This window comes from Leucoraja erinacea, chromosome 31 (genome assembly GCF_028641065.1).
Source record: "Leucoraja erinacea ecotype New England chromosome 31, Leri_hhj_1, whole genome shotgun sequence".
Lineage (NCBI taxonomy): Eukaryota > Metazoa > Chordata > Chondrichthyes > Rajiformes > Rajidae > Leucoraja > Leucoraja erinaceus.
Window position 1 is genome coordinate 18,966,589 of NC_073407.1, and position 126,450 is coordinate 19,093,038.

Consider the following 126,450-nt stretch of genomic DNA (forward strand, 5'->3'; position numbering starts at 1 on the left):
AACCACTGGCCAAGATTACTCAAAGTGGAGCAGGTGCATTTAAAATAATATGGAGAACCTCGCAACAGAAGCATAGGAAGCTCTGTATAAACAGCAGTAGATAGTGCCTCACAAACTACCCATCTGCCAACCACTGTTTGCTTTATCTACAGAATAGTCTATAATTACCTCATTGACCTCATGAAAGCAACCTTCGAAACTACAAAATCAAGGTGGAATTAGGCCATATCAATCCTGAACACGTGCCAAAAAAGATAAAGGATTTATCAAGGAAGGTGAAATATTTAAACAGTAATGTTAAGCTATCAAGAAAGACTAAACAGGAGGGTCTCTTTTGTTTTGGACGTAGGAAAGATCAGAACCATAAACATGTCTCCATAATAAATTTATCCCCATTGTTTTTAACCTCATGAGGGAGAAAGGGATGTAAGAATGTATCCTTTTATTCTTTATTACGAGGATGTGAGTATCACTGACAAGGTCGGCATGTATTGCCCAAACCTCATTGCCCTTGAAAAACTGGTAGTGAGCTGCTGGCTTGAACTGTTGCATTTCTCTGAAGAAAAATAACCTCATAGACTGTTGCTTTATATTGAGTTCCAGGATTTAAATCCAGCACTGAAGGAACAGAAATACATTTCAAAATCACTGTAGCAACTGCTTGGTGGGGGCAGTGCAGGTGATGGTGTTTCTCTGCATCAAATCATGAAGAAATTATTGTTTAGGTTGGAGGATCGAATGCCAATCAAGTTGGCAGCTTTATTCTAAATGGTGTTGAGATCCTTGAATATTGGAACTGCAATGTCCAAGCTATTAAATATTTCCCTTCAGAGTTTGGATATGCCATGATGCAGGTGTAAAAGATGCCAAAGAACTAAGAAAAGGAAGGATAGAAGGAGGCTCATGCGAACCATAAACACCAGAATGCAACAATGGAGTGAATGGCTATGACCTTGATGTGAAATATAGGTACATGAGCATGGAGATGAAAGATATCTTGTATTTATCAAAACATCAGGCCATGCCAAAGTCATTGGTTTTAAATCCCTTCTTCCTATTTGCTTTCTCATTTTCAGCAGTTATTGGAACACAGTTTGTGTATTTTACAATGAAGGCAAATATAAAATATTTGTTCAGTGGCAAAATTGAACAGATTTTGTTGGGTAGGGAGGGAGTGGAAAAAAAAACATAATTTTGGGACTGAATAATTCACACATTGTCCAAGTTCCTGACTTTTATGTGCCTATATAAAACCAACCTTTATTTTCATGCCAATCACCTCTTTCCCTCAGACACCCTAATTCACTCAAGGAGTATCATGAACTCCTTCACATGATACCTTTCTGGTTAAGCAAAGGGAAAGCTCTTACGACTGTGATCTTCTCACTTTCCAGTACCCGTACACACCGGAGGTGTCAGAGGTGAATCATGGATTTACTTGCATTATTTTCAATTTAGCATTCCATATTTGCTAGTCATGATCTGGTCTCTTGTGCAACAGGAGGACACAACACAAATTGGGTAAAGCCTTTACAAGGACTTCATTCTCTAACTCAGTTCCACAAAGCTCAATTTAGACATTTTATAACTTTTTGCATTCAAACAGGACTAACATTTTCAGCTCTTAACCACACCCTAATTTCTAGGTTCAGAATTTTACAGTAAGAATGTGATAATGTAGAGCTAAAGAAGATTTATGGATGTGCAGGGGTGAAGCATTTTAATTATTGATTAGACTAGCTTAATTAATTCCTTTGGAACATGGGAGACCGAGAGAAAATTAATTGAGGTACACAAAATATAGTGTAGGGTGGGGTGAACAAGTATTTCCATACTTATGGAGAGGTAAATAGCTGGAGGGACAAAGTTAATTAAATGAAGAATTTGAGGTGAATTGAGAATTTTTAAAAAAAAACGAAATAATGGGCCAATGTGGATAAGGTGGGCTGAAGGGTCTGTTTTCGTGCTGTGTGACTCTAATGATTGGTCTGGAGTTCACTGCCTCAAAGGTGGTGCAGAAACTTTCAACACACTTAAAAAATACTTGGATGAGAATTTGAAACATCATAACGTATGGTCCATGGATTGAGGGCTAACAAATATCTGATGAAATATACATTTTTCAGGATGAACATATTGGCAAGGTCAGCTATGCTCACCCATCAAGGATGTTATTCAAGGATAGCTGCCAGCCTGGCCATTCCCATTTCCATCTTCTGGAAGAAGACGCAGGAAAGCCCTGATGTCCAGCCTTAAGAACAGCTTCTTCCCCACTGCTATCAAACTACTGAACTAGTCACCTCTAATATATTCAGTCTAAAGAAGGGAGTTTACCCAAAACGTCACCTATTCCTTTACTCCAGAGATGCCGTCTGTCCCGCTGGGTTACTCCATCCTTTTGTGTCTGATCTCTATTACACTCAATTCTGGAAGGTGCTGTCGTGTTATTCTTAATTTTACCTCATTCAGTTATTCCGTTATTGCAGAGGTATTTTTTCTGCACTACTTCAGATTGCACTACACTCTTTGCACCATTCTACTGTTTTCAATGTGTTGTTGTATTTACTATTGTATCTATCGTTATGTACAGTGAACAATAAATTTCATTGCAAGTCAAGTCAAGTCAAGTCAAGTTTATTTGTCACATACACATACGAGATGTGCAGTGAAATGAAAGTGGCAATGCTCGCGGACTTTTGTGCAAAAGACAAACAACAAAACAACCAAACAAATTATAAACACAATCATAACACACATATTCTTTTACATAATAAATAATAGAAGGAAAAACGTTCTGTAGAGTTAGTCCCTGGTGAGAAAGGCGTTTACAGTCCGAATTGCCTCTGGGAAGAAACTCCTTCTCAACCTCTCCGTTCTCACTGCATGGCAACGGAGGCGTTTGCCTGACCGTAGCGGCTGGAACAGTCCGTTGCAGAGGTGGAAGAGGTCTCTCATGATTTTGTTTGCTCTGGAGTTGCACCTCCTGTTGTATAGTTCCTGCAGTGGGGTGAGTGAAGTTCCCATAGTGCGTTCGGCCGAACACACTACTCTCTGCAGAGCCTTCTTGTCCTTGGCAGAGCAATTCCCAAACCAGATGGTAATGTTCCCGGACAAGATGCTTTCCACCGCCGCTGCGTAGAAGCACTGGAGGATCCTCGGAGACACTCTGAATTTCCTCAATTGCCTGAGGTGGTAAAGGCGCTGCCTTGCCTTACTCACGCCTTGCTCACTGCCTTGCCTTGCATCCTGGTGTATAACAATAAACTATTCTGAATCTGAATGTAATTATTTGAAAGGCCTCCTTAAGAATTGCAAATTTATACGTCCATCTTTTACCAGCTAATATATTTATTATTATATTTCAAAGTTCTTTTTAGTTAATGGCATATAAATGAAACATTATTTGGTTTCAATCGGACATGAATGAATTACATTCTTTAAATATAAGATCCTAAGCCTGAATTGTTAACATTCTTTCCCCTTCCATGGGAGCTGCCTAACCTGCCAAGTATTTACCAGGAGATAAGCTCGCTTGTTTATCTCCCGTAGGATGTGATGGAAGTCGCCATCATTCTGTGTCTGAATCAGGGAGCCAGCAACTACCATCGCATCCAACCTGGAACAGTTGCTGCTGGTCCCCAATAATGACTCACACTCACCGTGTCGACCAAGACGCACATCAGCCACTCAGCCCAGCCTGCTCAACATTCGTCCTTACAGCCAGCCTCTCCACACAAAGCCAATGGCAATTCATCCCTGGATTCTGGCACAGCAGCTGTCAGTAAAGCATCTCTCCCTCCCTGTCTGTCTGAAGAAGGATCCTAACCAGAAAAGTCACCTATGCATATCCTCCAGAGATGTTGCCTGACCCACCGAGTTACTCCTACACATTGAGTTTTACTCAGGATTCCAGCATCTGCAGTTCACTGTGGCTCCATCATTCTCTACATTGGAGCAGATTCCACTATTCCTCTCGTTTCCTGGAAATCACCCTGAGCTCTAAATGTAATCCCATCCACATTCTTTTCCTCTAGTTTCTTCAACTTTACAAAAGCACAACATATTCACTATTAAACAAGTGGACCATGTTAATGAACTCTGAACTAATGTACTATCATACTCTCCGAAATATTATACAGTGTTAACAATAAACATGAAGCCAATCGATATCTTAACTTCAGAATAAGCAGCGAATAAACATTGCTACCACTGCGACATAAGTCATTAAATTAGGTAATGAGGTAGGAAGAAATGACTCATCCATCGTTAGCTGTACGCCAAAGGGACATACTGGAGTATGCTGGAGTAAATCAGTGGGTCAGACATCATGTGTAGGAAGGAACTGCAGATGTTGGTTTACACCGAAGATAGACACAAAATGCTGGAGTAATTCAGCGGGACAGGCAGCATCTCTGGGGGACATGACCAGGCATCATTGTGGGGGTCAAACCAAAGATGCAAGGGCTCTGATCTTTGGGTCAAACCCCTTCCTCAGACTCAGACTCAAGCATTCGCTGTGTGTTTCTTTAAATCGATTAGCAATGTTTTCGCTGGAAACGTTTGGATTTTCAGCCAATGGAGGTGCACGTTTCATCCTTGATCGCGGCGCTGTCCAATGAGGTGGCTCGTTACATCCTGCGGCCCGCTGACCTGCCACTCAGTATTGTCTAGATGGGCCGCGCCGGGACCAATCAGGACGGTTGTCTGTGATCCCGCCCTTGCGGCCAATGAGCGGCGCGTTGTGATTGGAGGGGAGGGAGGGAGGGCGGGACGAGCGGCCTGTGCTGTTGGAGTGCGGTTGTCGAGGTTGAGGCGGGCTGGGCGCTGACAGGAGAGGCGAGCGGCCGGGAAGGAAGGCAGGAAAGCGCCGGCTGATGGTGCGGAGAAGTCGGGGGGGAGGCCGAGAGATTTAAAAAAAAAAAAAGCGCTCCCGTGAAGCTTTGTGAGGGCAGCTTTTTAAAAATAAATAACCCGTAGCCAACCTCCGGAGCACCGGTTAGCCGCCTGGATGCGATGAGGACGATGTCAGCTCCGTTCTGCGCTGATGCCCGGCTTGGAGGGAGACCGCTCTGGGCCCAGCGCCGACCCCTGGGTGACCGGACCTGAGTCCTACAGACCTGGGCTCCAGCATCTGCCGACCGCTCTTCGACCGACGCGCCACTCGCCCACCTCCTCCTTTCGGTCGCCCAAGTTCCCGGACCGTGACCAGCTCTGAGGAGGAAAAGAAAACAGACTGTGCGAGATCGACCGTCCGCCCATGGCTTTCATAATGAAGAAGAAGAAATTCAAGTTCCAGACCAGCTTCAGCCTGGAGGAGTTGGCCGCCGTCCCCTTCGTCAACGGTGTGCTCTTCTGTAAGATCCGCCTCTTGGATGGAGGGGATTTCACCCAGCTTTCATCCAGGTAAGGCTCCTCATCTCCAGCAATCCTAGAGCAAAGGAAGAAGAAAAACAATCCAGAAGCTGCTTTTCAACGATTAGTGGGCAAAGCCAGTTCAATCTTACTTTGCGACAGACAGTGCTGTTTAAAGTTAGGGGAAGTCAAGTAAACCGGTTTTGGGCGAGATAAGATTTTGTTTTGATACAAGGTACAGAGCACAATTCCATGTGGCTCCCACTTGACCTTTAGTTTAGAGCTATTTGGAATACAAAATATTTAAGAAGGAACTGCAGATGCTGGAAAATCGAAGGTACACAAAAATGCTGGAGAAACTCTCCAGCATTTTTGTGTACCTTGGAATACAAAATAGTTTGATGTAGTAACAATATTATTGATTTTGAGTTTGTGGAAGACTTTAAGTGATTATTTCAAGACTCTAACCTTGTACGTGGCTTTATGGTGAGTTATGTTCTAAGATATGACCAGAGGCAAAATTAAATTGGATATTGGATCCAGAAATTGACATTTGGCCTGGCCTACCTGCGTTGGCATTTATGCTTCACTTACGCCTTTTCCTGTCTATCCACTTCTGAAATCTTTTTTTGTTTTGCAATTTAATTGTTTAGATGTTTCCTTGATATTGGCCCATTTAATCACTGCATCAGCCAATAAGAAAGTGGGTGAGATTCATCCAGGATATTGCTTGGAATGAAGTGTCATGAGAAGAGACAGGAAAGGTTGCAGTTGTTTTCCTTAGAAAATACAGCACAACACAGGCTCTTTGACCCGCAATTTCTGTGCTGCACACAATGCCAAAATAAATTAATTCAATTTTCCTGCATGTGATCCATATCCCTCCATTCCCTGTAGTTGAAGTTAGTGAGGCTGAGGAAAGGGTTCTGGTTGAGTTGCATATAATTATTAGGGGCATGAAGATGGGAGGAAACGTTTACCCATAACAGGTATATAAAGCTGGAAGAATAGGTTTTGAGTAAGGGGTTTAGAGGGGTTCTGAAGAAATTTGTCAAGCAGAGAGTAGATGAAATCTAGAATCTAGCACTGCTCGAAGAGGTGGTGGAGATAGAGGGAGATGCACATTTTTTAAGAAACAATCAGTTGAACTATTGAATTGACATGGCATAGAAAGCTACGACAAAATGCTGGTAAATAGGTTTAATGTAGATTGGTACTTGATGAACAGTTTGAATATAGTGCGGTGAGCTTCTTTCTGTGCTGTATGACTGACAAAACAAATTGAGTGCTGAGTCAAGCAGTCAGAAGTCTAGAGGAGTTATATTAAGACCAGGCCGTGTTCTCATCTAACCACTTGGGTACATTTAGTTCTGTTCATTAAAACAAGAAATTCAACAGGCCAGGCAAAATTGACTAAAACGCAGAAGGGTAAAATATTGGACAAAAAAAAAGAAGTATTTTCCGTCTTGGAGCTGATGTTAGGAAGATGATGTCATTCATGAAAATTTGATTTTTTTTAAATTTGGAAAATTACTGAAAATTACATAACAGAAGAAAGGAAATACTGCCTAATGTGAAAATATTATTTACAATTGAAAGCAATTTCTTCTACTTATCCTTTCAGTTAAGATGGCTGACAGGAGATTAATAACAGTTTTTAAGACTGGAACGATTGCATAACTAGTGACAGAAGAGGTGTTCGTGTGAGGAACCTGTAACTGGGAACAATAAATTCGAGATAGTCCTAACAAATCCGATTAAAAAATGTAGTTGAGCTTTCTTTGGCTTGCGTGCAGTGAGAATTTGCAACGAGCTACCACATGAATCAGTTAAATAACATTTGCATTTAAGGGAAAGCTAAATACGTAAACAAGTGAAATGAATAGAAAATTGGTTGACAGACAGGAAACAAAGAGTAGGGATTAACGGGTCCCTTTCAGAATGGCAGGCAGTGACTAGTGGGGTGCCTCAAGTCTCTGTGCTGGGACCACAGCTATTTACAATATATTAATGATTTAGATGAAGGAATTAAAAGTAACATTAGCAAATTTACAGATGACACAAAGCTGGGTGGCAGTGTGAACTGTGAAGAGGATGCTATGAGGATGCAGAGTGACTTGGACAGGTTAGGTAAGTGGGCAGATGCATGGCAGATGCAGTATAATGTAGATAAGTGTGAGGCTATCCACTTTGGAGGCAAGAATGGGAAGGAAGATTATTATCAGAACTTTGTCAGGTTAGGAAATGGGGAAGTACAACGCGACCTGGGTGTCCTAGTACATCAGTCACTGAAAGTAAGCATACAGGTACAACAGGCAGTGAAGAAAGCTAATGGCATATTGGCCTTCATAATGAGAGAAGTTGAGTATAGGAGCAAAGAGGTCCTTCTGCAGTTGTACAGGGCCCCGGTGAGACCACACCTGGAGTATTGTGCGCAGTTTTGGTCTTCTAATTTTAGGAAGGGCATTTAGGAATCTTGCTATTGAGGGAGTTCAGCGTAGGCTCGCGAGATTAATTCCCTGGATGGCGGGACTGTCATATGATGAAAGAACGGAGTGACGGCTTGTATTCACTGGAATTTAGAAGGATGAGAGGGTATCTTATAGAAACTTATAAAATTATTAAGGGGTTGGACACGCTACCTGCAGAAAACATGTTCCTGATGTTGAGGGAGTCCAGAACCAGGGGTCACAGTTTAAGAATAAAGGGTAGGCCATTTAGAACTGCGACGAGGAAAAACTTTTTCACACAGAAAAAGTTTGTGGAATTCTGTGCCTCAGAAGGCAGTGCAGGTAAATTCACTGGATGCATTCAAAAGAGAATTAGAGCTCTAGGGGCTAGCGGAATCAAGGGTATGGGAAGAAGGCTGGAATGGGGCACTGATTGTGGATGATCAGCCATGATCATATTGATTGGTGGTGCTGGCTCGAAGGGCCGAATGGCCTACTCGTGCACCTATTGGGTATGTATCTATGAGTGACGAGTCGTGCTTGTAGGGTGAAATAACAAAGATAGTAGGAGGTTTGTATATGTCATAAGGACTAGAAACCAGTTGAGTGAGATGGGTTGTTCTGTGCATTCTTTGCAAGTTAGACCATGTGCTGGGTGAGATGTCAACTGACAGGCAATAAATATAAAGTTGGTTTTGCGTTTCATGTTTGTTTTGGCTTAGTTAGATGTAAACACTTTACCCCCTTCCCTTTCATTTCACAAGTGATCAAATATTTCAGCCCAGTTATTGAAAGTGTGCACATTAATCCTGACTGATTTATTTCCTTGCCCGTTTTCCGTATAACAACACTAGTTGGAGTGCCCATCATTGCTATTTAACTCGCATGGCACATTTACAAACAAATCTGGGACCGTCTGCTCTTTTTTAATTTCTATTTCGCACTAATGGGAGCATTTACTCCTTTGATGCAGCTTCAGGTATATGACTCCAGGCTAATTTCACTAACGTGTGCTGCTGCATACATTGTTATTTTCTTTTACCGAAAATGAAAATTAGGTTCACTAAAGCTAGTCCATGTTTATCATTATATCTACAACATATCTGCATTGTCCTTGAATCTGTTAATGCTTGATCAAGTCTGCACTTTTGAACCAGCTTTCATTCTTGTATTCTTTGGAAATACAGTATTTATTGATTTTTGTTAAATTCGAAGATTATCTGGTGAATTAAAACTCAGTTAGCTTTTGTGGTTCATAATCAATGTTAATCTTGCCGTTTTAACTGCTTTTTATACTGTACTCCTGAACACAGTTTTTGAGGAGCTCGGGTTATTGAATCAAAATGTGTCAGAAGGAACTGCAAATGCTGGTTTACATCGTAGATAGACACAAAATGCTGGAGTAACACAGGGACAAGCAGCATCTCTTGAGAGCAGGAATAGCTGATGTTTTGGGTTTAGACCTGAAGAAGGGTCTCAACCTGAAATGTCACCCATTCCTTCTCTCCAGAGATGCTGCCACCTGTCCAGATGAATTACTCCAGCATATATTTGGGTTATTCAGTTATGTCCGAATAGATATATTAGGACATAGTTTTGTTTTGAGCAGGCAATCCTCTGGTGGTTTATTTTTTTTATTTTGAATTTCCTTATCGGCAACTGATTAAAAAAAAAAACAGCTTACAATAAATGAAGCTCTTGCCCTGAATTATCAGATGAAAAAATTGTTTCAAGATGCAGACTGAATGAGTTCTGTGCTCTGCTGGGGAAGTGAACCGTCACATTGTATTTCAATATTTTGTAATGGGTCTTTCCCCATGACATTCACTGTTGGGCGTTGTTCTATGGGGACTGTAACCATTGCAATTTTTATTCTCTATTGATTAACTCAATCCAGACATGTTTTATGAATATTGTGTTGCCTTAGAATTGTTGATGAAACAGAAATATAAAATTAGAAAATATTCAGTTTTCTAAGAAAGCCATGCCCCTACCGTGTAAGGTGGGATCACCCAAATTCCTACTTTGATCACAGATTTTTATGTTATATACAATGAAGTATGGAATGCAAAACTCCTTAAATACTGTGTACATTTCAATTGTATTAATATTTTTAAACTGGTTGAAATGGGGCAATCCCATCCCAGCAACACGACAATGTTTTGGTGATAAATGTAGACCATGACATTGACGAAACTTTTGTGGTCTTTTAAATAGTGACACAGGTCATTTTATATCCACCAAAAGTGGCAGATGGGGTCTTGTTTAAACATCCCATCTGAATGATAATATTTCCTGGCAGAGCAGTGCTTTCATTATACAGGACTTTGTTTCTGCAGAATGGGTATCTGGCGGATCCTTCACCTGGTGCTGACACTGCTGAATGATGCAGTTACGTATTTACAGTATCCAACTTAATTCACTAGGACATACTCCTGTATATTTCACTGGGACATCCTCCTGTATAACTTTCCCTTTGTATTGTGGTTTTATTGTGGATTAAGTTGATATTTTTACTTTTCTGCACGTATTCTGTAAATACCTTTCTGTTGAATATTCTTTTCTTTTAGGATAAGGACAAGTATTTTCTTTATTGGCTTTATTAATATAGCTGTTTGGATGCCAAAGGTTTTAGAAGCATGGATTGATAATCCTTAGTTTTTAATTTGTTTTACCTATCTGGTCAGAAGAAAGTACATTGGCCCATCATTGGCTGTGGTCATATGTTCTTGATTCTGCTGATACTGTGTGATATGACTCTATAAAGATGATACCTTTTGTATAAAATACCTGGCTTATGTGGTTTACAATTACATGTGACTGCATGTGCTTATTTAAATTTTAAAGATCTATACAACTTTAGTTTGTGTGTTTGAGTCCTAGTTTCTAAAGTTTTTTTTAACTTTCTGAAACAACTTGTTTAACATAGAGCAGGTGCTGAAGTACTGAACCATCAAAATGGAAAGTCTGGAACCTAGGTCCCATTGTGGCTGCAGAAAACAAATGATCATGAAAGCTTCTGCTTTATCACTTTTTTTTAATTGTTTCGGCCTGTCTTAATTTGGCTCTATCGATTTCAGCTGCATTCTGAGAATAACGAGAAAGTAAATTAATTTTTCATACACCACGCAATTTTGTGCACATCCTAAAATCCTGGCTTCACCAATAATCAATGAAAGATTAGAATAATTTATTTAAAATCGTGTTCGGATGTCCTTTAGATCTATTTTTTGTGTACTGGTTTATTTTAACATTACTTTAACTTCCTGTTGATACGTTTCATGTTGATCAAAGACTTAACGAATGCCACCTGCTTTTCTTTGCAAGTAGATGGTTACTGAAATGTTTGGCTGTTGGCTTGTGTGGTTCTGTATGTCTCCAATTATCTTTTCATGTTTCATAATTCAAACAAATGGGGAATTTTACATTTCAGCTCGTGTGCGCAATACCTTGTAATTCTTTTGGTCTTTTAATATTCGCACATCGCTTTGGGTAAATGATCAGTTATAGTGTCTCTTCATGATTGGCCATCATTGTGTATTTGATGTCCCCAGTTCTTTGCCGTTATGTTTTTGAAAAAAATCTGCACTTCTTGATATTCCATAAACATATCTGGACCACAATAATTATTTTGTCATTTATTCTTGTAGAACCCCCATGCACAAAATCTATTCAGTTTCTTTGTACTGTTTTTCTCTCCTGCATGCCGACTCATTCCTGAAGCCTCTTGTCCTTTTTGAGCATCAGGCTACAGAATGAGAACTGTCCGGCTACTCATTTAGGCTGTTGGAGGGATAGGGTAAGTTAAGTTCAGTCTTGATTTATCAGAATAGGAAATGTGGCAAGACCTATCAAATATCCTGTTGCTAGCCCAAGGTTTTGGAAGAACAATTGTTGCTTCTATACTTGTGTGTCTGCTGATATTGGCTCACGGTTTCAAATGTAAATCAAATGATCCTCCTCGTGTGACTTTTGTACCACTGAAGGAAAGGGAACAATATGCTGAGACCAGGTTTCGCTTCAGAAGCTACGCAATATAACTTGCATTTGCATATCCCTCTTCATGACATTGGCCTTTTGCATCCAGTGAAAAGATTAGCATATTCTTGTCAACATTTATTTTAAATTTACTGTCATGTGTAACTGCTAAAAAGTCCTTGGTTTCACTTATACATGCTCAGCCATTGTACACTCCATGGTTAGCTCTGAAAGCAGCTATTTGGTATGTGGTTTCCAGTGGTTGTCACACTATGAACCTCTAAAAATTTGGAAACGCTATTTAATTATGAGTAGTATGACTGCTTTAACTACTTTGCACGCATGTAAAATTTGTTCAATGCCTCAATTTTAGATTTATAGTTTTGTATTTGGTTTGCATTTATTAATGTTAATTTGGATAAAGGATTAACTGCAATTGCAATATCACTGCAATTAAGCTGTCAAATTTTGGATTGGAAAGAAAAAAACGACTTCGGAAACAAGGATTCCAATGCACAAAATGAAGTTGTTTAGATCCTTAAAAGCTTTAAATAAACTTATACAGTAACATTAGCAGAATTACAGGCTTTCCATTAAAAAAAATGAACTTGAGATCATTACAGTTTAAGTTTGAATTTATTGATTCTTAAAAATTGAGGGAGGAAGTTTCCTCCAAGTTGTGAAAAGGGAAAATGCTGCAAGCCTGATTATTTCTGGTTTGTTTAAACAAACAAGGCTGTGAGAATCAAATGATGAACAAGTTATCTTGTCTAGGAATTGTGCAGTTGAATGAGACTAATTATGTGTTGAGGTCATATCATAATCAATACTTTGATATGATAACGCATTCGTCAGATTTAACTTTTTTTCATAACTGAAGGAAATCTTGTGCATCTGCGGCTGCACCAGATTGTGTTCCCTTATGCAGCATAATGTTTGAGATTATTTATGCAGTTAAATTAATTGAAGGAGGAAAGGGACAAGAAGGTTTCATCAGATTCCAATGAACTACAATTTATTTTGAGTCATTAAAAGGATATGGGTATCGCAGACAAAATCGGCTTTTATTGCCTGTCCTTATTTGAGAAAATGGCGGAGAACCATCTTCTCGAACAATTGGTGTACTTATGTGGTAAGGATGTTTTTGCAAAGTTATTGGGTGAGAGCTGCTGAAATGAAATTCAGTTACAGTGATACAACAGTGTTATATTTACAAGTTAGAAAATTATGTGACCTGCAGGGTGGTGTTTCCATGAGCTTTCTGCACTTGTTCTTCCAGGATTTAGAAGGTGCATTTGGAGTGGAATGCCAAAGTATTGGTAAACAGCTACATTCTATTTTATTTTTCTTGTTTTACTCATTAATAAACGAGGACATTGTTGACATAGGTCTGGACAATTGATGCCTTGATCACCTGCACGCCTCGTGCTGGTTATGCAGTTCTAGGATCAAATCCTCTGAGGAAGTAACGACAATGTATTTCCTCGTCAGGATGAGGTACGGCCCAGTAGAGAATCCATGATGGTGGAACTCCATCAGTCAGCAACTCTTGCCAGTTAGTGATAAAGGTAAAAGGTTTGGGAGATGCTATTGAGTTGCAAGTAACTGCAGTGCATTTACATAGAAACATAGAAAATAGGTGCTGGAGAAGGCCATTTGGCCCTTTGGGCCAGCGCTACCATTCAATATGATCATGGTCGATCATCCTAATTCAGTATCCTGTTCCTGCTTTCTCCCCATATCTCTTGATTCCATTAGCCCTAAGAACTATATCGAACTCTCTGAAAATATTTGCGAACATCACACAAACCAACTTTCCTTCCTCCAGCTTTTTGTGTCTATCGTCCTTACCCTAGCATGCAATCTGGATTATATGTTAGATTTACCTACCTAGATTTTTCATGGCTTCAATTAAATGAAAAATATTTATTGTGAACATTCTTTATTTTAAATGCAGCACTTTATCTTTTCCTGGGACTTGTGCAGTAAGAGATGACTTGGGTGACTTGTGCTGTTTAATTTATTAGTTTGATATAGATTGTCCAATTTGTCTTTTACAATGTGCGTGAATAAGCGAGTTCCGTATAACAACTGCATGCCCAGGTCATGGGTCATTCGGGATAAACATTCTCACCAGCTGAGCTACTGTGTGTGTACGGACCTGCGTATTAATTTCAATGATTTATAAATCGATATATCCATCAAATATGTCAGCAGTATGCCACAGTGTACTGCAGGCTGCACAAATCCAAAATGATATCTGTTTAAATTATTGACTCAATACAGCACCAGCCTTGGAAATGCAAGAATGCTTGGAACGAACCTGTTAATTATCAATTCCCTGGAATTAGCCTGAGTCACAGCCATTCAAATATGATATTGATTTACACGAATTACAAGTTGTGTGGTCAACCTATTTGAGACAGTCCTTGCATTCCGATCTAAACAACCTTCCTGGATTGAAGGAAACGAAAATGTGCTGTGTGGATTGTGTAGAACAGTGGTTCCCAACGTGGGGCGTACGCCCCACAGGGGGGCAATTTGATTTTTAAGGGGGGTAATTGAGCGCGACTGAGGCTTTATTTGCTGTTTTCGTATGACAATCCACAAATATTTCAATATTCTAATATAAAAATTTTCTCTCTCTTTATTACCTGGGAATATTTTATTATATTTATCATTATTATTATTTTAATACCACCTAATGTTTTTTTTTCTTTTTTTTTTTTTTTACAGTTTTTTAGTCATTTCCTGCTCAGAACTTTAACTGTCTTTTGTTTATTTCATTTTTCTTTTTCATGGATGCCATGTTCTTTTGAAGCTCGTTTAAACCAAGGTATTGGCGTTTGAAGCTTCTTCAGCTGAAACGGAGTTCACTTTTTAAATAAGAATTATTTATCACCACATGATTTTATCAGGATTTATCAGGGGGGCATCAGGGTTTTAGAGGTGATTAGGTGGGGCATGGCCAAAAAAAGGTTGGGAACCACTGGTGTAGAATGTAGGTTGGAAAGTTCAGATTAGATTCGAACAGGCTGGTTAAACTTTTGAGGTGGGTTGGCTTAAATAAAGATGCTGTTGCTTTAATCTCTGGGGTTGGTTCCAGTCTGTCAGGGCACACAGTTGGGAGCCGGGTGATCGGGCGGTGATAATTATGAGAATTTGCAGCCATTTGAACCGCAGCCAAACTAGAGGCTTCACTCAGGAGTGGGTCGCAGCTCCCCAGCTGACGGGACCTGTTCTTGCTCTCTTTGAAGGAGGCGCCGCCCGCCACAGCGAGTGGGCAAACGCAGAGCCAACCTGTAATATGTGTGAGAGCATTTTCTCAGTCAGACAGTTGGGATGGGGAATCTGGGAGAGAGAGAGAGCTGCCGATGCCACACAGACAGAACAGTTTAATGACTACCCATTAAAATCCGCGCTTCGGCCACTCGGCAACCTGGGCCGATCTAATCTGACAGCCCTCTCACTAGCTCGCTGCGTGCCCGATCCTAATGCAGAACCTCCACAAAACCTTTGGGCTTCGGGTAACACCTGCACAAAGAGCCTCTGCTAACAAGGGCTGGCGAACCTGCACTGGGAGATGGCTGGGAGAAACGCACCACAACCACCACAAACTTGGAACAGCATAGACCTTCCACTCAATCTATCCAATACTAAAGGTGAGGCATATCGCAGTTAAATGTCTTACATTGGATTGGCGGCTCCTTCACAGGAGCAACCCTGTACTCAGTTTTCCTCGGAGATTAATCTTTGCCTTAACGGTACATTCACACCACTTGTAGGTAAAGCATCAGCCCACATCACACTGATACAGTTGCTGCCCGTCTCAGATTAAATATATTTTTGCACACAAATTATGAATAAGGATAAGAAAATGTTTCAAACACAAGTAATATGAAAGGAAGCTATTGAGTTGACAGAATTCTAGATTAATTCCTTGGTAGAATAGTTAATAATTTATACACAGTTTATACAGCTCTGCGTTCGCTTTTTTATCCCGAATGACCATTGACAAATCCCATGATTCCTTGCGTTTATCGAGATACTGAACTCGCTTATTGGGGAACGTTTTGAATTTATGCAATTTAATGTGGAATTGATTATTTCTAATCTTGCAGCACAGCAGGTGCAATAAAGATAACATGACATTAAGAAACATTGACAGAACTATTAAAACTCTTTCAAAGAATTGTGCAAATGTATTTTTTTCAAACTGTATATAAAGATGTTTTGTAATTCCGGTTAAATGTTTACTGTATTCTTTATTTTTCGAATGATTTTTAAATTCATCTCCTTTGCCCCAATGCCTTGAACGAGGATTTTTTTTTTCATGTGCCAATCCAGTGTGCAGCATCTGTGCAGTGTTGCAATTTGTCATATTTTCTCTTGCATGTTGCCTTATCTTCCCACTCAGAGTTTATCAGCCAGAGTTATGTTGTTCATGTGCTTATGTTGAATTAAAAGTCAAGATCTTCATATTTAAATTGATGTTGCTTCCTTTGAAACTAGCTGGGATATTTTTATGTAATGCCTGAAAATTTACATGCTTGCTGTATGTTAAATAACAAATCTATCTTGAGAACAACAACATCCCCAAATGCCCTGTTATTTGATGCATCGATTGAGAATAATAATTGTAGCCTAACAAGGCAGCTATTTGCTATTCTTGGTACTATTTTTAGCCAGTTGTTTATTCATAGTCAAAATCTATTTGCACATGGTATGTTTTTATTTAGTGTCCCTTTCACTGTATTCAAAAATTGAAACCAGAATTCCTGGAAATAGGGAAGTATTCTTGCAGCATGTTGAACTCTTTTATTTTTCAGAATGAGTAGAACATGGTATCACAGAAATATTTGGGGCTGAATTTCTCTGCAACAAATTATTTTCTTATCACTTGTTTATCTTCATCCTTCTTCACCTAACCCGTTCTGCATACTCTTATAACCCTTTTTCCATTTATTTAATTCCCCTGAATTAATCTCTACTATTTGCCCCAATTATCATGATGGCAAATATTATTCTCTGGATAATTATTCTCTAGCCATCATTGTTCATGTTTCAATTTTGATGGATTTGATTTCCTCTTTAATCAGAAGCTTAAGACTGTGTTAAGAATTTGTTCAGTTTCTGAATCTCTTTGATACCATTTTCTCTAAAAGTAACTAACTTCAAAAAACGATTGGATTTGTTTGGCTCAAGTGCCTTTTTTTAACGAGAATTATGCCCATGTTTGAGTGGAGCGTGTTTATTAACTTAGTGAAATTAAATTGATGTCAAAGATAAACGGAACCCAATTTTGGGGGGTATATAGCACATAAACAGGACATTCTGCTGAACTGTTCCATGTTTCTCAAATTCATCAGTGACTATCTTGTATTTATCATCTGTACACTTGTGTCAATATGCAAAGATAGATATTTCTGAGAGGAAGGAGTTTTTGAGAGAATTTGAAGGAAATTATTTTTGTCATGGAGTCCTTGTTATCTGGAACTGATGCTAGAGGAGGTGGTGATATTAGATGAAATCACTGTTTGAGAAACATTTAGACAGCTACAAAAAGGTGAGACATGGTGGATATTGATCTAGTATGGGGATTATTGTAGATGTGCAAAAAGGTTGGCATGGATATGATGAGTCAATAGGTCTGTTTATAGATTAAATTTGTTGAATGCGCAGTAATTTTGTGGATGTAGCTTACCTGTAAATTATTAAAAGTAATTTACATACTGTCTTCCATTGGCAGGCTGCTGTTGAATATTACGATTTAAAGGACTAGAGTTTGCAATTGCATGGTTTCTTATTGGTACTGGACCATATCTTTAATATATCATGAACTCAGTACAGACACGAGTTAACCTGCTTATTGCAATATACATGACAGTCAGAATTGCCCACAATAACCATTTTGTTATTTGCTGTATATTAGCTTGATTTATGCACATATACACTCCGTGATATTGTGGTTGCTCTTTGAGCATCTGACATCCAGCTTCCACTCCCTTCTCCATCGTGCTACCTATAAAATCTCTATTTCCTGATTTGCCTATCGCACCAATCATTAAGCAATACCTGTTTGTCTCACCTCTCACCACACTTGCCAACTACTTTTCATACTTTTCCTATCGACTTTACAACAGTATATTTAGTCTTGGCCCTAAATATTTTTTGATCCCTGTTTCAATATGACCACTATGGCATGGAATTTATTCCAGCTATGGAGCCCCTTTTTGTGTCAGTGTTGTACACTTTGCCCACTTCTTTGGCTTCTAATTTTTAAACGGGTTTTATAGAGTAAAAATTCAGAGGCTGTAACACTCAAGATATGTTCATTAATTTACCTGTTAGTATTAGTATGTACTAATCTCAGCAGGACTTGCTGAGATTATTTCTCAACCGGACTTGCTGAGAAATGCAGATGCTGCTTTTACAAAAAAGACACGAAGTGTTCGAGTAAGTCAGCGGGTCGGGTAACATCTCTGGAGAATGTAGTTAGGTGATGTTATGAATCTGAAGAACGGTCCAGACCTGAAACATCGCTTACTGCATGTCTCCAGGGATGCTGCCTGACCTGCTTAGTTACCCCAGCACTTTGTGACTTGCTGACTTTTTTCGTCAACACAAAAAAGAGAGGATCTTTCGCATCCCTCTTTGACGTGCTTTTAAGTAGCTTTGTAATTAGCCTTACATAGTATATAGTTTGCACCTTGTATAAAGTGGGAGTTTTGAACCAGGTTGCAAAAAGATCAAAATAATTTGATGGCTGCAGGGGAATTCCACAACTGTCTGAAAATCATGTTGTTGACTGAGTAGTATTTTACCAGTAACCTCCTTTCTGTTTCCACATCCGATTTGGGACTACTGCCATTTGTCAAATCAATCTAGCCGAGTTCTGGTAGTAATTAACTATCCTAGCATTCCCTTTCCAGCATAACTCCCAAGAAGACTCCGCTTTCAACACAATCATCCCGCAGCAGCTGGTGGAGAAGTTGGAGCTGTTGGGGGTTGATGCTGGCACATGTAGCTGGGTCCTGAACTTCCTGTCGCAGCGGCAGCAGACAGTCAGGGTGGGCAGTAGGACATCAAAAACGATAGCCGTGAGCACTGGCTCACCCCAAGGCTGTGTCCTAAGCCCCCTTCTGTTTAGTCTGCTGACACACGACTGTACTGCCAGACTCAATAACAACTTCATCAGCAAGTTCGCTGATGACACAACAGTAGTGGGTCTCATCAGTGACAACGATGAATCGGCGTACAGGATGGAGGTGGAGCTGCTCACAGGTTGGTGCAAATCCCACAACCTCATTCTTAACGTGGGAAAAACTAAGGAGCTGGTGGTTGACTTCAGGAGGGCGGGGAAACAACACCATACACCTCTGCACATCGACGGAGCTGATGTGGAAAGGGTCAGCAGCATGAAGTTCCTAGGACTACACCTGTCTGATGACCTGACGTCCACGGCCAACACCACAGCTCTGGTCAAGAGAGCCCAGCAGCGACTTCACCCCCTCCGAAGACTACGGAAAGCAGGCCTCCCCACCACACACCTACGGACTTTTTACAGGGGGACTGTTGAGAGCACACTGACATACGGCATCACTTCCTGGTTCGGGAGCTGCAAGGCGTACGAACGTCACCAACTGGACAGGATAGTGAAGACCGCAAGCAGGATTATTGGTGCTCCACTCCCCTTCCTGCTGGACATATACAAGAAGAGATGCATCAACAGAGCCATCTCCATCATCAAAGACCCTTACCACCCATCGCATGACTTTTTCACCATCCTCCCATCTGGGAAGAGGTACAGGAGCATCAGCTGCAAAACCAGCAGGATGCTCCTCAGCTTCTTCCCACAGGCTATAAGACTGTTAAATGAACTTTCCCCCCTGCCAAGTATCGCGCACAAACACCCCGCTGCCAGTCGGAACGGCTGTTGAATGTTATTGAATGTTATTAGAGGGTTAAATTGTTCATGACATGTATTTTAACTTTAATTGCTATTTATTTTGTAACGAAAACTGAATGGACACTGGTCGAGAAACGTTTTTTTTGTTTCCTCTGAGTATGCGAATACTCAGGAAATGACAATAAAGATTTACAATTACAATTACAATTACAATTACAAAAGATGGGTTGAGGGTTAGTTGGGGGAAGGGAGGCCATGTACTTGAAATATGGCACTCATTTTAATAAAGGTGGTGAGTTTGAGGCACAGATGTTTTTATTTGACCTCATCAATACAGTGTGCCCACTAATTTGGAAAGTCAAAAAATTGACTTGCCTCGACTTCTGCTGTTTCATCCAGAAACTTATCAAAAATGATTAGAGTTATTTGGTGTGAACAGAGAGTTGAGTACAGTTGAAAGTTGTTTTGATATGAGTTCTGTACAGTTGTTTAACTTTACAATCAGATTACCTCTGGAATAATGCTACGTATATTATTTTAACGCGCTGGTCGGGGAAATCCCACTATTGGTGTTTTAAAAGGAATGCCTAAAGATAAATAGAAAGTAAAATGTGGCAAGTTCTGGAAATCTAAAACAAAAAAAAAGAGAAAATCAGACAGTCAATTCGTTTTGTAGGAAGATGTACAAGATGATGCTCCTACACAAAGACTCCAAAATATTCCTGTCTCCACATAAACTGGTCTGCTCGGATATGTGATTGCCCAAGAAAGCTTCTGAATTGCCCAGAAATGTAAGTAGTTTGGTAGAAACTGGACAAATCTTTTAAGATGCTGTCTTTTATCAGATGCTATTGTTTCTGTTGAAATACATTTTTTTTTTTTACATTTTTTTTTTTAAAGTTTTTTTTTAAACTGATCTTGAACAACTTTGAAAGGAAGCAAGCACACGTTTCAGAATAGTCCATTTGGGAATTTTAATGGCAATGTTGAGAAAAGCAGTTGCAGTGTAGAAATGTATTTAAGTTAAATTTAATCTTGTATATCTAATTGTTTTACAATGCCAGGCATATGAAGGTCCTTAAAGGTTTTTGGATGGAGAATTTTGTAAGCTGGCAAACTCTGTGGAATGGCAGTGATTTAACCCTGCTCATTGGTCCTATGTTTGTAAGGCAACAGTGACAGATGTTTTCTTATTCTGCTTCATTCTGTTCAACACAGTCTGCACAATGACTGTAGCCAGATGGGATGACTCAAAAACAGCAAGACACTGTGGCGTCCCCAACTCGGCATTGTTTCCAGATTGTCCTGTCAGATTGTGCTTGGGGAGGAGACATCGGAGGAAAAATGACGTACTTGTGTGGCTGATGTGGCAAATATAAACAGTCACTACTTTAGCTCAATGTTTTGCAGTTTATTTGTAGTTTAACAGGACATGAGAGATTATTGTACGTTTTGCTACCTTTCATCTTGCATATAATCTTTTGAAATCTCTTGTATATAATATTTGAAATAATTTGCACAGTGCATTCTGCTAATGCATTCTACAAATGGAGAATTATTTTGTGATCATGAAAATGTTTCAAAAAGCTATTTAATAGGTATGTTTGTCTATCAGCATTGAAGTTCCAAGATATTTGTACTATAGCTGGTGCCTAGAGCAAGGTTTGGAATAAATGAGCTTTGTAGCTATGCATGTTTTGCTTTGAGCTGTTAATGATGAACAGGTGTTCGTTCAGTTAATAGTTCAAAGATGGCAAATGTCAGCAGATGCAAGAGTTCTTCTGCTGTGTTGGTAGAACTTTGCAACGAGTTGATGCAAGCATACATCCTCCAAGGTTTTCCAATCTTCTACATTAACATTCTGATGCTTGTTGGGACAGCTCTCTGTTGATCAGAATTGGGCTGTACCAGCAGCTGAAGGTAGTGTCCACCCATGGAAAATATATTTTGAAACTCCAGACAAAGCACAGATACATCTCCCTGCTGCCCTAGAATTGGACTGAAAGTTGTTGCTCTCCAGTGCTTTGTACAGTGTGATTGCTGAGACTAGGTTATTGTTCCAGTGGAGAGTGGAAGAGTGCTGCACAATAACATTGCATACAGTTCCTCTTTGTTTTTACAAGGAACCCATGTGTTACTCTCATGAAAAGATTTTTTTCTATTGCCACTGATGCAGTAAATTTTTTAAGTTGTTATGAATTGCAGGACTCGAAGACAATGAATAATTTGTGTAAAATTGCAGTTGCCGAAAACACTTTCCTTTGACAGTTTTTTGGATCAAACTTGAAGTCTACAGGCAGAAAGCTATTTTAAAGTTAAAATAAATGCAGAATTATTTTCATTATTGTTTCTGGAAATCTTGTGTAGTGTGCTATAACTAATTCAAAACGGTGACTAATTGTTTTTAATTGAGAATGAATTTACTTGGGTACATCTTTTTTATAGAGAGAAGTTTCACTGTCTTTTTAAGGATTATTATTTTGGTAACATTTGTATTTTAAAAACACTAATCAGGCCACATTCTTTAAAAGCAAGCCTCTTTTAAATGGGCATAGGCAGAATAGTAAAATGTGAGGTGCAAGACCTTTCACAGCTTGCACCGAAAGTTGATTCATTCAGATGATTATGGAAACTGGTTTATACATAAGTACCACAACTGAATTGAGGGCTTTTCTACTTTGTTTCTTGGACAATTAATTTACTGTTTTCAGATGTTGGCCTGCTTACATAATGGCAAAAATCTTATGTAACAGGGTACAGTTACATAAGTGAATTGGTTGAAAATTTATTTTCACATAGAAATTGTTTCTAATTCCAATTAACACATGTCTCATTATGAACTGGTTACTAATTTACTAACTGGTTGTCAAAATCAATTGCTACCATATCCTGGACAACTAAGTACATGGTTTATATCAGTGTGGAATGCACGTGACTATTCAAATGTATATTGTTGTAACCATCTGCACAGTCTGGTTTGTGTTGAGTGCTACTGATCTTAAACAGTCCCCTTTAAATTCCTATTTGGGAAGGGGCATATCGTTTCCCAAAGAACATTTAAGTCTGAAGTATGAATTTGTGCTCGGATTTGATGGTCAGTCCTCGGAATTCCTACATGGCCATAGATATGTTTTATTGCCAGTGGATGTAATGAATTTGGAGGAAACATGTTGGCAGCCTTAATAAAATTCCAGGTTAGAATTGTAACTGAGATGCACATTCCTTCATTACCAGACAGTAATATACTGTTTTATAATGTTTTGAACCAAAGGCAAAATAGCGTGTATGTTTTTCATTCTCTGTTTAAGTAATGAGTTGCCTGGAAGTGGTTAATGTTCTGCACACTGGAATGTATGAGAAAAGGAGAGAATGTGCTGCAGTTGAGGGTCAGATGAAAGTGCTGGGGGGATGGAAATGGTTGGATTGGATTACACTGAAGGGGACTGTTATGGGGAGACACAGTGTATAACACTGATGTTTACTGGATCATTGACAGATTTTCTTTTGTGGTTTGACTCGGTGGTTGCTGTGGTACTAAAAGAATGGATTGCAGCTGACTGTGTGACTGAGCAGAATTAAGAAGTTTTGATATCAATTAAATAATGCTTCAAACTCTAAACTATCAAAGTCCAAATGTGGATTTAATTTTTTTTTTTTTTACTGTGTACCAAATTCTGCACTTTTTGCAAATCCATTTTACCCTGTCTACCCCTTAAGCCTACAATCTGTGCAGCTTGCAGACGCTGGCAGCTCTTGTGTTGCTCCACGTGTCCACTTTACATGGGAGAGACCTCTACAGCTGTGGGAATTTTTAAAGGTCTTTCTCCAGTGTCCAGAAAAAATGCACTTATTTCAGTACAAATAAAAAATAATATTTTTATTTCTGCTGCACTTCTTATTGCCACTTAAATTCCTAAAGTACTCAACCAGCAATCCACATGTATGCTAACAACAGCTAATATACACTGCCAGCTGCATGGAGGAAAGGACAAATTAATTTGCTTTTGTAATGTTGGTTGAACCATAAATGTTTGCCAATTACCAGGAGAACTCCATTGCTCTTTTGGATATGTTGCATGCTCTCTCTTGCTAAAATGGCCTTAAATGTAAATTCCATGAGAAAATGCAGTGCTGCCACTAATCCACTCGAATCACTGTATATGTTCTGGTTATGTCTCCCAATCTTCTATCTATCTATCTTCTATCTATTATTATATAAAAGTCTGTGCCTGCCGTCTGTCCGTCCGGCTGCCTTTCTGCCTTTTGATTCGCTGCTCCTTCCTATCAGCTTCCAACACACTTCAAAACAAAGTTGCAAGACAGGAACACTCTGAACTTTTCACCTCAATGGGATATCACAGCAAGTGCTTCAACAGGAGGGGGAGGGCCAATTGGTATTGCAATTGGAACTGCAGCAGCAGGCAGGGAGGTGAAATTGGGATTCTTTTTAAATCCACTGCTGAGGGAGGCAGGGGAGTGCTGGAATCTTACATTTGGGAACGGGTTCAGTTCCGTTGGAGGAGACGGGTGCATGGTGGAATATTGGGTTGGGGGATCACACCATTGGGGGAGCAGACCCAACGGGTCTGCACTTGGTCTAATTAATATATAAAAATGTGTGCCGGTCGCCTGCCGTCCGGCTGCCGGCTGCCTTTCTTCGTTTTGATTTGTTCCATCGTGTGATGTCACAATGCCCAATGTTCACATATGTCCAATCGGAATTGATCCATTTACATATGCCTTTGCAGGAGCCCCAGCCCATGGTGAACATTCCATTGTGTGATGTCACAATGCCCAATGCTCAAAGACATTCTAGCCATAGAGGGAGTACAGAGAAGAGTCACAAGACTGATTCCTGAGATGTCAGGACTTTCATATGAAGAAAGTGGATATACTCGGCTTGTACTCGCTAGATTTTAGAAGATTGAGGGGGAATCTTATAGAAACCGATGTTGGGGAAGTCCAGAACAAGGGGTCACAGTTTAAGGATAAGGGGGAAATCTTCTAGGACCGAGATGAGAAAAACATTTTACACACAGAGAGTGGTGAATCTCTGGAATTAACTGCCACAGAAGGTAGTTGAGGCTTGTTCATTGGCTATATTTAAGTGGGAGTTAGATGTGGCCCTTGTGGCTAAAGGGATCAGGGGGTGTGAAGAGAAGGCAGATACAGGATACTGAGTTGGATGATCAGCCATGATCATATTGACTGGAGGTGCAGGCTCGAAGGGCCGAATGGCCTACTCCTGCACCTGATTTCTATGTTTCTAAGTTTCCCTCTTCTCACCCCTCTCCCTCTCCCACCCATCACTCTCTCCCCCACCCCCCTTCACTCTCTACCCTATCCCCTTCCCTCTCTCCCCTCACCCCTTTCCCCTACCCCTGTGTCCCTCTTCCACCACCTCCCCTACCCCTCCCTCCCCACTCTTCCACTTCTCTCCCTCACCCCACCCCTTTCCCTCCCCCACCCCTCTCTCTTTCCCCCTCCCTCCCCTCTCCACCCCCACCCCTTCCCCTACCCCTCTGACTCTCCCCCCCCACTATCCCCACCTCCCCCCCTCCCCCTCCCCTCCCCCTCCCCCCCCACTCTCTCCCCGTCCCTCCACACTCTTACCCCTCCCTCCTCCTCTCCGTCCCCATCCCTCCCCCCCCACATCTCTCTCCCCTCCCATCCCCTCTCCTCCTCCCCATCCCTCTCTCCTCCCTCTCTTCCACTTCACTTCTCTCCCCCCTTCCCCCTCCACTCTCACTCCCCCCTCTCTTTTCCCTCTCTCCACCCCCCCCTCTCCCCTTCCCTCCCTCCCCCCCCCTCACCCATATCTCTCTCCCCATCCCCCTCTCTCACCCCCTACCCCGCTCTCCTTTCCCTCCCAAATCTGTCCCGTTCCTCCTCCTCCTCTCCCCTTCCTCTCCTTTTCTCATACCCCCCCCCTCCCCACCTGTGTGTTTGGGGATGGTTAATGTGAGTGTGATGCCTCAGCCCCCCCCCCCCCAAACGCCGTTGGGGAAACAGACCCAACGGGTCTGCACTTGGTCTAGTACATAACTAAAACTCTGATCATGTGCTCTTCCGGTTTGCGAGGTTTTTCTATTTGTGCAAAAACGGTACGCGATGGCACTACGATTTTTCGTCAGCTTACTCACCGTTCTCCTGCGTTGAGAGTGCAACAAGGTTCGTTTCGATCGGTAATATATTGTAACGGTTAGCGAAGTTTAAAAATCGTAAAAACCGCGCGTGCGCAGATCGATCTGCATAGCGCTGACTGGCAAGAGAGCAGATTGGTCTCTTCCCCTGTCACTCCCCGGGATGGTTGCCCCTTCCTGCGCCATCGCGTCTTTACTGGAGCTGAGGGATGCTGGGGGTGGCCGGCGGAGCTCTCTAACCAGACACAGTTTTCGGAGGGACTGGAAGCGGCCCAGCGCGGAGGTGGAGATGTCGCAAAAAGGAAAGCGGAGAGTCTGATCCCGACGGAGGAGCGTGTCCAGCGGCCGCTGTGAGTCCCAAACGCACCGCCATCGCAACGGCCCGCAGCTCCAGCCCCTTCCCCTCTGGTCCCCCTAACTGCTTCCTGTCACCCTCCCCCGTGATACTCCCCTCTCCGCCATGGCTCTTCCCATCGTCTTTTCTCAGAGCTCTCCCCACACCCCGCCAGCACGGCCGTAGCTGCTGGTGCTTCCGGGCTGTGCCGAGGATCCGAGGCCTGGCTCTAAGAGCGCCGACAGCTGATGCTCCTCCGGGGCACGCAGGAAGGGAGAGGAGCGGCAATCTCAAGATCCTGGGGAGGCGAGGAGGGAGTGTGTGATTGGAGAGGGAGAGGAGGGGAGTAGGGAAAGGAGAGGAGTTATGGAGGGAGGGAGTGACTGACGATAGATAAAGGTGAGGGAGGGATTGCGGGAGGGTAGGTGGAGAGGGAAAAGAAGAGGGAGGAGTTGGAATAGAGGGAGAGGAGGGGGGGTGTGGGTGGTAGGGATTGGGGAATAGAGGGAGAGGAGGGCAGTTGGGGAGATGAGGAGGGATAGTGGGGGAATAGGGGAGATGAGGAGGGGGGGAGTTGGGGGATAGAGGGATAAGAGGAGGGTAGGGGGGGGAGAGGAGGTATGGAGGGGGGGAGGGACTGAAGGTAGGGGAAAGGGGAGGGATTGGGGGCGGAGGAGAGGGGAAAGAAGAGGGAGGGTGAAGGGAGAGAGTGCTAGGGATGAGGGAAAATGAGCTGCGCCTGTGCAGTTGGGGGATATGGGTGAGTGGTGGAATATTGCATTGGGGAACAAAGCCTCCTGTGTGACAGGGTCCCAACGGGTCCCACTTAGTCTAGTAGCGTTTAAAGTCTCAACCCGACTTGAATGGTATCTTTGAAAATATTTATGACAATCGCAGGACTTGTTTGGCAGCATCATACATCCCCTGTCTACACCCCAACTATTTTTCATCGATACATTCTATAACTAGAATCGGATGTCATTTATAATGCCCACCATGCAATCCTCAACTTAGCACATGTTGATATTCCTGGTATGTGTGGCCCATAATCGCATCATATTGACTACTGACCTTGCTGAAATACTGATACTTCACTTGCTGCTACCTTGAAATCAGTGAATGCCATTCAATCATCTTCATTTTCATCAGTGAAAATTTGCTTTTGTTGATCTGTGATTGGTTAAAGGCAAAAACCTTCTTAATTCTATTGAAAGGCCATGGCATCTTGATAGTAAAATCTTAGTTCAGAAGCAGTTAAACTTATTTCTGGTGCACATATCATGACCCAGTTCTCAAGTAATTTGAATTATTGCGTTCTCAGGTTAAGCATGGCTAAGCGCATTAAGACTGATTACGTTATTTCTGAAATTATCTTGAGTTAATATCCTGAATTACTTGTGCAAGAAGAAATTAATTTAATCTTCACTTGCTGCTGGATACTTTCTTGTCTGAGCAAGGGCTTATTTTTCTTTTATCTGACGGTGACAAGTGTTGTAATGAAACAGAAAATTAAAGTTATTTGAAAATGTTTAATTTTTCTTTGGAAAACTCACATAAATGTGGCAAGTATCATTCAGAAAAACTGTTCCACGCATAACCCCACCCCCCATTGATTAATTAACATCAGAAGAGGGTTAGCTGCTCTCCATGTTGAATTTGGTATGACTTTTAAAATCCATTCAGTGATACATGCATTTATTTATGCAAGTCTGGAACTTTCATGTGTGGCTACTGTTTGTCTGATTTTATTTTGCACAGCCAAAATTATATAATTTCAAAATTATGAATTTGGAAGAATTAACATTAAGCATTATAAAATCAGTGTTATAATCTATGATATAAGTTTGTAATTGCAATAATAGCTCGCTGCTGAGAACCTTTCCATACTGTTCAGCTTGCAGTTAGTGCATTATATCTGCTCACAGCTCCATCAGAATTCTGGTAATTAGGCTGCTCTGATTATCAGTCAGTTTCCACATAAACTTGTTTTGGAAAATGGGAATCCTGCTAGATTTAGAAGTTTATAATTCTCTTGATGTATCTTATGGAAGGTTGACGTTAACAGTGTTAAACATTGTTAGCGCTTCAGATTTTAATGGGATGATGAGATTTTTAACCACTGCGATTAATGAAAATGTATACTAGTATATTGTAGAATGTAGTTCCTTTCAATATGTTAGACCAATGAGATTGCCATTAAATTGCTGAAGTAATATCTTTACTATTATATTCCCTTAAATTGGAAGCTTTATAAAATGTTGTTCTCAATTGAAAGATGCTACTATACGATACAACAAACCCAGCTGCCGGTTATTCCCATATAATTGTCTCGAGTCGACTAAAAGAAGAGAAATCCTTAGGTTGGTTTGCCAAAATGTGTGGAATATTTCTTTGAGATGTAAACCCCAGCAGGAAATGATATTAAATTAATCAAATCATTGTTTCATAGAAGATCTTTCCTGCAAGACGACAGGAGAAACTTCCAACCTATTACTTTGGATATAATTTGTGTGACGGCCCAGTATGTTACCCAGCAAACCACCCAATTGCTCAAATGTACTGTCTTCCAATATTTTTATTGTAGCAAACAAAATCCTGGTTGTACTTTGTATGAAGTGTAATGGAAGCATATAAAGGGTTTTGAGAGTGCAAGGAAAAATCCACTAAAGCAGATCTCATGGTGAATGATTCCAAACAAATTTGTTTCTTTATAGCCCCAAACAGAAATTTAATAAATACTAGACCAAGTGCAGACCCGTTGGGTCTGTTCCAACGTGCGGTTGTGGGGGGGGGGGGAGGCGGCATGCAGCGTCACACACACTAACTATCCCCCCCCCCCTGCACTCATGCTAATTACCCCCCTTAATATTATATTAATATTATTAATTTTCTCCTTTTACCCCATAACCACCCTATCTATTGATGCATAGCCCCCAACTTGTAGTCACATCTAGAGAGGGAGGGGGGGGGTGGTTAGAGAGAGAGGGACAGAGAGACACAGAGAGGAGAAGAGGGAGGGTAGGTGAGGGAGGAGAGGGGTGCTGGGGGAGAGGTGGGGAGCAGGGAGAGGGAGGGAAGAGGGTAGGGGGTGTGGAGAGGAGGGGGTTTAGGGGAGGGTGGGAGGGGATGGAGAGGGGGGGAGAGAGAGGGTGTGCTGAGAGGGGGGTGAGGTGAGGGGGTTTAGGGGAGGAGAGGGAGAAAAAGGGGGGAAGAGGAGAGGGGGGGTAGGAGAGGTAGAGGAGAGGGGGGGAAGGAGAGTGGAGGGGGGGGGAAGGAGAGGGAGGGGGGGGAAGAGAGGAGAGGGGGAGAGAGAGGGGGAGAGAGAGAGAGAAAGAGGGAGAGAGAGAGGGAGAGGGAGAGAGAGAGAGAGAGGTGGGGAGAGAGAGAGGGTGCCTTTTTACTTCAACCCAAACAACCATTTGCAGGAAGTGCTTTTTTCCCTCAAACTAACCATATTTTCATTTTCAAACCACATTATGGGTACTCACAGCTGTGGGGACATTTGTTCAGTGTTATTCAGAGCTCTGATTGAGGCACACCACTTGCAGAGACTGATTGAGGCACACCACTTGCAGAGCTGATTGAGGCACACCACTTCCTGGTTTTATAGTCCCTCCCCCTCCCTCCAGCAGGGGCAGCAGAGATAATGGGGAATTTTGTAAAAACATTAATATCTCTGTCATTTTTCATCGACGGGAAAAATCCTCGGCACACATGTGGCGGAGGGGGGCTCTGAGCGAATTGGCCAAAAATGACGGCCGTAGGTGGCTGCGTTCTCTCGGAAATCGCAGCACAGAAGGCCAAAAGCGGTCAAGAACAGAGATTTAGTAATATAGATAGAAGATAGATATTTTAAATGATTTTTAAAATAGATTATTAAGATAAAATCTTTCTTGTGGCTGACTAGTCAAGATTCAGAAAACATTAATTTCAACTAATACACATTACAATAATTGGAGATGGTATTAGGAAAATCATTTTTATACAGGGAGTTGGTTGGGATTTCAGCGTGCGTGTGGATAAAGTTATTACCTTTTGAATGTGCAGCTATAAGACATCGGGTATTTTTTCTATTTAATTAATTTTATATTTTTCTGTAATTTCTTTGAATACATTCTAAAATAGCACCTCAACAGCAGCATAGCTACACCTTGCCGAACCAGCAGGTCAGCAAAGTGCATCTACTGACGTACCTGTGATTGCCAATCATCCCCCCCCCTGACTTATTTTTTTTTTTTTATGAACAAAGTTTGTTATGTGCTGAAGAGAGGCTAAAATTTCGTTGTCTCTGAGACAGTATTGTCATTAAAATTGATCTGAATTGATCTGAATCAAAGTGCATCACTTGCCAACTGATTATGAACAATGTTATTGCTGAAGAAAAGTATTGCTGATCTTTGACATATAGTGAAAAGTTGCGATAGTGACACGTTGCATTGAGAACAATCCTTTTGATCTGTTATTCTTTGAGAGGCAAGGTAAATTCTAAGAGCTGGTGCACTTTTATTTTTGCTGGGCTTTTGTAAGCAGGAGATGCTAAGTTTTCAGTGCCACCCAAATAGTCCTCCTGCTACTTTAACAATCCAGGGTCAGGAATTCTGTTGAGTTCATAGGAATGTTACTTATTTTGCAAAGAAGCCTTTGAGAATATCCTTAAATTGTTTCCTTTGTTGTTCTGGTCATTGTTTCCTGTGACATAGTTTGGAGTTTCAGCGGTATGTGTTGAGTATGACATGGGCTCTCCACTGGAGTTGGCCAAACCCAATTAAATTATGCCTGAAGAAGGGTCTCGACCTGAAACATCACCCATTCCTCTCCAGAGATGCTGCTTGTCCCGCTGAGTTACTGCAGCTCTTTATGTCTACTATAATTAAATTAAAGATTGATTCTGTTAAGACCAACCTTACAAGTAATGAATTTCAGATCCAGACTACTCACATTAAAAATATTTTTTCCTCACCCTGTCCATTGACTTTATTTTTGTCCAATTTTTTTAAATTTATGTCCCCAGGCCCATTTGATTGAACTACCATCTTTCTATTTACTCTTTCTAAATCAGCCACACATCCCATCAATTCTACCTTTAAGCTGCTTTGCTCCAAAGAAAATAGCTGAAGCTTCTCCATTTATTCTTTAACTGAAATCAGTAATCCCTGGAACCATTCCATTAAATCCTTCCTGTATCCTCTCCAGGCCCTTTTGCATCCTTCCTGAAGTGTAGTGACCAGAATTGGAAACAATACTCCAATAGTGGTGTTAGCAGTGTTTTGAAAAAGTTCACACAACTTTCCTGCCTTTGTAATCTATGCCTCCATTTAGCGAATTTCGGGGTCCCATATGTTTTACTAACTCTCAAAATAACCTTTCCACTTTCAAATACCATTTAGTCTGTAATGTGTCTCCTTATTCTTTAAGCTAATATATATCACTTCACATTTAAATTTATTTTACCAATTGTTTCCCTGTTCAGCCAGCCCAATACATGCAATGTAATCTATTACTTTCTCCCTCACTATTTTACCACGTTGCCAGGTTATCTGCAAATTTGAACATTCTACCCTGCACACCCATGCCCAAATCATTACAAAATATCATCTACCATCAATCATCCTCCAGTCTGAAAGAAACTGATTATCACAATTCTCTACATTCTTCCTTCTAAACCAATTTCTTACCCTTGCCACCATGACCCTGATAAGGCAGAATGGCATGAATCATAACTAAATCTCTCGCTCGCACACTATATGTTATTAAGCAACTCTGCTGAGCAGAACATCCGTCAAAAATGATGACTTGTGAATTTCTCATGCACTCTGCAGAAAGGACAATGGAGATTAAGTTCCCCATGCTGTAATTCATGTTTTACTTCTGGGAGGCAATTGCCAGTATCATTGCAGATCTTTTCCTGCCTTAGCCCCATTTTGCTTTGCACGATCATATTAAATCAATTTGCGAACCATGCCAATTCAGGAGCTTGTTATATCTTTTATGTAATTCCATGCTGGTTTATAGACACTGATAGCTTCAAATTGACATTGCTGCTTTAACATTTTCTATATTGGATTGCAATATTTTCCATGCAAGGTTCAGTTACGTTTTAAAAGGTAATTTTCATCACTGATTTTGAGAATAGCAGAGTTGATCCCAAATTAGCCATATTGTTTTATCACTATGGGAATTACACAGCACTTGCTTTTGACTGTTTGACAATCCTGTTTAGGAATGCAACTATTTGAGAGGAAAGTAATATTTAAAAAAAAAACAATAACTCCTCACCAGGTTTTAACATATTCCACGAGTTAGGAGCTGCATGCTGTGGCATAAAATTTCATGTTTTAAGTGGCTTTTCCATGCACCACTAAATTTTTAAAGATTCATGCAGTTCTGCTATTGAGAATAACAGCTGAATCTAGGCAGATTTTACTTTGATAAGTTCACTTTGCATCTGCATTGTTTTGATAGTGTTCCAAAAGAATAAAATGCAATAAACTTGAATGCCCTGAAGTGAAGTTGCTATATCTGAGAATAGCAGGAATTTGGATGTTGTGGATTTTACCTCTGCATCCAACACCATTGTGCCAGAGCTTCTACACTCCAAACTCTCCCAGTTGCCTGTGCCTGAACCCCTCTGTCAGTGAATCACCAATTTCCTGACAGACAGGAAGCAGCATGTGAGGCTGGGAAAGCACATCTCGGACCCGCTGACCCTCAGCATAGGAGCACGGCAAGGCTGTGTACTCTTCCCTCTCCTTTACTCACTCTACACCAACGACTGCACCTTAACAGACTCCTCTGTCAAGCTTCTCAAGTTTGTGGATGACACAACCCTGATTGGACTGATCCAGGATGGGGAGGAATCTGCCTACAGACAGGAAGTGACACAGCTGTTGTCCTGGTGCCATTGCAACAACCTAGAGCTCAATGCACTTAAGACAGTGAAATTGATTTATACTCTAAGAGAGCTCCACACCCCCCCCACCCCCCACTGACCATCAACAACATCGTTCTGTCACATCTGTGGAGTCATTTAAGTTCTTTGGAACCATCTTCTCCAGGGACCTCAAATGGGAAGCCACCATCGCTTGTTCAATCAGCTGAGAAGCTGCAACCTGTTCACACAGCCCCCTCCCCGCCCCTCCACCACCCCCCCCCCCCCCCCACCCGTCGACGAATTATACACTGCAAGGGCCAGGGGTAAGATCATCTCTGACCCCTCTCACCCTGGCCACAAGCTCTGAAGGCTACTCGGGACTGTCAAAGTCGCCACGGTCAGACATAAAAGCAGTTTTATTCCATGGGCAATAGCTCTACTCAACAACCAAAAGTCTGTAGCTTCCTTTTCCTCTGGAATTTTATTTCATTCTTCACATGTGTAACTTATAATGTTTTATTCCTAATTGTTAACTGTATATCATGTTGTTAATTGCGAGCACAAAGGCAAATTCCTTGTATGTGTACATACTTGGCTAGTAAAAATGTATTCAATTCAATTAGTTTATCTGAATCGGAAGCGGGCGAGGCCTGGTGGAGTGAGGGGCCGGGAGCACAGTTAGCGCAGGTAGCAGCGGCCTCGGGGGAGGGCGGCGGGAGAGTGGGCACTAGGCTGGGAAAGGCCTGGGCCTTGTCGGCATCAATACGTGCTTTAAAGCAATTAGAGGGAGTGTGTGTGAGCCCTGGTGAGCGGGGGGGGGGGGGGGGTGAGTCTCTGAGCGCGAGTGAAGGTGAGGGGACGTCCCTATGAGTGTGAGCATTGAGGGGTCCCCTGTGAGAACATTGAGGGGGTCCCCTGTGAGTGAACAGTGAGGGGGGTCCCTGTGAGTGTGAACAGTGAGGGGGTCCCTGTGAGTGAGCAAAGGTGAGGGGCTTCCTATGAGTGTGAGCAGTGAGGGGTTCCCTGTGTGTGAGTGGGGAAGACCCTGCGAGAAATTAAGGGTAAACAGGCAAGAAAACTAATTTCTAGGTACAATTATCAAAAAAAATCTGCATAAAGGGGATGCTGCCCCCTTTTACCACTGCCAGGGGCATTGCCCCTTGGAATCCTACCAGCCTGGACTCTCTTTTTCCAGTTTTTTTTTCTCCACCTTATGCCTGTGGAGCATTTCATACGATGCGATAGAAATTTATTCATCCCTGGAGGAAAATTAATTTGGTCATCATAAAGTTGTTACGTTTCCAGCACATTGAAGTGTATAGACAATTAGAAGTGATTTTTTTTTCTCCCAACCTTATGCCTGTGGAGCATTTCATACGATGCAATAGAAATTTATTCATCCCTGGAGGAAAATTAATTTGGTCATCATAAAGTTGTTACGTTTGAATGCAAAAATATGTAAAAATCCATACCATGCCACCGTGAGTGTGATTTTATTTAAACTGGGATTATTTTTGCTAGTGTATGTCAAATGCACATTGAAGTGTATGACAATACACATAGAAGTGATTGACAATTTTTTTCCTGTGTAAAATGTGATATTATTGAAGCCTGCTCATGTTGAGTTCGATGGTGCGTGGTACTTAAACATTTTGTCTAATAAAACTAACTTGAGAAGCAATGATCGAATGGCATAATTACAATTTTACTTTAGTGATGAAGAAAAGTTGCATCAAACAGTATGTTACAACGTTAGCAGAGCAAATCTATATGTCTTATTTCTAAGAAGGCAACTGATTTGGGACATTATATAACTCAAGCGTTAAATTCCCCTGTACAAAATTATTTTCCATTTTCCATGTTACAAATAATTTCTTGGCCTGTGTCAAAGGTAAATGCATATTCCTAATTTTGGCACAAACTTTTCTATCATTATTTCCTTAATGACACAACAGTCTATCACTTTTGTGAAATGTGTTTGATTATAATTGTTTGAATTTTTATTTTATTTTGATTAAGTGCAGTGCACTACAGATTATTAAGCAGGCTGACTGTACAAATGCTGATTCAAGCAAAAAGTTTATTGGCAAGCCAGTCCTGTAGCTTTCCAAATTCAGCTGCACTGGGCAATCAGTTCTCAATAGGGCGGATTGTTCCACTAAATTATTGAATATTTTAGCTGAAACAATGGTTAATCAACAGCAGCTTTTGAATTGTGGAAAAGTGAATGTAAAAAGGTGTCGATCTTAACATGGCACCAGACTGCCACAGCATTGCACAGACAATATTAATCTTATTCCTATTCCACTCGTATTTCACAATACAGTAACTTCGTTGTGTGTAAGAGCTCAAGTTCAGCCTAATTAATCCTTTAGTTGTAATGTCTGCAGTTCTCAGTTGAACACTAAAGTCACATGGTACAGTGATGTTATGTGATTAGAACCGCAAAAGCTGTAGAACCGCAAAAGCTGTAGAATTTTCCCACTTTGCCGAACAATCATTTCTCTTTTGGGAACATTTTTTCTCCCAATCAAAAAATCTACAGAACTTGTTTTGTAATCAGAGATTAAAGATATTATGTGGACTCATTAAAATGCAAAGGAATTGTGTCATTTATGATATTTAGTAATTAACATGGTTGAAAAAATATATAATTGAGCAGTAGCTTGACTAGAGTAGCTTATGAAAATATCAACTCATTTCCTTCAAAGCATGGGTTTCATAGCTTTTGCTGACCTGTTTAATCTCTCAATAAGGCGACATACTAACTTACAATAACAGGAAAATACTCCGGAGTAAGACAATAGGTGGGTGTGTTTTTAACTATGGTAATTAGAGATAACCAGAAGGCAAAATGTCTGCACTTGGCCATGAGATCACATGAAGAGTGAGATCCTTATCTGAACTGTTGGAGGAACCAATGCTATGCCTGATTAGCTCTACCAATTACTGAGATGCTGCACAATTGGTGAGGTGGTGCCATAATAGACAGTATTCCAATTGTAATTGCCTGACGATTAATGAAATGGATCAACCTTGGATCGTTGTTGTGGTACTGTCTCGGACGAGGCGAGTAGAAGGAATGGTAGGGAGATGTTCCTTAGAAACGGGGTTTTAACTCTTTATTAAATCCATGCATAGCACTTGAACCTGGGACCACAGAGCTCTTCAGACCAAAGTGCACACGGAGAAATCTTGTGCCCAGATGTAAAAAAAACCCCAAGGGAACGTGCAAATCTAACTGTTGTTGATCGTTATGTGTCTTAAGGTTGTATATTGTGCAAGGTGTGAGGGATTGTACATTGTCTTTAAAATTAAGAGTTTGAATAAAACCAAGTATACCTTTCATCAAATGTCACCAGTAAGTTTCCAATAAAAGTGCAAATTCTGCAGTACATTCCTACCCCAATAGCCAATCTCACCAATAATATGATTCCTCTTCCATCTGTGTAATGCAATGCAAAGCAATGGAATTGAACTGATGTCAATATTTTATTGACCCGCAACCACTGGATCAGACTTGGAGGGAACCATATTGGTACTGTTGTCTGGTACTGTCAACAGTAGAGAAGTTACTGTCGAACTATTTAAAAACTGAGTTACTAAGTCTTAGAGGACTGACTTTTTTTGTCCAGTCTCCTCTTTAGTGGATGTCAGTGTTATATTGCAACATTTATGAAATGTATTTCGAAGTAAGTCATTGTTTAGAATAATACATAAATATTTATAGTTTTTGTTTTATCTTGATAAGGAAGTTTATAAGCAGAGGAATTTGCAATCAATTGCGCCATCAGTACGTACAGTGTTGACGACTAACCCTTCTTCCTGAGTCTATTTCCACAAACCTTGTGCAGAATTGAAGGAGATGTTTTGAGTTTATAGCCTTATTTAGATCGGAGGTCTTTCTTTAGATTGATTTTAAAAGGCAACTTCAATGCTGTTCAAATGTAGTAATAGATAATATAATGTTTATTAGTGTTCTCCGAATCCCTTCGTGTAGATGCGTTGGGCTACAGATGAATTATGACAGTTTTTTTTAATTTTTTACTTCAATGTTCAGGAATTCTTAGATTTTACAATTTTTTAATTTCTTTTTTAATTTTCCTTTCGCCAACTCTATTTGCGAGTGGTTGGGAAGAGTTCAGCCAGGTTCAGCTTGTTATCTTGCTCCTCCTGCCCTTTTCTTCAAAATTTAAAATTTCATCCTGGCCATTGCTAAACCGCATTTGACATTGATAAATCTGGTTTTAGTCTGTTAAGTCATCGATTTTGTTCCACACATCAATCTATGATTTAATTGAATAGAATTTAATGCATTTCTGTGAGAGATCCACTCCAGTTAAACGCAATCGATGCCGACTAGTTTCCTCTCGGTATGTCCGGAATGCGTTCTCTGGAGATGTTGTAACAATGAAGTTTTTCAAACATTGTGTTTTTGTATGCTGTATGAAGCAGTTCCATTAATTTCTACTTTTCTAATTGCTTGCAAAGCACTGGGGCATTTGTTATTAAAATGTATCTTTTGTAATAGTAAATTGTTGCACTATGACAGCAGTTTTTTCAGTTCTCCTGTAACAAATCACAGCTCCCCACTTTTAAAACTATAATAATACTGGAGCATCATTGCCTCCAAGTCACACGCCACTTGATATCTAATCACATTCTTTATGTGCTGATCACAATCTTAGAATTCTATACTTAACACCGTGTGGTCTGAAATGTTTCAAGTGTGCAGACGACCAAAATCATCTCTTGGGGTGGGTAATATTTGTTAATTGCCGTAGTAGGCCACGATGCAACCTGTCAGAATACTTGTGTAGGAAAGAACTGCAGATGCTGGTTTAAATCAAAGACTGATCAATCTGAAGGTGGGTCTCAACCCGAAACATCACCCATTCCTTCTCTCCAGAGATGCTGCCTGTCCTGCTGAGTTACTCCAGCAATTTGTGTCAACCTGTTGGAATACTTTCTACATTGCATATGTAGCTGTTTGAGTATTCAGTGATATGCTGAATAAAAAATATTAACGTATTAATTAAAGTTAATGTTACAAAATATTTCTCAAAATCTTATCCCTATGGCGTTGAGCAAAACGTTCTGATTAATGCATATTTAATAATCTGTTAATTTAGCAGTGGAGAATACAACTGTGTAATGTGGTTCAATCTCTGATTATAGAGGAGGTCATTGCTATTGGCAAAACCAACGGGGATGTCGGCGGGGTGATATTTTGCTGGGGAGGAGAAATCTCAAGGGTTGCAGCACTCTAAGCAAGTGACATTAAATCAAACCACCTTCTAGTCTGGTGCCACTGATCCTTTTGTGTCTCTTAAGTGCAGGGGGAATCTTCACATTTGCAATTTAAGTTAGCAAAACTGAAAGTAGCTGGTCATTATCATATTGGCTACCATGCTTCCTAAACTATACTTCCAAACGTTTGTATTTAGTCAGCTGCAAAGTGTGTTGACATCCTAAGGCTGTGAATAGTTATGAATGCAGATTCTTTCTTCCCAGTCTGATAATCTGCATGGAAATCAGTGGGAACTTGCTTTATACTGCTTTGACCTTTCCAAACCGGAATATTCCAGTTCATTATCTTGACCTTATTCTTTAGGATGGGAGAAAAGTATTTATTTGGCATCGACCCCTAGTGTCTTGTGCAAACTATTGAATGTGAAGTTGGCTTGGAGCAAATACCTTTTTGTCTTTACTTGCTAAGCATCCAAGATTGACATGTATTTGTTTTAATAGCAGAGGAGGTGTTGATGAGCTTCCTTTCACAGGATTCATTCATTTCTTGATGGTAATGTTTACCATGTTTCAAGTAGCCATATCGTTATTTTTGTTCTACTACCATAAATGCTGAAAGAGATTTTAGGTTTAAGTACTTAAAAATGGAACTGCAGGTTTTTTTAATAAATGTTAAAGCTATGTTGGGTATCCTATCAACTTTTCAGTTCCTGTATATTTTAGTATTGTATCAGACTTGCTTGATGCCACATTCAATCCTATGTTGTTTAAATGTCAAGAGAGGTCACTGTCACTTTTATTCTTGGACTGCATTAAGGATAGGTGATCAAACATACACCACAATAATTCTCAACACTGATGCCCAGCCAGGGTGTGTGCTCATTCCCTTGCCATACTTCCCATATACTTGCGAAGTGTGGTGAAATTCTGGTCTAACTGCATTACAAGTTTGCAGCTGACACCACAGAAGTGGGCTGGATCTCAAACAGTGACAAAACTACATGAAGGAGATAGAGCGCTAAATGACATGGTGTCAAAACATCCACCTCTTCCTCAATGTCAGCAAAACAAAGGAGATGGTTAATGACCTTAGGAAGTGAGATGGCGTATTTCCCTCCAGTTCATTGCAATGGTGCTGTAATTGAGATGGTCGAAAGCTTCAAATACCTAAGTATAAATATCAACACCAATTTGTCCTGGTCCAACCACATTGACGTAGCGGCAAAGAAAGTACATCAAATCCTCCCCTTCCTCAGAAGGGGAAGGAAATTCAGCATCTCTCCAACTACTCTTAACAATTTTTACCAGATACAGGTGCACAACCTTTTATCTGGTGTTCCGGATACCGAAAAGCTCCGAAAACCGGACATTCTTTCCAGGATGTCGTCTGCACACCAAAGCTCGCGTTTGGCGCCAAACTTGACCCGAAACGACCCACGGTCAACCCAGGTCTGTACTACTGTAGCGGCTGCCTCCTCCCCGGAGACCGGGGAGACACTTAAACATCTGTAAATCATTGCTTAAATGTTAGTCAGTTACTTTGGAGGGCTTTTATGCAGTGGTGGGGGGGGGAACTTTAATTCTTAGTCCCCTACCTGGTCGGAGAGGCAGGGAGCGGGCAATGCCTTTCCGGGTCGCCATGCAATAAGCTCCGGAGCGCTGTGGCCGCCGACTCCCAACATCGCGGAGCTGGGTCTGCGGGCGTCCGGCCGCGGGCGGCGCTGGTTGTAGCTCCGACCCCGGCAACTCTACCCGTGGCTGCGCGGCGCTCCAAATCCAGCGCGGCCCGCGGCCGGACGCCCGCAGGCGCAGCTCCGCGATGTTGGGAGTCGGCGGCCACAGTGCTCCGGAGCTTACTGCACGGCGACCCGGTAAGGCATTGCCCGCTACCCGCTGGTATCCCAGAGCTGTGGCCGCCGACTCCCAACATCGCGGAGCTGGGGCAGCGGGCTTCCGGCCGCGGGCCGCGCTGGCTTTGGAGTGCCGCGCAGCCAGGGGTAGAGTTGCTGGGGTCGGAGCTCCAACCGGCGCCGCCCGCGGCCGGACGCCCGCAGCCCCAGCTCCGCGATGTTGGGAGTCGGCAGCCACAGCGCTCCGGAGCTTACTACACGGCGACCCGGTAAGGCCTTGCCCGCCCCCCGCCTCTCTGACCAGGTAGGGGACTAAGAATTAAAGTCCCCCCCCTTCCCCCCCCCCCCCCCCCCCCCCCCCCCCCCCCCCCCCCCCCCCCCCCCCCCACCCCCCCCCCCCCCCCCCACCCCCCCCCCCCCCCCCCCCCCCCCCCAAATCCCTCCAAACCAAACATTTGACTAACATTTAAGCAATGATTCCCCGGTCTCCGGGGAGGAGGCAGCAGCTCCAGACTTTTCAAGCCGACGCGCTACCTACCTAATCTACTCTAAAAATCTTCCATTCCGAAATATTCCGAAAAACGAAAAATTCCGAAATCCGAGAAGTGTCTGGTCCCAAGGCTTTCAGATAAAAGGTTGTGCACCTGTACACCATAGAAATTCAGATGCATCGCAACATGGTATGGCAACTGCTCTGCCCAATACTGCAACAAATTACAGAGTGTTATGACACTTCCCAGCATATGGTGCAAACCAGCCCCCCCCCCCCCCCCCCCCCCCCCCCCCCCCGCCCCGCTGCACATCCCCATACACTTCACTTCGTTCTGCCTTGGGAAAGCAGTGCATTCAAATGTCACTCCCAGTGCATTCAAGGGGCAAGAGAGGATAGTCTCTCAATCACCTGTGGACAGAAGATGCAAAATCTTGAAGGTGGGTATCACCCGTTCCTAGGATGGGTTTAGAGGGGCCAAATGCGGGCAGGTGGGACTAGTGCAGATGGGGCATCTTGCTTGGCAAGTTGGGCCAAAGGACCTATTTTCATGCTGTATGACTATATGACTAGAACAGCTTCTTCCCCACTATGATCGGACTCTCATTTGCTAAGGATGTATTCCCAGTCTCCCAATGTACCTCGTTGTGGCCTTTGCACTTTTATTTTAAACAGTGCTTTCTCTCATGTTGTAACACTATATTCTGCACTCTGTTCCCTTTCTCTTGCACTACCCAATGTACTCCTGTCTGGTATAATTTGCCTGGATAATAGGCAAAACAAAGTCTTCCATTGTATCTCGGCACACGTAATGATAACAAACCAATGTTGTCTGGGCTGTAGATTAGGCTGGATTAGTTTGGGAGTGTATAAATACTTAGTTTTGTGCAATTTGTGAAAAGTGGCTGGAAATAAATAAATGTTCATTATGTATTGTACACTGTAATGCAAAAACTGCAAGTGCTGGGAATATAAAATAAGACGAGAAATGCTGGAAATAACCAGCAAGTCGGCACCTGTGGAAATAGGCGAATATTTCACATTGACGGTTTATCTAGTACTAGTAAAACAACGTTTGCCTGGAATATTAACTATTGCAAGCTATTCCTTTGTTTAGACAGGCTGTGATAGCTTGCTCTATGATGTGGAGTGGTGTACAGTTGTTGCCCTGTATTTCTGGTGTCTCCTCATTCAAATATTTAGCTGCCCCTGTAATTTTGAAAACTTGGCTAGATCATAATTTACAAAATGTTCTGTTTAATTCATAAAGTTAGAAGCTCTGTAACAAAAAAATGCTTGCAATTATTATTGTGCTTGGATAATTACCTGCTGAAATAACATTTACTTTGGGGAGAAATCTGATTTTCCGAAAGTCACATACAGAAAGCAATGCATGACCTAACATTCCTCTTTGCGTAAATGGATGAGATTTAGCTGCGACTATTTCCAAAAGACTGATTCCAACTGAACATTAGCATCCAACCAATGGGTCCAGGTCAAAAGCAAATTATGATTGTTCTTTTAACCCTTTTAAGAATTGATATATACTTTGAATTGATATATTCTTTTAATGATTGGGATTTCTGTCTCATATTTTGTATGAGATCTTTGTTCCTATTTTTGAAAATTACATTTTCATATTTTTAACTATACCCGATATTGAAAAAATCTACAGCTGTATTTCTGTAGGATTGCTTTCAAAAGGTTATTGCGACAAGTTGAAAATAAAATTCACCTGCATCATACTGTGATACCCTACTGATAATGGTCATTAATACAACAATAATGATCTGTTATCAAATTGTTTAATGTTGATTTGGAAACAATGGAAAGTAGGTGTAGCTGAAAAATATGAAGGGCAAAGTAACTTTGTTAGTATAAAAATCATGAGTAAAATCAATATTGTCAAGTACACTTCACTTCAATCTTGCAGGCTAGATTTGATCTGCAGGAATATGTTTGAAATCTTGCCCTTTCTCCAAGAAAAAAACCCATTATGCATGAATGCTATGTCTTTTTTTTAAATCATCTTATCTGCCAAAAAAACGCAAAGGAACCCTTTTCATCCAGCCATCATCAAATAACATATCTCGTCCAAATACTCCGTGAAGTATTCCACCACTTAGCAACACTGACTCTACATATGGAAAATATCTTATGTTCTCTGCCTGCCCTGTGCTATGATTCAATTTTATCTAGAGTAAGTCGCAACAAACAGCTAACAATGGCCTGTTTCCTTTATCATCTTTACTTTTTTGCATATCTTTCATTCATTGAATATATATATCTCTCTACATCATTGTCTATATCTCTTGTTTCCCTTTTCCGTGACTTTCAGTCTGAAGAAGGGTCTCGACCCGAAACATCCCCCATTTCTTCTCTCCAGAGATGCTGTCGGTCCCGCTGAGTTACTCCAGTTTTTTTTGTATCAATCTTCGGTTTAAACCAGCATCTGCAGTTTCTTCCGACACATAGTACCCGTTAATTGGTTTGTATAACTGACTGCTTATCATTGACCATCTGTCATTGTAAATTTTGGCTGAAGAAGCTTTCCGATGGCTGACATGATCTTCAGCGTACTAACATGATTGCAACTCAAGAATGAGGAAGAGCTATTTGGACAAGCTACCGGAAAGCTTGTAGTACAGTGCTGCAAGAAAAACACAGCGGTGTAAATAAAAACGATACACCCATTTTCCTCCTTCCTAACGGTAACCTCTCTTTCGGGTATCATGGTCCACATTGTGTAATCTTAAATTGACAATCTGCATCTATCTTCTCACACTCTGGCTATCATTTTTTTGTATTTACTGTTTTTAGTTGCCTTTTAACAGCTTGGCATTGAACAGAGCATAGCAGGTATTTATAAAGATATGAGAAGCAATCAATGTGACCATCAGAATAGATGGAGCAGACTGAAGTTTTCTTTCAGTTGGAGTTAGAAGATTACAAAAAGACCTTTAAAGTATGGCATTTGACAGGATTGATGTGAATGATAGTTTCCACTTCTAGATAAGTCCAGAACAAGCGGAATCGTGATGTAAGCTAGTCATCAGATGACATAAAGAACTGAAGAGGATTTAGTGCAAAGCAATGATAATGTGGAATTTGCAATCACATGGGTTAGTTGTAGCAGATAACGGTTTAGGTTTATTATTGTCACGTGTACCATGTACAGTGAAAAGCATTGTTTTGCATGCTATCCAAACAGATCAGATATACTATATTTTGGTTCATAGGAAAAAATGTAATGTAAATGTGAGAAGTAGAGAATGGGTAAATATGGGGATAAAGCCAGAAGATACAATTTCAGTGAGAATAGATTTATGATGGGTATAAACATTATACCCTTCTGGAGGTTTTGTTCTGTGGAAGGGTAGGATGAGGAATCATTTTAATCGATTAGTTTTGGTATCTGTATCATTGGGTGCTTGGAATTGGGCTTTGGGAGACATAGCTGCAGTATTAATAGCACCAGATCCACGTGGAAACTACACGTACAGCTGGCCTCGAATCAATAAACATTCATCTTTAGGACTGGGGAGTGAGGAGAAAGAGCCTCTTCGCCCATTGAGGACAAATTTCCAGCATTTCTGCCTGAAGTAATATTGTCATTGGCAGCTGAGATTTGCGCCTTATTTTGCTGTGCAAAAATTGAGCCATATTTGAAAACATAAATGAAAAATAAAACAATGGGTTGTATGATAACTGAAATATGATTGGAAACGTAATATATTGTTATAATTAGATTAACCATCCATAGATTCCTCGTACGTTGTTTAGGTTTGGTTTTGAAATTCCTTATGAATCCGGGACAATGGGATTTTTTGTAATGTGTTTATAATGGGAATTGAAGCTGAGTGTAGGTCTGGTCTCAACTAGTGTTTTTGCCCCATTTTATAATGATTGCAAATGTGTGATTGGGCTGTTGTGTTTCTTTTTTCCATACCTCGAAGACAGCTTATTGTTTGCTGCCATGGAGCTGTCAACTTGGCTATGATTTCCAAGCCTGGTACAGATCTACTCTGCATGACAGCTCCATGAAAAATGCAGACTGTTGCACTAGCAATTGTATTAGACCTTTCTCAAGCTCACCACAGCCTTTGACTTTACCATTTGTCAGGTACAGTGGATAACCCTCCCCGTTTTCAGTTATCCACAGAAATTTATCGGCATCTTATGCTTAGTCTGCAATTGTACACAAGCTGTGATGGTCTACAAAGACCTAGTGGACTGATTTACAAGAAGACAGACCAGATATGGAGAAGGATACATTTCTGATTTGCACAAAACATTTACCCTAGCCGATTCTGGTAACACATTAGAATTCCATGACATTCACAACTTCCAAGGTGATCTAGCCTCTTTAAAAATAGCATAACCTATTTATCTTTTATAGATTTTTTTAAATCTGACCTTTATAAAGCACAAAGTCAATCAGATATTTGTCTATTAAATACATTTTGGCTGCTTTCCATTCTTGATTTCCACCTCTGCAATGATATTATATTGCTCAAGATCTCATAACCTTGAGCAAAGTAGTTTATTTTTGGAGTTTAATTCAGTTACTTAAATATGTTAGTGTACCATAAGTGAGTTAGAACAAGAAATGGTTTGATGTCAGAATTTCCCTGGACGATTCATTGAATGAATACTGGTTTAAAATTATTCTTGTATGAAGCAAGTAATAAAATTTAGAACTCCAAACTGTAGGTACTATAACTATTCCACTGTACAAAGAGAATCTGTGTTCCGATTTCTTAGTTGAAAGGCATGGATTTCTTTACCTCATCCTGTTGCTCTGTATAAATATTAGGCTAGATTAGTTTAGCTTAGTGTTTATTTTTTATCACCTATAGAGATATAGTAAAATGCTTGTTCTCCATGCAATCCAATCGAATCATACTAACATGAGTACAATAGACTCTATCCCAGAACAGCATGCAGGGTATTGCTACATTCCGGTGCCATCGTGCAACTTGTAAGTCTGTTTAAAAATCCCAATCTTGGCTCAAGAAGGTGTGCAATATCACATTTTCTCACTTTACCGGCCAGTGTCCAGGCGGAACTGGATCAATAAAATAGGGGTCAGCCTGACCAAGCGCAACATCTGTAGTGTGCTCTCAATCACTCATTCATCCAGCAGTGGTGGGATTGTGCAAGACTGCCTCTGCCAATACCATGACCCGTGACCACTGCAAATGCATCACCCAACTGACTGTTCTTAACAGTCGTTGGGTCAAAATCCTAGAATTCTCTCCCGAACAGTTCAGTGGGTATGCTCGCGCCTCAAGGACTGCAGAGGTTCAAGAAAGCAGGCCACCAGCACGTGTTCAAGGGCAATTAAATGCAGTCTCCAAAACCCACATCCCTTTAAGAACCATTGAAAAGAGTGCTTGAATCTCCCATGGCTTGGAAGGCTACCTACCAAGTTGTTGGTAAATAGTAGTAGTACAGATGGGTGCTTGATGATTGGTGTGGACATGGTGGGCTGAAAGAGATGTGTCTCTGTTGTATGACTCGGAGAAGCAGGGTCACTGATTTGAAAGCAAGGTTAAAGTATTTAAAATTAAGTTGGGAATGATAATTGTATATTTTTCCTTGGTACTTTCCTGTAGAAAGAAAGGCAGCCGGATGGATATTTAGTACTGTACACGTGAGGAATCAAAACCAAGTGTTTTCTTATGGTAAAGGGGGATCGAGGCCTTGTGATAAATTTACAAAGTTGTAGCACCAGGGTTTAGTCTTCATTATATTATGCATTTGGTTCATATTTTTTGTTTTTCTTTCTACCCATTTGAGTCATGTATAATAGAAATGATCTATGTAAACTTGGCAGGTTGAAGGTGCAAGTGTGTTATTACAAGATGCTGGTGGGAGGTGTGATTACAATGTGACAACATTACATACGCAGTTTCCATTATAAATGTGCATACAGGAATATGTAATGGAGGAGGTTGCCAGGAAATAGTTATTGCTGAAAGATTTTTTTTTTTGCATTTTTTAAATTATTTTACGTGCTTCTCTTTCCAGAACTACTTATAGCAATTTTTGGGCCCCCTTTAGAAATAATTTTTTGAATCCTGCAAATGCTCTCATTACAGATTTGGGTAAAACTTTTGGCTTCTGATACGGGAAGAAATCTTTGTAACCTTTCTCTAACACTTCATTGCCCTTGTTCATACAAGCCTCTTGCATACAAGCCCCATGATTTAACATTTGCCATGTATTTGCTTATATAAGGGAAAATGTCAGTTCCTGGCCTCTGACAAGCTGAGTTTCCCAGGACGCTGGAGTTTACAATATTCGTACTGCTAGTTCAGCTGACTAGAGAATTAGATTCTTCTTTTCACAATATCATAATACATAAATATGTGGAGGATTTTTCCCCTGGATAGAGAAGCTTGAACCAGGGTTCAGTTTCAGAATAAGTCATTCACCACTGAAATGATGAGAAATTTATTTAATTATAGGTGGTGAATACAAATATATGAAATGGGAAAGGGGGTCGGCATTTCAGTCCCTCGAGCTTCATGGATGATCTGATTGTAATCTCAGCTAAACTTTTGTCCCATTGATTCTTCCTCTGCCTTTGAAATTTGCAAAGACTACTTCCACTGCCCTTTGACAAAAAGCACTTTGAAGATATACAGGCGACCTCCACATTACCACCATTTTGTTAACGGAAATTCACTTGCACCAGATTTGCAAATCGCCACCCAATAATTTGAAATGCGGAATAAAATTTGTACTCACTGAATTATAAATATATAAACACTTTTATTTTCAACTCTTGTTTGTTGACACTAGTGCAGATAACGCATTCACATTATGGAAAATAATTATATAGAATTATATAGATAGTTTTGTAGAAAACTGACCCTTCCCTTCCCATAATATGAGGGTCACATGTCCAGCCCTAACGAGAAATTTTGTCTCCTCTGTTTCTAAATGTACGGCAACCTATATTTAATCGAATCCCTGGTCAAGGCCCCTCACTCTGCCTGACCCGCTGAGTTCCTCCCACCTTTTTTTTTTTTTTGTTCAAGATTCCAGCATCTACAGTTTCCTGTCCATTTCAATCAAGTCCCCACTCTTTCTTGTACCAGAGAAAAACCAAGCCTATCTTGCCTTTCCCCATGTCAGCCCACCTACTCCAGATATTCAGAGGTACACAATACTCCAGATATTCTCCTACTTCTAACACATGAAATCCAGAAATAAGCAAAACAATGCAATGTCTATTGTCAGTGATAGGACCATTGTGGGGGGGGGGGGGGGGGGGGGGGAGAGAATCTGAGGAATAATATGATTAATCTGCATTTGGAAAGGCTAAAATTAATCAGATTATCAACCGAGTTTTGATAGGGGAAGATCCAGTTTGACAAAATTAGTTACATTTGCTGAAGATGTAACAAAATGTGTTTTGAGGGCAGTGTGATTGATGTGGGCTACGTAGACTTAAGGCGTTTGACAAAGTCCCACATGGGAGACGGGTCCAAGATGTACGTGAGTCCATGTGATCCAGAACAAGTTGGCAAATTAGGTCCAAAATTGCCTTTGGAACATTGGTATTGTTGATAGTGAGGAGATGGTTGTAAGCTACAGGATGTTGTTAATCAGTGATGGGCAAAGCAATCGCATGTGGCATTTAACTAGAAAAGTGTAAATTAATGCATTTAGGAAGGACTACGAAGGTCAGGAAATGATAGGCTCCTAGGGAATATTGTGGCACTGAGAAACCTCAATGTACAAATGCAAGATTTCTGACGAGCCCAGATAAAGGTTTTGGGCGTTGAAGACATTAAGAATCTATGACTTCATTAGCCAGGGTTTATAATGTTAGAAAAGACACAAAATGCTGGAGTATTTCTCAGCGGGCAGCATCTCTGGAGAGAAGAAATGGGTGACATTTCGGGTCGAGACCCTTCTTCAGACAGAGTCAGGGGAAATGGAAATGAGAGATATAGACAGAGATATAGAACAAATAAATGAAAGAAATGCAAAAAAAGTAACGATCAAGGAAACAGTCCATTGTTATACTGGAACACTAAGGGATGCAAGACAGGGCAGGAAAGTAGTGTCAAGATAGAGTATGAGCCATTAAATTGTTAAATTGTGGAGCAGGTTTGAGAGGCTGAGTGGCCGCCTACTGCTTCCATTTCTTGTGTGCTTTACAAGCTGGCTAAACATTTGTTAATACATTTCACTTAAACCTCTGCAGTTCTTGTGCAAATAGCAAGCCTAAGTTATTTAAACGTTAATATCTATTGCACATAAAAGCCTTGTGAATGGTTGTGTACTTAATCTCAAAAAGAGTTCATAACAAATTTAACTTTAAAGGCTGAAGTAACTCGTTTTATTGTTGAATCGAAGTTGAGGCAGGGAAAGTTAAGAATTTGTTCTGAATTAATCTCCATTGACCATAAATCTGAATGTTAAAATGATACAAAATTCCTTCCATGTCACTGTGGACGTGGCAGATATAGAAGGCATGCATAATGTAAATGTTGACGCTGCATTCATGGAGCAAAATTTTGAAACCAAATTTTTTTTTTGTTCCTCTTGATTCCCAGTGGCTTTGTTTCAAAAGTATAAACAGGGTATGGGGGAGGGATCTTGAATTATTCCAGCATTAGAAAACCTTGTAAATGGAACTTTAGTTGTAGCCTCTGACTTTTAGCAATCCTGTTTACATGCCAAACTATTCATGAGACCACTGGGAACATGATGCAGATTTATTTTTATTTTAAGCGCACCAGTAAAGATTTGATTGTATAAATGTTACATTTTGTGAATAGTTTTGGGCTGTTTTTATCCTATTACCAGAGCGATAGTGCTTCCATTGTAAGTGTATATGGGTGTGGGTTATCTATCAAGATCGATGAAAATAATTGTTGTGTAACTTACAGTAAAGCTCCAACAATTGGCCCGCTCATATTTTTCTGGACTGAGATGGTTTATCTATTAATATCCTAGTGCACTTTAAATCAGGGTTTTATATGTTCCATAGTATTATTATTTTTGAAATGCAGTGTGAAAATCAGGTTCCCAGTGAATAGAAAGGAAGCACAGGGAGTACAGAGAAGGTTCACCAGACTGATTCCTGGGATGGCAGGACTTTCATATGAAGAAAGACTGGATAGACTCGGCTTGTACTCGCTAGAATTTAGAAGATTGAGGGGGGATCTTATAGAAACTTACAAAATTCTTAAAGGGTTGGACAGGCTAGATGCAGGAAGATTGTTCCCGATGTTGGGGAAGTCCAGAACACAGGGTCACAGTTTAAGGATAAGGGGGAAGTCTTTTAGGACCGAGTTGAGAAAAACATTTTTCACACAGAGAGTGGTGAATCTTTGGAATTCTCTGCCACAGAGGATAATTGAGGCCAGTTCATTGGCTTTAATTAAGAGGGAGTTAGATGTGGCCATTGTGGCTAAAGGGATTAGGGGGTATGGAGAGAAGGCAGGTACAGGATATTGAGTTGGATGATCAGCCATGATCATATTGAATGGCGGTGCAGGCTCGAAGGGCCGAATGGCCTACTCCTGCACCTATTTTCTATGTTTCTATCACTCAGTAAGTCACATTATGGACCATTGGGATTTCTGAATAGTGGACGTTTTATTGTATTTGTAGTTGGTGATGTGACTTTGACCAGGACTCAATGCTAAGGATTCTGTATCTGTGCACGGTTTACAAAATTGTTCAGTATTAATTCCACTCAGATTTTTTAAATATTTAAAGTTCTGGGAATGGTATATTTTCCTTTCTTCCTCCCAAAACACTGCAGTTGAAATTTAACATTGACCACTTTGTGTCTATTTTTAAAGAGGCTGAATTTGTTATTTTGTGGAGCTTAAAGAAACACCAATTTTTTTACTTGCCACTGATCTGATTACCACCACTGTGCTGGGCCCATCCGTGATCTTGCCCCTATCAATCAAAATTACTTTTATATTCACCACAGATAAACACTGTATTGCCTGACAGGCCAAATGTGCTAGCTGATTGTTGTGTGCAGTTCACCGCCTCAAGATTGAATTTAGTTTTATTCTCTAGCCTGTTTTCACACGTGACCCAATCTTCCCAGTTTTACAATGTTTCATACTAAACACATATGCCACTCTGAAGGAAAGGTAGTATAAAACATCATCCTGTCCAGTGCACAGGGTAAGAATGTTGTGTTAAAATTGTTGCCAATTAATCATTGCAGCAAAATATGAATTTCAAACTGTATTATGCTGGTCCTGGAAGATGGATGCTGAGAAATAGAATTTATTATTTTTCATTTTGTTTTTGCATTTTGCTATCACAGAAAAAAATATGAAATATAGCAAACCTCTCATACTCCCTGTTTCTTTATTTCTTTGTCTGTCAGTCTGAGTTTCCAGAAGAAAGGCACAATATTTTTTGACCAAGCAAAGCCCAAAGTTGGGTTATGTACGGGACCTTTTCTATGTCCACTGAATGTTTTATTGATGTTTTTTTTGAGCAGTTGGCTTTATCTGACTAAATCTTAATTGCAATTCACTTGATGGAAAATCTATTAAATTGTAACCTCTGTAGGATTGCACCTTTCACAACTGTGGCCGTAACTGCCATAGGCCATATAAAATAAAAAAATCTTGCATTGTTACATGTTTATTGGAGTTTGGAAACTCTCCCACCCTTACTACCTGCAATTTCTTGCACATATTTGCCGATACGGGTATGTTGGTGCTATTAAATAGGGATCTAGAGGTGAACACAACACATACACTGTCTTGATTGGAAGACGTGCACTGGTGTTTATGCCAAAGAACAACTGGTCAAGAGAGGATGGGAAGGATGACACACCCAGGGAAAAACTAATTTTAAGTTATGCTTGATTTAAAATGACATTGACACGGGAATGAGATCAAAGCAAAAACTAACAAATTTGTCTTCTTTTCACAGGGTAGAAGTTCAGCAGAATTGTGTTCGTTGGAAGAAAAAATTTAGTTTCATCTGCAAGATGAGTGCAAATCCAGCAACTGGTGTACTGGACCCTTGTATTTGCAGAGTATCTGTACGTAAGGTAAGCATCTTGGAAATCAAGTCATTTCTAAGTGAATGTTTACACTGAGCTAAATACATTTCCCTTTCTGGTGAAGTGATTGTTTCCACATGATCCGCATTGGTTACAGAAAGTATAGACCAGAGCCTTCGCAAAAGTGTATGATAACCAAATTAAAGTAATGGAGAAACAAAGAACTGCATATGGTGTCTTACCAAACAAGGCACAGTGCTGGAGTAACTCAGTGGGTCAGGCAGCATGTCAGGAAAACAGAGATACAATGCCCTCCATAATGTTTGGGACAAAGACCGATCATTTATTTATTTGCCTCTGTACTTCAGAATTTGAGATTTGTAATAGAAAAAAAATCACGTGGTTAAAGTGCACATTGTCAGATTTTAATAAAGGCCATTTTTATACATTTTGGTTTCACCATGTAAAAATTATAGCAGTGCTTATACATAGTCCCTTCATTTCAGGGCACCATAATGTATGGGACACAGCGATGTAAAGTAAATGAAAGTAGTCATGTTTAGTATTTTGTTGCATATCCTTTGCATGCAATGACTGCTTGAAGTCTGCAATTCATGGACATCACCAGTTGCTGGTTGTCATCTCTGGTGATGCTCTGCCAGGCATGTATTACAGTCATCTTTAGGTTATGCTTGTTTTGGGGGCTAGTCCCCAGTTTTCTCTTCAGCATATAAAAGGCATGCTCAAATGGGTTCAGATCGGGTGATTGACTTGGCCACTCAAGAATTGACCATTTTTTAGGTTTGAAAAATTCCTTTGTTGCTTTAGCAGTATGTTTGGGATCATTGTCTTGCTGTAGAATGAACTGCCGGCCATTGAGAGACTAGTGTTTCTCCCACTAGTCTTACTGACTCTGCCTACATTCTATCATTGTCCCGCCCCCTCCCCGACATTAGTCTGAAGAAGGGTCTCGACCCGAAACGTCGCCCATTCCTTCTCTCCAGAGATGCTGCCTCACCCACTGAGTTACTCCAGAATTTTGTGTTTACCTTCGATTTAAACCAGCATCTGCAGTTCGTTTTTCCACAATGGGTTTTGAGGCATATGTTTGAACTTCAGCAGATAGGATGGGTCTCTCCCCTTCAGAATTCATTATGCTACTATCATCAGCAGTTGTATCATCAATGAAGGTAAGTGAGCCAGTACCTTCAGCCATACATGCCCAGGCCATAACACCCCCACCACCGTGTTTCACACCTGAGGTGGTATGCTTTGGATCTTAGGCAGTTCCTTCTCTCCTCCATACTTTGCTCTTGCCATCACTCTGATATAAGTTCATCTTCGTCTCATCTGTCCACACGGCCTTTTTCCAGAAATGTGGTTACTCTTTTAAGTAGTTCTTGGCAATCTGTAACCAGACCATCCTATTTTTGCAGTTAACCAGTAAACTTGCTTCTTGCAGCGTAGCCTCTGTATTCCTGTTCATTAAGTCTTCTACGGACAGAGGTCATTGACAAATCCACTCCTGAAGAGTGTTTCTGATCTGTCGGACAGATGTTTGGGGATTTTTCTTTATTATAGAGATAATTCTTCTGTTATCAGCTGTGGGGGTATTCCTTGGCCAGCCAATCCCTTTGTGATTAGTAAGCTCACCAGTGCTCTCTTTCTTCTTAATAATGCTCCAAACAGTTGATTTTGGTAAGACTAAGGTTTGGCTGATGTCTCTAACAGTTTTATTCTTGTTTCTCAGTCTCGTAATGGCTTATTTGACTTTCATTGGCACAACTTTGGTCCTCATGTTGATAAACAGCAATAAAAGGTTTCCAATGGTGATGGAAAGACTGGAGGAAAGACTCGGTGCTGAGAGCTCTCTTATACCTGCATTAAGAAGGCAATTAAACACACCTGAGCAATTACAAACGCCTGTGAAGCCATGTGTCCCAAACATTATGGTGCCCTGAAATGGGGGGACTATGTATAAACATAGCTGTAATTTCTACATGGTAGACCAAAATGTATAAAAATACCCTTTAATAAAATCTGACAATGTGCACATAACCACATGTGATTTTTTTTTTTTTTTAATTACCAATCTCAAATTGTGGAGTACAGAGGCAAATAAATAAATATAGGCCTGTCCCAAACATTATGGAGGGCACTTTAGGTGACTTTCACTCTGAAGAAGGGTCCTGACCTGAAACGTTAGCTATCCGTGTTCTCCAGAGATGCTGCCAGTTGAGTTACTCTGGTATTTAGTGTCTAATTAAAAGAATGTTCCCCAATAATACTAAATCACTTTCCATTTTCCACAAAAAGAATAAATCTTATTGGGCATTTTGATCTTTCATTTACCCTTTTTGTTTTTGCTATTCTCAAGGTTTTGGCTCTTAATGCACAAGATGCTTCACCTGCTTATATAGTTGATACGTTTTGTAATCTAATAGCATTTTCATCATCGTGACTGTCGTTTTCCAGTTAAAATCTTGTTGTAAAATTATATTAATTTTTTGGGGGTTTCATTTCAAAATCGGATATCTCTAGAGCACTTTCAGATACTTAACAATATACTAGTGATCTTGCATGTATTCATATTGTCCTTGTATAAAACTAATAATAGATATAAAAATGATTATTAATTCCTCCTATTTTCTTGCAGGAACTCAAAGGTGGAAAGACATTCTCTAAGGTAATGTTACACACCTCCTGCATATGATGTGTGTAAGCCTGAGGCTGTGATGCAAAATCCAAGAGTTTGGTCCAGATGTTAGTACTGTTCAACATTCAAATTGACAAATTGGAAAAGTGGCAGGTTGAGTAGCTGCCTTACAGAACTAGAGACCTGGGGTCAATCCTGACCACGGGTGCTGTCTGTTCAGAAATTATACATTCTCTATGTGACTGTGTGGGTTTTCTCTCGAGGTGCTCTGGTTTCCTCCCGCACTCCAAAGGCGTACACGTTTGTAGGTTAATTGGCTTCTGTAAATTTCCCCTAATGTGTTGGATATTGGGAGCATATGGGATGATCTCTGGTCAGTGCAGACTTGGTGGGCCGAAGGGCCTGTTTCCACACTGTATCTCTAAATTCTAAAGCAAGAAAGAAAATGCTAATTTGTTAGGAAACCGCTTTGCTTAAGGGCATCAATTTATCAAGCCTGCTCCCACTCCTGTTGTAACTACTATTTTTAGCACAAATTTCCACTTGTCAAATCAATTGCAAATGTTGCTTTCAAACCAGAGACTCGTGTTTCAGGTAATACAATTCTTACTCGTGTCAAATGTTTATGGGTTTATTCCCAATCCTGACCTTCAGAACATAATTTCAATTGATACTCCCAATGCTCCAGTGAGTGAATACTGTACTTGTAAACACCATACCCCTTTGGATATGATGTTTAACCAAGATCGGTGCCTGCATATGTTCCCAGTTGAGGCAAACATTAAAGATGTCACCTAGTAGCTCGTTATCTTGATTTTCCACAGATTTAGATTGTAATTTCATTTAAAAAAAAAAAAAAAATGATATCTCAGTCCCCCTTTCTATCCAGCTATGCGCAAAATGATGTGCTTGATGTATTCCCCATAATTTTAAATAAGCCACATCAACTATAATGATTTTAAATGTTTTTAAGAAATATGGTGAATTTCAATATAAATGCAACCCCTTTTTGGTCACTCTTCAGATTAACTGTGAGATTAGCAAATGCAGTAGATCAGGAAAATTAGGCCATGCTTATTGTCATCTCCAGATGTACGAAGATTTTTAGCTCCTAGTAAACATATAGTAAATAGCTTCCAGTTAAAAAAACATAATTTTTATTCCAGTAAAATGGAGCAAAAAAAATATGTTTGTCTTCACAAAAGTGAATGGTAATCGAATTAAAATAATGTTCCTCAATAATACTAAATCACTTTCCATTGTGCCCGAAAGGAATAAATTGAATTGTCCATCATTCTGGTTCTCAACAGTGAAATAATTTTTCTACCAGTCACAATGTTGCCAGTTACAGTTGCTATGGTGAGGCTGCAGTTAATGTAAATGCATTTCCCTTTGACCATGACCTCAGCTGGGTTATTCAATATGCACCAAGTTTGTCACTGAATTTTTAAGGGTATAATTTAGTCAATATTTATCTTGAAACTTGTATCATCAAGGCAGTAATGCAAATAAAAACACCTATCTTGAGATCATCTCTTGCTAGGCAGTAATTGAGGATATCTTTTAAACGTAGAAGAATGTGATCTGTATTTTTATCAAATAAGGTAAAGGGGCTGTCCCACTTGGGCGACCTAATCTGCGAGTTTTGAATAGTGTCTTCGACCTTCAAACTCGCAGCATGGTCGACACGTGGTCCTAGGAGGTCGCTGGAACTCTCCTTCATGCTCGAGGGAAGTTCCCGAATACTCGTGGCCTCAGCTAGGTAGCGGAAAATCTTTCAGCATGTTGAAAACCTTTCGCGAGTAAAATTTGGTCGGCGTGGTTCTTTTGACCTCGTAGTGCAGTGGAGTGGGGTTCCTATGTAGTTATAGGCAGTCGAGGGTAGCCGTAGGCAATCTCCCTCGCTGACCGGGCATTTTGATTGGCTCATTGGAGTTTTCAGGACCCAGGGAAACCGACCGGTAGGTAAAATGCCCGCTAAACTTTATTATGCTTCTTAAAAGTGTCTCCACTCCTTCTTCTTCCCCCCACCCCCCGGTGTCTGTGTGTGTGGTCGGTCGATCCAGCTCGAGGTTTTCCAGGCGAGTGTCCTCGAGCTTGAAGGTCGAAGACACTCTTCTTAACTGGCGGATTAGGACGCTGCAGTGGGACAGCCCCTTAAGGGAGAGGAGTGTTTCCATGATACATAATATTTTTGTATTGTTTCATGTAGAGCAAGCATTTTAAATGTTGTATAACATTTTGAGATTCTAAGGATGAATATTGCATGCCGATCTGGACATTATTTTAATTACCCTGAACCTTTAATTACCATGAACAAGTTTTTCTTCTTGTGGAATGAATCCTTACCCTCCCCTCCCTCCCTCCATTTAAAAAAAATATTTGCACATATTCATCTATTTTCTGCTGGACTTCCTGCTCTGGTGTCCAGGGTCATCAGTACAGAACGTTGACTGCTTCATGCTGCTAAATGATTCAAGGAATTTTCCTTCTGCCAGATACTGCATACTAAGAAATTCACTGCATTTGATATCTTGATCTTAGAATTGGTAGGGTCAATAAATGTGTTAGTGCACTAAAGCAGGAAACTAAATGAGGAATTGTATGCTTAGACTCTGATAATTTGTGATAGATTTGCCTCCTTTGTTTTATTGACCTTGGGTTTCGGATCTAGTACAATACAGTGAATTTAAATGACAGCTTGCCCACGAAAAATCTGGACAGTGAAAGGTGTTTTTTTTATATACATATAGCTGAAAAACTATATAAATATGGATTATTTTTGGTACAGACAACACTGGTTTTCCTTCTGTTTTATATCTGTATTTTTTCTGTGAACAAGGGCTTTTTTTTTTTTTTTTTTGCCCTGGTGAATTAATATGAAAATGATTCTTTTAAGATAAATTATATCTTTTTCTCAATCATTTTGCCTATCTTTGCCCTACCACCAGTCGGTTTTAAAGCACATTATTTCCCCCCCTCCATTTCCCCACCTCATTCCTCCTTGTATTTGGTGCCTTCTGTTAATTACATTATGTTTGCAGCACATTAAAGCTGAAACAATCAGAAGCACTGCTGGACTTTTCAATTTCTTTCCCTCCATCTCCAGAAATGAGCTTGCCTGACATTTCAACTACAAATGGATCAAGCTCCAATGGATACTTGTGCATTTAATAATTTCAGCATATTTTTGCCTTCAGGAACAATGCAACCTTTCCTGGCATTTGCTTAATAGGTTTTCTAACATAAATCTCTCATATTTCTTGAATGACAAGAGACTTTTTAAGTTTCCCCAGCCTGAGGAAGTATTTGTGCACCATGCTGATAAGGCAATCCTCTTGTTAGAAACTCATTAAGAATCCACTTGACTCTTTGGAGATTTGTGTAGTTCGTAGTTTGAATTACAATAATGCCACGCGGGACACTGCCATATCTGCAAAATAGAATTTGCAGTTTGTTTACTGATGGACAATACTGTACTTTTTTTTGTTTTAAATCCCATTGTAAATAAACCTCCTTCTTAAGTCTTTTAAATTCCTGTCATTTTTCCCCCCCCATTTATCAACAAGAGTCTGAATTTTGGATTTGACCTGATCTAGTAGTTTACAGAGAAATACAGCTTTAAGGTCTGAATTTTCAAGTCAAATGTACACCTATGTTTTTAGTTTATATTTGATTTAACTGTTAAGAGTGATAATAGAATAGTTTTTGCTGTTGCTTGACCAAATCGGCATGTACAGTGCATTTTGCTGGTTGATCATTACTGCATAAACATTGTTTTACAGTACTTCCTGGAAAAATCCTGCCTGTTTGTAGAGTCATCTATCTGCTCAGGCAGTTTTCCTGCCCGTGGAACCTTATTTTTATTGTAGAATGGAAATATGAAGTTTAGGATTAAGGACTTAAATCTGAATAACAATTAACCTATTGTGTGTTAGACTGTTTCCAGTAATGGTTATAGTCAACACAGTGTTTTAGAAAAAGTGAGAACATCTTATAGTTATGATTTAAAAACATGAAGATAAATTACTTTTGGTTTCAATGGGTTTTGTTGTTCACAAGTACTGGTCAGGATAACTATGTTAATCTTTGTTTTTTATTTCCATCTCCCAGCTTGGGTTTGCTGATCTCAATCTAGCGGAGTTTGCAGGTTCAGGCTCCACTGCACGCTGCTGTTTACTAGAGGGTTATGACACGAAGAATACTCGGCAGGACAACTCCATCCTTAAGGTATAATTGCTGATGGAGAACAATGATGTTTAAAGTTGAAAAAGCAATGACATGTTTAAAACAAAGTCTTAGCTCCTGGGTGAATGTTCAAAATTATTCAGTTTCTTATAAAATCAAGGCAGGTTTTATGCCTTGCCCAATTTTCTATCTGGTGTCACACCCTTGTGATTCCCTGCGTGATCTTGGCTTCAATCCTGGCCTTAAATATTACCATTGAAATTCTATACTTCAGGAACTATGGATACCCAAACATTTGCAACTTGCTGAGTTGGTGAAAAACAAATCCCTTTAGTTTCTGATCCGGAGACTAAAGACCCTAGCTCTGGACCACAGTTAGAGGAAATGGTTGCTTAGCATTTACCTTGTCACTGCCTGAGAATCTTGTATGTTTCAATGTGGTCACCTCTCATTCTTCTAAAAAAGGGAATGGTACTTGTGTAACATTTTTCATGCATGCATTCCTTGAAAGGCAGGGAATAAATAGAGTAAATCTCAATTGCATTTATCTAACGTGATGCATTCTTAGGCAAGGAGACCAGAACAGTGCCATGTTATCAGATATTGTCATATAAAAGCCCCCCACTATTGCAGCATGAATTCCATTCCTTTGTGATCCAACTGCCTACGAGTTGTACCAGCATACTAACATGTTGCATTTCAGGTACCTATACTCCCTGTGCCTTGATAGCAGGCGGATTGCGGTCTGGACTCTAGACTGCAGAATATTGCACTGTGGTCATCAATAGATCACCACACCACTAACAAAGTGGAAGCAAATTACCCCCCCAGCTTCCAATACATAATAGGGTTGAAGGAACTGGGTAGCATGCAATTCCATTGAGGAACACCAGTTAGCTGCAGTGTATGTGCGATTGTGTTCTGGATTTCTGCACTTGCACATCGGGACGTGATAACACTCAGCGCTCCATAAGACATATCTATTCTCCATGGCCTTTGTAGACCAGTGAGGTGTTGAATTGTTTATTAACTTTATTTGCTTGGTTTTGCTGCGTTGTTCGTACTCGTGTTTTATGTTTTTTAATTTATTGTTTGGATTTTTGTATGTAATTTATGCGCCTCGTGTTAGTTGTATGTTCTGTTGTTCTGCCTGTTTTATGATATCTTGCTTGTTTTCTTTTTTCTGTACAGCACTTTGGTCAGCTTTGGTTGTTTTTAAGGTGCTTAACAAATAAAGTTATTATTATTATTATTATAACACACTGGGCTGAATGACCAGATTTAATAACTATTCCTACAGCTTTATGACTGCCACAGCTGGAACATGTGGCATAACACACTCATGAGTAGGATCACTAATCTTCTCCAAAAGTGTTTTATAATACCTCATTAAAGCTTTAAAGATAATTAAAACACATTTGTAAAGTTGAATGCAGTTCTGAGTTTTAATTTCATTATTTTTTTAAATTTCTATCATTATTTAAATATTAATCTGTTGTACCTAAATATACCTACACATTTGGAAACATTAGAAAGGCCAGGCAGCACAAGCCTTCAGTAAGCCATCAGGGTGGTCTGTGGCCTTCATTTGGTTTAGGCGTTGCTGACTGCTTTGTCTTACTTAGCAGCCACAACAGTACAGCCAGCAGGGCACTGCCAGCCCTGCAACAAAATATAAGATGTGACTGTGACCATCCCAGGAGAAATACATGTTTGGTCCAGCACAGTTCAACGCACTTTCAATATATATTATTAAACTGGAAGTAATTATAGGACTAGAGTTTTTGATGACTTCTAGTATTTCTCTTTGAGATTATTTGATTCCGAATTAAATTACTAGAGCAATTAAGTCATATGGGCTGGAAACAGGCCCTTCGGCTCAACTTAACCATGCCAACCAACATGCCCCATCTACACGCCCCACCTGCCTGCATTTGACCCATATCCTTCTAAACCTATCCTATCCATGTACCTATCAAAATTGTTTTAAACGTGATAATACCCACAACCACCTCCTCTGGCAGCTCGTTCCATATATCCCCCACACTTTGTGTAAAAAAAAAAGTTGCCCATCATGTTCCTATTAAATCTTTCCCCCCCTTACCTTAAACCTATGTCCACTGGTTCTTGATTCCCCTTTAGATAGATAGATATAGATATGCCATTTATTGTCACTATACATGTACAGTGAAACTGAAAGCTGCTCGTACTCAGTGCATACATACAATTTAGCACAAAAAACAAGAAAAAAAAAAAACAAAAACAGAAGGGAGATGGGGGGGGGGGGGGGGGGAATAGGTGCACAAATTCTGCGGCGCTACATACATATATACATATATACAGATGGAAGTCCGTGTTGGGCGGTGTAGTCAGTGCATGTGTGAATTTGAATTTATAGTAGATATAATTCTCGGAAAGCAACTATTCCTGAGTCTGTTTGTCCTGGATTTGATGCACCTATAGCGCCTTCCAGAGGGCAGCAGGTCGAACAGTCCAAACGCGGGATGGGAGCTGTCTTTGATGATCTTCTTTGCCCTGCTAAGGCAGCGGGAGGTGTAGATGTCCTGGTTAAAATACTCTGCATTTACACAATCTATTGCCCTCATGATTTTATACACCTCTATTAGATCACCCTTCATCCTCCTGATGCGCAGATTGCTGCTTAATCCTTTAATCAGTTGCTATTCTCAGGGCTACAGGTGATAATTATTTTAGCAGATGTCTTATCATGTTTTTTACACTATCTGTTTTGTTTTGCAGGTCACCATAGGTATGCAACTATTGTCAGGAGATCCATGCTTCAAAACGTGAGTGTTTTAATGCCCACCTTAATTCATGAATTCTGCACAGATGTGGCTGGGTTCATACAATAAAAGAAAGCAGGTTTTTCCAAATATTATATTTTAAGAGCAATTAATTTACTGCCATATCTCAAATGCCTATTTGACTTGATCTAATGTTCTCTAGAAACATTTATGGATGCAGGGTTACCAGCAGAGTAACAGTCCACGGAGACCTAGGTCTATGGCTCATTCTTCTTGTTTGCAATAACTATGAATCAGCAGTTGATGGGAGAGCAGTAGAAATCTATTTGCAGGTGCTATTGCAAAATGCTTGAGTAACTCAGTGGGACAGGCAGGAACTCTGGAGAGAAGGAATGGGAATCTATATGCACTTTGGCCGTCCTCGCACCCACAAATCCAGGCGCTAGATGTTATGAGAGACAAAGATTGAAAATGAGAATCTAGGTCATCTGTCCTCTAATATACAAAATGAAACAGTTACTAATAATATAATTAAATAATGTTATGAGTCTTTGTTAAAAAAAAAAAAAAAAACTTTCCAAACATTAATGGAAACTGAAATAAAAAGCACACATTGAAAACTGGTTTAATTTGAGTGTTTAATCACTTGCCTCCAAATAGAAACCTTTTTAACAAAATGGCTAAAATAGGATTCTCAATTGGCATTACCTGCAGTTTGTGATGCAATTGTTTGAAAGGTAGAGTTGGGCGCAAGAGTTGGTAGAAATGTATACAAGCAAATTGGTGAATGGAGCATCTAATTTGTGCTAATTTTAGTGGGGTTGTGAATTCTATAGTCTCTAGAAAGCCTCGGTTGTCTGTCTCTGTAAGATTGGGATGTTCTCAAATAGACTACTTTTTCAAGGATTCCTTTGGATCAATGAATAGGCCGGAGTCTGAGCGATCCCAGGCAAGGGATTGGCTCTGACGGTAACTCCACGCACCGGGGTGGGGTTCAAAGTCAGTCCCGAGCAAAAACTCCAGCTCCAAGATGTTAGGCCGCAGAGCGATCGGAGATACAAGCCGGAAGGTAATTGCATCTCCGGCAGGGTAAGAGATTGGGGAAAAAAGTTTCACCCGACCCACCTCCCCCACATTTAAAAAAAAAAAAAAACTTTCAAAACAGATCAAAAAGTAACAAAAACATGACAAGAAACCAGACAGACTGTTGGCGAGGCTGCCAATCCCTGGATTAGCGTTTCCAATAATAAATGTTTCTTCTGGGTACTGTGTCCTCCCACATCCCAAAAACATACAGGTGTGTAGGTTGTTTGACCTCTGTAAATTGCCCGTAGGGTGTTGGGAGTAGATGTGAAAGTGGATAACGGAACTAGTGTGAATAGGTGATCGATGATCGGTGTGGACTTGGTGGGCCGAAGGGCCTGTTTCCACGCCGTAACTCTAAACTAAAAAACATAAGCAGACAAACTAGTGAAAGTTTGTTTGTAGGCAATGTGAGGGAGAATGGACGTAAGAAGATTTCATGACAGTAGTAGCATTAAATCACTATTCCTTGCAAAATATCCTGTTCAAGGAAGTTCCCATCAAACTAACTTTACAATCACTTTTAAAAACTGGATCCACTCTGACAGTGAAAAGATGTAAAGGAGGCTTCCATCTAAAGGTGATGGAATGAAAAAGTGATCAATTGGCGAGTGGAAACATTTCATGCTCGGGTTTTTGTCAACAGATTACGTAAAGAATCAAGTGATCTGTTAATGCAGCTATTGTGATGGATGAATTCCTGACCCTACTCTCGTTCTAAGTGCATTCAATATATTGAACAATAGCTGAATGACAGCCAAACCATGGGTCGGGTGACATTTTTCAGATACATATACCCCAATTGTCCAGATAATGAACTGCATACTAAAAATACGCTTGAGTAAGTGTCTTGTTGACGTAGTGACAACCGGGAACAGTGATAAAGTGAGATAAACATAGTTGGAATAAATATGTGGTACTACACATAACATATACTGGTTGAACACAGCAACCACTTGCTTTTCAAAATTACAATCATCGTTAAATTTCACATTATTTCGCAAAAATCTTATTGGGGAATGGAAATTGTAAATTAATTAATTCATTCGATGACTAGAATTGTCTTAAATATTGTTCTAAATCACCATTCATTATCAATTAACATTTGATATTAAAGGCACATAGATTAATTCTGAAGATCCTACTAAAAAGTACATGTTGAAATCCTCAAATTAAATTCTGAGAGTACATTGTTAAATAGCCGTAATCCCATAGTTTCCTTCCTTCCTGGACATTATTTGGTTCAAGGTTTGAGATGGGGAATATTTCAATCTCTCCCTGCCCACTCCACTCCTCCTTTGTTCATGAAGGGGTGGGGAAAACGCTATTGATGGAATAGCGTTTTTCTCTTGCTGCTACCTCCAATTTTCTCTTTTCTCTCCTCTAGGGAATTTTTATTATATTTTGAACTCTTGCTTTGCTGTTTTTTTTTCTACATTTCAAAAAGAATCAATGCATGAAATGTAATTGGATGATGAAGTAATGAGAGAGGATATCTAATCTTCATCATGCAGTGAGCCAAAAGCCAATAAATATTATCTCCAAATCCAGAAGGTCAAGGTTATTTCTCTTTTTTTTCATTTTGGTGTACTAAATCATGCTCCCTCCAAATCATGCTGGAAATGCGCAGGATCCACAGGGTTGAGATAGACACAAAATGCTGGAGTAACTCAACGGGCCAGGCAGCATCTCTGGAGAAAATGGATAAGTGACCATAGGGTTAAATTTGAATTTGAGGATTCAAATGAAAATGAGTGTTGTCATCTCATTTAAAATTCATAAAATTCTGATCTTTCTGATCAGCAGTCAAAACTGAAACAATTGCCCTTTATGATAGTAACAACCGTAGCAACAGGCACGAGTTTTGTGGCACTGGATATAGTACAAACATTTGCCAAAACTCTTAAATAAAAAATATAAAGGTTTATTGACAATATCATTATTTTGGTTTTTAATTTTCAGTTTATTTCACATTAAATTGATTGTTCAGCTTTATTAAAAAATCAAAAATTGTTAACTTTTAGGGTTACTTTGCAACCACAGAAAATATGTGTTTTCTTAAAAAGAACGGTTTTTGAGAGCTCCAATTTATCCCAAAAGATGTTTCAAAATAGATTCCAAAAATACTTCTGAAAAGTCCAAAATATCAACTACGGCAGGATGGAAAAACTAATTTTCAGCATTGTGTAAAATCTTGCTTCTGTCTTTGTGATTGCTCCCTTCAAACTGCACATTTTTAAACATGAACATGAGGTTCCTAATGATTAGCAGTGAAAGATACAATTTGGTATGTTACTATGTCCAAAAGTATATAAAAGCCGTGTCTTTGATAAAATCTGTGTGGAATAATTGGATGAGATCAAGACTATTGTTGGCCTGTGTTGAGCCAGCATAAACAATGTTTTTATGAACAAGTATTGGGAAGGTTGCCCATCTCCAACAAACCTTATACCCAAATAATAATCCACAAGACAAAGAAGGATGGGTGAAAGTGAAATGCTGCAAGTTGTTGCAGAGAACTTCATCTTTTATTTCCTCATAGTTTGACATACTATTTAGGTATAGGTCTCTGACTTACAAGCCTTGCATGTCTCCATTAGGTGTTACTTGCTGTCCTTTTCTCTCATTCTAAACTTTTCATGTTCATAACATATTTTAACATTTATCTTAATATAATTTTAATGTTAGCTTCAAGAATTTGTTTACTTCAATGCATATTTTGTGGGAAGAGATGGTGGTCTCGCACAGCTGATTTAAATCATCAGAGATTATGCTCAGTTCCTTGAAATGGGACTTGGATCCTCAGGCTTCTAACGTTAAAGATTATTTTCCTATCAGAGCCAAAGCTTGCAGTGTAATCGTAATGGTTGGAGCACACAGCTGTGGCAGAAAGCTGCGAGTTCACAAACACCCATTTGTCCAAGCCAACCTTTTCAACCTTGCTGTTTTTTATCTGCACAGCACTTTACAAAACATTGTTTTGTCATGTAATTAGTTAATTCAACAGATTCCAATCTGATGTTGGGGATAATTTACTGTAGTTTCCAAGGCAATTAAAGAGGAATCTTCATCAGTTGGATCTCTCCATTTTGTTTCACTGTTGTTGAGTTTGACTCTGCATATGTTTTCTCATTTGCTCTGTGCTGCCCTCTGCTAATTTCTGTCCTGTGTATTGTGTTCCACAACAACCACATTACCCAAGAGAGCACAAAGTGCTGGAGTAATTTAGTGAGTCGGGCAGCATCTGTGGAGAACATGGAAAAGTGACGTTTTGGGTTGGGATCCTGCTTCAGATCTCACAATCCCGTTACTCAACTAGTATGATCACTGCAATTGAAGAAGGTTGTTAGGATCATTGATGCAGGGGGGGAGAAAACTTAGTATGGCTTCCTAACGCCAATGAGATTTTAATAAAAGTTTTTTTTTTAATTCATTCCTATTTTTGCTCTGGAATGTCAGAGGTTGAGGGGAGACCTGATAGAAGTATATAAAATTTATGTTCATAATTGATAGGAGCAGAATTAGGCCATTTGACCAATCAAGTGTACTCCGCCACAGTCAGGATGAAACTGGGGTCTCTGGTGCACTAAGGCAGCAACTCTGCCACTGTGATGCCCTGTTCTATGTCCAATGTCTATGTCTAACTATTTAGATAATTTCTCTTTATTCTAATTCCTTTATCTGAAGGGACATTAAGAAGGGATTTAATTAAATGGGACCTTTGCCTACATCCACCCCTCTGATATCAAATTAATCCACACTCATTGGGCTCAGACTGTACGGCAGAATTTATTACTGGAATCTGTCAGGAAGTTCACAACTTCCAGGTTTGGAAGTAGACCTCATATTTACTGCCAATTTGTTTAAATCTCAGTAGTTTGCGTAGAACTGCTGGTGTTTCCTGGGTAAATTTGGACTATTTGGCAAAAGATCCAGAGATGGTGTGAAATAAGCTTTTTTTAACGACATAAAAAGGGCCCTGAATACATTCCCTGATATACTCGATAAAATTGGATACATTCGCAAAGGAAAAAAGATTGCAGAGAGGTGGAACTAGCCTGGATTGCACTTTAGAATCAAAACAGAAAGTGCTGAAAATACTCTGCAGTTCAGGCCGACGCACATGTGGAAAGAAAAACGGTTAAGATTTTGGGTCCAAGACATGTTATTAGAACTGGAAAGGGAAAACAAGTTGGCTATCCGTGACAGGGAAACTTGGTGGAGGGATGTGTAGAACAGAAGGAATATCTCTGATAGCACGAGCCCAAACAAATTAATGCAGCAGAGTAGTGGGTGGGATTAGATTTTCTTTGTATATCTAATTGCAAGGTTGTGGGACATACTCGGGCAGCCAGGCTATACAAAGAGCAAAATAAAAACTGCCAAAATGATGATGGACAGTAATGGTCAGTTCCGATACAGGAAGAAAAAGGGCAAATTATCTGAAGAGAGAATTAAATATTGAGTTGGAATGTTGCAGTGTGCCCCTATGAAAATTAAGGTTCTCTTCCAAAAATTGAGATCTTGAACTAATAAGATTGTTTATTGATTGCCTTGGAAGTAATTACACTGATGCTGGAAGTTCAGCATGTTTAAGGATGGTTAATCCCATGCTAATCAATAGCAGCTTTACTGTGGATGATGTCAAACCTGTTGAGCATTGTTGCATTTATTTTAATGTGAAGTGTCTAAACATTGCTAAAAAAAAAAATCTTCTGTTGCATTCTACAGGCCCGCATGTACTGCCAAGTCCATCTCGATTCCAGGCCAAGATAGCTCCTTGCAGCTGGACTGTAAAGGAGATGGGACCACAGGCAATAATGTTGCCTCTGGGGGCTTGAATTCAGTCAGGCAGCCAAAACCTCGGCCTCCACTCAACTCAGGTAAAAGAAACTCCAATTGTATGAAAGGCAAACTTAAAAATATGTAGAGCCCATTCAGTACAACTTTCTTGCCGCGAAGAACTGCTGAGAAGGTGGCTATAAATGGTATTTGTTACAATATGAGGGTAGTCTTAACAAAATAATGATACTAATTGAAAATATTAACAATGATCTTGTACACCAAACCCGTTTGATTAATCAGGACAGAGATTGTTATTACTTAGTCCTGTTTGCCTGTAGGTTACAGTGAAATGTTAGCATTTGCACTATCCAGCTTTAATTTAGTCTGACATTTGAGATTGTTGTAACACTAAATGGTCAGAACTGGGAGTTTGTATAAAGCATTGGACATTAATCTAAAGGCTTGACATTTTTCTGAGCTGGTAGATTTTAATTTCCCTTGATTTTACGATCGGTTGTTTTACAGACTGAGTGCTGTTCCCTTTTACTGTTGTTGATTGAGCTATCTGCCTCCGTAAACCGAGTGCTGATGTAAGACTTCACACAGATTCTAAACAATGTGCTAATATCTTTATGGAAACTTATTGTTCTTCAAGTTTTTACCAATATACTGATGTTATGATCCAAAATTCACTATGTGAGTGGGTTGATGAAACCTGATTCCACAAATCATTAATAATTGGTGGATTTCTATTTCAACTATTTGACAAAGAACTCTTAAATATTATGAGGGAATTTAGATTTCTTGTTAAAGTAAGACTCAGACGAGTTGTAATTTGTTGCTAGATCTGCTGAATATGTTGATCAGCAAGTTTTACATTATAGGTAGTTCCCTAACCTTTCTATGAGAGTTCTTTGCTCACTTAACAGTGGTCCCATTTCCCTGTGAATTAAGTTTTTTTTTAATGCAGATGCTAGAAATCTGAAATAAAACCAAAAACTGCTAGAAATACTCAGCAGGTCTGGCAGCATAGAACTGAAACTCTGAAATGTTCTGACAAAGGATCTTGGACCTTAAACTTTAACTCTCTCTCTCTCTTTCCACAGATGTTGCCTGATTTGAGTTTTTCTAGCATTTTCTGCATTTAGTACCATTTCCCCGCTCTTTCCCTGTAGCCGAGAAATGTTATGCATTTTTCAGTTATTTAAACCATTCCTTTTGAAACTTACTATGGAATTTAGTTTCACCAACCCTTTCAGGCAAATAATTTTAGATTAAAAGAATTCAATGCATAAAGACACCTCCTCTCAACTCTGAAATAAAAGCAAAAATTCTGCAAATGTTCAGGATGTGAGGAACAACCTATGAAAGGAGAAACAGAAGTGACATTTGCAGGTGAAGGTTCTCTTTCCACAGGTGCTGCCTGACCTGCAGTGTTTCCAACATTTTCTACTGTTTTACAGATTTCCAGCATCTTTTTATCCAATACCTGAAATACAGTGCCAGATTTGATAGAATGTATATCTTTCCCCAATACCTTGTTAAAAGTGCACAAACTGAGATTATTTTGAACACCAAGATTATATAATGTGTATTGTAACATTTGATTTATTGTATGCATTGAATATTTAAGTAGCGGATGATTGTGACGATTATCAACTCCAGTAAAGCAGTTTATGCTTCATTCCTTTCTGCTGGTTTACATGGACGCTTCTACCCAGCTCAGTATATCCTCAACAGTCAGCCAAGCAAAGAAATACTTGTTTTTTTTTCTTAATTCTTCATTTTTTTGGTTCCATTACATTACCTTTTGCCTTTGCCTTGAATTTTATTTAAATTGTGCATATGGGGATTTTTCCATTTTTACCAGGCTTGACTGAAGATGCTGATCAGACCCCACCCAGCCCAGACGAAGTATTTCAAACTGGTCATTCCCGGAATTCCAGTTATGCCAGTCAACATTCTAAAGTGTCAGGTAAATAGTTTCCTCTATTTTCAGTCTCTGTCTTCTATTGTGCCATACCTTGTGGGTTGTACAGTTCCGCTTGAAGAACATTTTCAAAAGAATTGAATCTGGATGTTGAGTAGCTCAATGCAGACCTGATGACAGTGGTATGGGGTTCAGTTTATTTTGAATATTTTTTCCTTAACTGGCCTCCCAGTTCAGTGCATAGGAATGTTAAAAGATATATTCATAACGGTAAAGAAAGTGTTGTGTTGCTGAGCAGTGCAATCAATGTAGAAAGATGACTAATGGGCATAAAGTCATGATTTTGATTTGAGCAAATAACTGGGCCAGTTAATAAAGGCCCAACCGTATGTGACTAGGAATGGAACAAACACTCAGTTTTGTCTTGGGATTTGGAGGAATTCTTGCCTCCTCCAAATGTATTATCCTTACAGAGGTATTATTCAATATAAGAGATTTGTTTTTTTTATCAATATTGCATAAGGAAGGAACCAAAGGGGGGAGAAACTCATTATTTGACGTTCGTGCAATACAAAGGCATTGGTTGCTCCCATATTTAAAACATCAGAAATTTCAATAGATTCAGATTCCAAAGGTGAATTGTATCCTTTATCCACCAACGGCACCTGCAATATAGGCCTTGATGGTAGTGGGGCTGATACTGATTCATAAAATCCTATTCTAAAAGGAATGCATTTTGCTCATTGTGCGGCTAAAACAATTAATTTAATTAAGTCAGCGAGTTCAAATTATAAAGGATGACCAGATGAAGACACATATGGTGAAGTAAATAGAAGGCATTTGCTGCAGTGAATTCTTCAAAGGTTTTACTGCAGTGACCTTCATTATTAATCTTTAAAATAATGCTGACTTATTTTGCAGATGGGTATACTAGAGTTAATGATTGATTCCTCTTTTTTTTTTCTTTTAATTTATTTTTATGGTATAACCTTTCCATGTCCTATGTAGATCCTGACTCGTCATCTTTTGTGTTATTGCATCAGTTTTATTTTAAAGAAACAATTTCCATTCCCCTGAGCAGTTGCTTGGTGTCTATTTGAGATTTGTGTTGGTTAATACCAGATTAGAGTTTTAAACTATATATATATGCTTGGATAATGAGCTCAATCTGCCCATCCCCTATCATGTTGGAGCATTAAAGTCAGCAGAAGGGTGAAACTGTTATGATCTGGGTGTAATCTAGAACAGGTCATCTGTACGTAACCGGTGGAGTCGGTAGATTTGGCCAGCCAAGTCTAGGGATTTGGGCATTGCATCATGAATTTCTAATAAGGCTGGCAGTTATTGCTCTATCAACTCCTCGCAGGAGAAAAACATATTTATTTTTAATCAACTCTGTAGGAATTATAAAGAGCGAGGTTGGACTGACTTGGATTGTTTTCTCTGGAATGCCAGAGGTTGAGGGAAGACCTGATAGAAGTATATCAAATTATGGGACATAAATAGGGTGGACAGTCTGAACCTTCCCAGGGTGGAATTGCAAAGATTAGAGGACAGAACTTAAAGGAGATATACGGGGCAACTTTTTTTACACAGAGGGAGGTGGATACCTGGAACGTGCTGCCAAGGATAGTGGTGTAGGCATAGTGGTATTGTGTGCAGGCAAATAAAATTAGTGTATCTTGGCATCATGTTCTGCGTGGATCTTGTGGGCCAAGGGGTTTTATCTTGTGCTGCAGAAAAGTACTTGTCTCTGTTCTAATTACAAGGTATAAGGATTTATACGCATTTTCAACCATCATTTCTTCCTCCTGAGATCCTCATCACCACAGGAGGAGGCCTTTAGCCATTTCTTTTCATTTTGAATGATATCAAGAAATACCTGGGAGCATCAGGTACTGCCTAATAATATAAAACCAATATAGTTAATTACAATGTATATAATATTATACTACAAGAACAGTGTTCAATGTTAGATTCAGATTTGTATCTGAAATTTTTGATTGGAAATTCAATATTATTTGAAAATTTAGGTTACAGCACAGAGCACTCCCGGTCCTCCAGTCTCTCAGACCTAACTCACAGGAGGAACACATCCAGTAGCAGCAGTGCCTCTGGAGGGCTCAGCATACCAGTTGAGAGCACAGAAGGAGAAAAGGAACACAAAGTGGAGAAACCACCACGGCCCCCAAGGCCAGCACTCCCACCTGACAGGCCATCCAGGTACACAGCTGTTCTCTTTAAAAGAGGTAGTTCCCTATCTCTGGATAGTGCACATCCTGATAGCAGGACCCATAGAAGGTGAGACCACGGAACATTATACGTACAGTTTGATTTGAAGAATGTTAATGTTATGATCTGTAATCCATTCTGTCCTTATTACATTTTTCAAACTCCACACTGTACAGTCTTAGATATGTGTTTGTCCCAGATCAGAAAATGTTTGTCTGAAGTCTTGTGTTCATGTAAACAATCTCTAAATGGGTTTTTATACCATTCAATATTTTCTTATCTGCTAATATATTCATATTTTGCAACATTCGGCTATATGGCAATTTCTTCATATTGGATTTTCTAACTGACTAAATGTGGGTTTATTGATTCGGTCTTAAGGGCACTCTACTCCACTCAAGTTGTTTCATTAGGATCACATATTCCTTCAACTAAAGCAGTGCCATTCTATTACATTTTTTCTCCCACTTGATGATTCATTTTATTTTAACCAAAAGATGGTTTCAATCAATAGCCGCGCGGGGCATGGTTGGATCAACAAGATTCGCCGTTTGCTCAATTTTGCCTGCCTAATTTGACTCAGCGGCAGCAGCAGCAGCAGGTCCTGTCCCATCCACTGACCACCAGAGCTCCTCGTTGCGGCCCCAACGACAACGGAAACCCGACGAGAAAAGGTCTGGTTTCAGGTGCTATGTCACCTATATAAAAATCTGCAGAAACCCGTCCTTGCAGAGAAGGGAGGCAAGTTGATTTTTCATTTCAACAAGCTGGGTTGAAATCTAACCCATATTGATCGAATCAAACTTGTCTCTCTCGACTGCAAAAGTCCTCCGTAGAATGAATTTGTGGAATCTGCACGTCTTATTAATGATCAACTGTGCCTCCACACAATCTATTACTAATTGATAACAAATTTGCACCCTTCTCCAAGATACAGTAATTGCTATGATATGAGTATGAGCAGAGAAGAAAGTACTTGAATCTTTATCCAAACTATTATATAAGACTTGCAAAAATTGTTCAAAAATGTGGAAATAAATAGTAAGGAGGTCATCAGCATTGTTTTTTTCAATCATGGATTTATAAAACAATGCTTCATAAGTGCACTTACTTACCTTTGACTAACTTTATTTTTGAGTGAGCCACAAAATATTTTGCAATCAATGGGAATAAAATAATAATATGAATTCTGATCTGGGATGGGGAAAAGGCCATAGAAACTCTAACTTCAGTTGTCTTAATAGCTTACTGGGAAATGCTTGGTTTGGTATTAGGCTAAACTGATCATGAAGGTATTGGATTTGTTTTTGCACTGAACCAGCAAGCCTCTGCTGAAGATAGACACAAAAAGCTGGAGTAACTCAGCGGGGCAGGCAGCATCTCTGGAGAGAAGGAATGGGTGACGTTTCGGGTCGAGACCCTTCTTCAGTCTTGCCCTAAAATGTCACCCATTCCTTCTCTCCAGAGATGAAACCTGTCCCACTAAGTTACTCCAGCTTTTTGTGTTTATCTTCAGTTTAAAACAGCATCTGCAGTTCCTTCCTACACATAACCTCTCCTGAGGCAGTTATGTGGATACTGCAATTGACCTTGTGGCCAACTGCTGCATAGGGAAATCATAGTTTATGCTCCTGATCATATAGATGCCCCTGGAAAAAAGCACTAGTGCACTTGTTGGGCATCCACTGGACTGACTTTCAGTGATTTGCTTAAACGAAGTGTTATGCATGGATTGTTGAGGTCAATGCTTTCAAGGGAGATAAGAAATATGCCAACGTTTATATGGCAGGCTCCTCAACTCTGATTATTCTGATAACTTTCGAGCATGTAGATATATTTTTAATGTATTCTCTCTCCCTAAGGCGGAAAAAGGAAACAGTGGAAAATCAGCCCACTTGGGTTGATGACACTAGAATTGATGCAGATGACATTGTTGAAAAAATCGTACAGAGTCAAGACTTCACAGATGTCAGTAATCTTGAAGGTAAACGCCCCACTTTTTCTTGCTTATTTCATCCTCGCCTAATTCTGGGATACCATTCTCAGTGCCTCGTCAAGTAAATGTCACCACAAGTAAATGTCTCGCACAAAAAAAAAAAACTGGAGGAACTCGTAGGGCTGAGGGGTGCATGTGCATGTATGCGTGTCTGCAGAATTTCAGCTTTTGCAATATCTTGCTGTATCTACCTCATCTAAGTAGCTATTTGTTAGCAGCCATAATAGCAGTCGGACATTAAAATAATAATCAATTTAGAAACTGCCTCCTTTCTAGAAGGCTACTTTTTTGTTGCTTACTTTTAGTATGAGACTGATATGACTAAGTTCATTAGAAATGCAAAATTCTATTTAAATGTCTCTGTTGATCTGCTCAATTTATGCTCAACAGCATGACTAATGCAACTGCGGAGAGCCTGGCACAATAATGGTCATGTGCCTTGGCTTCTGCTGAGGGTGACCACAATGATGTGTGGTCCTTTGATGAGACGATTGTGGAAATATGCAGATTCAACAGTTGCCAAATTTTATATTCTTTTATTCTCAATAAGGCCACGCAAGTAAATCATCTTGAAGAAATTACTGACAGCAGAATTACTCATTATATCCACGAGTTCATTACATCTTAGCTTGTTAGTTAAATGTCATCCTTGTAGTCTTTTACATTTCCTTTTTAAATATGAATCCAGTCACTTTTAAATGATTGTATGGTTCCAGTCGACATGTAACACACCAAACATCAGCAATCTCTAATATCTTAGTGAATCCCAAAAGAATTAAAGGCAAACTGAATAGATTGTATAGATGTTATAATCTGAAATGTGCTACCAAAAGAATGGATTTGATTCAGTAATAACTTTCATAAGGAATTGGAAAAGAAACTTGGAAGGAGAAAGCATTTTCAACATTAAAAGGGAAGGATGAGGGGTGCTGCAACTAATTGTTTAATTGAATGTGTAATTAAAAAGTTCAGGTATAAGTTCAGGACGGATTGCATCTTAACAGGTGGGGGACCAGTATTCTGGCAGGCAGGTTTGCCACTGCTAGACGGGTGGTTTTAAACGGAATAAGGGGGGTGGGGTGTCAAATGACATAGTTGAGTATGGAGTTAAAGGGAAAGGGTTTCTTAAATGTGTGAGCGGAGAGACAGAGGGGTGTAAAATGAGGGTAGAAGCAATAGGTAGCAAGGTGAAAAGTAAAAGACAAATCCAGGGCAAAAATCAAAAAGGGCCACTTTTCAACATGATTGTATAAGGGGTAAGAGTGTTGTAAAAACAAGCCTGAAGGCTTTGTGTATAGGTGGATGAGTTGAATGTGCAGATGGCTATTAATGACTATGATATAGTTGGGATCACGGAGACATGGCTCCAGGGTGACCAAGGCTGGGAGCTGAACATCCAGGGGTATTCAATATTCAGGAAGGATAGACAGAAAGGGAAAGGAGGTGGGGTAGCGTTGCTGGTTAGAGAGCAGATTAACGCAATAGAAAGGAAGGACATTAGCTTGGAGGATGTGGAATCGCTATGGGTAGATTACAACTAGTGGGAGTTGTGTACAGGCCACCTGACAGTAGTAGCGGAGTTGGGGATGGCATCAAACAGGAAATTAAAAATGTGTGCAACAAAGGTAAAACAGTTATAATGGGTGACTTCAATCTACATATAGATTTGGTGAATCAAATTGGCAAGGGTGCTGAGGAAGAGGTTTTCTTGGAATGTATGCAGGATAGTTTTCTAAACCAACATGTAGAAGAACCAACGAGAGAGCAGGCTATTCTCGATTGGGTATTGAGTAATGAGGAAGGGTTAGTTAGCAGTCTTGTTGTGCGTGGCCCCTTGGGCAAGAGTGACCATAATATGGTTGAATTCTTCAATAGGATGGAGAGTGACATTGTTAATTCAGAAACAAGGGTCATGAACTTAAAGAAAGGTAACTTTGAGGGTATGAGACGTGAATGGGCCAAGATAGACTGGCAATTGATTCTTAATGAGTTGACGGTGGATATGCAATGGAAGGCATTTAAAGACTGCATGGATGAACTACAACAATTGTTCATCCCAGTTTGGCAAAAAATAAATCGGGGAAGGTAGTGCATCCGTGGATAACAAGGGAAATCAGGGATAGTATCAAAACAAAAGATGAAGCGTACAAATTAGCCAGAAAAAGCAGCCTACCAGAGGACTGGGAGAAATTCAGAGTCCAGCAGAGGAGGACAAAAGGCTTAATTAGGAAAGGGAAAATAGATTATGAAAGAAAACTGGCAGGGAACATAAAAACGGACTGCAAAAGCTTTTATAGATATGTGAAGCGAAAAAGATGAGTTAAAACAAATGTAGTCAGAAACAGGTGAATTGATCATGGGCAACAAGGACATGGCAGACCAATTGAATAACTACTTTGGTTCTGTCTTCACTAAGGAAGACATAAATAATCTGCCGGAAATAGCAGGGGACCGGGGTCAAATGAGATGGAGGAACTGAGTGAAATCCAGGTTAGCCGGGAAGTGGTGTTAGGTAAATTGAATGGATTAAAGGCCGATAAATCCCCAGGGCCAGATAGGCTGAATCCCAGAGTACTTAAGGAAGTAGCTCCAGAAATAGTGGATGCATTAGTGATAATTTTTCAAAACTCTTTAGATTCTGGAGTAGTTCCTGAGGATTGGAGGGTAGCTAGTGTAACCCCACTTTTTAAAAAGGGAGGGAGAGAGAAAACTGGGAATTACAGACCAGTTAGTCTAATGTCGGTAATGTGGAAACTGCTAGAATCAGTTATTAAAGATGGGATAGCAGCACATTTGGAAAGTGGTGAAATCATTGGACAAAGTCAGCATGGATTTATGAAAGGTAAATCATGTCTGACGAGTCTTATAGAATTTTTCGAGGATGTAACTAGTAGAGTGGATAAGGGAGAACCAGTGGATGTGTTATATCTGGACTTTCAGAAGGCTTTCGACAAGGTCCCACATAAGAGATTAGTATACAAACTTAAAGCACACGGTATTGGGGGTTCAGTATTGATGTGGATAGAGAACTGGCTGGCAGACGGGAAGCAAAGAGTAGAAGTAAACGGGTCCTTTTCACAATGGAAGGCAGTGACTAGTGGGGTACCGCAAGGCTCAGTGCTGGGACCCCAGCTATTTACGATATATATTAATGATTTGGACGAGGGAATTGAATGCAACATCTCCAAATTTGCGGATGACACGAAGCTGGGGGGCAGTATTAGCTGTGTGGAGGATGCTAGGAGGCTGCAAGGTGACTTGGATAGGCTGGGTGAGTGGGCAAATGCATGGCAGATGCAGTATAATGTGGATAAATGTGAGGTTATCCACTTTGGTGGCAAAAACAGGAAAGTAGACTATTATCTGAATGGTGGCCGATTAGGAAAGGGGGAGATGCAACGAGACCTGGGTGTCATGGTACACCAGTCATTAAAAGTAGGCATGCAGGTGCAGCAGGCAGTGAAGAAGGCGAATGGTATGTTAGCATTCATAGCAAAAGGATTTGAGTATAGGAGCAGGGAGGTTCTACTGCAGTTGTACAGGGTCTTGGTGAGACCACACCTGGAGTATTGCGTACAGTTTTGGTCTCCTAATCTGAGGAAGGACATTCTTGCCATAGAGGGAGTACAGAGAAGGTTCACCAGACTGATTCCTGGGATGTCAGGACTTTCATATGAAGAAAGACTGGATAGACTCGGTTTGTACTCGCTAGAATTTAGAAGATTGAGGGGGGATCTTATAGAAACTTACAAAATTCTTAAGGGGTTGGACAGGCTAGATGCAGGAAGATTGTTCCCGATGTTGGGGAAGTCCAGAACAAGGGGTCACAGTTTAAGGATAAAGGGGAAATCTTTTAGGACCGAGATGAGGAAAACATTTTTCACACAGAGAGTGGTGAAACTCTGGAATTCTCTGCCACAGAAAGTAGTTGAGGCTAATTCATTGGCTATATTTAAGAGGGAGTTAGATGTGGCCCTTGTGGCTAAAGGGATTAGGGGGTATGGAGAGAAGGCAGGTACAGGATACTGAGTTGGATGATCAGCCATGATCATATTGAATGGCGGTGCAGGCTCGAAGGGCCGAAGTGGCCTACTCCTGCATCTATTTTCTATATTTCTATAATGGTCAAACAGGCATCCTATATTTCAAAAGTTTGATTATTTCATTCAGAGTGTGTCACGTATATCAATGTGCCAATCAATGGTAACAATCTTACACTGCTTGTCCTTTCCAAATATTTCACAGATTTTGTGACCCTTCAGTTGATGTTGAACATTTTTCCCCATCCCTAAACCAACACATCAATTGCAAACCTATATGCATGAACACTTAACACCTGCTTCAAAAACTTGTCAATGTACTCGTACTATCTCTGGCCACCTTACCCAGAATTTCCTGGCACTCAACCACTCATGTTCCCCAATCTTGAGAAAGTTATTTTACTACTGTTTCCTTTACTCTATCCAGAGATTTTCATTTTCCTTTATGCTAACTTCTTATTCTCAACAGGACCACACTAGTAAATCATCTTGAAAAAATTACAACACAAGCAGAATTGTTCATTACTTCAAAGAGTTCATTACATCTCTCTGGGGTTAGAACTAATTGCACATTCTTGTTTTATTTTATATTTTCTTTTCAATTCAGACAACATTTGAGAAAGATACTCCATACATACCAACGCTACGCAATTGATTTTATTTTCATGCTGTGAAAACACAAGTTTTTCTTTCCAAATCTTTACTGACAATTCCTGAATAGTCTCTCGAAATTTTATTAATTTCATCCCTAAATGGATTAGATGTTCTGACATACAGGAGATGATTTCCTAGTATATCCTGACTAAACAGTAGTACAACATTTGCCGCTCTGTAAATCCTTGTCACAATTTTGCTAGAATTTTTAGAAAATGATGATTATTGTCTCTTATCTTACCCCACTTCTTTAACATTTGGATTGCAGGCTGCTAAAAATATATAATTTCTTAGTACAGAATGCTAACTTTCAAAGTGAAGGAAACAAATGATCATAAACATCACCATGGTGATCACAAGTATCTTCACTGTTTTACTGGTTTTGAAACTAGCCATTTTCTGGTGATGTGGTACTCACGAACATGAATGCAGTTGATTAGAAGTTCAGGTTTTTGCAACATCTACTGTTGCCATTTTGAATGAACAAATTCTCCAGTAAAAATTAATGAAGACCAATTTGATTCAATCATGATGTTCTTAATTGGCAAACACATTTTTCCTGACACGACTACAGCAGTGACGGATCTATAAACATTTAGATCTTTAACCATGTTTCAAGTCAGAAGATTGTGTTTAGAAGACAAAATCTATAATTTTGCTGCCGAGTATTTCATCTTGAACCTTGTATGCTCAGTTCAAATACCATATATTTAATTTCAGTGAAATCTGGGTGATTTTTATCATAGTGCACTCTGGTGCAATTTAATTTCACTCCTTTATAATATTCCATTGTTATTGACACAGGGGTGTCCTGTACAAATATGAATAATATGACATGACAAGTGATGTTAATTTGTTTAGAAACAAAGGAGGACCAAAATGTTTCCATTTCTTCAGAGATTGCAGTCCATAATCTGGAAAACCAAACTGAATGTACCTGCTGAAACACTGCTCGAGTCAAATGGAACTTCAGTGCGGCAGTAATGCAAATAAGGCAACTGACATATTTGTTTGAGGGAGTAAAGACTAAACTATCAGTTTTAACCTGTTTGCTACGCAATGGAAAATATATTCTGTGTATTTTTTATTTGATTTTTAAATATTAGCAGAGACCAATTATAGTAAAGGAAATAAAATGGTTGGAACTGTATCCATGTTTATGTTTTAAAAAAAAATAAATAAGAACACTTGCCTATTTTCCTAAGTTTGATAAAACAGCAATTGTTTGACCTAGACAAGTTCGAGACAAGCTGACCTTTCATCCATGCTTCTTAGCACAATATTTTTAAAGTAAAAAAAACAGCATTCTCAGGATTCTTAGTGCCAGTGATAAAACGTGTGTTAGAGCCATGGGGCAGAGTATACAGCTGCCTGTCAGAGATATCTAATTAGTTATGTGACCCTGCTTTTTGTTTCTTTTTTCTGATCTACAGTATTTTACATTTTATGTCTGAAGAAGGTTTTCGGCCCGAAACGTTGCCCGTTTCCTTCGCTCCATAGATGCTGTTGCATCCGCTGAGTTTCTCCAGCATTTCTGTGTACCTTTTACATTTTATATATTTGTTCAAACCCTTTTTGAAAATTACCATAATCTTCTTCAATCATGCTTTGATGAATAGCATCATCAAAGCTCCCTGCGTGGAAACTTTTTCACTCATTCCTATAAAGCTCCCAATAAAATTTGCAAACATTTTCTAAACATTCTGTAAACGCACTGTGAAGAGCAAGTGATCTAAGCTATTTGAAATAAAGTTTTTGAAAAAACCTTATACTTTGATTAAAATATTGAATTACAAATTTTTAACGTTCAAGAACTTTTGACTTAAACTTTTTTAACGTTGTGTTTTTCTTTCTTTCTATTGTTCCCTGGTTCTCTCCTTTTTCAGCAATGAAGTGTGTTTATAATTTTATAGAAAAATGCCTTTTGACAAAGGTTTAATTTAGTAGATATAGTATTTAATTGAATTAACTTTTAATTCAAGGTTCAGTTGCCGCGTTCAACAGGATCAGGCATATGTCAAAAAGCCCTATTTGAGGGAGAACAGTATTTTCCTATTTCTCAACAAATTTGATCATACAGCAATTAATGATTTCTTTCCTTGTTATTTTTGAAAAGTTCTACATAAGTGGTTGCTGTGGTTACGTGAAATTCAGCAATCACTGCAGAGCACTGGAGCAGGTGTGGGCGGGTAGCCGTCGGTCGACATGGACTGGATGGGCCGGAAGGCCTGATTCCATGCTGTATCTCTAAACTAAACTAAGATCATAATCCACTGTGGCTTCTGATATGCTAAACTCTAATCTGAAAATGAGAATTATCATCAATAACATTAGCAGTTTTTTTTAATGGTGCTTTTAAGTTTCTTTTCTGCAACATGTTAATGTTTTCTACAATTCATTTTCAGACAGTAATCTAAGGTTGTTTGTGAGTAGAGATGGAACCACAGCACTCAGTGGCATTCAGCTGGGAAACAGGTGAGTTTTATTTATAGATGTATGATCAGTGAACATAGTTGATAGGCCCTATATAATAACCAAATGATCTTAAAGCTTAGATATCTAGTCTGCATTTTTTCCCCTAAAATGATCTTTTAGTACTTACCTTAAAAAATAATTTGTCTTCGATTGTATGACTAGCCTTTAGCTTTGCCTTGAGCCTGTTTCGAAAAAAATATTTTGGAGACACATTATTGATCCTTTAAAACTGCAATTGTTTTAATGTAATATATTATTGCAGGAACAGAAGTGAAGCTTGAGGACACAGGTGATCCTGTTAGTAAAATAAATCCTCGATATAATGAATCATTGGGGGGGGGATAATGCTGTCTGTTATTGGCAATTATCCGCTAGAACCGAGTAAAAGGGGTAAATATTAACTAGTTTAACCCAAGGCCAGGTGGGAAGAAACGTGGTGTCAAGGGATGTGGGGGTTAAACGAGCAGGAATTCACAGGCCGGGGAGCCACAGAGACTCCGGCCCCACACGCACTGCGGCAGGGATGGGCCCGGTACTCACACTCCCTGCATGCTGCAATGCTCTTCAAGAGTGTTTTACTGCTCACTCTCTCCCCACTGACACCTATCCACTGCCCAACACCCACACTGCATTATAAATTTGACAAAGGTTTAATTGTTTGTGGGTGCCCAACACCCACAAACAGCCACCACGGACACAAGCCTCAATCTGCTACACCTGAAATCCATTATAAATTTGCTCATGCTCCATAATAGCTTTTGGTTAATGGAAATCTATGTTTTTAGTCTGTATTCTGCATTGAGGAATAAGCAAATGTTCCTTTCTTTGCAGGGTGTCAGCAGGTATCTTTGAGCCTGTTGTTATCGAGAGCCGTTGAGAAGCTTGAGAGTCATTCTGAATCTACTAACCACTTTCCATTCAAGCTCCTTGTCTACTGCACATATAATCTTCTCACCAGATCATGCCGCCCACCTACACAGCTGGACTGGAGGAAGAGGGTGGCTGTTTCCATCCAATAGCCCCAAGTTTTGGCAGATGTTGATTCTCACTGCATTGGAGTGATAGGCAATTGGTTTTATGTTGCAAAATTTACTGAACCAATGCTGGGATTGAATTTTAGGTAAAACACACTTTTGACTTTGAAAATTTATTTCAGAAATCCTTTTAAACACAATATTTAGATATCAATGCCATCTGGTTGTGATCAGTTGAAAAGGGGACAGATTTTTTATGAGATGCTGTGGCATTATTTCATGTCAGACCAGAGCGTGTATAAAAGATCTCTCTCCTGCAAAAATCTGCAGACCAAGGTTGTGAATTAAGCATGTTAGCCCATGAAACATTCTGTGATATTAAGAAAAAAAATGCTCTTAAATGTCTTTAAAGATCTTAATTGTGTTTACCGCAAACTTCAGTGCGTGGCAGGACTGCTAGTGAACAAACTAGATTGTGATTTTGATCACAAGAAAAGCACACAAGTTTTCCTATAATTTTAAGAATTCCAATACCATCATTTTTCATATCAGAACCAGGCATCTGGGAAAAATTGAGCTATGTTTCATGATAAGCATAGCAATCCAATCCCAAATAAAACTCTGATCATTCCAATTCCAAATCAATGAGTCAACCATGACGCCATTAAGGCATGCTTACAATACTGTGAAGTCTTTGCACTGAGTATTTGAGTACCCTTTGGGTGTTGGATTTCTCCTGAAATCAAGTTATAGGATGTTACTTTGTTTTGTTCAGTCAAGATTTTATTCACGTCTCCTGATGCTTTTTATGCTCGGCAGCGACTCAGCAACTTTGTGCAGCTAATATTTCTTTTAATAATGTATGTTAAAGGAGTACATTTCTTTTTAGACAGGGAGCAAGTTCATTTATCTTAATTTTTATTTTAAATCTATGGTGCAGGGGAATAAACATGAATCGTGTGTTTTAGCCTGTACATAATGAACACTTGAAGGACAATAGCTGGTTTGAAATGTTCAAGGAAAAAAATTACACGTAAGTGGCATCTAGTGTAATTACAATAACTTTATCAGAAAGAGTTATGGATATATTCTGCAGAGATGAGAAGTGGATCATTGAACTAGGCACCTATCCCTGATATTGGCTTTGAATTACACCCACTGTCCATAAAACTACAGGCGATCCTTGCTTTGCAGATGTTTTCTAAAACCACATTATATTTTGAGCACAAGCTGCTGTTTTAAAATGGAGATTGTCCTCAGCCCTTTGGTAAGTGTCCTTTATTACAGGCTTTTGCTTGCTTAAAGCAAAGGTTTCTTTCCAAATGAAAATTTATTTTCCAGAATCGATTCTGGGCCTGTCAAATGAAATAAACAACCCTTTGACCCCAAGAGTTTAACCCCAAGTTTAAGTTAGATATCTGCTGCACAGCATTAATAACTGTTTTCCTTACAACATTGCTACTGGAACACTCCATTCTTGCCAGTGCCAAGATCTAGTGATGAATATTACATGTTCCAGTTCTACTGTACATTACCCATTATCTATTGCTCATCTCTGGCTAACTGTGAGTTAAGTATTCAAATTGTCCAGAACTTGGACTTTGCAGTTCTGAGCCAGTTTGCTGCCATCAGCGTTGTTGCCTCTGATGGAACAAATTACTCCAATCATTTATGCCTAGAAGCTTTTGCTCTTTTGTGATGTCATTTTCTGCTTCTAAATATCTTGGCATTGGTTAGCTATGCACTTTGAGGATTTTAACATTTTCTGCACCATCCACGTCGTCTTGCTATTGCATGTCACCTTTGAATATTGTGGCTTGATTGACGTACTGTGAATGGTTAACTTGTACACGATCTGTATCTGTGGTATATTGAGGCCTAGAACACAAAGCTGCAATGAATAATGTCCTGATTTTTGTACTGTTTTAATAACTGTTCTGTAACAACTAGTATAAACAAAAACTTTAGCTTGTTATCTATGAATGCATAGTAAAAAATAACAATTTTTACCTGCTGGGGCATATTTAGGTAACATAGGCAGCAGGTTCACAGTTGATTAAATGTACTTTCTAAGTCAGCATATTTGTTTAAATAATCTTTTTGGAACAATAGTTTAGCCACAGCAAAGGTTCTCATAGCCGTAAAATAATGCCTATTTGGCCAGCATGCGTATATAATTAAGGTTAAAAAAAAAATATGGTGTCATTTGAACATGGTGTTTCTGCTGGTTGTGATGAGGAAACACAGCCACCATTTCAAGTTCCACCCCAAAAAAATTGGCTTCTAGATTTTCACATTCCAGGGTGAGGTTGAGCATGCTTACACAAAGAGTGAAGAGTAGTAGTCATTTATTTCCATCTTCCCACAAATCTGTTACTGCTGAGATTGAGAATTGCTGTCACATGAGAGCATGTTTGTACTGTGCACCTTTAAGCCAGGAATCTTTTGGTGATTAACCAAACTTGTTGATCACAACACACTTGAGCTAATGAGCTGAATTCAATTTTGAGGCACGAGTGAAAGAAGAATCAACCACCTAAAGCTTGTGGAATGGTTTTAGGAACCCCCTTTTACTAAACAAAATTATTAAAGAAAATGTTCATCAGTGGTTACTGGTGCATTTTGTACATCCATTTCTGTAACTTCAGGCTTTAATTGCTTCATTTAGTTCAGGTTTGTGGTTTTTTTAACAGAGAAAAGGAACAAGTTTGGTATTAGTGCCAAGGCATGTTTAGAACCCCTGTTACTTGGATGATTAAAGTGCATACTCGCAGCTATTTACCTATTTTGTACTTTGGTACTATTTGTTCTTGAGCTGACCCCGATCTCCATTGCTCCTCCTCCCCTGGTCCAAGTCCTTCCCTCCAATCCATCCACCTTGCATTTTAACATTCTCAGTATGCATAATTCATGATTTTAGGCTAATTGCTGCAGCAGTGGTCTGTCTGAAACTCTTGAAGGGAGGTGTTTGTATTAATCCTCCTGTTTCAAAGTAACAACGTTCTTCCATGCCACACACAATATAGAGCAATAACTGCCACAGATGTTTAATATTACCATAAAAGTGTGTTTTACAAGTACACTCCATACTAATTATTTTTGTGTCAGTTTTCTTTTGGGATCTGGATGATGCAGGCAAGTCCAGTAATTATTTCCTTTTATAGCTCTTCAGAAGCTGTTGAAGGGCAGCTGTCCTGAACAAACAATGCATCTTAGTGAAGCTATTCCCACACCGCTGTTAGTGAAGGAATCTCGGGAATTAGACCCCTCAATGATAGAACAATGACGTTTTCCCCAATCAAGAAGGTGTGTAACTTGAAGGGGAACATGCAAGTCATAGTATTGCCATGCACTTGCTGCCCTTATTCTTTTTGGTAGAGTTTGTAGATTTGGGAGATGCAGTTGGAACAGCCAAGGCAAGTAATTGCATTGTATTTTGTAGATTGTTACACCATGCAGCCACTGTCTGCTGGTAGCAAAATAATATTAAGGATGGAGGATAGGTTATGAATCAATGGATGGTGTTGAACTTGCAAGTTGTTGGATCTGCCCTCCTGTAAAGGAGAGTATTCCATCTATGTGCCTTGTTGATGGTGGAAAGGCTTTGGATTATCAGAAAATGGATAATTTGCTGCAGAATATCCAGCATCTGACCAGCTCTTGTGGCCTCAGATTTTATGTTGCTGGGCCAGTTGCTTTTCTGGTCATTGGTGATTTGGAAGATGTTGGCGGTAGAGGACTCAGTGAATATAATGCCCATGAATGTTAAGGAGAAATGGTTAGACTCCCTTGTCGTAGGTCACTGCAATGTGAAACATGAATGTTACTCGCCACTTATCAGTCCATGTCTGAATGTTATCTAGGTCTTAACTGTGTGTGTGTTTAATTTGCTGGTCATGAATGAAAAGGGACATTTTGCAGTCATCAGCAAACATCGCCGCTTCCTTCTTTATAATGGAAAGAAGGCCATTGATAAAACAGCTAAAAATTTGCGGGCCTAGAACATGGCTCTATGGAGTGTAGCGATGCCCTGAACTTCACCAACCACAACCATCTTCCTTGATGCAGGGTATCACTCCATCCATTGGAGTTCTTTTTCTTCCTTGGCGTCATGCACTTCAGTTATACTAGGTTCCCTTGATGTTACATTTGGTAACATGTAACAATGTTAGGGCAGTTGCTCTCACTTATGGAATTCAACTGTGGTGGCCATGCTACAATTTAATAGCCAAGTAGTCCTGGTGAAATGCAACCTGGCCATTGGTGTGCATATTATTGGTAAGTGAATACCTCTTGATAGCATCATCGTCAACATCTTCCATCACTGTGTTGTTGATTAAGAGTAGACAGATTGTGTGATAAATTGCCAGATTGGAATTCTCCATATGTTGTCAACAGGATCTGGGAAATGTTACCAGATAAATGCCTGTGTCGTGACAGTTCTGATGGGCGTGAAGTGCAGCCAGCTTATAAATGTATGTTCAATAAAAGCTCTAGATTTGATACCCAATATTTTCTTCTGACAAAATTATAGTGAAAAAAATTTAATTGTGCATCAAATAAAAAATAGTTAAATACTTTTAAATAGTTAACTACTGGTAGTTATTTGTTTTCTTTAAGTTTTACTTGTTCAAGGTGGTCACCAGCATCAACATTTGTTCTATTTTACAATGCTTGTCCACAAAATGGCCAGCAATTTCAAACCGATTATTTCAGGATTTGATCTCTCTACCATTGAAGTTATTGCATTGTGACACATGTCTAGATATAAATGTTAAACTAAGTTCTAAGTTTTTAAAATACCTTTTGAATGTTGGATCAGGATCCTACAGTACACATTGGACAGGCAAACTGTTATTATACCTTATAAAATAGAAAATCTTTTGTGTAACTCCTTATGCACCAAAGTAATCACTTGAGTAAGTATGTGTGTTTACCTAATATACAACCCTTTCCCAGTGGATTATTTTATTAAGACTTAATCAGTTAATTAACTTAATAAACTTTTTGGGTGATATTGAAATCCAAATATTTTCCGCATTAAAAACACCCACAAATCAAAGTTTCAAATTAGCAAACTTATATTGTGTTTCAATCACACGGAATATTGGAGATTAAGGTGTTCTGTTAATCAAAGTTTAAAGTAAATTATTTTCAAATGAAACATTTTTTTTCAAGCACTTTTTCTTGTTCTACTTCCTGTTTTCGGAGGTAGGATCACAAATTAATGTAGGGCTCGCTGAATGAGGTAACTTTAATTTGTACAGTTTGAATGCATAAATTCCAAACTACATTGTCACTCACTTTACACAACAAAGTGCTGAAGGAACTCAGCAGGTCAGGCAGCATCTGAAGAGGGAATGGACAGACAATGTTTCAAGTCGGTTCTCTGCTTCAGACCCGAACTGATATGTCATCTGTCTGCTCCCTGGCCCACTGAGTTCCTCCAACATTTTGTGTTTTACTCAAGATTCCAGCATCTGCAGTTCCTCGTGTCTCCTTGTCACTGACTGAGCTCTGCTTATTCTGTGGCTTGACATTGCTTATAAAATACCCAATTATATTCAACCAAAGCAAACTATGGATAGCTGATGTGATCAAACAACATTGTTTCATCAAATGTAGTTTTGAGTCTTTTGAATATATATCTTTGAACCCTCCTAGCCTTTTCATTCCTTTTTTTTCCTGGTTTGGTTTTGTTTCTTGATTGAGGAGCTGGTGGATGAGGTTTTTCCCTTCCTTCATCTTCCTCTATGCCATAGTATCATTGAAGTATTAAGCCACCTCCAAGATCATTTTGTAAGTGATCACGTAAACTAGGGATTAAGAAGGGCAGATCTAAAATGCAGTCGCCACAATGGAAATTGCATTTACTTACAATACTACATAATAACCATAACTTTAAAGGGAAGGCAGGACATTTTGATTAGAATAATGCAAGGCATCGGGTTTCTTGTTAATGAAGGGACTGTAATGCACCAACAAATGTGAGTTCCAAAAGACCACTATTGACTTGAAGAAACTTTGCTTTTGTAGGGTATGGCCTGAGTTTGCTTTATTCAGTCCATGATTAAGATACTGTATTAGCTATTCATCCATTTTAGAGCTCAGGTATACTACTTTACCAACTTATTTTTGCCAATCAACGTTGATGACTTTTTTCTTAATTAACTGTTAAGTGATTGCTTTTGTTTGTGAAACTGTCCAATTTTGACCACTGTTGTAGGAACTCTTTTTTTAAAAAAAGATGTTTCTGAGAAGTGTTTTTGCCATGTATCGCAGTACTTGCAACTAGCAGGCTAGTTGTGTTGTTTTCTTTTGCCATGATGAGTGGATTGCCCAAAATCACGGCACCACCCATCTATGTGTATGAAATTTAAAAAATGTTTAAACATTGCATTTAAGTGTTGATTATGTTTCTAATTTTCTTTTATAAAAAGTCAGCTTTTTGTTAGTATTACAGTGAATTGAGAACTGTTGTGACTTCCTCTGATTAAAAGATTTGGATAGTGGAGTGCCATCTAGCCACACTGATGAAGCCTGTCTCTGGCTAGACAGGATATTGATGAATTGTTCAGAAGCTGTTCTGGCCTATATTAATTACCTTGGTATATTCCCAGCAGTCAGCAAAATATAAAAAAAATATTTCAAAGGTTTTATAGACCACCTTAAGATATTGCAGCAACATTTGACACAATTGATTAAAGTCAGTGTTGGTTGCAGTTAATTGCACTAGTTGTACAACGCCTTCCATGGTTGGTTTGATGATGAATCAATCGAAGCTATTGTGCACTGTCCAGTCTTAAATCATTTGTTGTATATTCTAATGTGGATTGAGACGGGATGGGTAGTTGAAAAGAATGAGATTTAAATAATAAATCCAAATCTAACTTAAAGCCATAACCCCTTTTGATTCTGAAATGTTCCCATACCTCCACTTGTTCTTTCCCTCTTTGAAGATGGGCTGCAATGATGAATGGATAGCAAGGTTATGATGTTTCATGTCACATAATAAATAGTTGTCTATCTATAATGCATCCCAGTATTTTCTACTTGAATCTTTTCCAAATGATTAAAAGCTAAGAACAAGAAGTGACCATACTTCATACTAAACGCAGAACACAAAATACTGGAGTAACTCAACAGGTCAGGCAGCAACTCTGGAGGACATGGATAAGTGAAGTTTTGGGTCAGGACCATATTTCAGTTTGGGACCCTTCTTCAGTTAGCTAAACGTTGACTATCCATGACCTCCAGAGATGCTGCCTGACCCACTGAGTTACTTTAGTACTGTCTTCTGCACAAGATTCCAGCATCTGCAGTATATTGTGCTTCATAATAAAGATTTATTTTAATTGCAATTTGTTTCAAACTAATTTATGCAACTCGTGTTGCTAATTGTGTGCTGGTGGGAGGGAGATGTTTTGAACTGAGATTCTACGTTTCTTTAGCAAATAAACAATTAAAGTAATTGGAAGTAGAGGAAAGAATATTTAATTGTTAAGGGACTTGAGTTAAATTTCCTGTGCATTTTTTTGTAAATCAAATGCAGCTAAATCCATTCAAGCTTCAGAGTTAACTGAGAACTCACCAGCTAATAGCTGTAAAATGGCTTGGTTCACATGCGTTCCACTTTCAGAATGAGAAGGAAGTAAAGGAAGAATTGAAATCTACTGTGCGCTTCATGAATCATTGCTATCTGTTTTCTGGAGGCTTCATAGTTCTTTAAAGGCGTAGAATAAGTTTACTGATTACTTCACAAATTGTGCTGTGACTGTTTTGTTTCCAAAGCTGGTTATGCAGTGTACTGCTTTATATTGATCATCTAAACATTATTAGTTACTTCCCCGGTAAATTTAACTTGTTCCTGAATTTTCTCAAGGTTTGTTTGTGGCATTTCTATACTACATGGAAAAGGGGTGGGGTCGTTTGCTAATTCTAAAAGTAATTACTAGCAATCGATCTTAAAATTTGCCTGCTTTCAAATGTCATGTATGTTTTTAACTCTTTTTATTCATTAAATGCCAACCCTAAATGGACAGCTGAATGTGACCTTTAACTGGATAGCACGTTAAATAGACTGAAATAAATTACTTTTATCAACCTCTTTTAATCAGCTCTTTGTTGAGGCCAAATAATGTGTGGCTAACTGGCACTCCACTTGTCGTAAGCAATTTTGTATGTTTCTGAAGGGGATTTGAAGCTATGCATTGGGAGTCCAGGCTCTTCAATAGATGGATTTAACATTTTCTGAAATGACCTAACTGTCAACTAAAGTTGAATAATGACAAAATATTTTTATGATTTTGTTAATAAAAAGTGGAATAGAATGTATTCAAAATGATATACAGTATTTAGACACTTATTTTTGTGATTCAATGGAGGTTGGTGTACAGGTTTCTTAAGTGCCCAGAGGATGTGGAATTTATAGAAATGTTTATCAGCTGAAATATTGTATAACATTTAAATATGTTTAGAATGCACAATGGTTAAAGAAAATTGTATTAAGGTTATTTGTTTCATATTTTAAAATGTAACTATAGGACAGTATCATGTAATACTGTGTTTTCTGGGAAATGATATTGGGTACCTGTATTAACAATAAAAGCTGTTATTTTGTGTTTAGCATAAAGAGTTTTTATTTTATGAACAATGTAAAATATGGGTTTTCATTGCACTCTACCCAATTTGAGTGATGTGCAAAGTGGGTATATTAAGGAATAATTATTGTTTCACTACTTCCTTGGCTCCTGTTATGGTTCTGCAGACCTATTCACTTGCCTAAATGGTCAACTCTCACGCAAGACAACATGGTCTGAATTGGCAGTATGCTCATCTGCTGGATGGCATCACAGGTCACTTGTTACCATCGTAACAACAGAGGACCTTGGAGAGGTTCCTACACTAACTCCAACTATTTCCGTATTTTTGAAACTTAATGACAGTTGTTAGCTCATAACATTGTCTGCAAATGGCAAATTCAGCATACATGAGGGAGTTGATTCCTTAAAGTATAGCTTTGAACATATCAGGTTATACATTCAACCCTTTGAGGCACTGATAGTGTTCAACAAATAACTAGACAGTGAATACTTTCAAAAGTTTTTAAGAAGCTCCAAACATATCATAGAATATTACAGCTTTAGAGCACATTCAGTGTGCCATGACCACACTATAAAGCTACAGTAAAGCTAGCCAATTTGTAATCCTTCAAAGATCTTGCCCATCCAGTAACATTTCAAAGGATTGTAGAAATAATATGAATTTGAAAATAAAAATTCCTGAACAGCCATTTTTTGAATGTATTCACTGGGTCATTCATTCAGGGTTCTGGATCATCAATTGATTAAAATAGTAATTGTACTCTCAAATTCTTACAACACATTGGATGAATTTCTATCATTGATTTGTGAATTCATAAGCAATAAATATTCTACTCCCAACCTCGTGTTAAAATGTTTAACTCCCAAAGTGTTGGTTTTAACAAGAAGTCCCCGGAAACCATTTGCCAGAACCTCAGCACAAAGATTTTGGAAATAATTGATGCACCATCATGAGTTATTTTGCTTTAAATCTATGGGGAAATATGCTTTAGTTTGCCTTTCAAAGCTGTTGAGCTAATTTCTATAAAATAACACCACATTTTAAATACATTCGATCTGAATAAGGAAGGAAAAATGAAATCTGAATGTTTTGCAGCAAATACTGTGTGTGTGTGTATTGCAGATCAAAAGAAGCTAATCTGGTATATTGCTTAATCGGTTATGTCTCTGTCTTGTGCTCTTTCTTCTTTTCACACACGCAAAGCACAAGCTTAACCAGATGTTTTCCTTGGGAATAATTTCGATGCCATTCGGAGTTCTGACTGGATCGAATGCACACAAGCCTGAGAAAATAACCAGAGAGACTTCAGATTCCTCACTTCCATGTTGCCATAAACAAATAGTTATTTGATGGTTCAAGGGATTTAGCAGCTTAAGGGATCATGTGCACCAAAAAAACTATATTGTTTGTAGTATCTTGTTAGCAACAAGGTCCAACAGCATTTAAAATGAATCAGAATGGCTTAAGGTATGTTATGTTCCTTAAGCCAAAATAGAGATAACTTAATTGGTTTGAAACATGATAAATTGCCAAATTATCTGTTTTAGTGGAGGGATAAATATCAGTCTGGACAACAAACATGTTCCTGCACTTATTTGAATTGGTTAAACGGCTCGGACCATTCAACACTATTTCAGTACACTGAGCTGTCACCCACCCCACTCCCCACCGCCGAATGAGTCTTCACTTTACCAAGGCAGTATATTAATTGATAATTGTAATCATGCTTCATCTTATGCTTATTGATCTATAATGTTTTGTGGTACCAAAATACCTTACTTTAAGTTCTTGGGTTTAAATCATTTGCCGATCTTCCCCTTCCACCGCATATCTCTCTCAACACGTGAAATTCCACTATAAAGTTATGTTTGGCTGCTTGTAAATTAACCCCGCCCCACCACTGTCCCATCCTTGACCCGCAACTGATGCTGTCCCTTCTATCGTCCACTGTTCCCTTTAATGTAAAGCAAGTTTACAGGGCTTGTAGAAATAAGCCCTTTGGCCCATTGAGTCCACGCTGACCATCAATCACCCATTCACACTAGTTCTATGTTATCCCACTTTCTCATCCACTCACTTCACACGGAGGGCAATTTACAGAGGCCGATTAAACTACAGTTCAGCGTGTCTTTGGGAGGAAACCGGATCACCCAGAGGAAACAAGCTGTCACAGGAAGAATGTGCATACTCCACACAGACTGCATCTGAGGTCAGGATCTAACCCAGGTCTCTAACCAGCTGTCAACATCTCAAATCGTATTAATAATCGAGATCCCATGCTTTGCAGTTCCTTTGTAACGTTTTTGCACCTCTACTCCTTTAGCCCTTCCTTGAACATCACTAAAAGTTTTGATTTAACTTTTGGTCACCCCCTCTGCTTTTCCTTAATTTTTCTCCTGTAGTTTTGATGATTTTTGTGAATCGCATTAGGACCTCTATGTTTAAAAATGCTGCTTGAATGAAAGCTACCATTAACCCACCAAACAAGAAGTAGGCTGTAATAGTTATGCTGAACACCACTAAGATGATGGTTCCTGGACCCACATCGGTAGGCTTGCAGCTGTTGGGGCAGGCACAAGGGCTATCGATAGAAATCCATAACACATCGGGATTCTCTGGTTCTTGAGAGGGAGTCACTGAGCGACTGGAGCTGCAAATGTATCGAACCACTGTCTGCCGTGAACTGCTGGGTGATGCTGTAAGGTATAAAGAGAATTAAAACTATGCACTGCAAGTAAGCAAAGCAACAAAAATAATTTACAAGGTACACAAAAATGCTGGAGAAACTCAGCGGGTGCAGCAGCATCTATGGAGCGAAGGAAATAGGTGATGTTTCGGGCCGAAACCCTTCTTCAGACCTATTTCCTTCGCTCCTTAGATGCTGCTGCACCCGCTGAGTTTCTCCAGCATTTTTGTGTACCTTCGATCTTCCAGCATCTGCAGTTCCTTGTTGAACAAAATAATTTACAGTTGTTGGTACCTTTTGATCGGTGAAATAAGCCAAAACACTTCAAACATTAAAGCTCTCTTATACCTGCATTTAGGAGGCAATTAAACACACCTGAGCAATTACAAACGGCTGTGAAGCCATGTGTCCCAAACATTATGGTGCCCTGAAATGGGGGGGGGGGGGGGGGACTATGTATAAACACAGCTGTAATTTCTACATGGTGAAACCAAAATGTATAAAAATATTAAAATCTGACAATGTACACTTCTACCACATGTGATTTTTTTTTTCTATTACAAATCTCAAATTGTGGTGTACAGAGGCAAATAAATAAATGATGGGTCTTTGTCCCAAACATTATGGAGGGCACTGTGTATTTAACAGGCAAAGGCACTTCACAGTAGAGTTATCAAACACAATTTGACAACAAGTTACACTAGAAACAGTTTGTCGTAGCTTATTTGATGTGGTAGGTTTTAAACTCGAGAGTCAGAAATTTGAGGGAATTTTCTACTTGGGGGGGGGGGGAGTGTTAGCTTTGTGTTGTTGCTGATACAAGAGATGCTATAATCTTGGCATATTTCATTTAATTCCTCCCAGGCTGCACTTGCCCTCCTTTCATATTTCTTCAATGCATAATAAATGTTTACACGAGCACAAATTCCCTTAAGTCTGAAGAAAGGTCCTGATCTGAGACATCACCCATCTATGTTCTGATGTTGCCTGGCCTGCTGAGTTACTCCAGCACTTTGTGACTTTTTTTTGTAAATCAGCATCTATATTTCCTTGTTTGTGCAAACCTCTTCAGTTTTTTATATGGTCTCTTAAACTTGACTAATACTTGACCCAAATACAAAGTGTTGTGGGAACTTGGTGGGTCAGGTAGCATCTGTGGAGGGAATGGCAGACAACGTTGCAGGTCCGGATGCCCCTTCAGATTGGTGAGGAGCCCTGACCTGAAATATCGCCTGTCCGTTCCCTCCACAGATGCTGCCCGACTGACTGAGATCCCCCATCACTTTGTGTTTCACTCACGATTCCAACATTTGCAGTTCCTTGTGTCCCCATTTAACTAATACCTGTTGATGTTAGAACATTAGGAACAAGAACAGACCCACAAGCTCCATCCATCCAGCTTTACAAGTTTAGTTTTCAAAACTTATTCATGGATCCTTCACATAAAATGTTTAAAAATTGAGAAATCTTACCTGAATAGGTGACAGTGAGAATTTTTGACTTGTTATCATAATTGAACTCATTCAGCTTGTGCCTCCCATAGTTGTGAAAATTCACATTCTCTCTCCCTTGGGCTTGGTATCTGAAGATCAGGCAAACAGCCACATCCGAACAGTCAGAAGCAAACATGAAAGGTTCACTAAATGGACGACAAGGGCTAAATGAGTAAAGAATATTAAGATCAGAATCCCCAGGCGAACTAGTTGTAAGAGATTTATCCCTTGCCAGAAATCCATTATCGTCACCCACTGCTGCTAGATTAATTACTCCTGATCCATCCTTCATTATGCATTTGCAGGAATTCAGCTTAATGCATTCTGATCTCTGGGAGAAAGAGGGAGAAGACTGTAATATCAGCAGCAAGTATAGCCAGCTGAAAGTCCCAACCCCTGTACTCTGCATCTTGGAGAGGAATTCGTCACGATGCAACTATGTTTAAAATGATGCCACAGTGAGGAGTGTATTTATTTGAAGTCGGCAACTAAAAGGACACTCTTTGCAGTCGTTCATTGGTACAGAAATTGTAGTAGCTAAGTGAAATCATCAGGTTAGTGCAACCCTCCACAGCTGATTGGTATAACACTGTCTCTTTTATTGATCAAGGTAAAATTCCACAGATTTAAAATTGTTATTTTCAAGTTCCTACTTTGCTCATTCTCTCTACCCCTTGCAGCCCTATAAACATCTGAGATGTCTGCACTCTGATTTTAGGTACATCTTCAAATTTAATCAATTAACCCATTAATGACCCTGTATTTAGCTGCGTAGTTTCCAAACTGGAGTTCCTTCCCTCTCCATGAAGAAATTCTTTAAAACTACCTCGAGAGTCGAGTGATTGTCATATGTACTGCCAACTGACAAATTAATTTCTTACCTGCAGCTTAAAAAGCCCATTAGCACCACACAAATAAATATATAATAATCAATAAATTAATAACAGTAGTAGGTAACCATAACAGTGCAAAACAGATGTCCATAGTGCACCATTTGAAGTGGTCAGCTGGAACTAATAATGACTACACTGTGACTGAGACTGGTGCAAAACAGTGCTGGAATGACTCAGCAGGCCGGGCAGCATCTGTGGATGGAAAGTGAGCAATGTACAACATATTGGGAAGCTAATAGGTTGGAGACTTCTTTATCTCTGACGTTCACTAAAGTGCAGAGCATAGCAAAATGTAAAGTTGAAAGTGAATAAACTGAGTTATAATCTTAAATATTATAAATAGCCACAGGAAAGAGTTCAATGATAATGATAGGTGATAGTCATGTCAAGAACAAGTCTCATTTGAAATAAGTAGCTGCAGTTCGAGGAAATTAGATTCGGAACTGGTGAACTGGAATCTGAACTTTGGGTACTGCAATGTATCAGAGGGGAAGAAAATTCATTGAGCAACTCTTTCATTGCAGGTTGTGTATTGTAGATTCTGATTATCTATTGTAGATTTGGTCAATGAACAGGAACAGAACGTTTGACTATGGGTGAAAAAATTACGAGGAACCAGATGGCAACAGTAGAACCATGTCTCCCCAGAGCAGTTACAAACAATCTGCTGGAGGAAATCAGCAGCTCAAGCACCATCTGCGGATCGAAAGGAAATGGTGAAACGTTTCGGTTTAAAACCCTGCACCGGGAACTTTGACCATTTCCTTTCCATCCACGGATGTTGCTCGACCTGCTGAGTTCCTCCAGCAGATTGTTTTGTTGCTCCAGATTACAGCATCTGCAGTCTCTTGTGAGCGCACAGTTGTTTGTCACTCAAACTTACTGTGAAATTCTATCATGTTATGATTGTTATTCCCCAGAGAATATTTATACTTATCCAATAGATATAAGGTTGTAGCAGTTTGCGTGAACAAGGATTAGCAAAATGACCACGGCATCAAGATACTCAGAAAAGCGACTCAATTTTGTCAACACAATTTTGTTGAAGAGAAATTATGTTTGACCAAATTGTTTGACTTCTTTGTTAGCAAAGAGGAACCAATTTAAATGCACTTGAATTTCCAAAAGACATTAGATAATGTGCCAAGTTAAAGATTATCACAGAAAATAAAAGTTTATAGAATAGGAAGTAATGTTATCATGAATAGTTAATAGGAATCTAGGCACAAATGGATCATCTTCTGGCATGCTGCCGAGATTGATGCTGGGGCTTCAGATGTTGTTTGCTATTTATACGAATGACTTGGCGAAGGCGTGGAGTGATTACTAAATATGCTGATGATAGAAAGAAGTTAGTTGTGAAGAGGGATAAGAGTGATTTAGGAGCATGGATCATTTAAAGAGAAATCTGGTAGGCATGATGAATAATATTCTGATAAAACTGGATAGAGAAGCAAAAGGACAATAAAAGATAGAATAACTCAGCAGATTAAGCAGCATCTCTGGGGAACATGGATAGGTGATGTTTTGGGTCGAGACCCTGAGTGTCATTGTGTGTCAGTGTGGAAACAGGCCCTTCAGCTGAACGTGCCCACGCCACATGTCCCATCTACGCTAGTCCCACCTGCCTGCAGTTGGCCCATATCCCACTAAACATGTACCTGTCTAAATGTATCTTAAACGTCGTGATAGTCCCTGCCTCAACTACCTCCTCCCGCAGCTCGTTACATATTCACATTGTGTTTTTTGATTTTGTGTCTTTGGAACGATTTCTATCTTTAATTTGTATATTGATGATGTCCTTATTATTTATTTTTCTCCGACTATATGTTTTTTTCTCTTCTGTTAATCTTTGTAAGGTGTCTTTGAGATTTGAAAGGTGCCTGAAAATAAAATTTGTATTATTATACTCCATATAAAATTCTTAAAGGAGTGGACAGGCTAGATGCAGTAAACATTTTCCTGTTATTGGGGAAGTCCAGAACCAGGAGTCACAGTTTAACAATGGGTAGGTCATTTAGAAATGAATGAGATGAGGAAAAAAAAATCACCCAGAGTTGTGAATCTGTGGAATTCTCTGCCACAGAACAGTGAAGGCCAATGCTTTCAAGAGTTAGGTTTAGCTCTTCGGACTAAAGGAATCAAGGGATATGGGGGGGAAAGCAGGAATAGGGTACTGATTTTGGATGATCATATTGAATGGTGGTGCTGGTTCGAATGGCCTACTCCTGCACCTATTTTTCCATGTTTCTACCTACCACCCTTTGTGTGAAAAAGTTACCCATCAGGTTTCTATTAGATCTAACCCCCCTCCCTCACCTTAAACCTATGGTTTTCGATTCCCCTACTCTGGGCAAGAGGCTCTGTCTGCATCGACCCAATCTATTCCTCTCATGATGTTATACACCTTAATAAGACCACCCCTTATCGTCCTGCGCTCCAAGGAATAGACTCCTTCTTATCTGCAAAGCGTGGAGGAACGTGAAACAAAATTCTAGCATATGCAGATCCTTATGCCAACAGGTTTTGGAACTTTGATTTCAATCCCTGCTAACAACACACAGTAATGTGGAGCAGAGGTGGTGGGGGGGGGGAGGGGAGGCTGGGCCATGACATCAGCTGCATTCCAGGGGCTGAGCCACGTCACCAGCTGCTCGCTGTCATTACCACAGTCCGCCAGCAGTGGGCGCTGTGGGACGCGCATGCGCTCTGTCCGGCTCCGGCGGGTGAAGGAATGGCTGAGCGGGCGAGCCCGGGCAGTCTGGGTGATTATACACCGGCCCGCTGACTGTACCACGTGATGCGGGGCTGACTGACTGAGGGGCCAAACTGGAAGCTTCTCCCGGAAGCTGCCGGGCGGGAGCGGGAGGCGCGGCCCACGTGACCCGGAAGTTGACGGCTCGCTGCGCAAGGTGGTGACCATGGTGAGTGAGAGGCGCTCAGACCGGCGGCGACTCCAGTCCCATCTCCCATCTCCCAACCCCAGCCCCTGCTCCAGCTCCAGTCCCCAGCCCCAGTCCCCAGCCCCCAGTCCCCAGCTTCAGCTCCAGCCTACACCTGGCCCCCAGCCCCAGTCCCCCAGTCCCAGCCCCAGCCCCAGTCCCCAGCCCCAGCCCCAGCCCCAGCTCCCAACCCCCAGCCCCTGCTCCAGCTCCAGTCCCCAGCTCCCAGTCTCCAGTCCCCAGTCCCAGCCCCCAGCTTCAGCCCCAGTCCCGGCTCCAGCCCCAGCCCAGCCCCCCGGCCCCCAGTCCCCAGCTCCAGCCTCCAGCCCCCCCCCCAGTCCCCCCAGCCCCCAGTCCCAGTCCCCAGTCCCCAGCCCCAGTCCCCAGCCTCCAGCCCCAGTTCCCCCAGTCCCCAGCCCCCAGCCCCCAGTCCCCAGCCCCAGTCCCCAGCCCCAGTCCCCCCCCAGCCTCCAGTCCCCAGTCCCCAGCCCCAGTCCCCCAGTCCCCAGCCTCCAGCCCCCAGTCCCCAGCCCCAGTCCCCAGTCCCCAGCCTCCAGCCCCCAGTCCCCAGCCCCAGTCCCCCAGTCCCCCCAGTCCCCAGCCCCCAGTCCCCCCAGCCCCAGTCCCAGCCCCCAGCCCCCTCCCCAGTCCCAGCCCCAGCCCCCAGCCCCCCCCCCCAGCCCCCCCAGCTCCAGTCCCCCCCCAGTCCCCAGTCCCCCAGTCCCCCCCCAGGCCCCAGTCCCCACCCCCCCCAGTCCCCAGTCCCCCCCAGTCCCCAGTCCCCAGCCCCAGTCCCCAGTCCCCAGCCCCTAGTCCCCAGTCCCCAGTCTCCCAGCCCCAGCCCCCCCAGCCCCCAGCTCCAGCTCCAGCCTACACCTGGCCCCCAGCCCACGGTCCACACCCGGCCCGAACCCACACCCTCTCCTCCCCCGGACCGCCCGCCCCCCACAGTGATTTGCTCAGTCTGATTCCGACCTGAGCAAGCGACGCCGTGGAAGATGAGTCCGTCCGTCGTTCAGTCCGCCAGGCAGTCCCCGCCCTTTTCACACATTACATGCTCTGTACCCATCCGGTATCTCTAGTCTCTTTTCTCCTGACCCTCGGTCTGAAGAAGGGTCTCAGCAGGAAGAAACAGTGTCACACTAAAACATGGGATGAATTCATCCAGATCTGAAGAAGGGTCTCGACCCGAAATGTGACCCATTCCTTCTCTCCAGAGATGCTGCCTGTCCCGCTTAGTTACTCCCAGCATTTTGTGTCTACGGTTTAAACCAGTCTCTGCAATTCCTTCCTCCACAGTCCCCCCCCCCCCCCCCCCCCCCCCGGTCTACATCCCCCTCACCCCCTGGTCAACACCCTACCCCCTACCCCACACCGAAGGTAAACACAAAATGCTGGAGTAACTCAGCGGGCCAGGCAGCATCTCTGGGGAGAAGGAATGGGTGGTGTTTCGGGTCGAGACCCATCTTCAGACTGAGAGTCAGGGGGAAGGGAGACTTGAGATATGGAAGGGTAAGGTGCAAAAACTACAGATCAAACCTTGTGGGGCCCGTGTGTCGCTCACTACCATGTCCGAGACACAATTCTGTAGCCTGACAAATTGTGGTCGTCCAATCAAATAGTTACTGATCCAGGACACCAATGGAACATCCACACACATCTTTGTCAGTTTGCTCCCTAGCAGTGCAGGCCGGATGGTGTTAAAAGCACTAGAGAAGTAAAAAAAAAAAACATTACTCTCACAGTGCTTCCCAGCTTATCCAGGTAAGCATAGGAACGGTGGAGCAGGTCGATGATGGTGCCCTCAACCCCCATCTTTGTTTGGTAAACGAACTGCAGGGGGTCCAGGTCTGGTTTAACCAAGGGTTGTAGGTGAGTGAGCACCAGCCTCTCCAGTGACTTCATGATGTGTGAAGTCGGCACCACCAGTCTATAGTCATTGGAGGAGCTGGGACGTGTCCTCTTTGGTACAGGAACCAGGCAGGATGTCTTCCATATCACAGGAACCCTCTCCAGGCTCAGGATGAAGATATGCTGGTGTACTCCGCACAACTGGCTGGCACACGCCTTGATTATCCTAGGGCTGACATCATCGGGACCCATGGCTTTGCCTGGGCGGTGTCTGCTCAGCTCTTTCCTCGTCTGCTCAGCCTTGATGGTCAGGTGCAACAAATAAAGGGCAGAGGAAGTGGACCCTTTGGATTGGGGGGAGAGTGATTCTTGATGATATTTCCAGCCTTCCTGATACAATTCCCTGTTCCCCCCCCCTTATCCATAATGTCTGTGATGCCCTCTGTCACTTTGACAGTTAGTGCCTTTTTGCCAACTGTCTCATCTTTACTATGGACTTCATTTCCATCTATACTTCCGTCCACACTAGAATGGCCTGAGGAGCTTTCACTTTCTCCTTTAACGGTTAATCCAGCTTCCCTCCAAGATTATCCTCATTTGTGTAACTGAGCTAATTTTTACATTCAACAGCTTCTTCAATTCATTCGTTTTCTGTGTATCAAAGGTGTAGCAGTGTGAATCTGCTTGGTCTGTAGATAAATGGATCATAGATACAGCAAATAAGCTGCCCTCCCCCCCTACCCCCCCTTGTCCTTGCCAATCATCAAGCACCCATTGTTACACTAATCCCATTTTACTTTCCCCACGTTCCCATTAACTCTCCACAGATTCTACCACAAGCTAGGGGCAATTTGATGGCCAATTAATTTAGCAACACATTTGGGATGTAGGGAAAATTGAGGCACTCAAAAAAAACCCATGCAGTACGGGGAAAATGTGCAAATTCCACACACAGAGCTCCAGAGGTCAGGATTGAGTTTGTGTTACTCGTGCTGTGAGGCAGCAATTCTACTTGCTGCACCATTATTTTAAAATGTGACTATTCAATTACAATATTCATACTTAACACTGTGACAGAGCTTGCTTGATATTTCTATGAAGTGCCTCGGAATATTTTATCGCCAATAAATTTGAGGTATAAAGATTAGCAAATGGGGAAAAAAAATCCAGAAAAATTGTCAAGTCAATCTAACTCAGTGTTTTTAATATATCTAACTGAGTTATATAAAGAGTCAGAGAGGAAATGGCAAAGATTAGAAGGCATAGGGAATGTTTAAAGGAGATGTGCAAGACAATTTTTATTTTGTGGGTGCTTGGCACGCGCTGCGAAGGGTGATGGTGGAGGCAGATACGATAGTGACATTTCAGAGGCTTTTAGACAGGCACATGGATATGCAGGGAATGAAGGGCTATGAATCACATGCAGACAGAGATGAGATTAGTTTACCTTGGTATACCGCCGGCCCGCGGCCAACTTCTACCGTGGGCGCGGCATGGACTTACTATCACCCCTGGAGGGGAGCTTTGACCGCCGGCCCTGCAGTCTGCAGTGCTTCTGGCTGCGGCGCGGCGGGAACTTTAAATCTTCGACCGCCGGCCTGCGGCCTACACCATCCTGAAGCCGCGGTCTCCGGTGGGGAAGAGCCGATCCTGGACTTACCTTGACTTTGTCTCTTACCATCTGGACGCCCGCAGCAACAGCTGCGGAGATGGAGGTCCCGACCACGGGGGAAAATGGAGGAGGACTGGCCAATTTCTGTGCCTTCCACTACGGTGATGAATGCTGTGGTGGATGTTTGTGTAAATTTTTTATTGTGGTGGTGTGTTCTTTATTATTGTACCGCTGCTGGCAAATTCATTTCTCTTGCACTTTATGTGCAATGTGACGAATAAAACTGATTGATTGATTGATGTCCAGCATAGACATTGTGGACTGAAGAGCTTGTTGTGCTGTACAGTTCTGTGTCTTAAACTGGACAGTGAATAATGTTGTGCAACTGGGACAGATTGCCACATCGGCAGCAATTATCAGTGAGCCCACGGAGGCTGTTGCAGGAAATCAGAATGTCAAAGAGTGAAATGGTCTACACCATGAGGTGTTTCTATAGGTGCATCCATTCTGTGTTTTATTAGAAACCAGGAATGCTCAATGCATATTCAAGCAAATGTTCATTTGCAAGACCCCTCTTCTTCCATTAAAAAATATCTAAACTAAATTTGAAGGAATTGATTCTGTATTACACTTGTGAGTAATCCCTCCAGTTAGGGTATTGCATATTAGATGCACTTTTTGTTTGAATACATGGCCAGCGGGCTGTTGATAACACATGTGTAAAATGTTGTGTATTTTATTGCACTAAGGCTGTGACATTTGGAGCAGTCAGTGAGTTTGCTGGAAAGTTACATGTCCCTCTGAAGAAGCCGATACTTGTGTAGGCATTGACTTGACTTTGACAACTATGTAGTGCAGCAGAGATGACAGAACTATGTTTGTCTTGTTTACCAAATTTCTCTCTTTCTCTCCCTCTCAGGCTACAGGAGTAGACCAACTAGTCGGGATGGGACTAGTGGGCTTCAGCTTGCTACTTTTCTCGTACTACACTATATGGGTCATTGTGTTGGTGAGTATCGATTTTTAAAATGTAGATGTATTAACTTAAGTAATGTTGACATAATGCTTATATTACTGATTTAGTCATCCAAATACACAAATTAATCCTTATTTACTCTCGGGATATGGGTGTTGCTTCTTCTTTCGTGTGGCGTGCACAGCTTAAAGTTGTAGGACAACTTGTTCTATTTGATCTTGCGTTTGTACACATCAAGTTGATTGCATTAGTCGAAACAGGGTGGACCACGTGAAGGTTGCAATCTTCCACCCCATGGGTGTTGCTAACCCACATTTACCCATACCGAGTTATTGTCTTTCTGTACGTGATTTAGAAACTACAGTGCCCTCCGTAATGTTTGGGACAAAGACCCATCAATTATTTATTTGTACAATTTGAGATTTGTAATTTAAAAAAATCATATGTGGTTAAAGTGCACGTTGTCAGAATTTAATAAAGGCCATTTTTATACATTTTGCTTTCACCATGTAGAAATTAAAGCAGCGTTGAAACATAGTCTCCTATTTCAGGGCACTATAATATTTGGGTTACAGCAATGTCATGTAAATGAAAGTAATCATGTTTAATATTTTGTTGCATATCCTTTGCATGCATTGACTGCTTGAAGTCTGCGATTCATGGACATCACCAGCTGCTGGGTGCCTTCTCTGGTGATGCTCTGCCAGGCCTGTATTGCAGCCATCGTTAGCTTATGCTTGGTTTGAGGGGCTCATTCCCTTCAGTTTTCTCTTCAGCATATAAAAGGCATGCTCAATTGGTTCAGATCGTGTGATTGACTTGGCCATTCAAGAATTGAGCATTTTTTAGTTTTGAAAAACTCCTTTGTTGCTTTAGCAGTATGTTTGGGATCATTGTCATTGCCGGCCAATGAGTTTTGAGGCATTTGTTTGAACTTGAGCAGATAGGATGTGTCTTCTTCAGAATTCATTATGCTCCATCAGCAGTTGTATCATCAATGACGATAAGTGAGCCAGTACCTTCAGCAGCCACACATATCCAGGCCATAACACCCCCACCACCATGTTTCACAGATGAGGTGGTATGCTTTGGATCTTGGGCAGTTCCTTCTCTCCTCCATACTTTGCTCTTGCCATCACTCTGATATAAGTTAATCTTCGTCTCATCTGTCCGCAAGAATCTGTGATTCTCTGTGGTTGCTCTTTTAAGTACTTCTTGGCAAACTGTAATCTGGATATCTTATTTTTGCAGCTAACCAATGGTTTGCATCTTGCAGTAAAGGCTTTGTATTTCTGTTCATAAAGTCTTCTGCAGACAGTGGTCATTGACAAATCCACACCTGACTCCCGAAGAGTGTTTCTGGTCTGTCGGACAGGTATTTTTTCTTTATTATAGAGAGAATTCTTCTATCGTCAGCTGTGGAGATCTTTCTTGGCCTGCCAGTCCCTTTGCGATTAGTAAGCTCACCAATGCTCTCTTCTTAATGATGTTCCAAACAGTTGATTTTGGTAAGCCTAAGGTTTGGCTGATGTCTCTAACTGTTTTATTCTTGTTTGTCAGTTTCATAATGGTTTTTTTGACTTTCATTGGCACAACTTTGGTCCTCATGTTGATAAACAGCAATAAAAGTTTCCAAAGGTGATGGAAAGACTAGGTGCTGAGAGCTCTGTTATATCTGCATTAAGGAGGCAATTCAACACACCTGAGCAATTCCAAAGACCTGTGAAGCCGTGTGTCCCAAACATTATGGTGCCCTGAAATGGGGGGGGGGGGGGGGGGACTATGTATAAACACAGCTGTAATTTCTACATGGTGAAATCAAAATGTATAAAAATACCCTTTAATAAAATCTGACAATGTGCACTTTAACCACATGTGATTTTTTTTCTGTTACAAATCTCAAATTGTGGAGTACAGAGGCAAATAACTAAATGATGGATCTTTGTCCCAAACATTACGGAGAGGGCTGTAGTCCACATGGCAGTCAAGAGTACGTTGTGCAGCATGAATGGATGAAAATGGCAGACTTCTTCCCCATTGTGCTTCCGTAACAATCCAACACGTTTGTGTATAATTTACCAATGCCATTTTTTATTTTTCAAACATTACAACCTATTTTTTAATTTATTTGCATTGCAGTTATTCACTCAAGGCAAAAGGAAATTATGTTGATTGTATGCCCACTTTTCATATCCTCAGAACTTCACGAAATATTCCACTGCTATTTATCAAGCACATAGATTATTGGAATACACAAATCAAAAATCCTTAGAAATAATCAGGAAATAATATCAGACACGAGTAATTTGAGGCTCTGACCTAAGAATAATAATTTTGTTGTGCCTGTTTCTCCCCTTTCAGAGATCTGCTCCAAATGACTTTTCGCACTTTATCTTACTTTAAACCTGCTGATCAAATTAATTATTGTGTTTGCAGCCATTTGTGGATGGTAGACATATTCTTCACAGCTATTTCTTGCCACGAGAATATGCCGTGATCTTGCCCGCTGTTGCTGGTCTGCTCCTGGTTTTATTAGTGGGTAAGTGCTCAGATTTCTCCCTCTCATTGCGTAGTACTTGTTTCAATATAATTTCTGCCCGTCACTTAATTACTCTGACTTCTTTAGTTAACTGACGCTAACTATACTTCAAAGTACTTTACTGAAGTACTTTGCAGCATTCCTTTGCTTCCCCTTTGTCATAGTAGCAACATTATAAACCTTTAAAATTGATACCATTTGTCCTTGCAGAAATATACATTTGATTAAATTAATAAAAAAAATCTAATAAGAGTCATACAGCACGGAAACAGGTCCTTCCACCAAACTGATCTATGCCAACCAAGATGCCCATTTAAGTTAGTCCCATAGATATCTACCGCTGCTGAACAATACTCCTCAATTGATTTTCCTAGTCAATTTTAGTTTAACTGTCCTCATGACAATTTTGAATACTGATTTCAGATCCAGGTTTCTCATCCTCAAACTGAAATTTAAATTCTACCATAAATGACCACTCTTTCCTGGGTAGAACACAAAGTTCCGGAATAGCTCGGTGGGTCAGGCAGCATCTCTGCAGAACATGTGTTGGCAACGCTTTAAGCTTGAAACCCTTCTTCAGACGGATACCTTGTTCTACTCTTTCCAGGATGATTCTTTACTGTGGGATCATCAGTTGGTTACCTGCAAGGTTCATGCTCTATTTAAACTCTCAAGGCCTCTGTTCATAGTTTTTAAAAGCCTGTTGGCCTTAATGGCATGTTTCTATTTTCAAGTTGACAATATCCTGTTATCTTCTCATTCCAGGAACATTTATTGCCATAGTTATGTGGAAAAACAGAAAGCCTACAAAGAAAACAGATTAAACAGGACTCAAATAAGAACTGCAAGATTACTTCATTGTCAGCATGTCCAGGTCAGAAAACAGATTAACCAGAGGATTAAAATACAGAAGGCAAAATAACAGAATAAACCTGCTTCATTGGTGGTTATAAGATACTGTCACATGCTGTTTTTTGGGCATCTGCACTACTATCTTAATACCTGATTCATGTCTGCAATGGTATTCCTCTGGTGCCAGTTCTGGGCATTGTGTTCCCTGGTATTAGCTGTTTAATGCCACTGTGAAACGTAAACATTTTGTTTTGTCAAAGAGAAAATCATATAAACTAAACAAAAATGTTTTTTCCAAAATTTAAGTGCTGTTTGGACTTGTCAATATATCATTCAAAAGACAATTTGAAATACCATTTGACTAAAAAATGCTTTACATTGGTGAGGATAACAAATGGACTGTTCCTACAGGTTGAAGATCTTTAATTCATGAGAAGCATGCATCTGTTCTGAAGATCATATGACCATGTTTCTAATCTTAAATATGGCTGCAAAATTGAAGTTTTGACGTTTACCACAGACAAATATACAATGAAAGAAACAGGGCAACTTTTCACGCCTTTAGAAAAATACTTTTGAGAATAATCTTGCAGCTACAGTATATTTCAGGTAATAGATCACAAAGGGATGGATGTAATGTATATCCAATAGCAAGCTACAAATTGCATAATCCGTAAACCTTCTGTTTGAAGTGTGGGGAAGAGAGAGAAAGACATACCCATTCCTGGATATATCAGAAATATGTTTGATGCATCAATTTCTTGTATAAAATGACCAATTTATCAATAATTATGGAAATCCAAGGACCATTTTTAAACCTGGCATTTCAGTTTTCTGGAGTGCTCTCTGCACAGTGGTGAGCTTTTCAAACATTAATTTCTCATGATATGGGTTGGCATCTATTATTAATCCCGAGGTTACCTTTGAAAAGGTGATAGACCTCTGCCATAAACACGTATTCTACTGTGGTGCAGTCAGTAGGACAATTCCAGGACCTTAGTAGTGTGAAATCGAATGAGTGGAAGAAAATATCTAAGATGCAATAGTGTATTACCTGTATCATCTGCTGTTGATCGTGTCCCATGTAGTCCAAAGCTCTTAGAGTTTTAGGAGATGGAGGCATCGGGTTTCAACGCGCTGCTGAAGAAGTCTTGTTACAATGGAACCTGAGAACAATACATACCTCTTTCAGAGCGGACCGGGAGTGAATGGACTACTGGTCAAACATGCTGCTTCATCCTGAATGGTGTTTCTCTCCATGCTGTGTATGAAGTAAAATCAGAGCCTGACTCTGCTTTATTATGTGGAACTGCAACAGCAGAGTGGTAATTGTTTTGCAAAGTAATCGTGGGAGTATTACTAGTAACTTGGTTTAATCTTACAGTGTTTTAGAAATAACTTGAATTGCGGGAGAGTTATGCTGAAAATGTTTTTTGTTGATCACAAACACGTTTTGCATCATAAATTGACATAATGGAAACAGATATACAGGAATCATATTACTAAATTTAAATCTGCCTGCATTTAGTCTTTTTTTACAGCTGATTGAAGAAGCCTTAAATCCAGTTGCAGTATTTTAAATATTTTATGCACTTAAAGAAGAAAAATAAAATCATTTCAAAATTAAGGACAAGGATGTTCATTTTGTTGTAAAATTAGAGTTTTTTTTCATGTTGTATCAATTAGAAAAATTTAATGAAACATCTGAATTTTAAATGGAAAATATTCTCTGTGGAATCTGTTTTCATTGAAGTTCAGCAACACAACTTTCTTTGTCCAGATCAACAGGAACTTACATGAGCCCATCTCTGTGGGATATGCTGAACCACTCTTAGTTTGGCTCACTCTCTTCACTCTTCCTGTTACATAAATTCCATCAGCTTTCTTGATTACGTTTGTTATCATCCATGAGATTTTAGTGATCCATCTCTGTGACCATGACTTTTTCCCCATCTCTATGGTTTTTAGTTTTTGACCATTTAGAATGTACGTCACCTCATTTAGGTCCCGTCTTACTGTATTGAACGTTGTGGTTTATTTATCTAGCAGTTTTCCACCCTTTGCCCTGCAACTGCAACACACCCGCTTTATTAATGTCGAGATTAAATCCCGTCATCCAAGCCCCAATTTTGTTGCGATAAGTTAACAGGCCGGACTGCTTATTGAACGTTGGTTTCTTTGTTTTTAAACACTTCTGAACTTTTTTTATGCAATGCGTTTCCATTTACCTTGTAGTTATTCATATGTCACTTATGGTGTTAACCCTGGCATTTAGTAAATCATCAGAGAACTTTGTGATACATTCACATCTCAGCGGGGCCAACAACTCGGCTATTCCTTGCGTGAGCTTTTAAAATATTTGTTTATTCTTAATATATTTTCTCCCTGGAGATTCGTTGCTGTGTATGGTTGCAAATTGCTACAAGTTTACTGTAAATGTGGAAAGTGTTAATACCTGTTGTGGTTGAAGCTGTTTTATTTACTTCAGTTATAGCGTGCTGCAGCTGGTTTGATTAAGATCAGTATGTTATGGAAATTTATTATTAGAAGTATTGGACTCAATTATAGCCTTGGTTCTATTGTTTCACTGGAGAGTGGGTTTGCTGTAAACTTTTCTGATTGCTGAGATAAGTGACATGCACTCGCATGAGACAATGGAAATGTCTTATTAGTTTGGGTAACATGTATATTGAAATTGTTCAAACTTGGGCTAAACCATACTAAGGACAATGTGCATGTCTTGTCTTTATAATGTGAGCAGCAATTGTTACCAGAATCAAGGACATATAACTAATTGAAAAGATTGGAAAATTGTGGTTGAGTTGTGGGATAATGGGTTTGAGACCTTTGATCATGATATGGTAGTTATAAAGGGGAGATCAAAACTGGTGACTATAAGATTAGGATAATGCAGGGTTACTTAATTATGCATAGAATAATGGGAAATCAGAACTCGCTGGAACAGGACTCAACAAAATATTGGGGTGATTAGCAAAACTGGCAGTAATGGTTAATTAGATAAGTACGAAAGGAAAAAAGCAATAGAGGAACAAGTTAATAGTGAGTTTAAGCGTTAAGAGGATATTATACATCAGCATAGAACATTTGGATTGAATTGTTTGTTTCAGTTTGTATTTTATAATTTCACCCTGTCAGATTACCTGAAGTCACAGTAATGGCATGGCTCTAATTCTGCATTTGGATGTGCTGAACTGGGCTTGCACTGTGAAGTGCCAGAAAATAAAGTATTTTTAGTTTTGATGTTTCTTCTGTCTTTATTTTTCCAGTGTCTTTCTCTTCGAATGTGAAACATTGTCATAAACACAATTTGTCACAGATCTTGTATGATCAAAGTTTGGAATGATCACCCAGGTGAAATTCTAAATTCAATTTCAAGGATTATCATGTTCGACATTAATCCTTGTTTAGCACCAGCTTGTTTATTACAAACACCCAAAACCAAAAGATGAACCTGTATATGGTGGAGTCTCTCAGGACGAAAGGTAATCCCTAGCTCTGTTATAATTTAATTTTCATGCTGGAAAAGACAGCATTTATTTTGTGCTGCATTCAAGTGTGACTACTTTATGATTGTAGTTTGTGTAGAGATGCTCCAATAATGATAATCGGTAGGGAATTTCAAGATTTTAACTCGGTAAAAACGGCATCTGCCCAGACTTCCAAAAACATTCAATGGCTGTTATATGCCATTTTATCAAAATTATATTCTGTTTGTCCTCGGACTGCCGCTCTCACCCAATGATACCAAGATTCCTTTGGGTCTGATATATATTGACCCTTACAGCAAGTTGCACACACCAAGTTCAGACTTTTCTCTGATCCACATCCCATTATTAACCACCTTGCCAATTTGTCATTCCTCAGGGGGAAAAGCCACAAAATAGAGAGAAATTCAATGAAAGGATGACTAATTTTACCAATGATTTACATGAATCATTTTTAGAGTTGTGGTGAAAATGTAAGAAATTTCAAAAGAGACTGGAAGTAGGAAATATAATATATTTTAAATTATTGTCTGGTTCTCAAATATTTAAGGCTATAAACGGAATACTATCTTGCAAAGTACACATGTCATCTCCTAGCAACCTTATGTGAGTTATTAATATTTAATAGTTTTGCTGATGCTATTGTGGCTTAGCTTTGCCAAAACATAGACAGCCGATGATCAGTGTAAAATACATCCTGCATGCTTATTGACGTTGAGAAGGAAGGAGACTTCATTCTTAAACAATGTTCAACCAAGAAAACAGGTTCCCTTGCTGCCATTAAGGAGATTATCATGCTCTGTGACTCGGAGAAGGGAACAGTTTTTTCGCTTTGGATAGTAGACTTTCTTTCAGAGAGATCACCCTGATGGAAAGCAGAGAGATTTGAAGTCAACATTTTTTTTTCTGGATCAATATGAAGAGGGACAGTGTTACCACATCAACAGAAACCGAATGCAGCAATGAAGAAATGTGGATGTTACTGATAACAGCCCTAGCAAGCTGGGAGATGGTCTAGCACTTATTGAGAGGTTTGGATATACTTGCATATGACAAACTGAAGCAATGGAAAAGATTCTTGTCTTCATGTTTCTATGTTACATTCAAGGTGTTAGTCAAACACAGAATGTGATTCCTGCCATGTCAAGCATTCAGAAGGAAATTTAGAAGGAAGGATGTCTGAAGAAGGGTCCCGCATGTCACCCATCCTTTTCCTCCAGAGATGCTGCCTGACCCTCTGAGTTGCTCCAGCACATTGTGTCTAACCCAGGTGTAAAAAAACTTGCCCTGCACACCTCCTTTGGGGAGAGCATTTAGCCCATGTTATCCGTGCCACGTCGATCGCGTAGGCCAAGGCTGACTGAGCACAAGTGTTCAGCGAAACTATCACCCAGTTTACACTTGGTCTCGCTGATGTATAGGAGCCTACACCGAGAACAACCGATACAGTTCACAGCTTAAGGATAAGGGGGAAATCCTTTAAAACCGAGATGAGAAGAACCTTTTTCACACAAAGAGTGGTGAATCTCTGGAACTCTCTGCCGCAGAGGGTAGTCGAGGCACAGTTCATTGGCTATATTTAAGAGGGAGTTAGATGTGGCCCTTGTGGCCAAGGGGATCAGGGGGTATGGAGAGAAGGCAGGTACGGGGGATACTGAGTTGGATGATCAGCCATGATCATATTGAATGGCGGTGCAGGCTCGAAGGGCCGAATGGCCTACTCCTGCACCTAATTTCTATGTTTCATAGTATCACCAAAACCGAGAAGTTCAAAAGATAAATTCGAGATTACCGATTATGTGATGTGTTAATTGGTGCTGTTCAAGGCTGGTTTCTACCATCAGATTTCACTGATTGAATTGCACTCTACCAAAATCCTTAACTTCCACTTCAATCCAAGTATGTATATTTTTGTCACGTGTGCGTAGGTGCAGTGAAAGCTTTGTTTTGCATGCTACCCAAACAGACCAGATAATACTATACATAAATACAATTATGTCAAACCCATATCCAATAGGTAGAGCAAAGGTGAAGATACTGTGCAGAATATAGTTCACAGCATTGTAGCGCAGTAGTTCCATAGACAAAGTCAAATGTCTGCAATGGATTAGAGGTGAATTAGACAGCACTCTAACTTTTGGAAGAATCTTTCAGAAGCATGATAAAAGGGAAAGAAGCTGTTCCTGAGTGGTGGTGCACGGTTTAAAGCATCTGTACCTTCTGCCGGATGGCAGCAGAGAGAACAAGGGAATGTTTGGGGTGGTACAAGTCTTTGATTTGGGTTGCTGCTTTTCTGAGGCTGTGTGAAGTATAGATGGAGTCAATGGTGGAGGGTCTGGTCTGATTGGACTGGTCTGCATCTCCAACTCTGCAGTGTCTTGCAGTTTTTGATCAGAGCTATTCCAAAACCAAGTTGTGATGCACCCCAATAGTATGCATTCTATGTGGCATCTAGACGTTTGTAAGAGGTATTGGAGGCATACCACATTTTCTCAGACCTAAGGAAGAAGAGGAGTAGGTGTGTCTTCATGGCTGTTACGTCAAGTACAATTTTTTGCTCTGCATATACTTCATACTACTACTTCCATTGGAATAGGAGCCAATGTTGTTTCAATGAGTGTAGATAGGCATGTTAGGACCAGAGATAAACAAAAAATCAAAATGCTAGCCTGATTTAACATTAACAGGACCACATGTGCCTGACGGCAAATTTAGCATGTAATAGAATAAAAATCAAGCAATTGCATTATAACCCTTTTGTCTATTACATTAAGTATGAATGTTAGTGGACAATTAAACAGCTGACAGAAGAGAGAAACTCCAAGCACATTCTCATAGGTAGAAAAAAATGCTGGAGAAACTCAGCGGGTGAGGCAGCATCTATGAAGTGAAGGAATAGGTGACGTCGAGACCCTTCTTCAAAGTCTCATTCTCATCCTCGTCGTCAATAAAGACAGCAAAAAGTTATACAAAGAGTGTAGTAATGTGATGGAATATTCTGTATTTTGAATGCAATTGATGAATAACAGTTAATTATATTTTATTTTTCAATAATGTGTCATGGGATTTAGGTCATGCTTATCCAAACAGAAACTTTAGTAATGGGCCCAAGATTACCACTCACTTTAGTTTAGTTTAGAGATATAGCGTGGAAACAGGCCCTTCAGCCCACCGGGTCCATGCACACCAACACTATCCGACACACAGGGACAATTTACATTTATACCAAGCCAATTAACCTACAAACCTGTGCGTCTTTGGAGTGTGGGAGGAAACCAAAGATCTCGGAGAAAACTCACTCGGTCACGGGGAGAACGTACAAACTCAGTGCAGCCAGCACCCGTAGTCAGGATCGAACCCGAGTCCCCGGAGCTGCAAGCATGTAAGGCAGAAACTCTACCGCTGCTCCATCGTGGTCTCCCTGTTTTTAATTGTCTTTAACTATCCTGGCAATTTCTCCAGTATGTGACCAGGCTACAATAGGCAGCACCATGAAAAATTATCATTCTTTCAGAAACCATTTGTTTATTTACTCAATGACATCAAAGCTAACAGTGGCAAATGAAACCACTTGGTCCGTGCCAATGTTTACGTTTCACATCAGCTCATATTTCATAATATAACTCCTATCCTTTCCCTCAACATTAAGATGTATATTGAGCTTCCTCTTACATATTTTTGTAAATTGCCTCATAGAGTGATACAATGTGGAAACAGGCCCTTCGGCCCTACTTGCCCACACTGGCCAACATATCCCAGCTATACTAGTCCCACCTGCCAGCATTTGATCCATATCCCTCCAAACCTGTCCTATCCATGTACCTGTCTAACTGCTTCTTAAATGTTGGGATAGTCCCTGCCTCAACTATCTCCTCTGGCAGCTTGTTCCATATATCCACTACCCTTTATGTGAAAAAGTTACCCCTCAGATTCCTATTAAATCTTAAACCTATGTCCTCTGGTCCCCAATTCACCGACTCTGGGCAAGAGACTCTGTGCCTCAATCCAGTTTACATTATGCATATTTAGTACAGTTGAAACTGACCGACTGGCATGTGTGCTACTATCCAGCAGTGTCATCGGTTGCTGTGGCTGGGTTGTTTCATGCTGCTTGCGTTCAGTCCCTAGTAAGGCAGTTCTCGGCACAGCAGAAATTCTGGGTTCTCTTCATACAGGAAGACCATTGTCCATTCCTGGCAGCCTTGAAATCATTTCCTTGATAACCAGCTATTGCTCCTGGAATGTTGAGTGCTGAGATTAGTCCTTCTGAAAACGGAGACAAAACAACATATCGACAGTTTTAAAAGAGTGATGGTGAGAGTTAAAGGCATGCATGTTCCTGGTAGAGTAAGGAATCCTAGATAAAGAGAGAAATTGAGGCCCTGGTCAGGAAAAGAGGCAGGTAGGCAGCAGGGATCAAGTGTATCCCTGGAGGAGTTGAGAGGACTGAGGGACTAAGAAGAAAATCAGGAGGGCATAAAGGGGGCAGGAGATAATTCTGACTGATGAAATTAAGGAGAAGCCGAAGATATTTTATGTACATTAAGGGAAATAGGATAACTAGAGAGAGAATAGGACCTCTCAGAAACCAAAGCAGTCATCTGTGGAGCTGCAGGAGATGGAAAAGGTCCTCAATGAGTATTTCTCCTGTTTTTACCTTGGAGGAGCCAGTACACCACCGATTTTCCAGCACACTTGTTTCCAGGATTGCCGGTATATCCATTTTGCCAGACCAACAGACGTCACGTAAAAATAATTTGGCAAGTACAGGTACAGCAGTATCTGCAGCTCCTTGTATCTCTGTTTGATTTGGCGCTTGGTTACCGGCCCAAACCCTAACAAGTAAGTGTTGCATTCGGGTATCATTTAGAAACAACTCCAGTTGCAAATTGAATTCAATTTCTGAGAGACTCTTCAAGCACTAGTTTACTGGCAAAATACAAAAGCATCCTGCTGCCTTGATTTGAGCTCAGTGCGCTCGGCACAACCCAAAGACCTGTAGACAACGAGGAGACGAGGACGCAGCACCGGGACTTAGCCACAGGTTTCTGGATCTAGTTGGTGACCACAGTGGCATGTGGAGAGATAAGCCTACAGTGGTAAATTTTATCTTAGATACTGCCAGTGGTCTTGTCTCATTCATTCTCTGCAAACGGGACAGTCTGATGCCTGACAGGCACTAAATCACCATTGACCATTTTTACGAGGATATTGCCAGGACTAGAGGGTGTGAGCTATAGGGAGAGGTTGAGTAGGCCGAATCCCTATTCAATGGAGCGTAGGAGGATGAGGGGAGATCTTATAGAGGTATACAAAATCATGAGAGGAATAGATTGGGTAGATACACACAGATGCACAGTCTTTTATCCAGAGTAGAGGAATCGAGGACCAGAGGACATAGGTTCAAGGTGAAGGGGGAAAGATTTAATAGGAATCCGAGGGTAACCTTTTCACAGAGAGGGTGGTGGGTGTATTGAACAAGCTGCCAGAGGAGGTAGTTGAGGCTGGGACTATCCCATCGTTTAAGAAACAGTTGGACAGGTACATGGATAGGACAGGTTTGGAGGGTTATGGACCAAGCGTAGGCAAATGGGGACTAGGGTAGCTGGGACATTGTTCGCCGGTGTGGATGAGTTGGGCTGAAGGGCCTGTTTCCACACTGTATCACACTATGACAATCATTCAAGATTAAAATACTGAATAGTAATTACGGATCTGCACTTTAGCAGCTGGGATCAATCCTAGGTAAAAGCCCCCTTGGTTAAATCGTTAGACATGGGTGTGGTGGCAGATGATTGGTGGGTGGCTAATGTTCTAAACACCAATACTCGTGCTATTTAACAATATTCCACTATTCAAATTTTTGCAACAAAATGGACAATGTTACATTTTTTCCACATAATCCATATATAACGAGGGATAAAATTGGTCCATTAGAGAGAGAGAGTGGACAGTTATCTGCAGAGCCAAAAGAGATGGGGGAGATATTGAACAATGTATTTTCTTCGGTATTCACCAAGGAGAAGGATATTGAATTATGTGAGGTAAGGGAAACAAGTAGAGTAGCTATGGATACTATGCGATTCAAAGAAAAAGAAGTACTGACACTTATGAAAAATATAAAAGTGGATAAGTCTCCAGGTCCTGACAGGATATTCCCTAGGACATTGAGGGAAGTTAGTGTAGAAATAGCAGGGGCTATGACATAAATATTTCAAATGTCATTAGAAACGGGAATAGTGCCCGAGGATTGGCATACTGCGCATGTTCCATTGTTTAAAAAGGGTTCTAAGAGTAAACCTAGCAATTATAGACCTGTTAGTTTGACTTCAGCAGTGGGCAAATTAATGGAAAAGATACTTAGAGATAATATATATAAGCATCTGGATAAACAGGGTCTGATTAGGAACAGTCAACATGGATTTGTGCCTGGAAGGTCATGTTTGACTAATCTTGAATTTTTTGAAGAGGTTACTAGGGAAATTGACGAGGGTAAAGCAGTGGATGTTGTCTATATGGACTTTATTAAGGCCTTTGACAAGGTTCCTCATGGAAGGTTGGTTAAGAAGGTTCAATTGTTGGGTATTAATGCAGGAGTAGCAAGATGGATTCAACAGTGGCTGAATGGGAGATGCCAGAGAGTAATGGTGGATGGTTGTTTGTCAGGTTGGAGGCAGGTGACTAGTGGGGTGCCTCAGGGATCTGTGTTGGGTCCACTGTTGTTTGTCATGTACATCAATAATCTGGATGATGGTGTGGTAAATTGGATTAGTAAGTATGCAGATGATACTAAGATAGATGGTGTTGTGGATAATGAAGTAGATTTCCAAAGTCTACAGAGAGATTTAGGCCATTTGGAAGAATGGGCTGAAAGATGGCAGATGGAGTTTAATGCTAATAAGTGTGAGGTGCTACATCTTGGCAGGCAAATCAAAATAGGACGTACATGGTAAATGGTAGCGAATTGAGGAATGCAGTTGAACAGAGGAATCTAGGAATAACTGCATAGTTCCCTGAAGGTGGAATCTCATGTAGATAGGGTGATAAAGAAAGCTTTTGGTATGCTAGCCTTTATAAATCAGAGCATTGAGTATAGAAGTTGGGATGTAATGTTAAAATTGTACAAGGCATTGGTGAGACCAATTCTGGAGTATGGTGTACAATTTTGGTCGCCCAATTAAATGAAGGATGTCAACAAAATAGAGAGAGTACAGAGGAGATTTACGAGAATGTTGCCTGGGTTTCAGCAACTAAGTTACAGAGAAAGGTTGAATAAGGTCTTTATTCTTTGGAGCGCAGAAGGTTAAGGGGGGACTTGATAGAGGTCTTTAAAATGATGAGAGGGATAGACAGAGTTGACGTGGATAAGCTTTTCCCATTGAGAGTAGGGAAGATTCAAACACGAGGACATGACTTGAGAATTAAGGGACAGAAGTTTAGGGGTAACATGAGGGGGAACTTCTTTACTCAGAGAGTGGTAGCTGTGTGGAATGAGCTTCCAGTGGAAGTGGTGGAGGCAGGTTCGATTTTATCATTTAAAAATAAATTGGATAGGTATATGGATGGGAAAGGAATGGAGGGTTATGGTCTGAGTGCAGGTAGATGGGACTAGGGGAAAATAAGTGTTCGGCACGGACTTGTAGGGCCAAGATGGCCTGTTTCCGTGCTGTAATTGTTATATGGTTGTATGGTTATATGCTATGTTCTAGCCCATTCACTTAAACTGTCTATATCCCATTGAAGACACAAGAGACTGCCGGTGCTGGAGTGTTGAGCATAAAACTAAGTACTGGCGAATCTCTGCAGGTCTGGTAGCATCTGTGGAGGGAAATGGAGAAGAGACGTTTCGCATCTGAAAAAGGGGCCTGACCCGAAACATCGACTGTCTATTCCATCCACAGATGCTGCCTGATCCACTGAGTTCCTCCAGTACTTGTTTTTTTTTTTTGTGTATCCCCTGAAGTCTTCTGGCATCCTTCTCAGAGCCCACACTGCCACCCAGCTTTGCATCATTAGCCATCATGGATACATTACTCTTGATATCTTCCTCTAAATTCTTGATGTACATGGTGAACAGCTGGTGCTCCCTTGGGGCTCCCAAACTAAATATAACCCATTTACAGTATTCCCACTCTATTTTCTCAATTCCCAATTCATGCCATATGTTGCCCCCAATGTTGTGTGCTTTAATATTGTTAAATAACTTCTTTCACAACACCTACTTGAAGACCTTCTGAAAGTGCAAACATAACACACTATTAGTTCATCTTAAAGCAGCATTTCAATCTCAAAAAATATTTTTGTGAAACATAATCTTCCTTTTAAAAAAAATATCTTAACTCTGCCCAAATCCAGTTATTTTCCAAGTGCTATATTATCACATCCTCAATAATGAATTCCAGCATTTTCCCTATCACTGATGTTGCACTATTCTCCGTCACTGACAGCAGTGGATGCTCATTCCATGAGTTCGTTGAAGACTGAGATTTGAAGATGAGATTGATGGATTTTTAGAATGCAGGGGATGTGAAGACAAGGTTGAGGAACAAGATCTGCCCTGACCTTGAATGATGAAGTAGGTTCAAAGAATGTTATGACCAGCATCTATTTGTATTTCTTAGACTTTCTTATGTTTTAATTGTTGATCATTTTCCAGAGATGTGTTATAGTAAAAATATTATTGCATTTGAATAAGTATTTGGGATAGCAGTCTCTTTTTTTTTTTTAAACTACTTTTGATGAAAGATTATTTGGCTTTCATGTATGACATTAATCATCCCACCTCCCCCTGCCTGCTACCCCCCACCTTATTCCCTCAAAATATCACAGTCATTCCTGCAGATGCAAGTGACAGAAATATTGTATGCTGTCACAGTCATGCAAGTGCATTTTTCTTTCACCCATTGATTTGACCCGGCACAGATAGACAAAGATTTTATGACCTTTCATCGTTCTTGGGTGAACTATAGGCAAAGCTAGGGATTAAGTAATGTGAAAATGAAGTTGAGACTAAATAGTACATCAGCTGTGATTTTACTGATTGGCAGAGCAAGCTTGATGATCTATTTCCCCCTGTATAATATCACTGTATCCCTAAGTTCTTTGGCACCAGTACATTACAACACCATTTGGGCAGCACAGCAGTGCAATTTGTAGAGCCGTAGCTTCCCAGTGCCAGAGACCCAGGTTCAATCCTGACCTCGGGTGCTGTGTGTGTGGAATTGTCACATTCTTCCTGTGATCGTGTGTGTTTCCAAACACATCACAAAGACGTGCGAGTTTGTAGGTTAATTGGCCTCTGTAAATTGCTCCCTGTGTGTTGCTGGCTGGTGGAATCTGGGGGGAATTTATAACAATATGGAGAGCATAAAGTTGGATTAGATTACTTTTGGATTAGTGTAAATGGGTGGTAGGTGGTCAGTGGGGACTCGGGGGGGGGGGGGGGGGGGGGGGGGCAAATTGCCTGTTTCCATGCTGTGTTTATCTCTGTTCGTGTTCAACCTGTATGACTGTCTTTATATACCTGTAAAAACATCCCCTATACTGTTCTTTTTTTTTATTTTTTTTTAATATTTATTTTATTAGAAGTAAGCACAGTCATATGGCACCAAAGTTAATATATATTTTCATAATAAATTTTATTTACAACTTCATTTTTTTTTTACATTAAAAAAAGATTAAAATAAGAAAAAGAAGTTAGATAGTAAAGGATAGAAAGATGTGAAATATATAGTGTGTGAAGAAAGAAAACGAGTAAATGAAGAAAGTTGAAAATAGTGAAAAGAAAAGGAGATCATTATTTATAGTCTTGACCAACCCCTCCAGTCCTGAAACAGTTATTTTTTACAATTGTGTTTGCACCATATGATTCCAAAAAAACGACGAATGGAGTCGTTCGCTGGGTCTGATTTATCCATTAGGAGGAATCGCATTTCCTCAAGATGAGCGGTGTCCAACATACTTGCAATCCACACAGCGTTGGTATTGATGTACCCTTCCAATATTTAAGTATTAATTTTTTTGCTATTATTAAACCATAATTAAGGAATAGATTTTGAGACGCGTTCAATTTATTCCATCTTCCATTACACCATCATTCAGTATTAGGTTCCATTTTGTCTTGAATAATTTTGTAAGTATTTCAAAAATATCATTCCAAATCTATAAAGTTTTAGCAGGAAACTAAGGAGTGTGTTATAGTTGCCTTTTGGGCTAGACATTTATCACAAGTGGCGGATATATTTGGATAAAATTTGTTCAATCTTGTTTTTGAATAATATAATCTATGTACAATTTTAAATTGTATTAGATTATGTCTTACATTAATTGAACATTTGTGAATATATATCAGGTATTTTTCCCATTTAACCTTCGTAATTTTTATCATTAATTCCCGTTCCCACTCTTCTCTAAGTACCTCTGTCGATGGTAGGTCTATATTTAGAATACTATTATATAAATAGGATATTAATTTTTGGATATTAATTTTTGTTACTTTTTGATATCCTTGTATATATTTTTTCACAAAGTCGCAAATCTGAAGATATTTAAAATATGGGTTGTTTTTCAATTTAAATTTTAATTGTAGTTGTTGGAATGATAGTAGGTTTCCTATTTCGTACATATCCCTGATCCTTCTAATTCCGAGACTTTCCCATTGGTTATATGTCTTATCAATAAGAGAGTTTAAATAAAGGGTTATTCGCAATTGGCATTAACAGTGATAGATTTCTTAATTTTAAAGATAATTTTATTTGTTTCCAAATTCTTATTGTACCATATATAATTGGGTTCTTCTTATATATTGGGGTTATTCAGTGGGGGGGGGGGAAAAGAGGATCGTTCCTATATTACAAGGATGACAATCCTCCTTCTCCATTTTTATCCTGTTTCATGCAATAAATCTTTTATGCTGAAAGTCCCCCCGACCTCTTTTGGTTTACATAATGATTCTATGTGATTATAGTCCCAAATATCTTGTAATAGAGTCCCCATTTTGGTATATATACCGGTATGACTGAAATTAAGTATTTGTGGTAAGAAGATCTTGCATTTATTCTCTAATGATAAGGGAAGTTTTCCAAATTTAACCGTGTATTAAGCAAGGTATGAAATTAGCTTGAATAATGCTTTATATTTTTAGTAATCTGAATACCCAAATATTTAAATTTTTCTGTTGCGATTAATTTTTTAAGGGGAACTTCAGTAAGTGTGTAGGTTCTTGAGGTTTTAATGTCATGATTTCGCTTTTGTTCCAGTTTATTCTATATCCAGAAAAAGACCCAAATATTAAGTTTAATAAATTTGTATGCTCGTTTGTGACTTTGTAATATATAAAAGTATATTTTATAATGAGATTTTATTCTTTGAGTCCCTAGCCCAGAATATTCACCTATACTTTCAGCCCATAAGGGCAAATAGCAGGGGTGATGCACTGCCTATTACCCCTTGATAGTTGAAATTTTTTGAGAAACATGTATTAGTTAAAATTCTTTCGGTTTATCCTATAATAACATGTTATAAAATTCTCTCCATGTTAAATTTTTGTAGTACTTTATATGTATTGCCACTCTACCTGATCAAAGCTTTCTCTGCATCCAAAGAAATAATTGATATATCTTCTTCCTCTACTTTATGCGAGTACTTATATTAAACAGGCGTCTCAGATTATTAAATGAGTCATCTTTTAGGTATAAACCCCGTTTGATCAGGGTTTATCAGTTTACTAATATATTTGCTTAATCTACTTGCTAAAATCTTTGCTAAAATTTTCTGATCTGTATTTAAAAGTGATATAGCTCTGTACTATCTTCTAAATCTTTATCGGGAATAAGCCATAGTTGAAAGTTTGTTTTCTTTAAAAGCATGGGAGTATAAATTAAATAAAACTGAAATTTTTTTATAAAATTCATTATTAAAAACCATCCGTGTCTTACCATTTTTCAACGATTTTATTGTTTCAATTTCTTTGATTGTAATTGAGCGGCCTAGTTCCTCTTGTTCCAAAGGGTCCAGTATTGGAAGATTACAGTTATCTAGAAATTTTTTTATTTACTATCTTCTATTTTAATTTTAGATGTATATAAGTTTTGGTAAAATTGGGCAATCTATTCTAATATCTTTAGGTAGTAGTGACTGAAAGAGGGACTTAAGAAAGGGCAATCTTGTATACTAGGCTAATATTGCTAAGCATCTTCTCTTTTCCTTTGGGTCCCAAATGGAATATCATCACACGGGAGGGCTGGTCCCGCACACTTGACCCCCTGAGTTTGTCCAGAATATTAAGCCAGCTTCTCCACCAGATTTTCAAAACATATTGGTGGCCAGTGAGTTAATGATAGCAGCAGCAACTGGGTGGGAGGGGGGGGGGGCAATCTAGAATATACTAGGGGGACCGGGAGCATGGGAGGGCTGGGCCACCAATTTCAATAATTCAAATTCAAGTGCAGTTTCATACCATTTCAAGCAGGGTGCAAAGCCACTAAAGACAGCGAGTTGTGACCTCTCCCTCCTCCATCTTGCAGAAACTGAGCCACGCCCACACATCTGGGTTGTATAGTCCCTCCTCCCCTCCCACCAGAAGGGGCATGGCCTTCATGGCATGATTGACAGGAGAGAGAATCTCAACATTTTTAAAACCGTAATAACTCTTTTATTTTTCATTGATGGGGAAAATCCTCAACACCTGATGAGCGGAGGGGGACTCTGAGTAAGATGGCCAAAAATCACAGCCTTTTTTCTAAAAACAATATAAAGTGCAAACAAGAAGTGGTCAAAATTAGACTTAATTATATAGAAGGCAGGGCAACTTTAATTAGGCACGGCAACTTTAATTAGGAAAGGCAACTTTAATTAGGCAAGACAACTTTAATTAGGCAACACAGCTTTAGCATTGCCAAACCAAAGGCAACACAGCTTTAGCATTTCCAAATTATATTTTCAAACCACATTAAGGGCACTGACAGGTCAGTAAAACCACTCACAGTTTAGTAGACATGTGTTCAGTGTTATTCACAGCTCAGACTGAGAGACGTCACAATGTGGTGGGTGGACACGATGGCTCGGCGGCCTCCCTCCCTCCCACAGCACGGTGCTCCCTCCTCACCGCCCCTCCCCATCTCCCACACACTTCCCATCGCGGACCAAATATGATTTGAAAGTAATAGGGCCAACTCTCAACACCGTGGTAAAGGAATTCAATCCCACTTACAGACCAGCTTCTAAAGTTATTCAAAGTCATTCTCCAACTTCACATTCATGACAACAGCTCAGAAACCACAGAGACTTCAATGCACACAGTTCTGAAGTTTGCTCCGAGTAAGGGAAGGACCAAAATTGCAAAGCCATAAAGTTATCCCTTCCACCCCACACCTCCCCCTCTCCCCCAACCCCCCAATGGGTCTGCACTTGGTCTAGTTTTTATTAAAACTATTGAAGGTGGCAAAAGCCTGAATGAATGGGTACAGTGAATGCAACAGGGAGAGCAAATGGGAATTTAAAAATAGGCAGAAATCTCTAGTTTATTTGATGAGTTGAATATCATAAACATAAGATACCTATGATTTTTTTAGATATTCTCATCTTCTGGAACTGCTGCCATATTTTAAATCTATACCATCTGTTTTTTTTTGTGCATACAGTTTCCACAGTAGAGCAAAAAAAACAATCAAACTAAGGCTTCTGAATGACAACCTAACAAACAGATGTTTCTAAAGACCTGTTGCTCTGATTTAATCAGATTGATTAACCTGGTTTAGATTATAAGATGATTTAGTTGCATCAAACCAATTTTGTAAATAAGATTGTTGCTGGTGAATGTACTCAGACTGATTATACCACGTGTGACAATGCCAAGAGTACCTCATGCTGTTCATCCACATTTGCTTGTCCAGTGTATTTGACCATTCAGATGTCAATACAGGTGGATTTTAATGTCTTATATATGCCACAGGTTAAAAGAAGAGAGAAATCCTAAAGTGACAAGAGGAAGAGGGACATGTATTGATGCTGCTAGTTTTCAATGCATTTACATGACAAATGACTTTCCTCTGCAATCTAAAAACAGGTATGTAGAAAGAATTAGCAATGTTCTGCATGGAGAAGACTTGCATTATGGATAACAACATTAGCTTTTGGTATGGAACCATTTGTATGGGTTGTGTGGAAAACAGAGCAGTAAGTTGGTTAGGTTGTGTCTCAAAAGCCCTAGTTTGATTTTTTTTGTACTTTACTTTAGAAACTGCTTGCTCAAAAATCATAGGGCACACATTTAAAACATTGGGCAAAAAGACCAGAGGAAAGATTAAATTATTTTAAGTGCAGAATATGAAATGGAGCGCCTAAAAAGGCAATGGAAACATAGGCAGCAGTAACATGTAACATGGAATTAGTTAGGCTGGTAAAGGATTGTTTTACAGAGCTATGGGGGAATGTGATAGTAATAATATTTGGAAACTAAGCAACTTTGCTTTGTATTCAAATTCCTCATTGTATCAGAATAAGAGAATGGGACCAGGTTGAGTTACAATGACAAACAGCATTCTATTCTCTGATGTGATGTATGGCTTTAACTTCAGTAACTTGGGAACCGTGTGGTTTGTTTCTTATGATTCATTACCAACCCCTCTAGAATTTTCTATTTCAGATCTAGCACACAGCATTATCCTAAAGACCAGTCTTTAATTACTAGAAACTGTTAGACCAGTAATGGAAGTAATTTTTCCATCCTAAACATTACACTGCAGCTAAGATTGATTTAATTCTATTCTCACACACAGAGGCATTGAGAACAATGAGCTATTTTATTCTTTGTTTTCTTTGGGCATGTTGTTATTTGTTACTAAATATATTGGAGATGGGAATAAAAGCCTGGTGGAATGAGTGGGGGTCATTGGAACAGGAATGTCAGAATATCAGATTCAGATTCAAACTTTCTTGTCATCGTGCAGTGTACAGTACAGAGACAACAAAATGCAGTTAGCATCTCCCTAGAAGAGTGACATAGAATATGAGCAATAAATAAATATATTTACATGCATACAGTCGTCAATAATAGAGTTGTAAATCTTTGTGTTTATTCCGGTTTAATCTGACGATTTTTGTTAATATCCACTAGTGAACACTGTGGAAAATATGAGGTACTTATGAACTGTTTTACATGCCCTAGATATTAAGGAAGTCAAAGGATATGATGTTAATGCAAGTGAAGGCTCAGTGTCTGCTTGGAATAATAGAGCAGTCATGAGGGGGCAAATGGCTTCCTCTTGCTTCTATTATTGAATGGTCTGTTTTATTCTGATAGTGAGATTATGGACATGAAAATCTAGCTGGGTTAAAAGAGTGAGCAAAAATCTGGCAAATTGAGTATATTGTGGGAAAATGTAAAATTATACATGTTTGCATGAATATTGCAGCCTGTTGGTCCACAATATCTGTGCCAATAATGATGACCAGTTACACTAATTTCCTCTGCCTGCGTTATGATCCTTATCCCTCCATATCCATGTTCCTATCAAAAAGCCTCTTAAATGCCACTGTCTTATCTGCTTACACTACCACCCCTGGCAACATGTTCCCGGCAAAAAATCTCCACATATCTATTTTACATTTTCCCCCTCTGACCTTAAAGCTGTGCCCTCTCTACCTTATTTATGTTTGTGATAATTTTGTAAATTATATCAAGTGTCCTCTCAACCTCCAATGCTCCAGAGAAAACAATCCAAGTTTTCCAATCTCTTCTTATAGCTAATATCGTCCATTCAGGCAGCATTCTGGTAAACCTCTTCTGCATTCTCACCAAAGCCTCCACATCCTTTCTGTGTGAGAAACAGTGCTGGAGGAACTCAAAACATTAGGCAGTATCTGTGGAGGTAATGGACGGACATTGTTTCAGGTTGGGACAATTCTTCAATCTAAAGAAGAGTCTTGAACCGAAATGTGGTCTATCCATTCCCTCCACGGATGTTGCCTGACCTGCCAAGTTCCTCCAGCGCTTTTTTTTTGCTCATGATTCCAGCATCTGCAGTTTCTTGTGCCTACACCCTCCCTGTAGTGGGGCGACCAGAACTACACACAATACAAATGCGGTCCAACCAAAGGTTGACAAAGCTGTAAAGTGTGACACCTCACACTTGCTTGGATTAAACTACATCTGCCATTCATCTACCCATACCTGAAACTGATCTACATCCTGCAGCGTTTATACCCTTGGGTTAGCCGTTCTGAATCAAAACTACCATGTCATCATGGATCCCATGCATTTTAATCTTCTGGATCAACCTACCTTGAGGGACTTGGCTAACATACATGTATGTGGACAATATCCGCTGCTCCACCTCATCAATCACCGTGTGACACCCACTCAAAAACTCAATCAGGTTAGTAAGTCATGACCTGCCACAGACAAAACCATGCGAGCTGTTCTTAATTATCCCATTCTCTTCCAAATGTGAGTAAATGTATTGAAACATATTGACTTTAGATGAGAGATTGTAGGGCTCCAGAGTGCTAAGGGGTATAGTGCATGATTTGCACAAAAAAAATGCCTGTATGCAGATACAGTAAGTAACCTGGAATGTTAGGGATTACGGATTGTTATTGTTCATTGTTACGGGAAATGAATACAAATGTAGGGCCTTCTGTTTCAGTTATGTAGAACCATGATGAAACCGTGTCTGCAATACTGATCCTATTCAAAGATATTCCTGTCATGGAATCAGGTCAATAAAGGTTCACTGTACAAATACCTTGAATGGACAGGTTAACCTAAAAGGACAGGGTTGGTTACAGGCGGTTTGTATCTGCTTGAATCTAAAAGAGTGAGAGGGGTCTTCACTGAAACATAATATCCTGAGGGGTGTTGACAGCTGCATGTAGAACAGCTGTTTTCTTTGGGGGGAGGATCTATAATTAGGGGCTGAGATTACAGCCAGAGCAGACATGATTTTATTGAATGGCAGAGCAGTCATGAGGGTCTATTCCTAGTCCTGCTCCTCCTTCATTTGTTCTAGCTCCCAGATAGTTCACTTATATTTCCCTCTTGTTATTCAGCCACTTGATTTAAAGATCATAATGATGAATT

General features: G+C 40.0%; 3 protein-coding genes across 7 annotated transcripts; 2 read left to right on the forward strand and 1 right to left on the reverse strand.

The window, feature by feature from the left end:
- Positions 1-4,771: 4,771 nt before the first annotated feature.
- On the forward strand, positions 4,772-90,048 carry LOC129712033 (early estrogen-induced gene 1 protein-like). Of its 3 annotated transcripts, none has more exons than XM_055660170.1 (11): positions 4,772-5,403; positions 51,566-51,686; positions 54,295-54,324; positions 58,408-58,524; positions 61,243-61,289; positions 67,062-67,213; positions 68,986-69,090; positions 71,079-71,346; positions 73,140-73,261; positions 80,373-80,442; positions 81,274-90,048. In XM_055660170.1, the coding sequence occupies exons 1-11, from the start codon at positions 5,258-5,260 to the stop codon at positions 81,317-81,319; spliced, it is 1,224 nt and encodes a 407-aa protein (XP_055516145.1). In that variant the 5' UTR covers positions 4,772-5,257; the 3' UTR covers positions 81,320-90,048. The 3 variants fall into 3 exon arrangements, with proteins under 3 accessions (XP_055516145.1, XP_055516146.1, XP_055516148.1); XM_055660171.1 differs by having other exon boundaries at positions 4,774-5,403; positions 71,079-71,268; XM_055660173.1 differs by lacking the exon at positions 4,772-5,403 and adding an exon at positions 20,459-20,480.
- Positions 90,049-90,241: 193 nt separating this feature from the next.
- On the reverse strand, positions 90,242-99,128 carry LOC129712034 (uncharacterized). 3 transcript variants are annotated; one of them, XM_055660176.1, is made up of 4 exons: positions 99,010-99,128; positions 94,179-94,345; positions 92,501-92,716; positions 90,242-91,302 (listed from the first exon to the last, which is right to left on the reverse strand). In XM_055660176.1, exons 2-4 carry the CDS (start codon positions 94,333-94,335, stop codon positions 91,154-91,156), a joined length of 522 nt encoding a protein of 173 aa, XP_055516151.1. In that variant the 5' UTR covers positions 94,336-94,345; positions 99,010-99,128; the 3' UTR covers positions 90,242-91,153. The 3 variants fall into 3 exon arrangements, with proteins under 3 accessions (XP_055516151.1, XP_055516150.1, XP_055516149.1); XM_055660175.1 differs by having other exon boundaries at positions 94,179-94,363; positions 99,010-99,100; XM_055660174.1 differs by lacking the exon at positions 99,010-99,128 and having other exon boundaries at positions 94,179-95,118.
- dpm2 (dolichyl-phosphate mannosyltransferase subunit 2, regulatory) lies at positions 97,867-107,487 on the forward strand. Its single transcript, XM_055660177.1, has 4 exons — positions 97,867-98,016; positions 102,417-102,506; positions 104,910-105,012; positions 105,778-107,487. Exons 1-4 carry the CDS (start codon positions 98,014-98,016, stop codon positions 105,834-105,836), a joined length of 255 nt encoding a protein of 84 aa, XP_055516152.1. The 5' UTR covers positions 97,867-98,013; the 3' UTR covers positions 105,837-107,487.
- Positions 107,488-126,450: the final 18,963 nt, after the last annotated feature.

Coding starts and splice junctions, on each gene's coding strand:
- LOC129712034 (XM_055660174.1), bottom strand. CDS start 94,608: ATGCAGAGTACAGGGGTTGGGACTTTCAGCTGGCTATACTTGCTGCTG. Junction 92,717..94,178: donor TCTCACTGTCACCTATTCAG/GTAAGATTTCTC, acceptor TATACCTTACAG/CATCACCCAGCAGTTCACGG. Junction 91,303..92,500: donor TACAGCCTACTTCTTGTTTG/GTGGGTTAATGG, acceptor TTATTTTCTCAG/GCTTGTGTGCATTCGATCCA.
- LOC129712033 (XM_055660170.1), top strand. CDS start 5,258: ATGGCTTTCATAATGAAGAAGAAGAAATTCAAGTTCCAGACCAGCTTC. Junction 58,525..61,242: donor AGGACAACTCCATCCTTAAG/GTATAATTGCTG, acceptor TTTGTTTTGCAG/GTCACCATAGGTATGCAACT. Junction 71,347..73,139: donor GATAGCAGGACCCATAGAAG/GTGAGACCACGG, acceptor TCTCTCCCTAAG/GCGGAAAAAGGAAACAGTGG.
- dpm2 (XM_055660177.1), top strand. Junction 102,507..104,909: donor CTATATGGGTCATTGTGTTG/GTGAGTATCGAT, acceptor TTGTGTTTGCAG/CCATTTGTGGATGGTAGACA. Junction 105,013..105,777: donor GCTCCTGGTTTTATTAGTGG/GTAAGTGCTCAG, acceptor TTCTCATTCCAG/GAACATTTATTGCCATAGTT.